At 45.9% G+C, this 144,179-nt stretch overlaps 2 protein-coding genes and 1 long non-coding RNA gene across 4 annotated transcripts; all 3 read right to left on the bottom strand.

The window, feature by feature from the left end:
• Positions 1-24,243: 24,243 nt before the first annotated feature.
• Positions 24,244-31,392, bottom strand: NKX3-2 (NK3 homeobox 2). Of its 2 annotated transcripts, XM_083460787.1 has the most exons (3): positions 30,180-31,392; positions 25,311-25,603; positions 24,244-24,856 (listed from the first exon to the last, which is right to left on the bottom strand). In XM_083460787.1, the coding sequence occupies exons 1-3, from the start codon at positions 30,703-30,705 to the stop codon at positions 24,764-24,766; spliced, it is 912 nt and encodes a 303-aa protein (XP_083316913.1). In that variant the 5' UTR covers positions 30,706-31,392; the 3' UTR covers positions 24,244-24,763. The 2 variants fall into 2 exon arrangements, with proteins under 2 accessions (XP_083316913.1, XP_083316912.1); XM_083460786.1 differs by having other exon boundaries at positions 24,244-25,603.
• A 16,821-nt stretch (positions 31,393-48,213) lies between these two features.
• On the bottom strand, positions 48,214-86,336 carry BOD1L1 (biorientation of chromosomes in cell division 1 like 1). Its single transcript, XM_083460676.1, has 25 exons — positions 85,814-86,336; positions 82,009-82,133; positions 80,428-80,618; positions 78,381-79,007; positions 77,913-78,062; positions 74,894-75,063; positions 73,944-74,058; positions 73,621-73,765; positions 73,125-73,200; positions 67,192-72,778; positions 65,728-65,795; positions 64,465-64,534; positions 60,516-60,589; positions 60,084-60,168; positions 59,827-59,906; positions 58,941-59,025; positions 57,442-57,509; positions 56,621-56,696; positions 56,508-56,542; positions 55,029-55,077; positions 54,132-54,160; positions 53,223-53,307; positions 52,603-52,801; positions 49,622-49,762; positions 48,214-49,526 (listed from the first exon to the last, which is right to left on the bottom strand). Exons 1-25 carry the CDS (start codon positions 86,093-86,095, stop codon positions 49,418-49,420), a joined length of 8,721 nt encoding a protein of 2,906 aa, XP_083316802.1. The 5' UTR covers positions 86,096-86,336; the 3' UTR covers positions 48,214-49,417.
• Positions 86,337-107,596: 21,260 nt separating this feature from the next.
• Positions 107,597-116,494, bottom strand: LOC310686746. Its single transcript, XR_014516085.1, has 3 exons — positions 116,199-116,494; positions 112,132-112,404; positions 107,597-107,946 (listed from the first exon to the last, which is right to left on the bottom strand). It is a non-coding gene; the product is annotated as an uncharacterized lncRNA (long non-coding RNA).
• Positions 116,495-144,179: the final 27,685 nt, after the last annotated feature.

Genomic DNA, 144,179 nt, shown 5'->3' with positions numbered 1-144,179 from the left:
TATCTTCTCCCATTCTCTCTTCTAAGAGCCCATTTCAAGGATGGCCGAAATCATGAGTATATAACTCACGGACACCATTCATAAAAATACATACGCCAGAGAAACAGCAGGTGTGATCATTTCCACGTGTCTCTTTTGTGACATCCAGAGTGGAATACTTTCATAAACTTCACCAAAATAAATCTTTTCTGCTGGGGGAGGACTGTCCCCTAATAACACCAGCTGCCACTTGTGGGATATTTACAATGCAGTCAAACCGATAATGCATGTTGACTAGATAGGCGCTTGATAGGAGCTGAAGCTGAGAGTCCTGTAAGTTTCCTAGAGAGGACTCTGAGAGACACTTGCATGGTGCCCTGCAGGGGGGTGTAGCCACACAAAATCTCCTTACCTGCCAGGTAACTTCCTCTTCCTCTTTGCTCTTTCACCTGATTCCCGCAATGTGAGAACCATCTTAAGACAGACTAAGGTATGCCTTCATAACTGGATTACCATTTTAAGCCTGCCTGAACAAAGCTGCTGTATCTGTTACTCTTCAACAAGTATTCTGATTGAGTAAATGTTATTTTTACCTTTTACAAGATTGTCTGTGTGATTATTGTTTTAAGGGGGAGAAAAGGGGGACATACCAGGAGAATCCAGCCTGCCTCAAAGCATCCTGGATTACTTAAAACTAAAAGGCTAAAACTAGCCCATCTAAGTTTCCCTTTTAAGCTGCAAAGAAAAGCACTCAGCTGAGCTCAAACACGTGAAGAAGGAATAATATTATCTAATAAATATATCCTCTCCTGGCATCTATAAACACCCCTACACCCCTGAGGCTATAGCAGCGTGGTTCCTGAGGAATAAGACCCACTGTGTTCAACAGGACTTTTACCCAAGTAAAATGGGAGGGCTTCTGTTTGAGAACTATATTAAAAGACATAACAAATGCAGTAACTTAGATTACTTGTCTCTGCAATAAGAATTCTGCTTATGAGAAGCAAGCCTTAATTTCTGTTAGATCAGCCATCTAAACACACACCCTCTGCTCTCCAGACAACGCCCTTTTCTATTTTTTTGTTCGCTTTTGCAATCCCAAGCAAGCAAACATACTAGGAAAGAGTTAGCCCCATTGAGCAAAGCAGGTCTTAGCGCTGCTGGCCTTCTGCAAAATAAAAATGCCCTTAGGATCGCGCTGCGCCTCTGCTTCAGCTGCATCCCCACCTGGGCCATTCTGCTGGAAAGCCTTTCCTCGCTGGCGCAGCCTCTACGAGACCCTGGGCACCTCTAAAGCCAGGAATGCGCCTCACGTGACGGGAAAGAATGTGAAAACACAGCGAAGGAGTAGGAGAAACAAACGATAAATCCCGTTTGTCAGCAGGTCAGAGCTGGCACACTCCGGGCTACCGGGAGACGGCCGGTCGCTGTTGGAGGGGCGGGGGCGGGGGGAACAAGGCACTTCTCTTTCGCCGCTCCTGATCGAAAAGAAAACTGTTGCAAAGAAAAGGGGCCGCTGCTGCGGGGGGACCTGAGGCACACCCCAAAATGAGATCCCCTCCCTGCCAGGGAAGAAGGAGGGAGAGAAGATCTGCAGTAGGAACAGAGAGGGAAGAAAGCTTGGCCTTGGGATCTGCTGCCCCGGTGGATCCTGCCGCCCGAGGCAATTGCCTCATCTGGTCTCCTGGGTGGTCCGGCCTTGCTGGGGCTCTGCTCCATTTCTCCGCACCACCACCTTCCTCCGAAAAGACCTCCATCTAAACGCACTTGCTCGGGAGTCAGTCCCCTTATTGCAACAGAAGACGTGCATAGGATCGCCCTGTGAGCGGCTTTATTTCAGAGCTCTCTATCTCCCACTCCGTGCCAGCAAACTCCCCGTTGATGAGCCGGAGCGGCAGCCCCAGGCTCACACACCCGCACCAAAAAGGGGGAGAGAGAGAAACCTAGGCTGGGGAACTGAAGGAAACATTGTGGGCAGTGCTGACCACCAGTCTTGTGCGCGTGGAAGGGCTGAGAACTCCGTTCTGGCGCCGAGCACCAAGGAGGAGCCTGGCCTCGCTCCAGAGGCGCCCCTGCAGGAAGTGCAGACCCCCTCCCCCTCCCCCACGTATTGTTTGGCTCCTGCTTCAGTCGGTGGTCCTCGCCGGGGCGTCCATGAAACACCGCCGCAGATCCCTCCCGCGGGAGGTCGGCTCACCCCTCTCTTCCTCCCTCCAATAGCAAGGCATGGGAAACAAGAAGGGAAGAGGCGGCGGCAGCAGGCCGCTGTCCTTTGCAGCGACAGCCTTTTTCTTCTTCGTCCCCGGAGGGCCTTGGGAGTCCCCACTCCGGTTCTCCGCCTAAGCCTGCCCTAGCCACGTTTCAACAGTGTGCAATTGGGGGAAGGGCATTGCTACCATGTTCTGCATGTTTGTGTTTTTATATTGCAAGCCGTACTAGCCAGATAGGAGGTTTGCAGCGAGGACAGGGTTGCGGGGAGCCAAGTCCCACCGAGGTGGACTCAGTTTCCCCGACGGCTGCCTTCCGCTCTAAGCGCACTGTGGAAGCCTGCGCCTCTTCCCTCCTTCAAATATGCACAGTCTGCCTCGGGGATGCTTTGAAGCACTTGTAAACTCCAGGCGAGAAAACAATCGTCCTACTGTCAGACTCCAGTACACTCCTTCCTTCCTTCCTTCCTTCCTTCCTTCCTTCCTTCCTTCCTTCCTTCCTTCCTTCCTTCCTTCCTTCCTTCCTTCCCTCTCTCCCTCCCTCCCTGGTAATCGCTGCGCGGTGAACGTGGTGGACCTGGCCGCAGTGACTGCGCGCAGCGTCTGCGTGGAAGGGCCGTGCGCGCCAGCACGCACCTTGGAGATGCGCGGAGTCCAGACGGAAACATTCCGACGTTATTTCTATTGATATGGCACGGCGACTGCAGTGAACCACTAGCATTGTAAATATCACCATGTTTTACACGAGACACTAAAAAATATATATATAGACTCCATAAGAAACACTATTGGCACTACGGGGTATGTATTAAGCTGGCCTTCCCATTCTTGATTTGGCTGATTATTGTGACCCGCCTCGGCTTCTCTTTTGAAAACGAAAAAGCGGTATACAAATGTGAAAATAAACACGCGAGTTTCCTTCATCTTTCTCCAAGGGCGTGACAACCGAGTCTGCCTCTGTTTTCTCCAACGGAAATTGCGTTGAGTTCAGTTACTAGTAAGCTATTTTGGACAGGAGCACAGCAAGCAGGCATAAGTGCGATAAATTGCCATTGTGTCGCATCTTAAATTATTTATTTCTAGATGCTAATTTTGCTTTTGCAAAAAAAAAGCAAAAACAGAAAAACAGGTTCGGGACGGGACCTCCAGGTTTCGCAACGGATGTTAACATTTGTGTCAGGAACAAAGACCACCAGTTTCTACCGCGTCCGTCGTAAAACTGCTTGTGTATCCTAACGCATTTAAATGGAATATTATTGCACGGAGGAGGGCTAGGAAAGAGAGGGGGACGCGGGTTACAATCGTCCCACCATCGCCAAATTAGCCAACGGGATTGCAGCTTCATTAAGAATCCGTTTGGATCAGTTATTTACAGGTTCTCAGATGTATTTAAAATAAAATTTAAAAAATCCAAGCGTACATATGATTGGGTTAAAGCAATTTCAGCAATATTAAATGAGATAGTTTAGAACGTTATAACTGACCCATTAAAAATGAAGGTGTAAAAATTTGCATGGAAAGTAGGCGATATTCATCATGCCTTGAGCACCTAACACGCACCAATACCCCCCCCCCCAAAAAAGAAAAAACCTCCTGGGGCCTTTATTGCCGCTGGAACCCATATTTTTATTCTTAAATAAGTCCCATCCACAAGCCTGCAATAGTAAACACGTGTGCAGCGCCTACTCTATTTGAGCGCAGCCTCAGCATGGGTGACGTCTATTGAAGACAATGGGACTCGTTTCCGATTAAACATGCAAAGGTCGGACCACCTGATATGGAAGGAGGCACCGGGGACTTTGAACTCGGATTTCTCTATATGGGTGCAAACCCACAGAGAGAGCCACGAGACAAATGATGCGTGTGGGATCTGAGCGGTATGGAGACTTATCTTCGTGTGAAGGTGATGAATACAGCAGTGCCTTTCTTCCGCTTTGAATTCTGATAGGACTCACATCTGAAGGTGTAAACCAGGTCCAGGGAGAAAAAGCTGCGTTTGAGCTGGTGCGGAAGCTCTAGATGTGGTTTCTGACTAGCGAAGAAGATCCGTTCACACGTGCAAGTTAGCGCTTGATGTAGCAAGCTTCAAGAAAAGAACGTGAGCGTGGGAATCAGCCCTGTTTCATGGGATGATTTAAGGTAAAGGACCCCTGGACGGTTAAATCCAGTCAAACTTGAGTATGGGGTTAGGGAGCTCATCTCGCTTTCAGGCCGAGGGAGCCGTAGTTTGTCCGCAGACAGCTTTCTGGGTCGTGTGGCCAGCATGACTAAGCCGCTTCTGGCGCAACAAAACACCTTGACGGAAACCAGAGCGCACGGAAACCATTTACCTTCCTGCCGCAGCAGTACCTATTTATCTACTAGCACTGGTATGCTTTCCAACTGCTAGACTGGCAGAAGCTGGGACAGAACAACTGGAACTCACCCACTTGCGCTGATTCATGAGCTGATTTATTTGCCCCTTGTCTCTAGATCAGTGGGGCAGGTGTCCTTTACAATGGACATTTGGGGTCCTAGTCCTACTATCATCCTGAACTATCATCCTACTATGACGTTCGGTGGGTTGACCTTTCAAAGACACGGAGGATTGAACCAGAGTAAATCGGTGAGGCAGAATCTGGCTCTTAAATACTGGTCCCGCTTCGTTGCTGTGCAATAAGCAATTTATTTGCCATGCCCAGGAAGTCTCTCTGCTGTGTGTTGTGTTGGAATCCCGTGTGGAAACAGATTAAAGAGATCGGCATAATCTTTCTCCATTTAGACACCGTTTCTTGTGGTGGAAATGTAATCGGATCTGATTACAGAAGGCGGCTGACTGCCCACCTTTACCGGGAGTGGGGAGGCATTATTTGGCTCCCTTGCACAGCGCAACCCACACGCGGGAGTATTCTTAAGGAACCCAGCGGGACTACTCCGGAGCATGCCGTCCGCGGATCGCGATCTTTTGGAGTTCTGAAGGCGCCCTGCGGATGCTGTGGCCATTTTCCTCCAGCGGTTTCATCGCCCTTTGCAGCCTAGGCTGCCCACCCGAGATTTGCTGGATTAGCGAGGCGAGGTCTGGCTTGCTTCTTCCATCTGAAGACCTCGAAGGCCTTGAAAGGAAACTGAAAAACATAGGCCCTTCTGAAGCTTTAAAGCTCTTCCCGGTTGTTTTATTTATTTATCTTAAAATCGTACTAATAGCGAGACGAGTTTATGGTCGGACGCTGACGCATCCAATTGGAGCGAACTGCTTAGGTGACTAAGTGTCCACCGCTTGGAGAAAAGGGAGCCGCATCCCTGACCCCTTTTTGCCTTCCTCTCCTAAGGAGAGACTTGTTAGGGTCCTTGATCTGCAGGAACAGCAGTAATTCCAGCGATGCCCAATGCCCTCTCGAACGCTCAGGGCGCTCGGAAAGCTGGCTACTTATTGCGTAAAAGGAGTCCTGGTGGCGGCGGTGGAAACGCCACGGGACAATCGGAACATCCCGTTTGCAGCCCAGTAGGCAGGCGCAAAATCATTGCTATAATAGTGAATTGCAGGTCAGGATTAATATTATTCCAGATCGTTAGCTATTTGCCTTTCTTACACAGCTTTGAAGGGCATATCAACGCCAAGTATAGACACAGAATAAAGGCAGAGAAACCTTATCGGTAAGGTGATGTTTCAAGGTTATCAGACTAACAGGGGTAAAAAAGGCTGGTCAACTGAATTTCTGATTTTTGCAATGGAAACAGTCAGAAAGGCTATAGTTGTAACTGGAAAGTGAAGGAGCCTGTCTGGGGTCCCCTTTCTGCTTCTCTTCTCTCAAAAGGGACCTCCAAATTATTTCCAAATCTTCTCGGGAGCCTGATTCGGAGTCAACAGAAGTGGGTTGTTAGGATAGATCCAGAGTCTGCCGCTCCTTCCCTGCGCCCTTTCTTCCCTCTCGCATTAATCGAGCCAAGGATTAAAAACTGCAACGGGCAAGGGAAATGTGGATCACAACGTGTGGATACTCTACAAGGGGACCTCTCGGGGAGAAGCAGGGTAAAACGACAAGAGGAGGAGATGTCACTAGGTGGAATCCACTCCACAATCCTGGCAGCTTCCCTGCTCGGAGAGCGTTTGAGTCGGTGTGGATTTCCTTCCACCCACCGACCTTGCCCAACCTACAGGTCCCCGGAAGGTGAAGGGGCCGAAGGGAACTCAAGTCGCGTTCATCGAAGGCAATCTCACAGCCTTCTTCGCGTCGGAGAGCAAATCCGATCCCCAAACCAGCCCAAAGCGTGGACTGAGGCGGGGTGGTCTCTCCCGCTCCCTGCAAAGTCTACATTTTAAGTGTATGGTTTGCGGGGCAAGGACTTTTCCTCGGCTTGGGTTTTTTCTGCAAAGCGACCTGCACATTTAAGCGAATTCTGGCTTCAAAGCGGGTGGCGAGAGAGAACCAGCAGTTGCCACCCTTTGCCCCGGAGCCGTTTTAAAGTCCCTGCCCCTCCTTTATCGCTCAGATCTGAGCCAAAGAAAACAGCGCCAAGCTCTCCGGAGGGAGCAGCTGAACAGAGCAGAAAGTGTCACCCAACGGACGGGGCGACCCCAATAGGGCGAAGAGGGGGACGCACCTCAACCCACACGCCGGGCCGACAGGGTGCTGAATGCGACCCAGGCCCATTTGGTCCAGCATTCCCGGTGACCTCCCTCAGGCCCCTCCTCGGCCTGGGATTTATCTAAGCCAGAGGCAGTCAACGCGGCGCCCGGCAGACTCTGCGCGACTCCAGCTCCCAGCAGTTCCTACCATTGCCTAGGCTGGCTGTCACTGCTGGGAACTGGAATCCAACTGTACCTGGAGCCTGGGGGGCACCGCGTTGGCAAGCCAATCTGCTGGTCGTCGTCATCACCAGCGGCGGAGATGCGGGGGGGGGCACACGGCAAATACTTCCGCACCTGAAGGTCTCTCCTCCCCAGCTGCTGATGGGTGTGGGTGGTGTGAGCGAAGTGGATGACTTAAAAACAACAACAAACCAGCCATTTACTGCTGGAGGAAGATACTCTGCAGACGCTCAGAAGCCCCGTGAGTGCCAGCAGCAGCACGCTGGCCTCGCCGAGGCAGGGCTAGGATTCAGCCCCATCCGCGTTCGCTGCAGCTGCTGGAGGAATCGCTTGGCCTGCGTCCTTTTCCCTGGCCAAGCGCGCACATATGGCTTTAGGTGTCAACGGGCGGCGGCGGCGTCGAATTAGAGCTGGTAATTGTCCGTCATTAAGGGCCTGAAACGCGATCTGTCACAACAACTGGAACATGTCTGGGCGGCCGGCGAAAATAATCGGAATGATTAGTGCTCATTATGGATGTCAAGCCGAGTCGGTGATGCTGGAGGCGCAAATTAGCCTTGACGTGCGAAATCAGACGTCAAAGAAAAAGACGGGCGCTCTGCCGGGCGGGGGGGGGGGGGAGAGACAGAGGAAAGAAACAGGCCTGCGAAAGGGATCCCCAAGAGTTTCCACCAAGAGATATAGGGGGCCAAAGCCCCCTGGAAGACACGTCGCGGGACCTGCTGAGAGGAGGGCATTCTGCGAAGGCTCAGAGGCACTCGGCCCATGAACGTCTGAACTGCCACCAGTATTAATTGCTGCTGATTCTGGACATAGGCAAACAACGTTTTCACCCGGAGCAGCCGTCCTCCGACACATAGGTTTCTCTGTTTATGTTCGGAGGCATGAATGACTCAGAACTATTGCATCAATATTATCACCGTCACCTCATAATTCCAGAGCTCTGAGCCCCTGTGCATGTGCAGAATACCCTTCAACAAGTACAACCACTACCGTTATCCCCATACAGTTTGTGTGAAAAGAGGCTCTCTTGCAGTTTTATCTAAAGATTTAGGGCAGGGAGTTATCATCATATTAATCGCCTAGCATTAACTAGTAGCTGCTATGCGCCGTTTTATTTATTTACAGTACTTCTTCTTTTAATCCCACCCCTTCCTCCAAGGAGCCCCTTCCTCGGGGCGGCTTGCAATTTTTTCTCTCCGCCCATTCCATGGTCACACCAATCCTGTGCTCCATCTTATTTGGAGAGAGAGTGCCTGGCCCAAAGTCACCCGGTCAACTCGAAAGCTGGGTGAGGATTGGATCTGCTATTTTCTCAGGTTTAGTCGACAACTGAAAGAACACCTCCCATACTAACCTGTCCCTGCATTAATGTCTACAGAGGAGACTCAATTTGATGTGTGCCCCCCCCCCACCCGCGTGGAAGGCCTTCTTGGTCGTGGCACCAGCTTTATGGAAGGCCCTCCCCTCTGAGTTCATTGGAGCTCTTAGCGCAGGCATCTGGGAAGGGATGAAGCGCCTTGTAGATTGAGGCTGCTGCGTCGTGCGGCCAGATGACCGCGTTGACTGAGTTAAGGAACATGTGATGATCTTCGTTTCCAGTTTTGTTACATGGGTGGTCTTAAAGTTTTTGCGTTCCTCGCCTTGGACCTTAAGGCGAAGGGCGGATAAAGAAGTATCAGGCATTCACTGATTAATTAAGGCTGCGCCAGTCTGGCCCTGGCGTTGTTCTGATGCGCTGTTTCTGCTGCGTCTTTACTTGTTGGTTCTTTGCTCTCGCGGGCTTACTGGATGGGATCTCTGAGGATCCAGGGGGCGGGGAGATTGGCGGTGGCTCATTTGCAAGCTTGCTTGCTCGCTCTCCTTCAACATCTTCGATTACTTACATATAATTTAACTAAAGCGTTGGCATTTGTTTAAGTGAAATGTGTGCAAGGCCTCTTGTGGGGGCCCACGTGTAGGGGCAGAGGCGGGGGAAATAATCTCCGGTATTTTGTTTCTCACAGCTGGGATTACAAACCCAAAGCACATCCCAGTCCAAGTACAACACTTTTAAAAAATCCTTCTGATTTAAATCAAGTTTGATTGAATCTCTTGCATTTGGGGACGACAATTCAATCCAGCGGTGGCCGGCTTGTAGGCTCCCGTCACCCCTGACTATTGGCAGCGCTGAGCGGACTGGGGCCAAGGGCGTAGTCAGAATTTTGGTTAGGGGGACAGGATTTTTGTTGGAGGGAAGGGCAGAACCTAGCTACTTGTGACGCGATTGGTCAATTAGTTAAGTATTTTTATTTATTTACTTTATGGGGAGGGCAGCTGTCCCCCCTGCGGCTACGTCCATGGCTGGGGCCCCTCGACATCTAAAGGGCTCTGAGTTCCCCATCCTTAATTTTTATTTATTAAAAAGAATCCTAGGATTGACACATCTGACGCTGCAGTCCTAACCTCACGCACCTGGGAGTAAACCCTGTCAGTAGAACTTCTGCTAAGTAAACACAAACCCCATCCTCAATAAACAATACATCTAAAGCAATTTCACACCCCTCTTGTTTGTCCCCACTTCAGAAAATCATGGGAGCTATAGTTTATTAAGGGTAATAAGAGTTGTCAGGAGATCCCTATTCTGCTCACAGAACTACAGTTCCCAGAATTCCCTGGGAAGAGGGATTGACTGTTACAACCACGAGATTGGTAACTCTGAGGGACTTTCCTCTATAATCAATCTTTGTCTAATTAAACAATCAATTGTCTTTGAATTGTGTTTGTAAGAGGTGGGTTACTGGTTCTTCTGTTTGTTTGTTTGTTTGTTTGTTTGTTTGTTTGTTGTGTTTTTATTTTGTATTTCTATGCTGTAAACCGCCCTGTGATCTGTGGATGAAGTGTGTTATATAAAGTTAATAAATAAGTACGAAAACAAGCAAACCAACACTTGGCACCCTAGCAAACTACAGTTCCCAGGACTCTTTGGGAAAGCCATGACTGTTTAGGGTGGTATGATGCTGTCATAAACCTGTTAGGGCAGATAGGGCCATGGTTAGGATTGCGCGGTGAGCTCGGTTTCATTGACTTGGTACCAGTGGGTTCCGAAGAGAGGTGTGTAGGATTCAATGTAGGGATTTATAAACCGCCTTTCCAGGCAGATCTCACCAAGCGACTTGACATAAGATTATGACGACCATACGCAATGGTTTAAAAGGTGAAAAAAATGGAAAAGGAAACCGTTCTGCGCCTGTTTCTTCTCCCTTCCGCTCAGGACAACACCCGGTGCTAAAGACACCAGCTGCGATCCTAATCCCTCTCCAGCGTCAGTAGCTACGACGTCCATATGCCTGCACGTTTCGCTAGCAGATCTGTTTGACTTCCGCCGCACAGGGTTAGGATCGGGCTGAACGCCTTTCCTTTGAAATGGGTGGTGGTTCCAAGCAGGTGCTACAAATGAGGAATGGCGGCTCCTTTGGGAAATTAAGGCTGACTTGAGAAGAAGTCCCCCGTGGACTACAGCAGGAGTGACTTCCAGGTAGACCTGCGCAGGATTCGGCTGTTAACGCCCACTTAACCGGGAAGTAAGCTCCAGTGAACAGAGGGAGGATTTACTTTGGCGTAAAAGCGCAAAAGCTTTGCGTAAAAAGGAAACGAAGCAAAACACCTCCACGTTGGCTTCGATGGGAAAATTACAGACGGGACTAAAAATCGTGTTTTGTTTTGGCTGGTTCTGTCCCGCCCCCAAATCGGCATCCTTGGAGATGGGGTGTGTAGGGCAGGGCCCCATCCCTCCGGCGAAGGAGAAGCGAGAGGCAGAGATCAGACCTCTCGTTTGAGAATCAATTTAACACAAAGAACGGCAGAGTTTTCTGTCGTAGAGTCTCGACGTGGCCCTCGGCTTTGATTTAAATCGGGGATAAAAGCTGCGGTGGGGGGGGGGAAGCGATCTCGATCCACGTTAGCCCTGGAGGCCAGCAGCAGGAACCAACGCGGATTTGCTCAGGAGTGTCGTTGGTTTGGGTGAAATTTACTCTCTAGCAACGCTGTTTGTGGCTGTAATCCTGATTATAGCGTGTGCAAATGAACTTCTAGAAGTTGTAGCAAAAAGGAGCCAATCCGACTTAACTCTAAGAACGGTCACCGGTTTTTTAGATAGCGCTTTGGAATCTTCCAAGCATTTCATTTTCGTTACATCCCTGCAGTGTAGGGCAGCGTTATGGTTTCCACATTTTATATTGCTACGCGGAGGAAAAGGGAGACTAGCGCACCCGAGGCCGGTTGATGGCGCAGGCAGGAAGGCAACGCGGCACCTCATAGTTTATAGCTCAGTATTTTCACTTTTCTGCTACGAAAATGAGAGAACAATTCTAATAAAACTCGACGTCGCCGACCCTTTATGTCTGAGAAAAGCAAATCAAATGTCACATTGTGCGTGCCTTCTCCATTACCTATAGATATGTATGGCTTTGTTTCTTAATATTCAGGTCCTAAGCCACGCCTGCCAATCCTTTCCAAAGGTCTTGCAGAGATATTTCCCGCCAAACAAACAAACACACGGAAGCTTTCTTGTAATAAAGTAGAATAACAGCGCAATTCTAACCATGCCTACTCAAATGTAAGTCCTATTAAAATCAATGAAGCTTCTTCCCCCCCTCCCAGGAAAATGGAGTTAGCATCGCAGCCTTACTTGCGAACAAGAGGATCCACTATGCACCGGAAAGACCTGGCAACTGACAGATCCCCAGAGGGGGTGTCCCTGGTGGGAGTCGAGTTGAACTAAGCCTAAGTGTGCGTTGGATCGGGTTGTAAATCTGCGAGCCGTCTTCTCCATTGGAAGTAGCTCTCTGACCACCCTGCAGTACCTTATTTGAAGCTTTCAGCCTTTCTGTTTGGAAATGTTTTTTTTTTAAAAAAGAATAGGTGGGGACGGAGTGGGGGCCAAGGGAAGAATGAATGAATAAATCCAGGGGGACCAAAGGACTTGGGTGCATCCCATTTCTCTGCTCGCTGCTCTGCGGTCGCTGCGCAGCCGCTTGTCCGCAGGAGCCAGCCGGAGACAACTACTTTCGAGTTGTTTTGGGGTCATGGGCGCAGCCAAGCCTGGAGGGGGCAGTTGCCTTAAATCAAGTAAATAAAGAAAAATACTTAACGCACTGATCAACTGCATCGCAGATAGCTAGGTTCTGCCGCCCCCCATAAAGCCTGACACCTCCCCCCTCCAAATCCTGGCTATGCCCATGTTTGGGGTCCTTATTTTCATGTCGGTTTCGCCCTGAGGCCAAACCATCTCCCACGGGCATGGAAGGTGCTTGTGCCCTGCGCTCAACTGTAATCTCAGAAGTGTGGAACTAAGCGCCATCTGAATGAAGAGGATTCTGAAGCAAGGTTCTTAGGATCCAGGGCTTAGGGTGGAAGCTCTGGAAGGAACAGAAGGAGGACACCCTTTTCAAAAGCTGCGTTGTCGCGAAATCCCGACGGGGTGTCGTCGCCAGGGAGGGCGCTTGCGAACAGATCTCGCTTCTGATCACCCAAGCATTCCCCCTCCTTCGCCACCGGTTTCCTTGGGCGGGGGAGGGTGGAATTCTCTTGCATATGCCCCATTGGAATAAATGGTTCTCTTGGAGCTTTCGTTCATTTCAATAGAGCTTGCGCAGGAGAGCTTCCCGGGGCCATTCTTCGGTGGCAGAAGCAACAGTATTTGCCGGGATGGAGGGGGGGAGGGCAAAGCCAACCGTTAGGTGTCTTCTCCTTTCCAGGAGGCCTGGGTGCAGGAACCAGAAAGCTCCAAAAGCCCAGGAAGGGTCCTATGTAAACTTCTGCTGCCTCCTCGCACACTCCATCCTGAGACTTTAATATTCACAGAAGGCGTAAACAATAGCTTCCCGTCCCCCACTTCCTGCATAAGGACCTAAGAAGAGCCGGCTGGATCAGGCCCACGGCCCTCCTATTCCAGGATCGTGCCCACCCTGAAGGCAACCAAGTCAATGCCTGTTGGAAACCCGCAAGCAGAATCTGAGTCCAAGAGCGCAGTCCTCTCCTGTGTCCTCTCCTTCTTCGAGTCGGGTCAGATTGTTATAAGGTGTGTGATCTTTGTTGTTTCTTCAGCTTGAAAACCGCCTTGTGTAATATAAAAAGGCGGTATACAAACTAAAAGTGACATGAAAATGAAATATCCAGAGAATGGCTAGCAGCCCTATCCTATGGGTCCCTTCACCCCTCCCTAATAAAATATTTGAGGGGGCCACCACCACCCCAAGTTCACAGGCATTGTCATTCAAAGGCATTGCAGTTGTAATCCATAATGTGAGGAGGGGCTTACCTGATTCTCCCCTCAATATTTTATTGAAGTTGGAACCCACCCCTGACCGTGATGAAGAGTTCTGGCGGACGCGAAGGCTTGCCCGCGATTTTTGTGACATGTTGGTTCTCCTAGTAACAGCTTTTGCCGTAGTACAGATTTTCTGGGCGCCATTTGTTTGCTTTCAACTGCACCGCCACCTGACACTTCTTCATATATGTGTGACAGCCACCGTTCCCCGAATGGGCCGCCCTAAGTATTGCAAACCCCGTGGAAATCAAGCTGGCTGTAAGGAAACGCGGGTGGGGACTGGGAGGTTTGGCAGCTAAGAAGTCACTCTGGAGAGCGTCCGAAGTTTCTTCGCCTGCCTCCCTTCAGAGACCCGATACGCAAACCGTGAAATCCGGAGAAATTGGCCCGGAGCCTCCCACGGGCTTTTGGAGAACAAACATCCGGATTCACAACCAGTTTAAAGAAGCCAAAGACTCTGAACGGAAGGTTATGTCTGCCACGGAGGTCGGTCCAACTGGACCTTCCAGCGGATGAGGTGATTTCATCCTTATTCCCTTTTCGTCCATTCCAAATCTCTTCAGTTTGTTCTTCTTGCAGCGGATTTAGCTGCGAGTTCCCCCACAAGGACTTCAAGGGCGCGGGGTCCCAACCCTCAAGGAGGCGTCCCACCAGACTGCAAGCGCAACTTTTAGGAAGCGGAAGGTGCAGCCCGAAGCAAACTTTCCCGGAACACAGTGGAACTAATTTCTGCAAAGCCCCCTTGAGGAAGTATATTTGGGGTCCGTATTTGCGTACCCTGACCGAGGCTAGGCGCGGCTGCAAGCTGTCAGATTCCTTGACTGCAAAGAGAGAGACAACCCGCACGGGACAGATTATAGATCTCACCCGTAGATATCAATGAGATGTGTAGTTTATCTATGCATCGGTATCATCATGCATAGTGTATATATGTACACACACACACACACACACACACACACACAATCTATATCGTTCACGGCCTATCACCTGGGGTTTAAGTCACTTAGGGAACGAATCCTTCGGACGCAGCAAACGTTTCTTTGCCTGCCGCCATTTGGCCTTGCATAAGATGTCAGATAATGTAAAATAAAATGTCTGAAACCCAGACATTCACCAAATACAATCAAGCTACCAATTCACGTTCAGCATACAAAGCATCGGGCGCGCAAAGAACTTTCCAAAGGTTTTTTCTGACTTAGTTCAAATGAGTGAACTGAGATTCTTTTGAAATCTGAATAGTTCAGTTTCCTGAAACGTAAAGGAGGCTGCTTGGTTAGATCTTACGCCCCGAGGAAGCAGAGACTTTCCCCCGAGGCGCGGGGCTAGCCAGGACATCGATGCACACAGCCTTATCTTCCTGCTGGCAGGGAGCGGTGAGGTTGCATTCCTAAACGCCTTCATGTGGAAGCAAGCCCATCGCTACTGGCTCGCCGGGCAAGCCCATATGCATCTACTCAAAAGTAAACCTCATTGGATTCAACGGGTCTTTGGTCTCGCCAGAACATGGGCGATCCCGGTGCAACTGGAATCAAGAGCCGCTTCTCTTTGAACGCTTAACGGAGCTGAATTGCAGCCTAAAAAGTAAACATTGTTGGCTGGGTAGGTGGGTGTGGAGAGGGAATTCGCCCAGGCTGGTTCTTTTTTGGGGGGGCCTAGGGTCTGCATGGGTCGTGTCGCGCGCCCCCCTCACTTGTTTCCAGCGTCGCAGCGCCTCAGATCTCCATTAGGGTGTCTGACCAAAACTCCCCCGAAAACCCTCACCCGCCCCACGCGCGCAGTTACGCGCGCACGCCTTTTCTTGCTGCTCTCTCTGCCTTGCAAGCAACTGTTTTTCTTTGCAGCAGGCGGTGCAGGAGCTGGAGCGCGATAGCCAGCGAGCACGCAGCTCCGGGATCTCGGGTTGCAGAGGAACAGGGGCTGGGTGGGTCCTGCATTCTCGCCATTGTCTCGAGTCGAGGGTCTTTGCTCAGAGTTTCTCTGGGGATCGCTCTCGAGGGTTATAAATGCGCGCCTTGTGCGAAGAAAGGAAGCGCCATCCATCACCTTCGCTCAGCACAGGCAGTCCCCACCTCCCAACCAAACCTGGCGCGAGCGCGAGCGCTGGACGCTCTTATTTTGGGTGCGTTACCAACCTGAGAGAAGGGACAATCTGGCTAAGAGGAAATTTCCATCCCCGACCCCATGGTTTTGGCTTCTCGCCTCTCCCCCAAGACTCTGCTACCACCACCGCCAGCATATTTCCCCTTGTTTATCATTCACAGACCTCGGTACAGGAAAAGAGCCAAAGGATCCCGTCACAAGCAAAAAAAACTCAAACAAACAACGGGGAGGAGGCGACCAGCCGGGCCGGTCCAGCGGCCGAAGGAGACCGAGCAGCCGGGCTGCCGGCTTGCTCCTGCGCGCGACTGCAATCTGTTGTAAGCAGCCTCGAAGGGCGCTTCTTCGAAAGGCGGGATAGGGATCTTCTAAGAAGCAAACAAACTCTGAAATAAGAGAGTCTCTAAGTTTTTGGAAATCAATTAATTCGGACGCCCAAGCAGGTTTGTTTGGAAGCGTCACTGACATCAGCGAGTGTGTCTGTGTGTGTGGTTCCAGTTACAGATAGGTAGCCGTGTTGGTCTGCCATAGTCAAAATAAAAAAATTCCTTCCAGTAGCACCTTAAAGGCCAACTAAATTAGTTCTTGGTATGAGCTTTCGTGTGCATGCACACTTCTTCAGATACCAGCACACCTATCTGAAGAAGTGTGCATGCACACGAAAGCTCATACCAAGAACTAACTTAGTTGGTCTTTAAGGTGCTACTGGAAGGAATTTTTTTTATTTTGTGTGTGTGGTGTCTGTCAAGTGAAGCTGCCACCATAGCAAACCTATTAACGAGTCCATCTCGTTGAACTCCGTGGGATTTGCTCCGAAGAAGCGCGCCTGAGACCCAGCCGCAAATGCGTTTACTGTACAGCGGAGTGTCCGGCCGGCGTCCCTCCCGCTGACGTCAATGGGGCTGACAGCCTCATCCACGATCCAAAGTCAAAATATTTGGATATATCTCAGCGGGGAAAGGAGAGGGAGGAAAGGAAGTAGAGGCAATCGCTTGTGTGTTCCTGTATCTTCCTCTTTCTCAGGAGCCCGGAGAAAATCTTCAACCCCCCCCCCCAAGAACCCTGCGACATAAATTAGACCTTGCAAGGGAGGGTAGCTTAGCTGCGGCGGAGGGGTAAACCTGGGAGGCGGGAGATTCACATAATGCTCTCCACACGAAACAACCCCTGCACTTAGAAAACTAGCACGTCAGGGAGAAATTAGGGTTCTGCTTGCCTGACATCTGGTTTCATCCTATGGGCTCCCCACTTGGTGTCTCAAAGGGACAGCCCAGAGGCAATTTCCCCACCTCAGAAATCAGTGGCTGCTCAGAGGCGACCCGCTGACGTTTCTAACAAACAGCGTTTAAGGAACGCGGCGGGGAAAGGGCAGATTCTCAGACAGACGGTCAAACTCTTCCGCCACATTGCTGCGGCCTGCGGCTATCCTTCTGACAACTCTATAAAGCAGGAAGGCGATTGCTGGGCAGGGGAACGATCCAGGCCGAGGGGAACGGCATGCCCAAGGACTCCGCTCGAGTAGAGGCTGGGGCCGGAGTTAAACCAGGCGGGGGGGGGGGTTCACCCATTCCCTCGTCCCTACGAGATTTCAAAAGACCTGTAGAATCGGGGTGCAAAGCAAATATAAGAAGGCTGGGAATCTCATGCAGTCAGAAAGAAGAAATCCCTATTCACTGACCTGTTCACTTCCAAGGAAGCATATTTCAGATTAGATCATGGGATAGTTAGGATTGTTCCCTCAATCCTAAACACTCTTACACATATATGCACGCGCCGATTCAGGATACTCAGGGAAGGTAGCGCTGCATCCCCCTGCTATCTATGAGCAGCTGGATTCAAGAGAGGCATTTCTCTATTTGAAAGTGAAATTATATATAGAATTTTAAAAAGAAAACAGTCGCTGTCCCAGCTTAGTAGTATTGTGGAGAATAAACAAGAACGGGTTTTGTTACCTGTTTAATTAAATCAATGGAGGAGGAAGAGCATTTCCAATCCATGTACATTTAACTGGAAGTAAGCCCCACTGAATGCATTCGCGGAACTTAGAAGCAAGTGTTGGGGAGAAAGCAAACAGAGTGAGGGACCTCCACGCGTCCTCGATCTCTAATTTAGCTGGAATAAGAACTCTTTTTGATCGCTTTTAGGAAGGAAGAGTGTTCAGCAGCAAGTATTTCAAGCCAGCTTTCAAGCTGTGTGTGTTAACTCCGCCAGCCAATTCAGCACCTACTTCGGAGTAAATATGCACAGGTTGGGACTCCAGAGCAGCTGGGTTTGTTTGTCTTTTTCATGTTACTCCTCCGGGAGAGCTCCTGATGCAGTCCTTAGCGTCAAGAGCTCGCGGTGGTCCTGGACTTCAGACGGCAGGACCTGCACTTTGGAACACGCAAATAATGGAGAAGTTGGGGGTGAATCGTTTTCCTTGACCCGCTACTTTTCCACATGGGAAAATACTCTTTTCTTTTTCCTTCGGTTGGCGAGCATTGCACTCTGCAACCTGAACTGGTACTTGGGGCGGCGCCAGTTGTCACTTGGTGAGTCAACCGAATATTTAAACTGGTGCTTAGCACGTTCCTTAGGAATGATACATTCACTCACACCTGTATCTCCATCTCGCGTTCTCTATGTATCTATCTATCCATCTATCTATTATGACACCAGCAGGTAACATACAGTGGAACTGGCTTTCAAGTAAACATGCTGAACGCATTGTACATATTTTGCACCGTAGAGGAAAGGAACGCTACTATCTGCCACAGTTTCTCTCCGACCCGGAAGTACAGGTGGCCCATTTAATCCCTTGCTAACCACCATCAGTCAATTTAGATTCGGATCAGCCTTCCATACACTGCTGTGCTTCCCCACCCCATAGCCGCCACAGCCACCCCATCCCTGATTTAGATGGTGGAGCTCCGTGGACGCTACTCCCTCGCTTCAGGAGTAAATTATCTTCAAAGCGATGAAACGAAGTAATACAGTCAGGAAAGGGTTACTGTGTTCTTGACCCACCTGTGCTTGCAGGCAAATAAAAAACGCTTACCCTGATTCTAAACACACACACCCCCACCTCGGATCTTCGTGCCATCGCATCATGGAAACGAATGAGAATCCTAATTGTATCTTACTCAGCTGACACTTCCTAGAATGGGGACGGGAGAACTGCAGGGTAGACCGTGCTTCTTATTTGGGGAGGAGTCCGATCCATTCCGAGGGAGTGCGCTTATCCAGCCCTGCGCATTCAGGGCCTTAGCAGGTGCATATCCAGCATTGCCGTGTGTGGCTTACACGAAGCAGGAAAAGCCAGAGATATGCAGGAAAATACTAATATTTGGGACCTCCATCATAAGCAGGTGATTCATCCGGAAGCCCCAGTGAAATAACTAGGAATCCAAGGGCATGCTCCTACTGTTTAGTTGAACAATAAGTATCAGCTTCAGTTTTTTTGTTTCATAATCGCAATATGCTTCTATAAACCACCATATGCCAATGTGTTTATTACTCATAATAATATGCGAATTTTGATGCGAGCCTGATGCTGCACCAGAAATTCCTCAATAATCAACTGGCCTGGAGGCGCCCGCCCTTCTCTTGGCGCTCTCTTGCAAGCGCCGGCCTACCATTTATTGGCTCCGCGTTTCCCAGCCAGCGCCCAGGAGGGAAGGGCAGCCGCCGTCGGGTGGGCGGACGGGCCCCTCGGGCTCCCTTCCTTCGCCCTCTTTTCCTGCCTTGGAAGCGACCAGAGAGGCCTCGGCGTTCTCCAGACAGGTGGAAACTGCGATTCCTGCACGCTTCGCTGGAAGGAAAAACGTGTGAGACCCCCTAAGAACGTGAGAAGGCCCTCCCTGCTGGGTCAGACCAAGGGTTCACCAAGCCCAGCATTCGACCTCCCACAGCGGTTGGGCAGATGCCACTGGAAAGGGCCAAGCAGCGTGCGCAGGCGACGGAGGTGGGCTTCCTTGCTTCTTCCGCAGGGCGCCTGCCTTCTTCCTCTGAAGAGAACGATCTGAGGGACTCGAGGGCTGGACTAGGAGCTGGAAAACCAGGGCTTTCACCCCACTCGGCCCCTGTCTCTCAGCCTAACCTACCTCACAGGGTCGTTGCGAGGAGAAAGAGGAGAGGGGGGAGAATCGCGCGAGTCGGCTTGAGCCCCTTGGAGGAAAGGTGGGATAGAAACGTAAAAGAAATAAGACAATAGCCTCTTTCTTTGTTATATCTGGTGGGGTTTAGAGCCACGTTCTAATCTCCAAGGCAGCCCTTTCAAGAGGCGAAAATAAATGCGTAGTATCTGCTCTCTTTCTCCTTACCATAATTTTCTAACCCTTTATGGGGTTGTCAAATAAGTGTTAGCCTCCCCAGCACAAATATATCCTCAGACAAATGGGTCGAAGCCCAAAGTCTTACGATGCAACCCAGACTCCATTCAAATCCACGGGGCGGAAGGGGCCTTGTCCTCATTAAGGGGGCTTGGAGACACACCTTTCATTTGCAAGAAAACGGCTTCGTGAGACCCAATAGTACTTGGCGAGGAATAAATCAAAATATGCCCAGTGGCGTAGCGTGGCTTGTCAGCACCCGGGGCAAGGCAAGTAATTTGCGCCCCCTAACCCGTGGATTTGCGCCCCCTAACCCGTGGATTTGTGCCCCCTAACCCTAACCCCCAGATGTTGCGCCCGGTGCGGCCGGCCCCCCTGCACCCCCCACGCTACGCCACTGAATATGCCACAGGATGTTGCTGCTCCTGTTTCCTGAGTTCAGAGTATTATAAAGCATATGAGTTGGTGGCTGTTGTTTTTTAACAGAAAAGTAAGAATTTGCTTTTAAAAAAAAGATGAATCAGAGGTAGCGCTTTGGTGGCGGCGGCTGTTTTTAAATCGGAATGAATGTTCGTATTGAAAATAACTTGTTTGACTCGATAATAAATAAATAAATAAATAAGGCTTTTAATGAACTATTCGGTTTAATTGGGGCCTGGATCGAGCTGTAAATGTCACTAGTGACTGTGATGGGAGTTAACTATTATTAGCAGTTGAAAGACGGAGTAAACATGACCCTTTCAATACAGGGTTTCTTACACACACACACACACACACACACACACGGGCTTCAATAAGACAAACCCTGTCTTCAGCCTTCCTCGTGGAAAAGAAGCCGAGAGGATTTAAATGTGCTTCTTTGCGGCTGGATCGTGCCCATGGCAGCAGACCCTTCTTAATCTGTGCAACACCTTAGAACAAATGAAAGGAGCGCGGGACCGGTTGCTTTTTTGCGGGGCGGGGGGGGGGGGCGGTGTTCAAGGGCAATCGTAGCTCCCCTCCTCTCCCGGCGGCCCACAAAGCCTGCTCTTCCTTCGGCCAGAGCTCTGAATGTCTCAAGAACGTTTGCCCGAGAGAAGAAGTCAAGCTGGAGCCCTGGGGGAATCAAAACACAAATCGCCCCCACCTTTGCCTACAAACAGATCCTCAGGATTGTCCCTCTGAAGATTTCCCCGATGGGGAGTGGCAAAATTCGGCCTGAAAGCAAATCCAGAGGCAAGAAGAGAATCCTCCCACTTCCTCGGCGCCCCCAGCCCCAAGACAAACGCTGCCTCTCAGCAAAAAGGCCCCGCCTCGACTAACTCTCCTTCCAGCCTGGTGGAAGTCCGAGAAGGAAAACGCAGCCTTAAGGAAAGGAAAAAAGCCAAAGGAGGCGGGAGCCGCTCAGTAGTTAAGTGAACCCCGTTTACTTGGCTATGAACCCCGATCCCCCTTCCCTGTGCTCCAGAGCCAACTCTTTCGACTCCCAGCAGCCCGTAGATAACAGATCTGGACTGGCGAGGCTTCCCCGGCCACCGCCCTGTCCAGCCCTGACCACCCGTGCTTACATGGAAGAAAGTTCCCCTTGGCTGAATGATCTTGAGCGGTTATCAGGATCACTGCCTTAACAGGGGCCGAAAGCGTAACAGGACTTAATTGCGCCGATTTCACGACTCTTAATGATTTATTTGCATCTCAAGAACGCGGCTTGGAGCCTTTTGAGGCTCCTCAACGCCACTGTAGAGAGAGCGCAGATAAAGATGGAGAGCGGAACATTGTTTTCTCTTTTTAGTGCAAAAGGCCGTTGGCCTCACAGGCGGATTTACACTGCCGCCTTCTCATGGTTTTACTGTCCCCCTCTGTGGCCAACACAAGGCGGATCTTGCCAAATGCTTTTTCTGGAACCTCTGCGCGGTGTATTCTGATAAGAACACAGCAGGCTGCCTGATAAAATGGTCCCGGTCCTGAGTGCGGTTCTCCGCAGACAGACACGCGCCCCGGCCGCCCCAGATAAAAGTGAAAGTATGGATAGCAGCTCTTTGACGAGGCAATGCATTCCAGAGCCTATCGCATCATGTTTAGTCCCCTGTCTTTTCACTGATTAGAATGGTAGTTATCTTACCAAAAGCTCAAAGTAGGTACCTTTTTGATATATTAGAGGAATTGCAAGATAACTGAGGATATGATCAACAAAGTTGCCTCTAACTGGTTAAAATATTATTTACTTTCCCCGTCCCACTCCTTATAAGTCACCAGTACTTTGGGAGAAAAATAGCTTGAAAAACCAACATTCCTTCCCTTAACTCGCAGCAGTACGGATTGAAATTCCCTTCTGCGATTAAACCCATCTCTCCTCGATAAATCAGATACAGCTTTCTGGCCTAATCCCTCGTGTATGTTCGGCTAAGTAATCCACACCGAGATCAGGGGGATTTATCCGCATTCAGTGTGCGCAGGAATTAGGATCGGAACCGTAAGCTCAATAGGACTTTCTTCCGAGGAAACACGCGTAGGATTGCGCAGCTAGCTGGTTATTTTCCCACCTAAAGCTTGCAGCCCTAAGGATTTTGAACCAGGAGGTAAGGGGTAAAGTCCGCTTTTGCGGAGATCTGGTGGATCTGAAACCTCTTTGGGATAAATGGCAGTGGGAATCCTTACTCTCCGAAGTCTGACGCCCTGGGGATGGAGAGAGACATCCAGGGCTCTGTCATGGGCGTCTTCGCACGCAACGAAACCGTCCAATCACCGGCTCAGTTGCGGGCGCAACAATCCCTCTCCGCGAGCCGGCCGCGCTCTCCCCCCAAATGCATCCCCCTGGTGCTTAATTTTGGAGGAGAGAAGCTCAGCATTGATGGGGCCGGGGCAGGAACTTTGAGGGAGACTCGTTCAAAAGCTGGAAGCTTCCCACCAAGTGACTCTTCAAGGGTGGCTGGGTGTGTACACACTCACACGGGGGAGGGAATGGCGCACCTACGCCCACACGCACACACAGAGGATGGTACTTGTGATGTACTTATTAATACATCGCCTTGTGCTAAGAGAAGCAGCATCCCATCAAGGCGCTTGCTTGGATGCTTGCCAAAGGGCTTCCACCACCAAGAAAGAAAGAAACCCGGTACAATTGCCTCACTGTTTAAATGGCCACGAATTCCTCACCAAGCCCCGCTAGGTTAGCCCCTGTTGGGCCAACGTGTGGGACACGTCGGCGCTTCCCTGAAGCTAATAGGCAAAACCCAAATAGCTGCCCTTTGGCCCCAGTTGCTCAGTTGATCTCAAGCCCAAGTTCTCTCAGGTGTCCATACGACACATTTCCTCCACCCAGCAATTTGTGTAGACGTGCGTTGCGTCCTCGATCGGAGTCTGCCCATTTTCTCGCGACTCCTTTAGCTATTGTGAGCCGAGATGCGAAAAGAAACCTTTCACAGCTAAAATAAAAAAAATCCTTCCAGTAGCACCTTAAAGACCAACTAAGTTAGTTCTTGGTATGAAGAAGTATCTGAAGAATACCTGTATCTGAAGAAGTGTGCATGCACACGAAAGCTCATACCAAGAACTAACTTAGTTGGTCTTTAAGGTGCTACTGGAAGGAATTTTTTTATTTTGACTATGGCAGACCAACACGGCTACCTATCTGTAACTTTCACAGCTAGTTAACCTCGGGAGAAACGCAACCCACTCGTGTGTGTGTGTGTGTGTGTGTGTGTGTGTGTGTACAGTGGGAGGAAGAGGAAGCAGCTTAGGAATCTAAAGCTATGCTGTATATAAAATCTCGCTACCTCTACATGCAAGGAACCTTGACGGTGGTACCTGGTTTCAAAAGCAAGGATGCACAGAGGCTTGGGCAGCCTCATAAGTGCTCTTACCCAAAGGTTTGCAGGGAATGGATTAAGATTATTATTAAATTTATTGCCCGCCCTTCACCAGCAGATGCCAGGGAGGGTTACAACGATTTAAATTTTAGAATTAAAAACAGTTAAAGCAGAGCACAGTTAAAACAGAACACACACACACACCGTGCCGTCACAGAAGTACGGTGGGCCGTGAAAATACAGACCTCGTGTATGAAGAGATTGGCACTGCCGTTGACTTTGCTATGGAAAGTGGAAATGGAGTCACAGCGGCGGGCGATGTGGAGGCATTCAGTTGAATGTTCCACAACCCAGGAAAGACGAACTTCACTGTGGGGAAAGTCAGGTAGGAGTCTACACCTAATGGACCCGAACCAAACTTCGTTGAGCACCTACAGATTAACTTTCAAGCAGATCCGGGCTAAAGGCCACATTGTCATGGGCCGAACTTCTTCTTAGCGATCCAAAATCAAACACGTTTGCTTCCGAGACAAAGGAAAGTGAAGCCGGAAACTATCATTTTTACTCGGAAACAGGTTCCACTATATTCATAGCAGGGCTAAACCCCCCCATATAAAGTCAAGGTACTTTTCCTTTACAGGAATCACACCGAGCAGAATTCACCAAGGAAAGGGTCCTCTAACTAATTTTACTCGGTGGTAAGTCCGACTAAACTGGGCCTGAGAATCAAGGCCAGTCGTAGAAAAAGGAGACAATAGTCAGGAGTTAAACTGAACTTTATAAATTAAAAAAAGAATAGGTACAGGGGAACGGATTAACAAACAAATATTCACAAATATGCAGGCGTCCACCAGAGAGAATGACAGCGAGGTTTGCTGGGAAACTGAGACAGCGAAGAGACACGAGAAGACACTGAATAGTACTGAAACTCCCTTTAGAGGGTTCCCACCCCACCCCCGCAGGCCCGACTAAAATATTCACATTGAATATAAAAATAATTATCATAATAACAACAATTTAATACAACCGCAAAGTGCTAAAATATCAACTCTCCCAAATCCTCTCCATCATCGCCTCGAAGAAACCGGGCGCGATCCAGCGGGAAGTTACCCAGCGCAAGGCCCGTGGAAGTGAATGGGCAGCGGGGACTCACAGGCGGCGGCTCCTCCGTTGCCCAAGGGGGCCAGTTCGCGCCGGAGAACTTCCGGCAGGGTTGCGCCGAGGCGTAAAATAGGTTTGGATTTATTTGCGCTGTTCTGGGGTGCGTGTTGGGCAAAACCTCACCCTTTTGCCGCCTCGAAGAAAGAGAAGCGTGGAGCGGAGGCTGCCTTACATTCATCCAGCCCCGTCGGGGAGGCTCCACTGGAGTTTCGCTGGAAGACCAAAAGACATGGGGGAGGGGCAGATGAAATAATGATGTTCTTTGGGGTTCGGAGACAGCGGGTCGGAGTGCAGTTCTCCTCTGCCCCTGCTCCCCGCCCTCCGGGTCTCGTCCATTTGCCTTAGTCCGAAGCCACGGCTCTTAATCCAGCCTGGATCGAGGGCAGGGAGTCCCCGTCACTGCGTGGGTCACTGCGTGGCCCCGGCGGCCGCGGCGCAGGCGGAGAGAGCCCAGCCCGGTAGGCAATAATAGGGGTAATAGTAGGATGGCTGGAGGGAGAGGAGGGGCGGCGGCCGGAGGACCTCGCCCGGGTGATACTGCCTCTGGTCATCACGGACTAGCACCTTGACAGCCACTTTCTTGGCGGCCGGCGCCGAGGACAGCAGATCCGCGGCCAGCTGGCGCCGCTTGGTCTTGTAGCGCCGGTTCTGGAACCAGATCTTCACCTGCGTCTCGGTGAGCTTGAGCGACGCGGCCAGGTCGGCGCGCTCCGGCCCGGACAGGTAGCGCTGGTGGTTGAAGCGTCGCTCCAGCTCGAAGACTTGCGCGTGGGAAAACGCCGCCCGGGAGCGCTTCTTTCGCGGCTTCGGAGCTGCCGTCGAAGCGGCCATCGGGGCCGAGCCGGACCCAGCTGCTGCCGCCGCCGCCGCCTCGTCTTCCTCCGACGGGGCCTTGGAGCTCTTACCGCCACCTCTGCTGTTGCTCTGCTCTTCCTCGAGGTCGTCAGGATGGCTGCGATCTGAGGGAAACAGGGTGGAGGCACAAACAATCCAGAATCAGAAGAGGCGGGGCGCTGGGGGACCCCCAAAATGCCCTCGCCACCCACACCCGACTCAAACCGGAGCACACGGCGGGGATCCCACTGCCGTCTTTTCAAAGGCTCGCACCCATTGGCGGCACCCCGGGCAGGGGCGACGTTTCGGATTTGGAGAGGCACAAAGGGGTGGGGTGTTGTCAGAGAGAGGCAGAGAAAAGCAAATTTCTTGTGTATGTGTGTCACGCAGAAACTCACACACACATTTTTAACTTGCACATCTCAACCCAGTCCTCTTCTTTGTGCCTTTGAAATGCCCACGCAGTGACCTATTCTCACTCGAGAGTAAATCACAACAGTAACACGGGTTTGGAACCAGAGTTGGCCAGAAGTGTAGGATCTCCCGAGAAACACTCAGAAAGCATGGAGAGCCAAAGTCCGTTTGATTCGAAGTGAGCTCGAAGTGAGCCTCCACTTCGCTAGCACCTCTGCTTAGGACGAGCGACGGAGCCCGACTGAGCGACATTGCGCGCCTGGAATCCCCCAAGCCCAGGACTGTGTTTTGTGGTTCGCGGCCACCCTTCCCGCCTCGGATCCCACATTAACGCTTGACTCTGAAAGAAACAGGATTCGGATCAAAGGCCGCCGGCCGTCGTAAAACCACAGTCGGTTGTCAGCACCCCAGTAAATAGAGGGAGAAATGCCATTGCAAACAGCTTGCGTCCCTTGACCCCGAGAGACTGGCTTCGAAATAAGCCCGCCTGGACGCAAGGCTGTCGCAGGCGGGCGGCGGTCTCTGGACAGCGGCTCCCCTTTCGCTTTGAGGGAACATGCTTTCATTTGGGAAAAGAGCCTAAGGCGACCGCCCTATACGAGACTCACTCGGCCTGGGATTAAACCCCGTGGCATTTCGACAGACCACCCAAGCCTACATAAGGATCCAAGCGGGGCACCGCCAGACCAGGCGCTTCGGGGGAAGCCTGGAGGGACCCGCCTGGGGCTCTTCCCTTCTTCCCACGGAGGGCCACGGGAACGTGCCGGAGTAGATCGGCCTGCCGGTCACGAGGCCCTCGGAAGAGTGGCTGGAGGAAGGCCGGAAGAGAGACGGGGCTCGAAGAAGGACCTCGAAGGGGCAGAGGGGCTTTGGGAACCGGCTCTCGAGACTATTTCGCCCCAGACACGCTTTCTGGCCGAGCGCATTATCGTCTATGTTGGATTGCCTTTTTTCGCTGTTCGGACGGCATTTAAATTTGTTTCGCCACAAACTGGCAAGCCGCGTTTGCTTTGTCGTCAAAAAGCGGGATATAAATACCGACACGGAGTTGGGCCGGGTCCCTGGCTCATCCAGGAAGGAGGTGGACCTCGGAACCAGGCAGGATAGGGACCCAGGACGTCGTTTGAAGGGGCAGAACTGGCGGGCAGAGGCTATGCATCCCTGCGCCTCCCCTACCCCCAAAAGAACTCGCCCCCCCCCGCCCAATTGCTGGAGTCTTGTCATTAATATGCAGTTATTTTTCTTTGAGATCTTAACATATGGGGTGCAACTTCACACCTAGACATATACTTTGTCCCTTCTGTGCCCCCCCCCCGCCCATAGTTTTATCTGGTGCTGCCTCTGGATTTCGGATGGAGGCTCCTGCAGTCCGACCGCGAGCCTGCAAAGCCAGGAGGAGGGGGAGGCAGGGAGGAAGGCCTCCTTCGGGAATCTTGGGGAGGGGCACCCAACCAAAATCGCCCATCCCTCCCAGGGGGTACCTGATTCCCGTCTCAGTGAGATACCTGTCCTCCGCCCCTGCACTCAAAACGGGGCTGGGGTGGGTGGGCTCCACCTACAGCACAGCGCCAAATAGAGGTCACCCCCCCCCCACCCATCGAGTTCAGCGCAGGGCCGAGAAAGACTTTCTCTTTCACTCACGCATGAAAGTCGGCAACTGGACCGTCGCGGAGTTAGGAGGGAAGCCCCAGTCCCGGCGACCCGGCAGGCGAGCCCAGTTGGCAAACCAGGCAGGGAAAGGCTTCGGAGAGCCGAGCCCACTCAAGGCCACGCCACATCCGGCCACAGGCGTGAAAACCCAAAACGAAGCAACGGCGGTGGGCCTAGAAGCATTTAGGAGGATCTGCGTCTGTGTTTTACACTGTGTTTTAAACAGCACTCTTGGGCTCGTCCCCAGGACAGACAGCAAAATACTGTAGCAAAAACGGTTTCAATGGATGCAGCTGAATTCTTGTTTTGTTTGACCTTGCGAGTCTCAATACGGATTAACCGAAATATTTTGAGCTCCGTTGATCTTAAAATCGTGCTCAGTACTACGTAGGGCTTAATGAGGTTGTGGATCGGACCGGCCAAAGTATGCCTTACACGAAATTTAATCCGGCTCACGTGACTGGAAATCCTGGAACCGTGAACCGAAAAGGGATTTTAGCTGACCCCCGCAAATAAATATCACTCGCTTGCTCTCCCACTAATCTACGGCGGCGGCTGCCCTCCCCTTCTCCCCGTGGCAATGGATCCTCATTCAGAGGCAGGATCCTGCCTTATGAAAGCTACACCTCAAAGCTTACATTAAAAAAAAGAAAACAAAAATTCGGGAGAAGTTAAGCGCAGGAGTTCCGCGCAAAAGTCTGAAGTATGCGCGCAACTCTGCTTAAGAACTGGCTAGGCTCGAAAGCCCGCAGCCTGGGCTGGATCGCGGGGTTACTGCTCTTGTTTTTAGGGCTATTATTCCCGCCCTCGAGGCTGAAATAATCTTGCTTCTCCTCCGTTCCTGGACGTCCATTCCCGCCAGTCCTTTTGCTCCCAGACCTCGCCCGGCCTGCCAGCCTTGGTTCTTCCGCAATGGCCACCAGGCGAACAAGCGCCCTTGAAGGCTGGGAAACTCCCTGGAGTAAAACAGCCCTCTGCATGGTTTCCGGAGTAGGCCGGAAGGAACAAACTGACTTCTTCTTTTTGGGGGGTGGGGTGCGGCTTTCGGTAATGGCTCTGCCCCGAAGATGCTGCTTTTTCCCGCAGGCAAGGCGCCCTATTTCACGGCCCCTCCCTGGCACGTGGACGCGGAACCGGGTCGCCATGTAAGTGGGTACCAGGCAGTGGGACTCCCCGCCCCGGATTTTGCCACCAAATTCGCATCCTTTGGATCGCATCCCGAAGTCTGCGTCCAGAGGAGCCGCCTCGGGGTTGAGGAAACGAGGAGAGTCGCCGTTTTCAAGCGAAAGTCTAAGAGGCTCTCTGGGACGGAGGGCCTGCAGCCTGCCTCCAGCTCCGGGGCCTCCAGAATGGGGCGAGCGGGGACTGGGAGTAGCCGCGGGTGATGGACTCGCTGTCTAGCCTAATGCTGCCGTCTTATCTGTACCCGCTTAACCCCATTGAACTGAACGGAAGCAATTTCTGTATAGGATTTCTCCCTAGGGTTGTGCTGTAGACGAATTAAGTGAAACACTATGGATTAAAAAGAAACAGATTTCTATATAATAAAGTTGGGAGTGGAGTTCGGGAAGATGGGATTATAAAGGTCCGCATCACCGAAATTTTAGTGGAGATTACTCCGAGGCTGGTGTGCGCGCGTGTTTGCAGGACTGCAAGAGACACGGACAAAGCAAAAACGAAAATAAATAAGCTGCAACTTTATGCTCCAGTGTTTTAAAAGCAACTCGCTTTACATGGGACCTAAGCTTTGAATAACCAAGGCGCTGAAAGGTTCCATTTAAAATGTAGCAAGGTGCGAGACCTGAAGATCATGATCCATTTAATTAATATTTTTAAAGAGTTCTTTCTCCTTTGGGCGGAGGGGGGTTGCGGCCTTGAACATCAAAAGACTCTGCTTGTAACGTTGAGATGCGCTATTTAAACAAAGGCAATCGAAAAATACACTTAAGCCTTCGGGACGAGAGCTACAGTAAAAACTTCTACTGGCCTATTGAGGACACGCTTTTTATGGAGAAAGCAGTAAAAAAACATGACTCCCTGGGCCGCAAGCTGGAAGGGTCCAGAATTCTGTGGCCTCAGCCCGAGTTTTTCCACCATGAGCAGCAGGAGAGAGCGAGACGCAGTCAGTAGTGCTAAATTCTCCATCCCATCCGTCTCCATTCGGACTAACAGCGCACTCTTAAGCGCGCGTGTTCCGGACCAAGTCTAAGCGCTCTGCAGTGGGCCTTAGATCTAGGTGTAAGTGTGCAAAGGACTGCAGCGTTAAAATAGTAGTTGGATCGTTCCCCCTACAGCATGTTTCCTAGGGCAGGGATCTTCTGAAAGGCCGCTCAAAGTGGAACTCTAAAGCGGCCCTAACAGGCTAACTGGCGTCTCCAGATCAGTGGGGCAGATTCGTTCCTTTGGCACACGGAGGGTGCGTGTTTCTCTGTGTTAACACGCGATGATTTAGGGTGGTCATTCTCATCCCCCCCCCCCGCCCCTGCCCTGCTATTCCAATTCGTGCTTAATAGGTGCCGCGGAACTGGCATTTCTGGGAATCAGCTCCTGCGAGCAAAGCGCCATGGGTTGGCCATTTTAATCCGGATTTCAAAAGCGCAAACTCCACCCTGGGACTCCCGCGTAATCTCTGCGTACCTGAGATTCGGGCTGAGAGCTCAATGTCGCTGAGACCCTCCGGGGACCGTTCCTGGAGCTCCTGTCCCGGTGGCTCCCTGCCCGAGCCCTCCGACAGCGATCGGGCGCCAGAACCAGAGGACTGCCCTTCTCGTGGCCTCCGGGAGGCCGCGGGCGATTTGCTGCCGTCCTCGTCGTCGTCCTCTTCGTCGTCGTCGTCCTCCTCCTTGTCGCCCTCTTGCTCCTCGCTCAGGACCGAGTCGGAGTCCCAGACGGCGAGTCCGGGAGCCCTGGAAGCCGCGGGGGCCAAGGCGGAGGCAGGCTGGTGCTGCTGCAGCGCTGCGGCCAGCGCCGCGGCTTCGTCGCCGAAGAGCCTCCAGCAGCAGGCGGGCGCCACGTCGGGGCTGGCGGAGGCGCCCCCTGCGGGCGGCGGCGGCTGCAGTCGGCCTTGCAGGAAGCCCCGCGCACTCCGCTCTTCCTTTTTGTTGAGGATGGCCTGGATGGAGAAGGGCGTCGGGGCAGGGGTGCTGCTGCTGCGCACCGCCATCGGTCTCCGGCCCCCGCCCCTCGGGCTCCCTCTCCAGCGGGAAGCCTCCCTTCAGCTGGGCGAGCGCATCGCCTCTCCTCGGGCTGCAGCAGCAGCAGCAGCAGCGGCGCCGTCGGGGCCCCGGGGCGTCCTGCGCAGTCTTCCCATAAAGAGCCCGGCAGGCGTCGGGTCTGCCTGGGGCGCTCGCGCCCGCTCGGCGCGGCTCCTCCAGCTCCGGTCCCCCCTCGGCAGGCCCTCCCCGTCGTTCCCCCTCCACCTCTGTTTCTTTCCTCTCCCCTCCTCGGCCTTTTTCAGGCGAGCCCAGCTGTCATTCCTCTCCGGTGAGTGACAGCTCCCGGGCCGGCCTTTCCCATTGGGCAGGGCTCTGCCCCGGGAGCCGCCTGATTGGCTCTCACGGCAGCCCGAAGAAGTTGTTAATTTTTTCCAGGCAAAGCGATCTGGGCGCGAGTTGGGGGTCCCGGACCAGCGCTGGCCGTTAACCCTTTCCCAGCCGAGCCACCGCGCGCTGGCTTCGCTGCCCTTCGCTCCTCGAGAAAACTATTAACTGCAGCTGGCTGTGCTCACGATCCTGTACTCGCTGAACTTCAGTGAGACATACTTCTGAGTAAGCGGCGAAGGGACCCGGCTGTCAAACTCCGCCGAGGGAAACGTCTTTTGCAAAACGAACCAATCGCGCGCGGGGGGCGGGTGGGGAGGGGGCGAGATCTGCCTCGAACATGGGGAAACTAATGGAAACCGTTTAATTTCCCCTCCATTTTTTCTAGGTTGCAAACATTTTCTCTCCCTGCGTAGTTTTCAAATGGTCGATTTAATGTATTTCTGTATAATCCCACCTCGGATATGCAGTTAGGTGCTTCGATATTAAGATGATGGGCCTTCAAATGTTTTCCTGTTAGGCAATTTTATCAGATGAGGTCAGTTTTGTCGTGGCGATGATGTTATATCAAAGATGAATTATTTTTAATCAGTTTTGCGACAGCTATTTCCCCCATCATGGATAGATGCTAGATAGATCCTTCCAGGATGGTATTCATTCGTTGCATCAGAAGCCCCTGCTAGCACAGTGAAAGAAAAAAACTACTATAGAGATGATTAACTGGACGCATCATTAGTAATCAAAGAGAGTCTTTGATTATTGATAATTCATGGCAAGGCCAATAGAGAAGGAACAAATCTCGCTCTTCCTTCTTCCTGGAAGCATGGTAAGCGTCTTCTGCAAGCCGATGAAAACTCCAGAGTCCTGCGGTACCTTAAAGGCCAACAAAGTTAGAGCGTGATCCGGATTCCAATGGGGGAACTTAAGAGCAACTTCTCACGCTGAAACCAACGGGACGCAACTTTGAGCTCGACTCTGGCAGCATTGTGCCCTAAAGTAGTCAGAACCTGAATTTTCGTAATAAGAGCTTGTATACCAATTAAAAAACAGTAATTCTTAATGTAGCACGTATGGCGATGGCTTTCCTTCTTTATATTCCCTGGAGACGCAGCTCTTCTGTTTCCCATTCGCAACCCGGAGCAGCTTGACGACTCTCAGAGAACTTTCCAAGTGTGTCGAGTACACGTTACGAGAAAGCCAGGCGTGGAAATAAAGTGATCTGGTCCCGGGGGAAATGCTGGTTTCGCTTGCTTCAGCTGCCCAACATTTCCCAAAATGTGCCACCATTCTCCGGCGCTTGTTGCAGGCAAACAGATCTGCAAAGGAAAATCATTTTTGCGAGGTCTCTGCGTGTACGTGCAAGAAACAAACTCGAGGTGGAAGAGGCCCAGGGGAAGAAGGCACAATCGAGAAAAGCCAGCGGGGGGGGGGGGTGTGGAGAATGCAAAAAGTAGGGGCGACAGGGATGGGGGGTGCGACTTTTGTGGTGTTTCAAAATGCTGCACGCCTAAGGAAAGTTGGGGGTCAGCTTGACATTGGTGTGTGCGAGCAGCAGCAAAATAATAATAATAATAATAATAATGCTATTGGGGGGCTCCATTGAAAGGAGGGCAGGGAGCAGGCGATCATTATCCTACAGGGCCAGGGGTGTAAATACGCCCAAATAGGAGCAACTCCAACCAGGGGCGGGTAAAACCAAAGTGCTTCACCCGCCCCGCGTCCATCTTGGATCTTAGGCGATCCGCTCCAGAGCCGTCCTTCGGGCCTCGCGGCCTGTCCTGAGCCCTCGAAAGGCCTCCAGCGCCTTTTCCTTCCCGCTCAAGAGGGAGCTCCGGGCGGGACCCCGGGCGAGGCCAAGGTCCCGTGGAGCGAGGAGTCCGGTCCTTGTGAGGGGGCCCGGGCAGGCCAGCCCCGAGGAAAGGGCAGGCGAGCGCCAGGCGGGCAGCAGAGCCCGAGGCCCAGCTTCACTCGCGCCCTTTCCCCGCAGAGCGAACCGTGGCTTGAAGGTCGCCGCGGGCTGCCGGGAAAGGCGGGAGAGTCGCTGGAAGCCCCGGAGGCCGCGAGGAGAAGCCTGGCTGGCAGGCGGCGCGGTTCAGGGCGGCCTCTCCTTCTCCTCGTCCTCTGCCCGCCGCCTCTCGGTGGGCCTCGGCGGCTTCGGAACTCGCCCAAAGGCCCGGGCCCCGTTTGCGGAGGGCACCCAGTCATGCAGGGTGCTGGAACGACAACAGCGGCCAAAGCTTTTTAATGAAGAAGTGGGTGGGTGTTTCGCTCAGAGGTCAACAAGGTGGGGATGAGCATGAAGTTGGCCCCAAAGGCCCGACTGAAACTCGCGAGGAAGAGATGGCCGAGCCACCCCGCCCTCCTCAGCCGGCCTTGACTTGACCAGGGAAGGGGTCTCTGAGGTGAGGAGGCGCAGGCCCCGAAAGAGACGGAGCCCGCCCGCCTCAGAAAAGGGAACGGAAACACCTCGGCCAAGAGGCCGCCTCAGGCTGGACATGGTCGCCTCAGAAGGCTCTTGTAGGGCAGGAAAAGGTTCCCAAGAGGGCAGCCCCAAAGATGGAGAGGCGCAGCCCGGACAGGAGAAGGTGGCGCGCCCGGGGCTTCTTTTGGTGTTTCGCTTAGTGGAAAAGGCGCGCGATGGGGGTGTACAGAGCGAGTGGATGGGCGGGGAGCTTCCCGTCGCCGCCAGAGGATCCTCCTCGATCGCCCAGTGGAGCTGGATCATGCTGGGAGATTTAGGGCAGGAGAAGGGAAGCGCTCTCTCGGATCTCGGGCCGCCTTTGAGTCCCGAGGCCAGTCGCTGAGGAAAACGGCGCGAAGGGGCCGCAGGGCTCTCGGGCTCCCCAGAGGCACCTGGATGGTGGCCAGCGGTGGGAAGCAGGCCGCCTTCCAACAGGTCACGTTCTCTTATGAGCAGCCCCGTCGCCCGTCTCCGCCATTCCCGAGGGCCAGCAGCCTAAGAGTGGGGGGCACCGGGGCAGATCCGGCAGAGGAAGCTGGCCTCCCCCCAAGACTTGCTCCCGAGAAAAATGTGCCTGGGATCGGGTCACCTTTGTTAGCCAAGTCGGGCGGGGGAAGGAAGATCAAGGCCTTCCCCAAGGTCGCACCCACGACAGTCCAGAATTACTCGCCTAAAAAGACACGCGAGCCAAACACGTTTGGATCCCCGTTGATTTCAATGGGGGAAGACGCTCATCTGCACTCGAAAGAAAGCCATATAAGAAATGCAACAGGATGGATTTCCTTCGTTTTTGTAAACCGCTTTAAGAGGGTTTTTTTTATAAAAGCAATCAAGCGGGGTATATATAAAAACAAATTTCTAGCCCGCCCTTCCTCACACACGTGACCCCAGGGCTGGGTCCATCAAATAGAGCATCTAGAACAGTCACCCCCAAACTCGGCCCTCCAGATGCTTTGGGACTACAACTCCCATCATCCGTAGCTAACAGGACCAGTGGTCAGGGATGATGGGAATTGTAGTCCCAAAGCATCTGGCGGGCCGAGTTTGGGGATGCCTGATCTAGAACAAATAGAACAATGTTTGGTGACCCAGACTCGTCCTGCCTCCTTAGCAAGCGTTCATCGTTGCAACCTTAAACGCCTCCTCAGCTCTATCCTTGCAACCAACACCACCCGCAAGGCTTTAGTTTGGGCGAGTCCAAAATTTTGATGTCAAAATCACACTCGCTTAATGCAAGGAGAAATCGCTTCCCGGGAACAGGAGCAGGCGGTTCCAGCGATGCCTTTCTGCCACAGCTCAGCGATAGAGCAGGTCCCACCAAATCCAACCTCCAGCACCTTCAGGGTAGACTTGTGCGGGGAACCTTTGGCCGGTTATCTGTTGCCGGACTCCAACTCCCATCAGCCTCAGCAAGCATGGCCAATGGTCACAGATGATAGGAGTTGTAGTCCAGCAACGTCAGGCGGCCCAAAAGGTTCCCCACACCTGGTGCGTGTAGACAATACTGAACTAAATGGACCAGTGGTCTGACTTCCCTTGAGACGCATCCCTTGTATCCGTTTTTGACCCTGTGGATTTGGCTGCTCCAGCATGACTTCGGATTGGGCTATTATCAGGATGCTAATCCATAGCTAGAGGACGGAAGAGGAAGCTAGATCCGACCTGCGTGTCCGCCTCCAACCCGCCCCCCTCTTTCTTTGAGCCAGGGATGCTCACCTGGCAAGGGAGAAGGAGAGACATGTGGCCGTGAGCATCTAAGGCTGCACTCGTAGGCGCGCTTTTTTCATTGGAGACTCCCATTGACATCAGAGAGATTTACTCCTGCGTAAAGGTGCATAGGAAGGATCCAGCTGCACAGGGTAGACTTGAAGGGAGAGGGGAAATCTCCCATCAGATTCCCCCCTCTCCTTTTTTTGTGAAGATCTAAAGCGGGAGGGTTCATCTGGCACAGTGACCTGGTGGTTCAGGTACGGTGCCGGCATGGATGAGGGCCGGGCTGAAAGGGATGAGACCGCGGGTTAAAAATAGTCCTTGCTATCTGCGTCGGCAGGTAGAGTGAAAAGGTAGCTCTGTCTCCCCACCTCCCGGTCACTGGTCGCGAACTGCAGGGCTGGCAGGCGGAAGCGCGCTTAAGCTAAGGGGAGGCAGGGAGGGGAAGCTGCAACCCCCCCCCCCAGTCAATAAAAAACACATAGCTAACTGAAGTTCTGCCCACCCCGAACAAAAATTCTGGTTATGCTCATGCTGAGGTGGGATGTGCATGAATTGCTTCCCACGCAAGTAAGGAAGCACTTGATCTATGTCCGTCCTCATATATTTCCATATGCTCCAACGTTTCCCCGATGAAAATAGGGACGTCCCATTCCAGAATGATAATTTTAATATGTATACCCTACGCATCTTACCACTCTGGGCAGCTTCCAACCTATGAAAACACAAAACATTACACATTTTAGAAACTTCGCTTTACAGGATTGCCTTCAGGCGGCTCCAGGGTCGGATAACTCCATACCCTCCAACATTTCTCAAATGAAAATAGGGATGTCCTAAGGAAAAGCGGGACATTCCAGAATCAAATCAGAAACCGGGAAATCAGGGACGCCCCTGGAAAATAAGGACACTTGCAGGGTCTGTATTTCTCGGTCTCACGGGGGAATATCAACCGCGCATATAACTCAACTTGTTTCGGAAGATCAACCTTTTTAATCCGGACAGACAGCCGAAACACTCGGTACCCAGTGAGTTTGTATTTGGGGAAAAACAACCCGACTCCAATACATAGACACAAATAGATATTGTGCGCCACCTAGAGGCATATGGCTATCACTGCCTTCTGAAGCGGAGTGGGGCGAAGGATAATAGAATCACAGAACTGTAGAGTTTGAAAGGACCCCAAGGGTCATCTAGTCCAACCTTCTGCAATGCGGAAATCTCAGCACACGCCCCCCCCCCGCAATTTGTCCCTACTTAGCTTTTACAAAACATGCTAGCAGTTCTATTGCTGCACCACTAAGATGGGATATTACCTCGCAGCTGATAATTTCTATTTCAACAGAGTTTTAGCTATTAAATAAAGGACTGGGAAACTTAAATGTTCTTTTTCGTTCAACTGGCTGCTTAGTAGCAGAATCCTATCAGTGTCTGTCCCAGTGATGCTTACTCTCAATTAAGAGTCACAACTTCAGTCTCCTGAGGAAATAAATGTGATTGAGAAGTTCTTAAATTTAGCTGGATTGTGCGCTTATTAGTTGGATTTTTAAATAACTTATTGGACTGATTGGACAATGTCAGTTGCTTAATCATCTGCCCCGAAACAGGTTAATTTATCAATTAGATTTAAATACAGCTGCATATTCGTCAACACAACCTTCTTACACATTCTCTATTGCTGACCAGAGTAAGCTCAGTTCTTTGGTATTCCAGGGAGCTGGCAGCAATGAAGAAGTTGTGGGGACAATTGAATATCCAGCTTAATGTAGATTGTGGTTGGTTGTGGGGAAGACCTCAATACAAGTCTGGCTGAACATGGGCAAAGGCCCCTTGAAGGCAAGGCCAATCTGGTCATGATGATGACGACGATGGCAAAAAAGAATGCCAATAAAGGCTTATGGTACCTCAAAGACTGCCAGATTTATTTATTTTTTAAAAATAACACATTTTGTTATGGCAGTTTATGTGGACAAGCATATACTTTATAAGATGCAAATAATGAAATTGGTATTTAAAGCGCCATGACATCTTTTGTTGTTTTTGCTGCAACAGACTAATGCAGCTACTGCTCTGGGAACTGTTAGCCAAAAAGAAATACATCACCGCCACTCCTGTGTCTGCTCTGTGCTGCCAAGTAGAGCTTTCCTGGATAGTGAGAAGCCTCCTCTATTTAGGGTTCTTGGAGTGTGGTCTAGAACCCTAGGTAGCCTGCTGTGACTTGTTTGCTGAGCATTTTTCTTTTTTAAAAAAATATTTTTATTGCTTTTTTCAGACACAAGTATACAGTCAGCATAGGAAAATAACAGTAGTAGAAAAAGAGAAGAAAAAAAAGAAGAAAGAAAAACAAAAGAAAACCATCCTTCCAAAGTGTTTTCCCATAACCAACCGGACCTCCCCACATCTCCCCCACCCTGCACTCTCCACAACAAAGACATCAGCAAATTATTACCTTGTTTCATGCATTCTTTTGTATTTTCAAATAGATTATACTTTATGTTTAAGATGCTTATTATCTAATTACTTTACCTTAAAATGAATATGATGTTGCTTTAAACGTTAGTCCTTTCATAATTATAACTTAGTTTCCATATCACCGAATCTTATTGCTGAAGCTAAATTTTCTATATCATGCAAACTCTTAACATTCATATAACTTATAATATTTTTGTAAATAGTCCTTAAATTTTTTCCAATCCTCTTCCATTGTTTCTTCTCCCAAATCTCGGATTCTGCCAGTCATTTCAGCCAGTTCCATATAGTCCATCAATTGCGTCTGCCACTCTTCCAGTGTGGGCAAATCTTGTGTCTTCCAATGTTTTGCAATAAGTATTCTTGCTGCTGTCGTTGCGTACATATAAAAGGTTCTGTCCTTCTTTGACACCATCTGGCCGGCAATGCCCAGGAGAAAGGCCTCTGGTTTCTTAGGAAAGGTGTACTTAAACACCTTTTTAAACTCATTGTAGATCATTTCCCAGAAGGCCTTCACTTTTGGGCAAGTCCACCAGAGGTGAAAGAATGTCCCTTCAGCCTCCTTACATTTCCAACATTTATTATCAGACAAATGATATATCTTAGCAAGCTTGACTGGGGTCATGTACCACCTGTATATCATTTTCATAATATTCTCTTTCAAGGCATTACATGCCGTAAATTTCATACCAGTGGTCCATAACCTTTCCCAGTCTTCAAACATAATGTTGTACCCAATGTCCTGAGCCCATTTTATCATTGCTGATTTAACTGTCTCATCCTGAGTGTTCCATTTAAGCAGCAAATTATACATTCTCGAAAGTACTTTAGTCTTTGGTTCTAACAATTCTGTCTCTAGTTTCGATTTTTCCACCTGGAAGCCTGTTTTTTTATCCAATTTAAAAACCTCTTGTAATTGAGCATAATGAAACCAATTTCTTTATATAAATGAGGACAACAAAATAAATGAGGACAATGAAACTTCAAAATTGGTTTCATTTTTCTAGAAATCACATCTGCTCTGACCTGGACTCTAGGTTAAATTGTAGCAATCCTTGTGGGTTGCCTGAAGGGAATGGGAGAGGCTGTATAGCTCAGCGGTTCCACTCTAAACTGGCAGATTGCTTCCATGGTGCTGGAGATTTTCAACACTGTGCTATGATGTTCTACAAGCTTCAGTTGTATCCATTATCCTTCATGCTTTTTAACATCTGTGTCAGGGGTCGGGAACCTTTGCTCTGCAGGCTCATCAATGGGTCCAATTTCATCCCAGTTCAAACCATGTTCACCTGCCCACCAGCTGATGTGAGGTTCAAATTTGTGTGGTGCACAAAATTGTGTGGTACTTCTTGCTTCCTAAAATGCTGAGCCCAGGGCTTGTAATGCCCCCTGCATGGCTGCCCCCTTGCCATTGAAATGCTTTATAAATCCATCAAGGCTGTGTTCTGAGCAGGTACCTGGAGTCATTAACTGGATGGACAGGGACCAACAAATTTAAACTGGCTCCAGTGGAAGATGGAGGTACTGTTTTGGTCCTCCATAAAGATTTGTTTTATTTTTAAGTATCAGGATGTTGACCTCTGGGCCTTACAATATGGAAGCTGAAGGGTAACTAATGTTTCCAAGTAGTGGCATATTTCAATGGAGGCATTGAACATTGTTGTCCTCATTTATATAAAGAACACATCATTGGTACATATATGAAAATGAATATTTATTCATTATCATTGTTTCCCCCCCAAAATGAATACCATCATCTATATTTTACAAATAGCAATAATAAATTACAAAAGGAAAAAAACCTGACATTCAAAGATGGAAAGTCAATTTTGAGGAATCGATATTGTTCATTCATATTCAGATAGTTGAGATGGCTTGTAGCTCAGGACGTCTAAATGTCCTTTGCTGGTGTGGGTAAGGGACTTGAAACATAAAAGTCCCGAAAGATTGCATAAAAATGTTCCACAGGTTCTTTTCCTTTATGACTCAGAGGTTGTGAGTTATTTTGTTGGCAATTGCTATGTACCAAACAAACATTTTTTATACCATAATTCAATAAATATTTGTTTGTTCATCTTCTACTATACCTTAATTTTTCAGCAATCACTATGGATCCGATTTGACTGCACCATAAATCCTTATTTAACTCCTCTAAATATTTCACTTTTCTTAATAGAACCATCCTGGCAGCTAACAACAGAGATAGAATCAATTCTCTATCCAATCTGCTTCCGTTTGGCCCATCTAATATCCCCAGGAACGCTAGTGAAGGGAACAGTATCAATGCTTGTATTGTTGTTAAATTCATTTCTAGGAACACCATCTCCCAGAAAGCTGTAATTTAAATGATTTTTACCCTACTCTACAGGTGAAAAAGCAAGCAGAGTGGCTCAATTTAAAAAGTCTCTACTTTCAGGTTTACAGTCTGAAATATGCAAGACAAAAGGCGGAAGAGATGGAGGGAGAGAAAAAGCACCCATTTCATAGTTACAGCTACATTTCTTATAACAGTCCAGATGGAAGGGAAACACTCTGGGACTGAAATATTCAATAAAGGGTGGGTGGGTTATAAAACAAGCATCTCAGGTAGCCAGCCTACTAGAGTAGAATGACTGCTGGTGTGTAATATGACAGTCCAAAGAAGAACTGATGGAATATCAGCGTAAAACAGGACGAGGGTGGTTCCACTGTGGCTCAACTGATCTAAATACTGACCACCCATAAATCCCTTATTTTAAGAAAGACAGAGATGACTGAATCAGCCATGGATCTCAGCTGTCCAGAGTCAGAGCTCTTACCGTGCAGAAGCCGTAGAGAGAATCCTTCATTTTCTCCCACTGACACTTGAAAGTACTGGATTGTTCCCTGTCTTTGAATGGTTAGAATATCAGGATTTCAATCTTTCTCTTCTTATTTTCCTTATTTTTTTAGGGAAAAGATCCATGTTCATTTAAGAGCTGGGGACTCAAATACAAACATTCTTTATAGAGGTTTACAACCTCAGGGAAATAAATGTCTGAATTTTGCTGACTGTGCTGGATAAAACTGTTTTGTCATCTTTAAAAGCTTAAAGCCACAGCTGCTGGGAAGCAAAATAAAAGACATTTTTGTAACCTCATATCTGGAGCTAAAGATTGGGTTCTGGCACTTAGGATACTGAAATATATCCCAGCCAGCCAGCCCTGTAATTCCGCTTTAACACTCTTCTTTTTCAGCTCCCTCTCCCCTTCCATTCTCTTCAACCGTTCCTACTGAAATCTGATTAAAGGAAGTTGCCTTATTATTATTATTATTATTATTATTAATATCCCGCCCTCCCCAGCCGAAGCCGGGCTCAGGGCGGCTAACAACAATCAAATAATCAAACAATCAAATAATCCGACATTCTAAAGACATTTCATTATAAAAATTAATCAAAATCAAATTAATGGCAACCGTTAAGCAAAATTCTGTGCAGGTTGCCAGAGGAGGGAGTCAGGCTGCACCCTGACCAAAGGCCTGGCGGAACAACTCTGTCTTGCAGGCCTTGCGGAAAGATGTCAGGTCCTGCAGGGCCCTAGTCTCTTGTGACAGAGCGTTCCACCAGGTTGGAGCCACAGCCGAAAAAGCCCTGGCTCTAGTTGAGGCCAGCCTAACTTCTCTGTGGCCTGGGACCTTCAGGATGTTTTTATTTGCAGACCGTAGGTTCCTCCGTGGGGCATACCAGGAGAGTGGAGAGTGGAGAGTAGGTTCCTCCGTGGGGCATACCAGGAGAGTGGAGCACACATCATCATTGTCAGAAAGATGCATTTCCCAGAGGTGAATCATCAGCATCGTGGTGGTTTTCAACACCTTCATATTCTGAGTGTGTTTTCTATGTTTCATATGAAGCTACCATGCTTTGTGTCAGACGAGTCCATACAGTTTTGTCTCTTCTAGTTGGCAGTAGCCATTGGCCATGCTGCCAGGGCAGGGAATGCAGAAAGGCCTAGGTGAGGAGGGAGGAGAGAGCGAGCAGGTAAGGACTGGGGAGGAGAACTTAGCAGCAAGCTAAGAGAGGTTGTAGCAGGGCAGTGGAGGCTGCCAGGGAATGAAATATGGGACTCAGCAGAAGGGAGCTTTCCAGAGGGAAATGACAGATGGAGGGAAGAGTCCAAGAAGGGGAAAGGGGGGCAGGGAGGAGGAGGGGGAGAGAGACTGGTCAGAGAGAAAAGCGACACGCTGCAGAGGAGAGGCATCACATTCTGATTTCAGAAAAGCAGCCCAAACTCGGTCTGTAGGGTTTCTTCGTAAAACATACTCCACTCAGTTTCCACACCCCGGCAGGGTGATAAAAGCAGGACAGCCTACTTTCCTTGCCTGCACTCATATTATATCACCCATGGGTGAGTGTGTGGGGCTCATGTCTCAGAATAATTTTTGTCACCAGCAAACAAGCCTTTCCCTTTTTTTTTTAAAAAAAAGATTCAAATAACCAATTTAGTCTCATTACTGGGAGAACTGAATTAAATAAGGATTCTGTTACTCAAGCATTCTGCACTTGTGTTTATATTTAAAGACATCATTGTCTCAAAAGAAAATCTTCCAGCTTTCTGCTTTCTTGGGGCACTGAGCCAGAATTATTTTTTTTAGACTTGAAAATGGTGACAGACTATTACGCATGTGATTGTTAACCATTACCCCTTTCCTGTATTTCTTCTTCCTCACTCACATTAATGAGCTTTGACATTTAGAGAGAAATTACTGCATCACATGTGTGACAAGTCACAATAAAACTCAAAACCTAATTGATCTGGCATTCCCCTGTAGTGTTCAATTGCTTCCTGGCACCTGGGACTGAAAAAAAGAAAGAAGGAAATGTAGATTGCCTGCACTGTTTAAGTGATGCGATACATATGTCTGAGCTTGGATAACCAGTCCTTTCAACTAATTTTCTCAACGGTGTTGAAAGGCAGGTTCTGGCTAAACTATTTCCTCTCCAGGATAGGTGCATGGGGTATAGAGGACCCAAGTCAAGATACTTCAAAGTAAGTCTGGTGATCTCTTTTTAAGTTGATCCGCCTTTTAACTGATTAGCCAATTAATTGAACTTCATGCAAAATGGTGGGCCATTAAAGTGATTTCCTTGTAGGCCTTGGTTGCTGCTTCTGTGGAATGTTCAAAACTGGAGGCGGAAACTCATCCCTGTCAGTAACTGTCTGAAGGCCTGCTCAGTTGCGGCTGACCTGGGAGTCAGTTACTTCCCTGAGTGCTGAGTTTCACCTGGCTCCACTCCTGCTATCCATGGCTCCTGCCAGGAAGGCCCTCCTGCCTCTTCTCCCAATTGTTTGTCAGCGGTGGATTCCCCAAAATGAACTTTGCCTGTTTACATGTTACCAAAAATTCAACTCAAGTGCCTTTTCGAGATAAGTAAGCAACACAATAACAACAAAAAACTACCCCCTCATTGTTGGGGGTGGGGAGCTGGGTATTGTTAATGCTTTATTTTTCATTCTCCTTCACTGTAACACACCAGAGCCACAAAGGTATGTGTGCCTTTAAGTCACAGGCAAACCAGCAGAATCCCTAATCAGTTCATATTCCCCAGCACCAGTTACAGACACGCTAGATGCCCACTCAAGTGGACAGAAAGCCCGGAGAGGGATGAATTTCCTACAGACTACAGCAACTCCCAACCCCTGCAACCCTCAAGCCTGCTCTGATGAAGGACTGAGTAACCTGAGGAGGAACAGCTGAGCAAGGCCAACCTTGTGGGAGATTGCAGTCAAACATAACTATGCAGGACTGCTAATTAGTGCATGAAGGGGTTAAGGACCACAGAGTTGTATTGCTAGACAGACTCAGCTAAGTTACAGATAGGTAGCCGTGTTGGTCTGCCATAGTCAAAATAAAAAAGTTCCTTCCAGTAGCACCTTAAAGACCAACTAAGTTAGTTCTTGGTATGAGCTTTCGTGTGCATGCACACTTCTTCAGGTATCTGAAGAAGTGTGCATGCACACGAAAGCTCATACCAAGAACTAACTTAGTTGGTCTTTAAGGTGCTACTGGAAGGAACTTTTTTATTTAGACTCAGCTAAGTCATGTTCCCTCTCCTCCAGAGAGGAAGTGAAGCCTTTCTCATTCCTCTCTCACTTTCTGCATCATGTAATCCATCAAGGAGGACATGTGTAAGCTTGCTCCCAAGCTTAGAGCATGTGTCTGGAGCTATATACTGTATTTTTCTACCCAGTAGAACTTTGCCTGTGTTTCTCGTTGCTACTGCATGACTGAGACTTTGAATCTGTAAGTAAAGCATTTTAAATGTACTTAACAGTGTGTGGCCTGCTCATTGCAAGAGGGGTGGAAAGAGGTCGGCTGCTGTGTGCAGCTGAACGGGATAAAGGTAAAGGGACCCCTGACCATTAGGTCCAGTCGTGACCGACTGGGGTTGCGGCGCTCATCTCGCTTTATCGGCCAAGGGAGCCGGCAAACAGCTTCCGGGTCATGTGGTCAGCATGACTAAGCCACTTCTGGAGAACCAGAGCAGTGCACGGAAACGCCGTTTACCTTCCCGCCAGAGCGGTACCTATTTATCTACTTGCACTTTGAGGTGCTTTTGAACTGCTAGGTTGGCAGGAGCAGGGACTCAGCAACGGGAGCTCACCCTGTCACACTGCTGACCTTCTGATCGGCAAGTCCTAGGCTCTGTGGTTTAACCCACAGAGCCACCTGCGTCCCACTGAATGGGATAGAAAGGTTTAATAGCCTGCATTCTTAACACTTCACTGTACAGTGGTACCTCGGGTTAAGTACTTAATTCGTTCCTGAGGTCTGTTCTTAACCTGAAGACCACTTTAGCTAATGGGGCCTCCTGCTGCCGCCGTGCCGCCAGAGCACGATTTCTGTTCTCATCCTGAAGCAAAGTTCTTAACCCGAGGTACTATTTCTGGGTTAGCGGGGTCTGTAACCTGAAGTGTATATAACCCGAGGTACCACTGTACTGCTTATTTTTCTGCTACTGGGGCTCCCTGTGTGCCATTTTTTTTGTTCTCTCACACATGTGGGTCCACAGGGATTCATGTATTTAATTCCCCACAAACCCACCCTGCTTACCCACCCAGGTCTCAGTAACACTTACCAGGTCAGTCTCCTTAAAGGTAAAGGTATCCTTGCCCGTACGGGCCAGTCGTGTCCGACTCTAGGGTTGCGTGCTCATCTCACTCTAGAGGCCGTGAGCTGGCGCCGTCCGAAGACACTTCTGGGTCACGTGGCCAGCGTGACGAAGCTGCTCCGACGAACCGGCAGCAGCGCAGCACACGGAAACGGCGTTTACCTTCCCGCTATAAAGCGGTACCTATTTATCTACTTGCACTTAGGGGTGCTTTCGAACTGCTAGGTGGGCAGTAGCTGGGACCGAACGACGGGAGCTTACCCCGCCGCGGGGATTTGAACCGCCGACCATGCGATCGGCAAGTCCTAGGCGCTGAGGTTTTACCCACAGCGCCACCCACGTCCTTGTTAGTCTCCTTAACCACAATCAAATCATGAATGAGAGAGCTCTTATTTAAAACCAACCTGGCATTCAAAAGAAGTATCGTCAGGCCTGAGGGCTGGCTAATACATCAATCACAACTCCTCTGGCTAGCGGCCACATATGGCACAACCCCCAACTGTGCAGTGTGCCCCTTGCCGGGTTTGCCCCTCTTATACCATACAGCCTTTTACCCAGGACCACTGCATTTGCCCACCCCCAGCACCCGCTTTCTCTGGCTAATCCCATCCCAGAGGCAGAAAGCACTGCAGATGTAGGATAGGCAGCTGAGAAAGTGGAGGCTGAGGCTGCAACAGATTCACAGGAGCCTGCGGGTCATACTGTATTCAGATTCCCTCCTCCCTTGTCTCCAAGAAAACACAGGTCAGTGCATGTAGCAGAGCAAAGAGCACAGGGCCCTCCTTCCCAATGGAGCTCAAGACTGCTGGGGAAACAGCCGGCCGGGGAGGAGACTTAGGGGGAAGTGAGAGGCACAGATTGTCAGTTCTGGCAACTGCTTTACTGGGGTCAGTCTTGCCCGTAGGTTTCTCTGTTTGTATTTCCTTGAATAAAGAATCAACTTTACTGCTCGAGTCTCTGTGCTGACTTGCATCAGAACCAGCCCAAATTCTGCCGTGCAAAGCAGCATTTGAGTGCCCTGTCCCAAGAGACAGCAGCTCTAGGTCATCTCTTAAGACAGTGTTTCCCAACCGGTGTTCCGCGGCACACGAGTGTGCCGTGAGACATCGGCTGGTGTGCCGCGAGATGCCTGGAGGGAGGCGGGCGAGTCGGGCGGCGAGAGGCGGGGCGGCGGCGGCGAGGAGAGGCCGCGCCTCCTGCTGCTGCCTGGCGCTCCTCCTCGCAGCCGGCAGCGCTGCCTGGGCGCCTCCGCGCAACTCTGCCTCGCTGGGTTTGGTCTCCCAGCAGAGACGGGTCACACGCGCACCTCCCTCCCTCCCTCAGCCTGCGCGGAGGGAGAGCCAGAGAGAGGCATCGCTCCTGCGCGGCGGGAGAGGGAGCAGCCGGAGCGATGCCCCTTGAAATCTTCGCCCTGCCTTCTTCTGGAGCGACGGAGAGCCTCTTAAAACTCGTCCGTCCGCTTCTCTCCCTGCCAAGAGGCGTCCAGCAAGCCGGCTTTGCCAGCGGAGCCAGCCTTGGAACAGACCCATCCGTCAAGCGGGGATTGTGCGTCCTCCTGGACAGAGTGTAAGCAACCGGGTTTAATTTGGGTTACGCGGAACTCCAGCGCTCAGGGCGGGAGTTTAGGAAATCCAATCGGGTGGCGCCGCTCTTCCTTGGGACCCCATGGGGAAACACTGGGGACCTACTTCTAAGCAAACGGGTCTACACGTCTCTCTGCCCCCCCCTTTAACCTTTAGCTTCAAAGCCAGAGCAAACCGAGGCTAAATCCGTATTTACATAGGATAGCTTTCGTGCGTCCCTCCCGGCGTGACGCTGCGCGCTGACGTCACGGGGCGGGGCTTTAATGGTGGTGTGCCGCGAGATTTTTTTTCAGTAAACAGGTGTGCCGTTGCCCAAAAAAGTTTGGGAAACACTGTCTTAAGAGGCCAAACAACTTAGGCACCTGGAGTTTCAGCCGAAGAACAAGAAACAGCAGGCCAGTAGGCAAGAGATGGTAAAGCTCACTTAGTGAAGCTCACCTGGGCAGCTGGTGTGCTCATTTCCCCGTCTTACTGGGGGCAGGGTTACTTTGTGGCTTTGTACTCGCTTTGCATGTGCATGTATATGTCGGCACCAGTAAACAGTGCTCAGAAATATGCTGGGTCAGATGTTACTTCCCCCAAACTGGTGTGTGGAGGATCTCCTAGCATCTGAACCAATCAAATGATTAGCAGGGGGAGTGATAGATAAGGCCAAGCTGAAAACTGCAGGACTGTCTTAGTCTGAGATGGAGGATGAAACTTGTGGCAGCTCCCCATAATGTCACTAATCATCTTTATCTGCCATTTTTTTAATTAACAGTGCCGAAGAATCTATGAGCATGATGCTCTCTGTTCTCATCTGTTTGTGCATTTTTACAATAATCTACACATTAAGGGCACAATCCATCCAACACTAAGTGCCACTGAGTCCCTGTGATTTCAACTGAGGAGGGAACACCTTGTGCTTCTCAATTTCCCAATTTTAAAGAGAGCGAAATGTCATTTGGATCGTGTCCTTTGAACATACCGTACTTTTCTCTCTATAACACACAGATTTTTCTCCTAAAAAGTAAGGGGAAATGTCTGTGCGTGTTATTGAGTGAATGTGTGGTCCCTGGAGCCGACTGGCCTGAGTGCAGGGGCAAAAATCCAATCACACGTCAGGGAGGAGGGATGCCTGAAGAGAGGAAGCTGTTGCTTTCCTGCATTCTGCCTCAGGGTCTTACTGCCCACCCACTTCTGTTTCGGTTGCTGTTTGCTCAAACGGAACAAAGAGCAGGGAAAGCCCCTCCCCTCCAGGCAAGCAGAGGGAAAAGGAAAGGATCACGTCCTTCCTTCTAATTCCACTCCGTGCTCCAGTGCTGCTGCATCCAGGGAAGCATTTTAGGGACTCGCAGGCAGCCAGAAAACATGCAGGTGGGAGAGAGGGAGGACTGGCTTGGGTGGGTGGAAACTTTTGCCTTCCTTTTCTCCCTCCCGTTAAACCCCTCTCCTGCATTCTTAGCCAGCTGCTTCTCTGCACACCCCTCTCGTGCTCCTTGTCCCTTCTGTGTTTTTCCTTCCCTCCCCACTTAAAACGTGGTTACAAAGCATGGATCCACATGGATCCTCAGGATCGTTGCATTGGGTCACCCCAAATCCACCATCAGATCACATGTCTGTGGCCACAGCACGAGGCACAAAAATGATACATCCACTGTTTCATTCAGAATCCCCCCCCCCCGTTTTCCTCCTCTAAAAACGATGTGCGTGTTATGGTCAGGTGCGTGTTATAGAGCGAAACTTTTCTTACCCATTGAAAAAGTTAATCTAGCGACTTAAAAAAAATACAGGACTCTAGTTTTGGGAAATGTTTTATAATTTATATATAAAAATTCAGTAAGAAACAAAGTAGAATATTTGACAGAAAAAATCACATTACAACAATAAAAGTCCCCAAAACAAAAAGAAAACAAATTAAAAAAAACATAGACTGCTGAATTTGGTTATAAAACATGAATATGAACATTTTAAAATAATCTCAGGTTATTTGGCAACTTACCACATCCTTGCAAGAGACAAATTCTGATAATAATTAAAAAAAACCCCAAAACTTTACATGAAACCGAACTTGAAGATTTGTTCTTGTGAGAGTAAAATGTAAGTATACTAATGATTCTGGCAGCAGGGCCAGGCGCTACATTCTCTTTTAATACTAGTATATAAAGTGTGAGATAAATGGTGAAGATCTTTAAATCCTGAAGGTGATACTTTAATTTCAGTGTTTCAGTTGAAAAAGAGAAATACTGAGAGAAAAACATTTAGAAGCTTCAAAATGAGACAGTTTCCACTGTTTCAGCTGAAGGGGTCTAGTTCTATCTGAATGAACTCTAACTACTTTGACGCTGGGATAAAATTTACAGATGATAATATATTTCCAAGTGAATAGGGTGCATTTACTAAGCACTGTAAATGCAGTTTTTAAACTTTTACCATACAGAAATCCACGAGTGTGAGGAAAGAAAGTAAAGTCTCCTCCTTATACTAATTCTACTTGACTTGAATACATGCAGGAAAGTACTCTGCCAGTTAATCAGAGATTTGTTGAGTTCACTGAAAAGGAGTCCCTTCCCGCGCCCTAGACAATGCTAATGATGGCTGCACAACATTTAAGAATCCAGTTAAAATGACCAACGTAAGATAACATCAGAACAGCCCGCAGAACAGTCCTTGCTGTTTGATTAAGTTCATACGCAGTAAAATACATTCTTCTTTAAAATATGTGGCTTATGTACAAAGGGTGTCATTAAGAGGCCACTGGTGATGAGCAGATTGGAAGCATCAGCGAGTCACTCTCGACCATCTCTACTTGAGGTTCAAAGTCAACTTTTGCAATGCTTATAGACCTCTGCATAAACAAATAGTGTATAAAGCTGTTTAAATATGTTACATAGGTAACATGTTATACCTTGGAAACAAGCGCATGCAAAGCCTCCTTGTTTTACAAAGAAGCAGAGGAGAGTTTGTTTGTTTTCCCTTCCCCATTTGTCTGGCGTGGGGCAAAACTATCGCTTGGACTTCTTCGCCTCAGGTTCATCGCCCCTCTGGTGACTTTTCTTAGGCGACACCAAGGGACTGGCTTCTCTTTTGCGCTTGGTGGGCTGTAACCTTGAACTGAAAAACAAACCAAAAAGCACGGTGAAATTACTCTGGAAAAGACGGCGTAGAGATATTCAGAAGCTAGAAGTGGCTTTCATTTCCATACTTACTGTGCCCCAGGAGATTTATTGGATTTTGCAACGGCAGGTGACTGCTTTCTCCCTGCTAACTTTCGATGGTTTGGAGGAGGAACTGCACCAGGGCTTTGATTTTTAGATGTGGCTCGTGTTGTGGGCTTGCTGGGCTGCTTTCTGAAAAAATGAGCAGATAAGCATATGTAAACAGGACGGGTTACCTAGCAAATATAATAAAGTAGCACAAAAATTAAAAATGAATCTGTGCTTTCAGAGACACTCTTACACTGGCCATTCAAAAGCAAGTAGCAATACTCGGCAGTCTCAAGTTGGAATTGAGGTATTCTGCTTTCTGAAGTTAAATGTGCCAGTCGGACTGCTAAGTCTCTGTTTCGATCACAAGCAAGGACCTGAATCCTAGCAGAGGGAGAAACAGCAGGGGTGGTGGTTTGGAGTGGGGAAGTGGCAGGCAGGCAGAGTTGAGCTTGCACAGCCCACTGCTTCTAAATTGGTCCCTTATGCTAACATAGGAAGCTGCCTTAAACAGATTCCGTCCACTAGTCCATTTAACTCAGTACAGGCACTGACTCTCTCAGGTCTGAGCTGAGCTGACCATCTTGGCTATAAGTCCTGGAAGACCGGATTCCTGCCTTGCTGGCTCTTTTGCCACCTGGCCTGGGAAGGCAGGGCCCGGACTGACTCCAACTGCAAAAGCTGAGACTGCTGAACAGACTCTTGGGCTGGGGTATTGTTTAGGGCAGTGTTTCCCAAACGTTTTTGGGCAACGGCACACCTGTTAGCCGGAAAAAAATCTCGCGGCACACCACCATTAAAGCCCCGCCCCGTGACGTCAGCGCGCAGCGTCACGCCGGGAGGGACGCACAAAAGCGAAAGTTTTTTCCCTCCCCCTTGCCGGGGTGGGAGGAGGCAGCAGAGCGAGGGCAGCTGAGGCGGCGGCGGCGATAGCGGGCGGAGGAGGGGGCGGCGGCGGGAGTTGCTGCTGCTGTTGTTGCTGCTGCTGCCCGGACATGCCGGCCTCCTCCTCCTCCGCTGTCTCGCGCTCCTCCCTTTTGCGCGCGCTGCCCCGCCGCTCGGCACCACCACCGCGGAGCCGCCCCCGGCTCGACGCGGATCCTCGCTGCCTCTCACCGCCCGACTCGCCCGCCTTCCTCCCACGGCACACCAGCCGGTGTCTCACGGCACACTAGTGTGCCGCGGAACACCGGTTGGGAAACACTGGTTTAGGGGGCTTCTGTTGCTGTTATTGATATTATTTTTAGTATCTTTATTTTTAGACCTGATGATTTATGTGGAAATGGCTCAATTTTATTGTGTACTTTTTGATGTTTTTGTTTATGACTCCTTTTGTAACTGTAAATATTTTCATGTTTTAAGCTGCCTTGAGCATGGTTTTAACCATAGAAAGATGGCATACAAATAAAATGATGATCGTGACTTTGTAAGCCTTGTTGCTAGAGATCCTTTTAATTGAAGCTGATTTTAATTGAAGCTAATTGGATTTGATATCCCGCCTTTCACTCCCTTTAAGGAGTCTCAAAGCGGCTAACATTCTCCTTTCCCTTCCTCCCCCACAACAAACACTCTGTGAGGTGAGTGGGGCTGAGAGACTTCAAAGAAGTGTGACTGGCCCAAGGTCACCCAGCAGCTGCATGCGGAGGAGCGGAGACTCGAACCCGGTTCTCCAGATTATGAGACTACCGCTCTTAACCACTACACCACACTGGCTCTCATTGAAGGCCTGAGACCTTCAGGTGCAAAGGATGTGATCTCCAGGCCTTTTCTTTTGACCTAACAGAACTGCCATCAGAGTTTTGTTATATACATTTCCTATTATACAACATGGTCCATTCCTACTGTGGAGTAGGAATGATTTTAATGTGGAACTGCTGATACTGGGCACCACAATTTAAGAAGGATATTGATAAGCTGGAATGTGTGCAGAGGAGAGCAACCAAGATGAACAGGGGTCTGGAAACCAAGCCTTAGGAGGAACGGTTGATGGAGCTGAGCATGTTTAGCCTTGATATATTTGAAGATGGTGATCATATCTCCTCTCAGTCTCCTCTAATCAAGGGCTGTCCCATAAAAGATGGAACAAAGCTTGTTTTCTCCTGCTCTGGAGGGTAGGCCCCCAAACAAATGGCTTCAAGTTATAAGAAAAGGAGATTCTAACTAAACACCAGGAAGAACTTTCTGACGGTAAGCACTGTTTGAAAGTGGAACGAACTCTCTCGGGAGGTGGTGGGCTCTCATTCCCTGGAGGTTTTTAAGCAGAGATTGGATGGCCATCTGTTATGCATGCTTTGGTAGAGATTCCCGCATTGCAGGGGGTTGGACTAGATGACCCTTGGGTCCCTTAGCTACTGTATCCTCCAGTGTGTGCATCCACACATGTGAGTGAGACAGAGAGGTGGGGAAAGAGACACATTATTACTCAAAAACTAATAATGTGGCAAAACCTCTCTGACTCCTACCCAGGGAGTCAGTTTCTGCAATGAAGTTTGGATTGCTAGACGTGAAGCCTTCATGGGTCTAGAATACATTTATTTATTTCAAAAAATTTATACACAACTTAACTGTAAAAATATATGCACCCAAGATGCTAAGAGATCACCAAGGGAGGGAAGGTTGTAAGACAAATTTGCTTCCTGAAGAAGCAGGTTGGCTAGAGTAATTTAGCAATAAAATGAAAGTATGAATATGGAATATATAGAAAGTCTCATGATTTTTTCTATAAGCAACAGCTGAGCAAATTTTTTGGTAGCTAGGGATCACAAACAAGATGCCTTTATTATATTTTTATACAGAAAGATGAGGCAGAACTGGATTTGGGATGGATTCATTAAGGACTGGAGTCAGAGGCCAAGATTCAAAGAAGTACAAGGTTGTGTCTGCTCATCCACTGGCGCTCTGGACTTCTTCCATCCCCACCACAGCCCTCCATGCTTGGTGACGCATCTAGCCCACTGCCCAAGTCTCTGCAGAGCCAACGTTACCTTTGTGCTTCCAATCTTGAGGCTGACCGTGTTGTGGCCCCTGAATGCATTTCGTCAGCATCATCACTGTTGTCACTGTCCTCCCCTCCGTTATCGCCACTCTCCTTGTTTTCATCCTTTTCATCTTTGTCTTTTGTCTCCTCTTCAACAGCAAGTGTTAGTTTCTGACGTTTTTTGTTTGGCTCAAGTGTGTCCTTCCCTACAAAATTTTATAAACACACTCAAATTTCCACCCAAGCCTCCAGAAGGGATATGGATACTTACTTTAGAAGGTGAATTCTAAATGGACCCCGTGAGTGGAGTAAGTAATTTTCCATTTCCGTAGCATTTTAATGCATACTTGTTTAAAATCTCTCCAAAAACATTTACAATAGTTTACTTCTTTAGTTCACAGCCAGAATTCATAGAAAACCCAAGAGGTTGTAGGCAAGCAGCTGGGATGTACCATTCCTGACATGAGATTACAGCAATTTGCACATTTCCCCATAATATTTACTTTAGCCATAACCCAATGATTTTCCCCTCGATGAATAAAGGATAATAAAACTGATATTTGTATAAGCTAACATGCACCTTAAACAATAGAAAAAGTTAAGAGAAGCAGAACCTCCATGTTTTACCTGTTTCCTCTGGTGGAATTAGAGGTCGTTTGGGCTTCCTTCCCCTTCGACGCACAGCCACCTCTGCCTCCCCTTCTTTAGCTTCCTAATAGTTGGAAGTAAAGGGGGAAACAGTAAAGAAATTGAAAGCATACAGGGCTTCTGGCTGAGAAAAAAAAGACAAGGGGAACTCATAAGAGGGCTTATAAATTTATTGACAGTACGGAGAGGAGAGGAACATATTGCAGCACACTCTACTTATGTACTTGTTCACAAAATACACACGTCACTTAGGGGAAACATGCAACAAGATGCGGATTTTTAATAATTAGAAAAGCTCATAGATGACAAACTGCTGAATAACTGCTACCCATGATCAGGTGTATAATAAGGCATATAGTGGTACCTTGGTACTCAAACGCCTTGGTTCCCAAATGCCAAAAACCCGGAAGTAAGCATTCTGGTTTGCAAACATTTTTCGGAAGCCAAACATCTAATGCGGCTGTCGGCTATTGTTTCTGGGGTGCCTGCACCAATCAGAAGTTGCTACTTGGTTTTCGAACATTTCACAAGTCAAACGCACTTCCGGAATGGATTAAATTTGGCGCTTTTCTTTTTGCTATTTGTTTTGAGTTTTGAGGCTTTTTTGGTTAATTTTTTTTTGTGACTGTGTGGAACCCAGTTCAACTACTGATTGATTGTGTGACTGCGGAAATGAATAAAAGCCCCCCATCCAAACAATGGCTATCATCAGTGCAGGTAAGAAAAAAAATGTAATTTAAATTTTTTTCATCTACAATACTGTCTTATTTATTTTATAGTACAGTACATTGATTATTGCTTTCATTTTATGGATCAATGGTCCACAAAAATCAAACATTTTTAGGATCAAAGTGGAAAACAATTTGCACTAAAAGATCTTGAACTTACTTTGTGTCTCTCATTCAATGAACCTTTGACTAAAAAAGGAAGAAAAAAATGTGTTAAGAACTCTACATAAACTGCAACTCTGAACACACCAACTGTTATAACCATCATTTTTTGTATGAAGTTTAAATTAAACTTAAATGACCAAGGAACTTTTAAAAAAGGATTTCTTTCTAAAATTCGCCACAGCATAATAAAGCAAAAATTAAGTTATTTCTGGCAGAGATGTCCAACGGAAGGCAGCTCAGGATTTTGAAATGCTTGATGTTAGTTGTAAATGCTACAGTCTGGTAAAAAGGTGGATGCAACTGGTTACTTCCCATGCCAGCAGCCTGAGTAAATCATGCAGTTGCTTCGCTTCAAAATCTTACTGGAACAGTGTATGAAGCAGTGAGTCACAGTGGTTACTTTGCCATTTGACCCAAGCACCCTAAACTGCCCTACTCACAGAAGTGGGAAATCTCTGGCATCCATGTCAATGCCACTGAAATCAGTCCACTTGGAAGCTGGACAAAGTGTTTTACTCATCTTTGAAATAGATGGGGGAAGGTCTTTGCATGCACCATTGTTTTGTAGATCCACAAGAGTGGTACCTCTGCTTATGAACGCTTCAGGTTATGCGGTCTGCTAACCCGGAAGTAGTTGCTCCTGGTTGCGAACTTTGCCCCAGGATACGAACGGAAATTGCGTGCCGGACGTACGCGAGCAGGGGAAGGCCCCATTAGTGAAAGCGCACCTCAGGAACGAATTAAGTTCGTAACCAGAGGTACCACTGTATAAGGCTATATCTGAATTTTTGGAGTAGTAACTCTTTAAAGAAAAATGGCTGAGTTACAGATGCACCTCATCCTTTCCACTCTTTCTTCCTTTCCAAAGAGAATTTTTTAAAAAAATAATTACCTTTTGGAGTAATCATCTGTCTACTGCTAGAACCTGAAGACTGCTGCATCTAATTAAAAACAAAAATAGCAGTATATTTCTATAGTGCAGGATTAGAAAAATTAAAACACGTTCAGGCCCTGTTTAGGTCTTATCACCCGAAGAGAAAACACCCACTGAATGGAGTTGTGAGGACAGATGTTTTCCCCACCCCACCCCAAATGAAGCCACATGTCTCTCGACTCCTTTAGACACTGACAGTGCATTTCTGCAGCACAGAGCTTTGCAGATCTATGGAGGCTCCTTGCAAGAGTGGGAACCCTGGAAGATCAGGATTCCTAGTCCCATGAGTGGCTTCCGTAGATATGCAAGGCTCCCTACTGTGTAAAAGTGCCAAAAAACTCAGGTGCCTGTGGGTGGGCGCAGGGTGAATGGGGCATATTTGAATTTAATCTCTACATGCGTTCTCTCTTAAGATGATAAGTCCTGAAGAGGGCTATACTGTTTCTTCAGTTAATGCAAATAAAAATAAAATAATCTAATATGCACACGCACATTCTTTGTTACGGTCCAAAGACTCGCAAAAATCTAATATGCAGTACATTTTACAACTCAAGACCATTTCTCAGATCACACAACAACAAACCTGGCTTTGCCATGAAATCTACAGCTGACTTTTCTGTGAGCTGGCAAACATTTTAAAACCACTGCTTTCAATGAAGCTCACACGTTCAGCTGCCAATCACTAAGTGCTGCAGTGATCTAGTAGCTGACATGTTTTGGGTCAATTCATACCCCCAGTTTAATAGTTCTTTTATGCAGTAGCAGTTATGCCTTCCTCCCACAGAGATGGTATGCCTTATGGCAAACACGGCGTTGGTGCCTCCACTGGGGGTGACCATGTCAGTGCCCATTTGTGGACTGCCCTGCCTAGTGAGGTTTCTTCTTCTCCCTCATTACTGGCTTTCAGGAGGAATTTAAAAACATTCCTGTTTACCCAGCCATTTGGTGGATGAAAGATACTGGCAACCCTGAAATAATGGAGTGAGAGAACCTCATTGCTTTTCAACTGTTTTTAATGATATTGTTACTGATGTGTTGGGTGCCCTTTGGGAGAAAGTGAGGGATATAAAAATAATAGCATGAAGAAAATACAAAATTGTCCAGGTTGTCAATTTATATGCTGCCTTCCTGGCTGGACAACAGACCTCCAAGGCAGGTGACAAAAAAAGAAAATCTGCACCAACCCACTGGAAATCTTGAGTCACCTGAATATCACAACTATTTTTGAAGGTCCCTTCCATTTAAAAAATAATCCGCTATAGTGTGGGAGAAAACAAGGGTAATGCCTTGAGCTCAAGGAACCAGCTTAATAGCCCACGGGATCCTGGCCAATGTTGTGTTATTGCAATTGAAAAAAGTATAAAACAGTGTTCCACAGAGAGCCAGCAATCCCACAATATGTGAGCATCCAAACAGAATATCCATCCAAATGCTTACATTTCCAGTTCTTGAGTCAGCTTCTGAAACTTGACCTGAAAGGAAAAATAAACCTTCTGAGTTTAATGAAATGCTGAAGTACATTTTCCATGGTGACACAGCTCTGTACTTACCAAGCAGTGCCATTATTTCAATAGGATATTTACGGGGTCTTCCTCTTTTCCGCTTAACTGGTACTTGCTTTTTTTCCTAAACAAAAGGACAAACAAATGTTGTTTAAGTCAATTCAAGGTGTCCACTAAGGCAACTGGATTATGAACAAAGAGTTTTGTGTTACATTAAAGGACTAACCAATTTATTGCTGTGTAAGCTTTCACTGACTAGTGCCCACAAAACTAATACAACATGTCCAGAAATAGTGATTCTTCACATTATGATAGCGTGTCTTTCCCAACCTCTCTCACACACCATAGATTAAGTCAAACATTTTCTTTTAAGTTTCACTGTTTCAGTGGAGAGTTAAAAATCCGCTAAAGTCTCCTCTCCCATTGAAATCAAAACCATGGCTGGGATGGATTCTTAATAGCCAAGGAAAGTTAAACCATTTATAAGCTCCGGTGTGCACCAACGTTATTCACAATGATAATAATTACTTAGTATTTGTGTGAAGGTCAACCAGTGGAGCTATTTTGAGTGGTTTGCGGTTTATTACAGCCCCCAGTAGCCTGCTTGGACCAATTAGTGAGGCACTTTCCAGATAAAAGTGCTCACGACCATTCCAACGTGCACTTCAGAATATATACAGAATACAGAATCAGTTCTGGTTTAAGCAACTAGACTTACTGGGTGCTTCTCTCAAAATTCAGCAAATTCTCTCCTCCTTTTATTCCCCCAGCCTCCCATCCTGGGAGATCTTCCCTTCTCTTCCCTTCACCAGCCATCCATCAGGAAAGTATACTTTCAAATAACTATCAGAATAGGCCACGTTACTTGCCTCAACAGGATTTACACTGGATTTCTCATCTGACTTTTCACAAATATCCGCTTTGCCAACAATCTCATCTGCAGGGAAAAACGTTTTTTTAATTTAAAAAAACCCCACAAATTAAATCCCCACCATCATTTTTGAGCAATTGCTTAAACCAGTGACTTCCTCTGAATTGTACATCGCCTGGTTTTCACTTGCAGCACACCCCATCATTTCGACTTCTTTGACAATCTAGATAAACATCAACGAATATGCAGCTGCTATAACCTATCCTACAGTTTGCGGCATCATGTATCACTGCATACACCTGTGCTTCTATGGCAGGGATCAGCAACCTTTTTCAGCCGTGGGCCGGTCCACCACCCCTCAGACCATGTGGTGGGCTGGACTATATATATATATGGGGGGGGGGGGGAATGAACGAATTCCTATGTCCCACAAAGAACCCAGAGATGCATTTTAAATAAAAGGACACATTCTACTCATGTAAAAGCACGCTGATTCCCGAACTGTCTGGGGGCTGGATTGAGAAGGCAAATGGGCTGCATCCAGCCCCCGGACCTTAGGTTGCCTACCCCTGTTCTATGGGGTAGGTATGCAAAGGAACAGGATATTTGCTTAATACAGCGGAACCTCAGTTTTCCAACATAATCCGTTCTGGAAGTCCATTCGACTTCCAAAACATTTGAAAACCGAGGCTCAAAGGGACGCCAGCAAGTTCAGTGGGGAAAATTGAGAAACATGCCTTAGAAGCTGTTTGGCTTTTGAGGGGCATTAGAAAACGGAAGCATTCACTTCCGGGTTTTTGGTGTTTGGCTTCCAAAATGTTTGGCAGCCGAGATGTCCGAAAACTGAGGTTTGACTGTGCACAGGAGCATCAGTTCTACTTATTCACTAGACTGTGGTCCAGACATGGGTGGACTATTCTCCATCCAGCAGGAAGGAGGCTCTTTGGCGCTGGGGTTGTCTGTTTTCTGAAAAGGGAACTGCATAACAAGGTAGACCAGGAGATGTTTCTGGAGTCTGTAAAACTTGAGTACTGTTAATTAGAATGTTGCAAATGTGTAAAGACAGGGTGACTAAGTTATATTGGAAGAAATATGATTTAAAATTATGATTAATGATTTATATGGATTGATAAAGGAAGATTAACTCTATTTGATTAATTAGGAAAATAGTCAGAGAAAAGTTTAAGCAGGAATTGAACAGGCACAGTTGATGGAAATAGGAATGGATGGAAAAGTCTTAGAAATTAAGAAAAAGTATTTTACTGTGAGTAGCAAAGGAGAGAGGGAAAAGTTGCATCTTGAAAGGGGGAGGGTAGAGGTCAACTTTTACATTTGTGTCAAATTTGAATTAATTTGTTAAAAATTTGGAAAACTTATAAAAATTAATTGGGGAAAAAAGAGAAAAGAACTGGGGTTGCCAACCCAACACCAACAAAGGCTTTCATTGGTCCCTCCCCAAAAATGAAAGGTGTCTTTTAACCCTTTCAGGAAAGTTACCTTTTGCTTCTACAGTTTCTGATGAAGGTTGCAGAGACTTGGCATCACCTTCAAGGGTATCTTCTGAGTCTCTGGAAGTTGTTTCCTATGAAATTATAAAACATGTTAAAATACTGCGTGCTGTAGTACCAACAGAACGGCATTGTGAACTACTACATTTAAAGGTTGCCACCACAACTAGTTACGTAAATTATTCTGACAGAAATAACTGATAAGCCGCTTCCGAGGAGGAGCCACACCTCCTTCCAAAAAGTGTAATTAAGTGGTGACTTGACAGCAAAGTTTATCTGTCGTTCTTATCTCTGCATAACACATGCAACATGGGATTAATTCCTCCTACATGCTCTGGATCGTTCGCTGATGTGGAATCGAGAAAGCCTATCAGATGGGTGAGCGACTGGAGTGGGAGAAACTATAGCTTGCCCAAGCACCATGAAAATTAATCTCCAGAGAAAATACCAGCTGCACCGTCTTTAATTATCTCTGAAACTACTATAAATCACGAAAGAATTTAAAGAAAATGCTCATCTGTCAGTAAATACGTCAAACCAAACTACGACCCTAAAGATGGCTTGAAAAGAGAAGTCACTGAAAAGGCTGAAGGTAAAACTGTCTTCTAGGAAGCTCATTTGCAGTTTACTTTGAGGAAAGCTACAACAAGCAGCTGTCTATAAGGGGCGAGAGATTCTCTGAGAAGTGCTTATGTTGTTGTTTTGTTACATTTTTGATCCTACGTTCCACGACTGATTGCATTGACAGTAATGAGAATTAATGGATGCTGTGGCCCCCGTTATGGGGAATGTGGCTAGGGCTGTGTTGACTTTGAGCAAGCATTTCAAGCAGTATGTTGAGAAGTAATATATCTGAAAACAGATTTAAAGTATACCGTATTAGATTCTGCTCTGGCTTCAAAATACTGGCTCTCTTCAGCTTCTTCTCCCAAAATCTGACACACTGGACCATGATCTGCAAAATAAATTTAACCCTTTTTTAAAAAAACATTTTCTGAAGACTTAGGATAATGAGTGCTGAAACCTTGTACGTATTTTTTTTCTAAATCAGATTGGCCTGCAAACCATCCCATGCAAACTAGTCAAATGTTTGCCAGAGACAACAAGGTAGGAGAGTTTATTTGTAAACTACCTGATTCACCCTCTTCGATACCAGGATGTCTGTCTGTTTCTGGCATGAAGCTCTCTTCCTTCTGATCAGGTATTTCTACCTGCAACTAAGAGGAGGAGAGGAAATAGATGAGAAAGTAAATATTTCTATGTTGGATCAAGACTGAAAGTGGAAGTAGTCCAGCATTCTCTTCTGAACAGCAGCCAGCCGAGATGCGTCAGGGAAGATGCCAAGCAGAGCATCAAAGTTACAGCTGTCCCTGGTTGCTTGCCTCCATTGTCTGCTATTAAGAGCGATACTGCCCCCCCGGAACAAGGCGGTTTCATTTAGCTATCCCAATATAGAAATCATGCCTTTGATAGGCAGGCTCCTAAAAGCTGTAATCTTTTTTTTTTTTAAAAAAAGGAAAAAAATATTCAATAAAGAAAAGTAAAACAAGGAAGAAATGCAAACCTCTAATGATTTCTCTCTAGAAACTTGGACTTCTACTGCTTCTGTTACGACTGAAGTATCTGTTGTTTCAAGTGCTAAAAAACAAAAGCAAAAAGGCAGAAAAAAGGACTATTAATTCATTCAAAATGCTTTACAAAGCAGTGTCTCAATGTGATGGCTTGTATATGCTCTTCTCAATAAGGCTCACTCAGAGAGATATTAACAGTTCTTTATTTTGCATATGTACAAGCAGCACATTACAATCATGCGTCTGAATTGTCCGGTTCAGATTCGGGGAGTGGTCTTCTCCGGCTTCTCCTCCAACAGAAAAGGTGGGGACGTCTCTGATCCCTGTGTTTTACCCCTCTCCTTTCCTGTGCGGTGCTGGGGCTCTGCTTCAGCATTGGAGAGCCTTCCTGCCTCCGGGCTCTCTCCCTCTTTCCCATCTGTCACTTCCTCTCTATCTCCCTCTGACTGTTCCCGCTCCTCAAAGGCGTTCCCTGGCAGCCCCGTGACAATCATTTCATGAATCTGTAAGGTCAACCAATTATCTCTATATTGTAGATGTAGACAGCTTCCTAGTGACTTCTGGCAGATATGAGATTTAAAGTGGTGACTTCCTGATTTATACCTACATTTCCTTAACAGTATGTTAACCACAAGTTCAAGATGGATTTTAAGAACTACTATGAAGTGTTCTCAGAACTATGCAAACAAGTTTCAGCTAGAAGAGGGTAGGCAACCCAAGGCCCGTGGGCTGGATGCAGCCCAATCGCCTTCTAAATCTGGCCCACAGACGGTCTGGGTATCAGCGTGTTTTTACATGAGCAGAATGTGTGATTTTATTTAAAATGCACCTCAGGGTTCTTTGTGGGGCATAGGAATTTGTTCATATTTTTTCTTCAAAATATAGTCCGGCCCACCACATGGTCTGAGGGACGGTGGACTGGCCCACAGCTGACAAAGGTTGCTGACCCCTGAGCTAGAAACTTGTACAGAAAAATAATATTTCTATGCAAGGGCACAGGAAGCAGTCCTCAGGCAGACCGTACTACTCACCTCCCCACCCCAATCCATGGGCTTCAGTTCAGAGGTGCTGTGCCTACTGCAGGCGTGGCCAAACTTGGCCCTCCAGATGTTTTGGGACTACAATTCTCATCATCCCTGACCACTGGTCCTGTTAGCTAGGGATGATGGGAGTTGTAGTCCCAAAACAGCTGGAGGGCCAAATTTGGCCATGCCTGGCCTACTGCATCCCAATGCATATGCATTTTATCCCCATTAGATATAAATTTGCTCGTGTGGATTTCAGCAGCAGTACTGAAATGCTCCCACTAAAAAAATCAACCTCCCATTTATGCTATTATTTATGTTGTTGTTGTTTAGTCGTTAGTCGTGTCCGACTCTTTGTGACCCCATGGCCCAGAGCACGCCAGGCACTCCTGTCTTCCACTGCCTCCCGCAGTTTGGTCGAAGTTATTATTTATAGGTTAGCCTTATTTCAGAGGAAACCTTTCTGGGAACTATAGCAGCTATGTTCTGTGCTCAGGAATCTGCTTTTTCTCCTGCTTTATAACAGTTTGCACCCCCACCCCCACCCAATATCCAAATTGGCCACTTCACGGGCAGCATCCCATAGTACCAATTCTAATTCTTTCACATTGCAATACAGTAATGCGGAGGCTACCAACCAGGTTTCCTCTTCCGATGTCACTTGTCAGGAAAGGGATTCAAGTGTCAGATGTGCATAAGCCTCTAGCCTGTTCCCTGTGTTGACTCACTTTCCAGCAGTCAGGAGACAGTAAAAGGGCTCCTCAACCCCTCCTTTCCATCATGAGCAGCAGCAAAGGCTTTCAAAGAGCCCTCTCTTTCTTATGCAGGTCGGCTGCTCGCTCCCAGGCACTGCAGAGAGAGAGGCCTCTTGGGGTTGAAGGATTATGCTGAGCAATAGGCAGGAAGCCTGTGCCTCCCAGTTGCTTATTCCAACTTTAAAATGTTTAAAATTCTGATTTACTGGAACTTCCTATTGTAAACGTAGAATATAGCTAGCTACTGGTATTAATCCAAGATCCCCTTCCAAAAAAACAATGCTCTTTCTCTAAACCACTGAAAACACGTACACGGTTCCTTTCATTGATACTACATTAAACTACAAGAGAACATTTCAGTTGTTAAATATACTTGTCAAAGACAGAGTTGGATCTTAGTTTCTCAAACAGCAATGGGGTGTTTACATTCCTTGCAGTTTCAAACTATGAAATTCACTGTCTGCTGTGCACACTCAGCCCTGACAGAAGACATGATTATTTTATAAACAACTTCCTTTTACCTAGGTAGAATAATCTCAAACAAAGCAGAGGGAGTGCTCTAAAAATGTCTCTAATAAAAGTTTTGCAAATTTAACATTTGCCTTATATAACAAGAATTACATATCAAAGCAAAAGGACTCCCTTGTAAATATCTTAGAAATTGTGAAATACTTTACCAAGGCAGTAGTTCCATATGCACAACACCCTGTACCCATGGCCTCTCTGCACCCACCCCAAATTTGCACTTGAGGGTGGGGGGGGGAACACCCAGTATACAACCCTCACAAGGGTTAAATTTGAGTTACACTAAATTTACTTAAACTGAAAGGATTGGGGGGGGGGGGAGCTCAACTGAAATGAGGATTTAAGATCTCTCTCTCCAATGCTGAAACAGCTAGCGCAGCGGAATAGTTTTTCAGACATTTACTTTCAGTTCAGTTTAGTACACTTAACACTATGGCAAGGGTGGGGAACCACTTTTGTTCAGCCTTCTGGGGGCTGCTTCTGACACCCACCTGTCAACTGCCTGACCTTGTATAACCTTTGATAGATCTGGACGGCAAACGGTGCAAGATGGCGGTGGGGCTGTTGCGGGTGGGGCTGGGCAGACCCCATGGCGGGGAGTCGCTGGTTCCAAGGCTGCCTCTCTGCACTGGACTGGTGAGTGAGCAGTCAGTGGCCTCCTGCCTGCAGCTTACCTGTATCCTGGACCAACCATGGACTACTCATTGGCTGCCACTCCACGGTCACTGGGGCCTTGGGCAAACAGTAACTGACTATGTCCATGGAGAGACATCTATTAAACTGGCCAACACTGGCCCCCACCTGCTCTCAGCGCTCACCTTTGCTGGCCTCTGCTACTTCTATTACCACGATGTGGGCATCTATAGGGCCGTGGCCATGCTGTGGAGCCTCTGAGGCACAATACGTCACCTACCAGCAACATTCAACGATTGCTCACTGCTGCCTCTGCTTCACTGTATTATTGCCGAGTCATTGAATGAGGGAGAAATAGCAACAGGGGGCCCCACGCTGCATATAGCAGAATGACTTGGGGAAAGAGGCATCCAAATATGGGTCAGCAGCCACAGCCATTCAACAAAATGTGGGGATCTCTCGTTGAGAAAAGAGCTAGGCTTGAGACAGGCTAGAGAGCTCACAAAGTTCTGATGTTAATGCAGAGGGCAAACTAGTAGTGATTGTAGTGGCAGCCTTTTTTTGTATGGCTGACCCCTTTCCTCTGCCAAATTGGTTTCAACAGGTGCAGCAGAACTGGTCTTGAATTCCAGTCACTTGGGGTTTTTTTGGTCCTGATATTGCAATGAGTGGATTGTGTACACAGCATCTTGCATGGTGCTCAGTCTGGGCCCTAAGCAGTTGCTGGGCAAAAGGGAATTTTTCTTTTCTTTTTGCTTCACTGATGTACAATAAAGAATTTACAGAACCCTAAAAAAAATTAAAAAAAATCTCACAGATCTGCACCCACTTAAATTAAGCTGCACTAAATGCAAGTCTCACTCCCCAGGAACAACTGGGGCTGCATGACTAACCTCCTGATGTGGATCAGATGTTTTATGAAATGTAATATTTAATTCTATTGATTCATCCCGAAGATTATAACCTGCAACAGTTTATCACTGCCGTTAGAAACCGGAATTTACCTTTGGAAATCAATTCTGGTTGTATCTCTTCAGAGAGGTTTTCTTCTTCCATGCTTCTACATTGTGGGTCCTATGAAGTGAAGGAAAGGAAAATCTTAATAGTTAGGGCATGCTCAGTTTGTTAAATTATCCAGTACTTACACTAAAAGTGGATAATCATTATTTCACAGGCATGGAAATGTCTGTATGGGAAACCTGAATATTCTGGTAATAAAATCCAGAAAAGTTCCTTTGAGAGTCTGAAATTTGACATGCAGTATCAACATAAACAGCTAAGGGATGTTCTAAAAGTTAGAAAGCTATTTTCAACCTTCCATCCATTTGATGAAAGTGCTGGCTGCAAAGTGAAACTGTGGGAAAAGAATAAGGTCTGGAGATAAGAAGACAGGAGACTCAAGCTTTTAAGGTAGAGACTATACACCTTAAAGTGGAGAGTGAGTTGTCAATAAGACCAAGAACACTCAATATGGCAAAAACACTGTTGGACACCCCATTGACTGTTGGCATCATACAGCAATTACTGGATGAGCAACTAAAATAGATCTGAACTGAGATGGATAAGGCGGTGAATGAAAATGGTCAAGAGAAAGATGAGGTTAAAGACACAGAAGCTTTGGAGAAAAATATTGATTGCCAGAACAAGGCCTGCCAGAAAAAGAGAGTGGAATGATAAAGCTGGAGGCAGTAGATGATGGAATGGAGAGGACCTTTACACAGGTGCCTGGAGAAGTAAAATAGTCTTGCAGTGGAATTATGATGTTGGAGAAGTGGAATGGAACCATGGATGGAGAGATTACGGAATATTCTGAGCTGGCAGAGACAGAGCTGAGAAAGAGGATTCTGTGCTTCTTTTTCTTTCTTTTTTTGAGTGGTTTCTACTCTGGATCACTGAGGAGACTGTACGCACATGATGGAGATGGCTGGCTGGTGAATGACCCTGCATGAAAGGCTGGAAAGGGAAGATCTCCCAGAGTGGGAGAAGAAAGGGAAGCTCCTGGGTGAGAGCTGGGAGAGTCCAGCCCTTTCTGTGTAACATTTGATTAAGATCTACCTCTGAAAGATGGCTTTGTATTTACTTTGCTTTCCCTTTCCTTTTTTATTTTTAGTTAGCTTGTTTTATATTGTACTGTAGGATGAAAAAGTTTCAATATAAATTTATTGGGATGGGGGAAAGAATTCAAATAAATTAACTTTTCTCCCTAGTTAAGTCCAGAAACTAAATCAAAGGTATAAGGAAAAAAATCTTTTAAAACACCATAATACCTCAATAGCTGTCATCCTCGTCCTTTGTTCCAGCTCTTCAGCCACAACTGGGTGAATTTCTTTGCTGTCTAACAAAAGCAATTTAAATGTTTATATTCATTTGATTATACTCCTTGCAATGTTATTGCTGTCTTGCAATATTTGATGTCATCTATTAACTGCATTCCTTCATAGAGTCCTTTGTCTAGAACCCCAAGCACCACTCTATTAATATATTATTTTAACAGCAAGCTCAGTATTCAGCATGTTCTTACAAGGCCCTAGCATATGAATCAACAGTGTCTCTATGCTTTGGGCTCTTTGACAGAAGCAGGCGCCCTCAAACTACATTCCTCTTGGGGGATGAAATGGGCATACAGTGTCCCTGTTGTGCCTTTGGCTCTCTTCAGTAAAGATTTTACAATTAAACTTACTTGCATGATTCCTTATTCTCTGTGGCATTTTATATCTAGGCAAAAGCAAGCTAATCTCTCTTTCCATTCAGGCTATGCTACAAGATCATTAAAGATGGAAGCTTCTGGTGCAGGTAACTGTTCCTTTCTCTGTGTTTCATTAGGAACTGGTGGGTTTAAAATAACCAAGCCTTCCATGGCTCGGCTTCAGAGGATATCCCAGTTAGAAAGTTAAACGTGAACTTTATTGTCTGTTCCACAGAACAGTTCTAGAAATTCCTAACTCTTCCAGATATTGCCAAATCCAGCACAACCCTAGGGATGAAAGAATGTAACATTTACACACCATGATTTCAAAGGTATAGGATTGTAAGGCAATTTTCAGTTTTATAAAGGCTTTGATTCTTTGCACTACTTCATACTTTATACTGCAAGTTACTGCTTCAAAGTGCCCCCACTATCTGAAGTCAGATGTGGCAGCTAAAGAGTGTGGGTGGTATTCAAGTACATTTTACTTGGTTTAAATTACCCATTGAAGTTATTATAGCTGACTTAGTTATGTTCATTCATTTCAATGGGTAATGCCACATAAAACTTACCTGCCGGATACCTAAACCAGTATATTTCAGGCAGCAGGCAGAGAGACCTTTCGTTCCCCAAGAATTTTAACCTCAGGTGCATATTCTCTCTGCTGTGGTTTTAGCACCATGATTTACTGAATTTTATTCATCATTGCCACCTTTCTTGGAAATTTGATTTCACGGGTTTCATAGAAATGTTGTAAATAAAACTGCTTAGAGTGGTATATAAATTTTGCTGAATAACAAAAAAAATCAAGGTTTCGTGCTAGCCAATAATCTAGCTGCTATCCTTAAAAGTCTAAAGTTGACCCTAATCCTGTTCTTAACCATATTAAATAGGAACATCTCAACTTTGTTTACTATATTATTTATTTGTATTCTTGATCAACTGCAGGCTTATTTATGCTAGCTGGCTCCTAAGTCTAACTTCCTACACACCCCAATCATTAAATTCCGAAGTCTCAAAATATTGCAGTACATAAGGAACTTACCAGACTGATATGCTACACTCCCTTGAGAAAACGCTTCCTCTTCATTCTGGCCATCCGCTTTAGCATCTATGTCAGCCAAGTGACTACCCTGAACTGTTCCTCCTCCGAGTGCTCTGTCCTTGGAATTTCCCCCCAATTCGACAAGTAATGAAGTCGAGCATGTCCTGTTGGGGAGATCCATTGTTTCACCAAGGTCAGTTTCTAATACTGGCTTGTGACTAATATTGTCTATTGCTAAATTTACATCCTCACTTTTCTGTTCCAGTGGCATACCAGATGGAACTTCGGTATGTTGCCCACTCTCTTGGGTTCTGCATTCATGCACGCGGTCTTCGGTGGATGTTCCATCACTGACAGAAGGGTTCAAAATTTCTGTGCCAAGGCTTTCTCCTATGCTATCAGATTGCACTGCATTTTCAGGCATTTCTGTGCTTGTGGTGTCATCTGTGGTTAATTCTTCCACAGCACCCTCAGGTTCCCCCTGATGGAATCTTTGGCTTTCTTTTTGAAGCACATGTTCATCTTCAACTTCTTTGCTTGAAAATTCAAGTGGAGTTTTCTCTGAGACAGCAACAGTAGAGACACTGTCACATTCTTCCACTATTCCGGCTGCTATACTATCCTCCGGCATGTCTGCACTCAAGGCAACCAACTCTTTGTCAGGTTTAGCAGTGGCAACACTAAGTCCAAGAGCATCATACTCTCCTCCCTTCTGAACCAAAATTACAGCACTCTGGTTGTTGTTTTCAGTGTTTTGAACCACAAATTCAATCTCTTGGCTTGTGGCTTCCTGAACATGTTCTGCTCCATCTGTGGAAACTCCAGCATCCGTAGTTCTTTCTTTAGCTTTTACTGGCACAAATGCACCATGGATGGTTTTGTCACATCCTTCTGTAGTAGAGATAGGGGAAGTCTCAAACCTTCCTTGGATTCTACAGACCTGATCAATCTCTTGTGCCTCAACAGGAGACACAGAAGTCTCAAACTGTTCCACTGAGCTTGTCGAGATCATAGCTGTGTCTGCCGTTTGTTCCAATCTTAAGGGGAAATGTTCATCTGCATCTTCAGTTCTTTCCTGGGAAATGGAAGTCTCTAACTCTTCAACTATGCTTGTGGAAATCACAGTGCATTCATCCCTTTCCTCTTTGCTATGAACTGTATTACCTTCATCAACACTTCTAGTTGACATACTGGGCATGGGAATAGTGTCCATCTCCACAGTAGTGGTCTTTTCTGCAGCTTGTATAGTAAGAAATGCACTTTTGCCATCTTCTATTGTTGCACTTGGCATAGGGGCTTCAAATTCTTCCAAGATACTTGTAGAAACATTATTTTGTTTCCCAGCAGTTCCATCCTGATTCATATACTCAACAGCTGTGCTAGGCGTAGGGGTGTTGAAATCTTCTGTACTGATGAGGCTTGGGGTTTTCTCAAGGTTTTCAACTGTTTTTGCAACAAGTGGTGTTTGATCAATATGCTTAGCAGAAGACTGAGCCAAGGTAGGGCACACTTTGACCGCACTTGTAGAGATGGTCTCACCTTCACTTCTCTCATCTTCATTAGCAGATGCTGAGAGAACAGCTACTTTCTTTGAGCCTATCCTAAACGGGCCTTCAGATTTCCTGGTATCTATGAAAGATGTGGCATCCTCATTCTTCTCTTCCACAGCAGACTCTTGATCCACACCTTGCTTTGAGGTTGCACTAATCACGTCACATTCATAATTCTCAGTAAACTGAGACTCTTTTTTTGCACCAAATGCCATAACATTTTCACTGGCCACACCAACACTAGTGGTGCTACTTTCAACCACTCCCTTTGTACTGTTGTGGATATCATCAATTTTCAAGTCTTTCTCTAAGCCTGTCATGCTGTCAACAGCACCTTTATCGACATCTGAGGTCAGCTCACCCAAGTCAGTTCTAAGCTGGCCTGCAGCAAGGCAGATGGAGGAACTTCCACCTTCTTTGGCTCCAACACAAATCAGCACCCTTTCACTTTCTTCTGTTCCTGTACAGGTCAAAGTCTGTTCCGCTTCTTCGTTCCCTCTCCCTGTACTAGTAACAAAATTTTCACCTTCTTCATCGTCTTCTTTTGCACCAGTGCTAGTCACACAACCTTCATCATCATAGGAACCTTGACTGACATCAATGATGTTCGTTTCAGCTCTAGCTGCTGTACTGTCTGTGGCAAACTCGTATTTTTCTTGTGTATCTGAAGCTGCTGCAAAACCTTCATTGCTGTCCTCCAAACCAGTGCACGCAGCTGCAGCTTCAGGACCATCTTCTGCTGTTATGCCTGTGCTGGTGACGGCACTCTCACCATTCACAATGTCTTCACTCTTGTCAGCATGCGGCCCAGTTGCCACATTGTTTGCCGTCTGAGCACACACGCCAGTCACAGCACGCTCATCTTGCGAGTCAGTACCAGTCACTGAACAGATGGCAGAGCCAGGACTTCCTCTTTCGGCAGCCGTACAAGTCACAGCACCCTCAGCAGCTTTAGCATGCTCACTTCCAGCTGCATTACTCCGAAATTCATCTGGATTTTCACTTGTCACAGGTCTATCCTTGGCTTCAGTACCCGCACTGGTAACAGCACCATCACTTTCTACTTCACTGAGGCAGGTAGCAGCACTGTCAAAGTTGCTTGTACCGCTACAGACGGAAGCCACACACCTTTCTTCAGAACCTGCACTGGTTACCGCATCATCTTTCTCTTCTGCTTCAACACTATTCACAGTCTGTTCAAGTTCTACCCTAGTTTCATTGATTAATGGTTTAGAATGCTCTTCTGCATAATTCACAATGCATTCTCCACTTTCTTCCTCCTTGGTTGAGGAACTTTCACACACGCTAAGTCCTTCAGTGCCAACACCACTTTCTTCAGTCGCTGTGACAGGACATTCTGACATGGAATGAGCACCTTCCTTATTTGGGGTCCAACATCCCACAGTGAAACCTTCATCTGCTTCTATACTTGTACAGCTCAAAGCAGTCTCACTTTTTTCTTCTGAGCAAGTAATAGTGGCATCGCCTTCTCTTTGCAAATGGATCGATGTACCTTCTTCACTTTGGCTTCCTCCAGTGCTAGTAGCTGTTACAGCACTCCCAGCAGTTCTCTCTGTGCTGGTCCCGATAACAGTCACCTCAGTCTCCATGCTGTTGCTGATGCTAACACAACTGCTGCTGCCTACTACATTGTTTTCATTTTTATCTTCAGTGACTCTTCTTAAATCACCTCCTCGTTTACTAGCCATCATGGACATTTCACCAATTTCTTCTGGAGTGTTCTCGGGCACTGACCCTGAAGACAATTCTATTACACCACTGACAGTATGGTTTTCATTTGTTTTGCCTTTGTTTGCACATACCTCTGTAAATACTATAGTTGGGCTGGTCATTTGTTCACTCTTTTGACTGCCAGTTAAAGCAATTCCAGTAATCTTTTGCATAGTACCTTCTTGAATGCATATAAAACCACTCGTTTTCTCTTCAGTCACTTCTTTACAACTTAGGTGCCCTTTGCCACCTGCGTTAGAAATTTCCATGTCAGTGATATCACTCTCTTTTATGTTACCATCGAATACAATGCTACCATGCTGTTCTGTTTTAGCAGTATGTGCTTCATTGTCTGAAATGGTATCTTTATTAGCTGGCCTATCCAAATTAAAAGATTCCTCCATAGATACATCACTCAAAGGGTTTTTGACTTCTGCAACAGTCATATCCATGGATTTTTGATGGACAACACCTTCATTTGATAGCTGCTTGGTTGGAGAACTGCTTTCTTCACTTTTAAAGGCATCACTTGGCACATCCATTTCCTTCGTAGGAGTCTTTTCAAACTTTTGTTTGGGGTTACTGAAACCGGAAGGGGAAGATTTTGAGATTTCCTTTGTAGGCAAAGTTTTATTCAACTCATGCAATGAATTATGATGCATTTGGTCTTTGGCATTGTTTTTAAATTTAGTTTCTTGTTGTGAATTATTACTGATTTCTTCTTTAGGTTGAGTTATTTGATGCTGTGCATTACTGTCCCTTTGTTCTGACTGTATGTCCATTGGCTCTTGGCATTCTTCAGAATGTAACATGTGCCCACTAGTCCAGACTGACATTTCTGCTGATGATTTTTCTTCTCCTTTATCTATTTCTTGGAATGAAAAACTTCCCTTTCTGCTTTCACTAGCTGATTTTTTAGTTGTTCTTTTATCTGTGAGCAGATTTTCTTGCAACTTTGAATGAGTCTCTACTTGTTTAACAGCTTTGTCATCTGCTTTGTTGTCATCTTCTCTCTTTTTCATGTCCTTACTATTATGCTTCAAACTTCTGCTCTTGTGACCTTCAGCTGACATTTTCCTTTCCAGTCTTGAACTACTCAAATCTTTATCACTTTTATTTCTCTCTTTTGCAGATGATTTTTCTATTGACTGTGACTTAACTCGATGACTGAAGTCTTTTTGAGAACTACTAACTGAATGTGCTCCACTGTCAGGGTCCAATTCTACAGAATTTTCTTCAAAACCTTTAATTTCAGTTTTGGATTTACACTGCTTATCTGGATCACTCTCTTCTGAATTAGGCCCGGATTTCTGTCCTGATTCCTGCTTGGAGGAACTTTCTTGTAGTTCAGGCTCAGGTATTTTGCCTTGCTTGCTGTGACTCTTGGACCTGGACTTTAACAGTAACTTCTCTTCCAAAGCATTCTTTGATTTTCGCCTGTCTTTGTGTATACTATCACCTTGCTTTAAAGTGTTATCAGAGTTTGTCGATTCTGCATCATGTTTGTCTTCTGAATAACCTTCCCCTTTCCTTGATGTTACAAAACTATGTTGCTTCGATGTACCCTGAGACTCTTTCTGTGGCCTTAAATCACTTGACAGTCTTTTAGACTTGTGGTCTGCTCTGGATTTATCTATAGAACCCTGTCTGTCTTTTCTGTTTTCTTTACGTGAACTTTCTTCATTTTTTAAAGCATGCTCAGAAACACTTTTCAGATCTTTGCTGTTTGCTGATGTTTTCCTTTCACTTCTGTGCTTATTCTTCCGTTCAGCTTTGTCATCTGAGAAAGATTTTGTTAGCTGGCTATGCTTCTGAAGATTCTCCTCGCTTTTCAGCCCTTTCTCAGATGGCAAATTTTCAGCCTCATCACCTGTTTTATGAAACACATCTCCTTTACATTTATGCTTAATTAATAATTTATCTTCAGAAATACTTTTCTCTTTTTCATTTTTATCTTTCGATGATCTAGCCTCTTTCCTGGGTGCACCTCTAAAACTTTGGATTTCTGAATCATCCTTTTTAACATGCTTTTCATTTTTAGGTATGCTTTTCTGCTTCTGAGGTTCTTCTGAGCTGGTCTCTGCTCTATCAATCTGAGATTTGGGATCTCGGGGCTCAGTATCTTGCTGCATTCCTTCCACCTGGAGAGAAGTAGATGGTCTTCTTTTGTGTTCTTTTTCTACCTTGGAATCATTTCTGTTTTCATCAGCTGAATGCACCGTCTCTGAAAGTCTTCTCACAAGTTTACTTGCTTCATTTTTGCCTTGACTGGCCTTCACTTCTTTTGGGGAGGGCTTTTCAACACCCTACAATATAAAAATGTAAGTATGATTTCTTTGTGCAAAAGGCTATTTTCACCTGAATTATGTCAAAGCCCATGCTCATTGTCTGAACTGAAATCCTTGAATTTAATTGGAGGAATTAACTGCATTGTGCAACATGTAATTTTGTGTATTAAATCATTTTTAAAAGGTTAATAGTAATCTAACTTAAATCTTAGTAGTTAAGATTTTCTTCATTATACTAATGGCTTAAAACCTATAAAACAGTACTGAAGTGCAAACAATACTAGTTATATCTTTGAATTTTAAAGGTACAGATCAAGCTTACAGTCTTACAGAACAAGAACCAAAGTTTAAATGAGGGACTTACTTCAGGAATCTTCTGAGGTTCTCCAGGATCCTTCTCAAGCTGTTCAGATTTTTTCTTCTTCCCTTCTTCTTCATGCCTGAAAGAATAATAAAAAAAGAGATGTCTTGGGCTACAACTCCCATCACCACCTATAGTGCAGCCAACGGTCATGGTTTATGGGCCTCAAACCGTGGTTCCCAATGTGGGGTGCCCCACAGGGGGGCAATTTGATTTTTAAGGGAAGCAATTTGGAAGCTTGTGTAGACCAAGTTAATGGCCTTTTAGGCTTCCTCCATGTGAACAGGAGTTCACTTTTTGACGAATAAGAATTATATGTCACGGTAGACTGCCGCCTGCTACTAACCTTATCTTGGATGGGTGAACTGTGAACAGCAGCCCAGAGGTTTGTGAACCTTAGAGGGGGTTCAAACTATTTCAAACTGTATCTATGCTACTTTCAAAGGATTTGCACTTTGTAGTATGCAAAACGTACTAATTTTATGTCCTCTGCAAGTACCTTGACTCTCTCTTTCTTTTCCTGCTGAGGGCTACCTTCTTTTCTAAAAATCTTTGTTCTTTCAGCACATCCTTGATGCTGCTACCGCTGGCCTTCAATTCAAGTCCTCTGGCAGGAGTTTCTTCCAGGTTTTGAGTGCTTTTACCTAGAACGACACAGTAAAGTCTATAGCTGCAATTTCTGATATTGTTATTTTGGCTGCAAAATGAAATAAATTGTTTGGCGAGTACTAAATTAAGTATACACTCTATTGTGCAAAAAAGCAACTAACTCGCAAGTAGAAAACAGCACAAGAAGTGTTCATCTGAAGTACAGCTCAGCACCTTGATTTGCACTTTTCAGTGTTTTCGTTTTTTCTGCAGCTTTCTGTTTCCGCTTTTCTTCAAGTTTTTCTCTGTTAAGCCTTCTCCTTAACAGTCTCTCTTCTTTTTCTCTAGCCTGAACATAAGAAAATGGGAGTTCATATGATGGGATCCAAAGCATGTTTTCACTACCCTGCTTCCAGCAGCAGCCTCTATGTCTCCCCAGAAAGCTTCCCTGAAGGCTAGCAGAGTAGCTTCAGTGGCACTCAATGAGGTATGAAGGACTGCTGCAAGAAAGCAAAACCTGAAAACCCTATTCCTGTCATGCAAAGGCTTCTCTAGATGCAGGCCATAACTGTTTTTGTTTTATTGAAATAAACCCACAATATGTTTTTAAAAACCTAATAACCCTTTCGATTGTACTTTCTTGTCTGCAAAGTAAACCCCCTCCCCCCATAAATTGTAATCAAGCAAATTAACTCAGTCTGGACACAGTACTAGTCTATTCTGAAATGCAAAACAAAACCCTCTCCAATCGATCAATATGCTGGCAGTAATTTTGTGTATCAAACAGAAGTTCATCTGATAAAGAAATTAAGAGTTCCTCAAGACATGAAACCTGTATTAATATTCTTCAGTTTTCCCTCCATTAAGACTACTGGACATATGCACACCAAGTCTCCAGAAATACTTATTGAAAAGACTGGAGGTCAGAAGAGGTATCATTAGGAATAGCTGACTGCCACATTAATTGATAATAAGCAAGAGGCTTGAGAATGGCACAACACTGGTCCAAACTGAACTAGTTTGTGTTCCAAGCATTCCAAAATAGGTCAGAACAAAGGAGAGAAGCAGTTTCTTATCCCTGAAATGTCTACACATGTATTGTTTGTAGTTTCGATTGTTTTCTTGTTCTCATTTCTTTGCTAAATATTTTATTTAAAAAAATAAATAAAATAAACCAAACTTACAACAGACTGGCGGCGTTGCTCCACAGTCCCTTCATCATCAGAATCACTATAATACTTGGAGTAGAGGTAAGGCTTATGGACGTAAGCGTGTCGCCCAGATTTTGTTTTTTTATTGCTGGCCCAATCAGCCTCTGGCTTTGTTTTAACCTGATTATGTTCTTCTTCGTCATCTAGAGAAACATAGAGACAATGAAGGTTACTAAACAGCATGGATAAGGAATCTGGTGCCATGCAAGATGTCAATGAACTCCAATTCCCATCAGCAAAGGCAAAGTTCAGGGATAACAGGAACTGGAGCCCAACAAACATCTGGAAGGACACAAGTACCCCTCCCCACCTTAACTGAAAGATGTTTTTAAAAGCCAGATCTAGGCTGGGATGAAAGGGACTGGCAGAAAGTTCCATGTGAACAAAAGAACCATTCTGCCTTCTTCCTACTGTAGCTCCTTGTGTTCCACCTCAAAATCGGATGCTGGCAGTCAGGGGACCTACTGCTCAATGCAGAAGCTGAAAGTGAAAAATCAGCCACTCAAGGCAAGCTTCCCCCCCGCCCCCTGGCCAGTTGACAAACATTCTGTGCTTGCACATATCTCTTCAAATTCTTGCCTTGTTTTCCCACACATCTAAAACTAAGGGAGAGCTTAAATCCCCAAAATCTGTTGGGGTTAAAGTTAGTTAGTTAGTTAGTTAGTTAGTTTATTAATAAACAGCAACATAGAGCACTTAGTACCCAGGTGCTACAAGGCAAGTTGGCAAGGATTCTGGAAACTGAAATATTGCAGCAGGATTGTAGAATTGTCTCAGCAACAATATCTTGAAGGTATGCATTGGTTTCAATTTGTGACGTAGCACAGGCATATCCACTAAAATCAGAAAATGTATTAGCATTTGAATAGATGGCCTGATGAACCCTAGGCTGAGCCCTGGATTTAGATGAGGCCCAAGCCAAATGGGGCTTCTTTGGAGCACTCAGACAACTCGAGTACACAGCCATGAATTGCTCTGAGTCAGGTTGTCTTGGTCCAGACAAATTTGTTGCTGTCAGAGGATGGGACAGCAGGCAGAAGCAGAGGCAGATAAACTGGGCCAGAAAACTGTGCAATACCTCCAAGACTTACTTGGCTGGCAGCTGTCTTCTGGGAGAAGGTAGGCCCAATGCCATGAGTCTCCTTCCTGCCTTGATGCCCCACAGAATTGATGCCACAGCTGTTGAGCAGATGCATTGATTCCATAGGCAGTGGGTGCTGCACTGCAAGATTTCCTGCAGGAAAGTCACTTGCAAAGCAGCACCAGACAGGATCCTATTCTGCACAGTTATGGTGCACTCTCATCCCTGGTCATTTTAAAGCCCCAGTTTAACTGAATATTAAAATATGGTTTTAAAACCTATTAAAAATGGTACTCCAATCCCCCACTTATTTGGGGGACAGCTCCAAGGTGGTCCCTAGGTGGCACAGGGCATATCAACCTGATCCACGGGCCACAGATGTCAGTCACAGGGTGGATTAGGGGCCTGTGTACAGCCCTAAATGAACACCCCATTTAGATTATACTGTACTCTCAACTAACAGATTACATGGGATTAATGAGATGATAAAGACAAGCCTAGCATTTGGCTGCAGATTAATTTAAGAGTTTTGTGCCCACAGCTATGCAATTTTCAAACTGCACAGAACACAGCAAATTTAACCCTGTGATGAAAATAGGTTGTCTATGTGAGGGCATGTAACATCTCTGCTACTGAACTGTATGCTCAATTCATTTTTGACCAATTTCCAAAAAATGGGCGATTTCATGTCAATACTGATGAAAAATATTTTCCCTGTGTTGTACCTAGATATCAGTGTGTACGTTTGTGCGAGCTTCCATGAATGCTCTCATGTGTGCATTTAGGGCAGATAGCAGCAGGTGGCAAAGTGGTGTGGTTTCCTAATCAACTCACTATTGGTAGCTAAGAGGGGCAAATCAGCAGGGAGGTTCCTGCACTGCAGACCCAGCAAAGGAAGCATTTGATTGGCTCCACTGCAGCACCTGCATGAACCTCCCTCCTGCCTCGCCCCTGAACCTCATGATTACTGGAAGCGACACCCGTATTGAGAGGCCAGGGAAGTAACAGCACCCCCACCGCCAGCCACTACTGCAATAAGATGTTACAGTGGTACCTCACAAGACGAATGCCTCGCAAGACGAAAGAGTTTTCCGTTTTTTGAGTCGTTCCGCAAGACGAATTTCCCTATGGGCTTGCTTCGCAAGACGAAACATCTTGCGAGTTCTTGCGAGTTTGTTTCCTTTTTCTTAAAGCCGCTAAGCCGTTAATAGCCGCTAAGCCACTAAGCCGCTAAGCCGCTAATAGCCGTGCTTCGCAAGACGAAAAAACTGCAAGATGAAGAGACTCGCGGAACAGATTAATTTCGTCTTGCGAGGCACCACTGTATCAACTTAAACTCTGTACAGTGGTGCCCCGCAAGACGAATGCCTCGCAAGACGGAAAACCCGCTAGACGAAAGGGTTTTCCGTTTTGGAGGTGCTTCGCAAAACGAATTTTCTATGGGCTTGCTTCGCAGGACGAAAATGTCTTGCGAGTTCCTGCGGGTTTTTTTCCCTTTCCCCCCTTTTCCCCAAGCTGCTAAGCCGCTTATCAGCTGATCGCTAAGCCGCTTATCAGCTGATCCGCTAAGCCGCTAATCCGCTTAACAGCTGATCCGCTAAGCCGCTTATCAGCTGATCGCTAAGCCGCTTATCAGCTGATCCGCTAAGCCGCTAATAGCGCTAATGGGCTTGCTGCAAGACGAAGAGACTCGCGGAACGGATTCTTTTCGTCTTGCGAGGCACCACTGTATCAACATCAGTATAACACATTATTTCTCAAACTTGGGTCCCCAGCTGTTGGGACAACTCCCAGCCTCCCTAGCTACTAGGACTAGTGGTCAAAGATGCATATTTGAAGATAAATGGTCACATTTTGCTTTCTCCTGGCTAGGGCATTAAATCCAGTGCAGCTTCAGGACTGTTACCTTACCATCAGAAACAATCTCTCCTTCTTCTGTGCTGTCTGAAAGCGCAACTTCCTCTTCACTTTGTTCTTCAAAGGAAGAAAGATCACTGGTGTGCACAGAGCTAACAGTGATATCACTGAGTATGTCAACATCAGAATCCTCCAAAACTAGTTCTGAAAGAAAGGAAGATCTTTTAAAACATGGGCCCAGAGTCCCACATGCAAGTGGAAATGGCTTACATGAATGCCTGGGGGAGGCTTGCCAATTTACATCCTTCAAACATCACATGGAAAGCTGCTTCTGGTCTCTTAAATTTTGCCATCAAATTGCAGATAAAAAAAATGGCACTTAGTACACATAAGCAACAAAATGCTGTTGCAAATATTTGCTTTCTAACACTACAGAGAATCCTACGGAAATGAGAACTTTCTTATCAACCCCAATAGCCCCGCCCTGCCCTCATATTGCATGGCAACCTGTGGTTTTTATACCTTCTTTTGTACTTTCAATTGCTTTGTGCTTACTACTGTTCTTCTCCAGAGATGAATATTTGGCTGATTCTGCCTCTCTATCTTTCAGGGACTTCTCTTCTTTAGCCTTTAGATCATCACCACTCTTTTTCAAGCGGTCCAACTTTTTCTCAGATTTTTCTTTCTTCTCCTTTTTCCTCTCTCCTTTCTCCATGCTCTCTATTTTCCTATCACTTTGGGCCATCAGTTTACTTTTCTGCTCATCACTTTCCTGTGCAGCTTCCTTGCTTGGGTTAACCAAACTGTTAATTTCTTTTGACAGACTTTTCCCTTCTTCACTTGAAGAAAATAAGGTATTTACATCTTCTGAGTTGGATACTGGTTCAGAGCTTTCTTCTGCAGAGTCACAAAGCAATTTCTCTCCATCTAGCAGATCTTCTGAATTCTCTACACCACCATCTTTCTCTATACCACCATCTGTGCTCTGCTGAGACAGGAGTTTTTTCGGGACTCTGTCATTAGTCTTTGAATTTGTTGCTTCTGTGGATGCCCTGGCTGCACTTGCTTCTTGGTTTAGAGAAGTGATTGTTTCCAAAATGGACATAGCATCATTAGCTACATTTGTGCTTGGAGTGGAAGCAGGAACACCTTCAAAGGAGTTAAGTAAAGAACAAAAGTCATCCATTAGTCGGAAAAATCTGCTCTTACATTCATGTCTCATATATTAAAGCAAAAAAGAAACCTGAGTAATTGAGGGGAGGGGATATTGCAGGCTTCACGCATACAGTCATACCTCATGTTAAATTTGCTTCAGGTTGTGTGTTTTCAGGTTGTGTCCTGCGGCGACCCGGAAGAACCGGAAAGGGTTACTTCCAGGTTTCGCCACTCAAGCATGCACAGACATGCAAAATGACGTCAAGCGCATGCGCAGAAGCGGCGAATTGCAACTTGCGCGTGTGCAGATGCGGGTTGCATTCTTTTCAGGTTGCGAGCGGGCCTCCGGAATGGATCCCGTTCGCAACCAGAGGTACCACTGTATATGGTGAACGTCCAATGTGATCAAAGATTTTTCTGGGGCGGGGGGATCCTCCAGTTTGCATTTCTTAGCACAGAAAGTACTGATCTGATTTGTAGAGATCTTTCCTATTCTAATTAATTCAAGAGAAAATTAAAAAATTCCTTCCAGTAGCACCTTAGAGACCAGCTGAAGATCTGAAGAAGTGTGCATGCACACTAAAGCTCATACCAATAACTAACTTAGTTCGTCTCTAAGATGCTACTGGAAGGATTTTTTTTTATTTTGTTTCGACTACGGCAGACCAACACAGTTACCTACCTGCAACTAATTCAAGAGAGTTGTAGAAGCTTCTCTGTGTGAAAGAAACACATGATGTTTGGGTTATTCCTTCAGAGCAGCTGAGTACAGCAGGCTTAAACTGATTCTGTTATCTTTTTCTGTCAAGGTCATGCTGACTCTAATAGCAAGGCCAGAAGGAACCTGGGTGTCACTCTCTTCTTCATCTCTCTTTCCAACTGTGTGGTGTTTTGTATATAGTATGTTTAGTGTTAAGGTTTAGTCTTATTATAAGTTATTGCAAGTTTGAGTTAAGTCTGCTGCAAGTGGACTTCTTATGGACAGTGCCAATCCTGAATGTATTGGATTTGTGACCATTATGCTCAATTTTCTTCAGCAGCAGTAAAGCTCTGCTGGATGAAATACAATTGCCTCTGGTCTATTTTTGGGGGATCCTGCAACGTGTTTAAGTTTTTACTCTGCTAACTATACACTGGAGTTCTGCTCTGGATCAATATGAGTAGAATAAATGACAGAATCATCCTATATATAATTGATCTTTGGAGGAAATCATGATAATTAATTAGGACTCAACTCAATTTCAGACCAACTCCTATACTGGTAAGATTGCACCATGAACACTTACTTAGTAGTTGGGAGGCTAAACCTCAGCTTCCCTTCCTTGATACCTTCCCATCTGCTTACTGAGTCACCAAGCTCCAAATTAAGACTTCATAGCACATCAGTTCTGCCGGGAGCAATGGACATAAATACCTTGGATCAGAACAGAAGTGTCTGGCTTTTCCTCAGGTGCAGCTGCAATGGGACTGGCCTCCTCTTTGTGGCTTAATGTGGCTAAAAATTCATGGACAGCTTTCTCTACTTGCGGCCTGAATATGTGATTGATCTTTGGATCGACAACTTGAGAAATTATTCTGTCAATTCCAGATTCTAGCATTCCAGATCTGAAACAAAACAACAACATAAAATAGCATATTTTTGTCTAGGAAGTTCGCCTCATATTGGTCCTGCAATAACTCTGTACAGGAGGATGTTGTTGATGATGATGATGATGATGATGATGATGATAACAATAGTAAGAGCTTATTTCAGTTGTGCAAAGACTTCATCATATATGTTCTTGGGGTTCCCTAATAAGATACTCCAGATTCACCTGCGTATTACAAAACATGCATGTAAATGATAGTAACAGAGAGTCACTAGCCTAACAACACATATGTTTGAAATTGGATCTTCCTGGTTCATAGGTCATGCTTAGCCACTACCCTACCCCAGCTCTCTTATAATAATGCACTATAACAATAAAGCTTCAAACTTGTTTACTTCTTGGGGAGGAGCAGGGGGAAATACTTTGCTGCCCATTATGGGGATAACAGTGCTGAAGCACACACAGTGAATACACTTGATAAAAGTAATACTTTATTTTTGCTTCAAGCCAATAGAAAAACTCTTTTTTATCTTGTAATTCAGTCGATCAAATTTTCATTGTTTGTAGACTATGGTAATTACAATACAGGCGCGCGCGCGCGCGCGCACACACACACACACACACACACACACAGAGTAAGTTAAAAAGTTAAAGTATTACCAATTTTCAAAATGGTTTTATGTAAAAATGTAGCCCCAGTCCCCATTAAGGCTCCCCCACTAAAGATTTCTGATCTTTAGTGTGTTCTGCAAGTATGTTCTTTAGTATGTTCTGCAAGTCTGGGGAGACACCACAAGCCTGCCGGTAACTCCCACTTGTGACTGGATGGTGCCATTTTGGCTACATAAGGCTCCACGCTCGGAGAATGAGTTTGATATTAACTCATGGGACAAAATAATATAATAACCTGTTATGGAAATAATATAATATACAAAATACAAAATAATATAATAACCTGATATGGAAATAAATATGAATTTATTTGTATTTAAGCATAGCAAAGCCTACACCTGTAATATCCTTAAGTTGAAACATGGTAATCTATTAAACACTACTCCCTAAATTGCTCTTGAAACTAGTAAGTGCTTTTTCTATGTTAAAAAAATGGAGCGGAGATCCAATTTCTTAGGTTAAGCAGTATAAGTGATAAATACAATACATATGATTTCTTATATTTCTGTGAACTTCCTACTAAATTCAGAGACTAGTGAGTTGTCACAATGACTCAAACAGCAGTCTTCCCACTCCCACCCCATCAAACTGGTCATGAAATGAAGGATGTTTTAATTTATGATGTGTCAGCAGCTATCTGAACACCACTAAAAAAACAATTGGTTGGACCCCTGTACTGTTTTCTCTAATGCAACTACATTAGGCATTGCTGCATTTTAAGGAGTGAAACTTACTTGAGAACCTGTTGTCTAATATTGTTTCTCAGTTGGTTCTTGTTCAGGTGAGGACTCCATGTATGAGTTGCTAGATGGTTGGAAACAAAGTTGTCCACCCGCTGCCTCAAGTTCTGATAAGCAGGCTAAAAGGAAAAATGAGAAATGCTATGTGAAACTTCTTATTAGCATATCCTTGGCATTCATGAGATTGGACACAATGGAAGGTACTCAACTAAGTTTAACTCAGTGTAGACCCATTGAAATTAATGGGTTTAACTTATATAATCTCAATGGGTCTACTCTGGATAAAACGTAGCTGAATACCACCCAATCACTTATTCATATACAGGAGAAGTCTCACTGAAATCCATGGATTTAAGCTAGTCACTAACTAAGCCCATTGATTTGAATGTGTCTAGTCTATTAGTTTGATAACACACCATAGCTTAAAGTGACTCAATTAAAAAGCGGGAGGAAATACATAATACACACCAGCCTTCTCTAACTGGGGCAGAGGAACAAATGTTTTAATTTAAAGAAAATTTCCCTGCCAACAGGTCTTAAGCCAGGAGTAGGTATCTCACTTGCTTAAGCCTTGCATATTGGCTGAAATTGGCCGCATTTACATATAACACTAATCATGGTTTTGACAATGAAATTCTACTCAGTATTGATCCAGAGCAGATTCCAATGTATAATAATAATAATAATATTTATTTATACCCCGCCCCCCAGCCAAGGCTAGGCTCAGAGCGGCTTACAAGCAATAATAAAAACAAGTTGAATGATTACAACTTAAAAACAAAATTAAAATACAACATTAAAATATTGAAACATTAAAATATTAAAATGTAGCCTCCTTGCAGGAGGAGAAGGAAAAGAAAAAAGAAAGAGAGGGAGGGAATCAAATTGGCTCCAAGCCAAAGGCCAAGCGGTACAACTCTGTCTTACAGGCCCTGCGAAAAGAAATCAGATCCCACAGGGCCCTGGTCTCATGAGACAGAGCGTTCCACCAGGCCGGGGCCAGTGTTGAAAAGGCCCTGGCTCTGGTTGAAGCCAATCTAACTATAGTTAGAATAGTAAAAACTTAAACACGCTGCAGAATTCCCCCCAAAATAGACCAGAGGCAATTGTATTTCATTCAGCAGAGCTTTACTGCTACTTAAGAAAAATGAGCGTAATGATCACAAATCCAATACATTCAGGATTGGCACTGGCCATAGGAAATCCAGTTGCAGCAGACTTAACTTAAACTTACAGTAACTTATAATAAGACTAAACCTTAACACTAAGCATGCTATGTACAGAACACCACACCAGAAGGAAAAGAGATAGAAAGAGAAAGTGAAACCCAGGCCCCTTCTGGCCTCTTATTATAGTGTAGTCAGCATAACCTTGAAGAAGAGAAGAGAATCAGTTTAAGCCAGCTGTACTCAGCTTCTCTGAAGGAATAACACAAACAAACCTTCTGTTTGTGTCTTTCACACAGAGAAGCTTCCAGAACCCTCTTGAATTAAGTAGAACAGCAAAGATCTCTACACATCAGATTAATACTTTCTGCACTATGAAATCCAAACTGACAGGTTTAGCACTATGTTGAAAAGCCTGAATGAGTCCAATCTAACTGTCAGGCTTGCATACCACACAGAAAAAGTTTTGTTTCAATCAAATCCCTGCTTGGTTTTATATTCAACCTGAGGATTCTGGTTTACACAAGGGTAATTTTAAGAAGCCAGACATGGCTTGAAGTTGGCTTGTTATGAAATTTAGCATAATTTGTTTTAAATAAAGATCTCATGGCTTTTTTTTTTCAGGTGGGCACCATTGTGAGAGAACAAGGGTGAGTTCCTACACCTCTGTCTGGAAAAACAGCACGGAGTACTCTCTTGCACTTGTAGTATAGGCTAGTTCTCCTCAACATCTAATTCTCTACGCACAAAGCATGTTTTTGAATTGCAAATCATTCTATCATACGAGTCTGCACCTTCAGTCTGAAGTGGTACAGCCCCCCCCCCCCAATTTCCTATCACAGTGAGATCTATGTCACTAAGATACTAGCCTAGGGAAGAGGAAAACAGATGAAGGAGTATTCACAATAGTGGTCGGGTGAGGGCAGAGCTTTGGTTTCTTTCTCAATTGCCTGGCAACTAGGATTGCAAGGTCTTCTGTTTGACCTGACACCTCATGCTTTCGACTTTCACCTTAAAAATTCTGGTTAAGGAGCAAATTCATAGCACAAAGGTGGAGAATTAAAGGAAAAGAGCTGTTTTATACTTCTCTCTGTTTTCACTTTTAGGTAAAAACCCACATCCATTAAGCCACACATCCCAAACTGCCAGGCACAGCCAGGCTCTGCCCAGTAGTCTGCCAGCAGCCCACCCCAACCCAAAGCTTCTACTCCACACCTCGAGCCACAGCAGCATAGGAAGCTGCCTCAAAACAAGTCTAGCTCCATATTGCTTGCACTGGCTGGCAGCAGGTTTGGGGCTTCACACAGAGGAGCCTTCTCAGGGGTGGCTGCTCCCAGGCAACTTTGGAATTTCTTACCTAGAGATGCTAGGCAGGCTCGCTGTCCTTTCCAACAGGCCTTTAGAATCTGACTGCTTTTAATGGGAGGGGCTGGTGCCCTGCTGTTTTCCTTACTGTAATTATTTGCATGGTTTTAACAGATCTCTGTTTCTCAAACTCAGGTCTCCAGACTACAACGCCCATCACCCCTGCTAGTTAGGGATGATGAGTGTTGTAGTCCGACAACAGCTGGAGACCCAAATTTGAGAAACACACATCAACTCTAGGGGGCAGAGGTGTCTTCAGCCCCTCAAAGTCTCTTGGATGGGACTGAGCTCCCGGAGTCCTGAGCCTCTGGTCATACCCTGCCCTATGACCAACAGGTCACTGCCTCTGCCACACCCCCCAGTCCTGCCTCTGGGGCAGGCCCAGTGGGGACTACAAGTCCCATCACGACTGCCCCCTCTGCGTAGCTCACTTTGCCCAGAGGGCCAGCCATGGAGAGGCCAGCGGCCAAGCACAACACCATGCTGCACGGCTGGGCTCTCTGCGCTGGGCTTCCTCCTGATTCAAGAGTTGCGCGTGCAACTGCACAACGTCACATGGCCCTCGCCCCAATGTCAGGCGAAACGTGGCGCCTCTGATAGACAGATGGACGGTTTTAAGTCTATTAAAGTTTCCTTCTTCATCTTCTACGTTTTCAGCAGTTCTTATCCTCGTCCTTCAAACGCCTCGAGTCCCTGGGGGGTGGGGGGGGAGGCAGTGCGTATGTGTGTGTAAATAAACCTAAAAGCAATAACATTAATACCAAGTACAGATAGGTAGCCGTGTTGGTCTGCCATAGTCAAAATAAAAAAAAATCCTTCCAGTAGCACCTTAAAGACCAACTAAGTTAGTTCTTGGTATGAGCTTTCGTGTGCATGCAGATATGAAGATATGAAGAAGTGTGCATGCACACGAAAGCTCATACCAAGAACTAACTTAGTTGGTCTTTAAGGTGCTACTGGAAGGAATTTTTTTTATTAATACCAAGGACAGGGCTCTGGTCCCTCCTGCGCGTGCAAGAAGCACAGGCTCCACCCCCGAGCTGCAGCCCTCGACGCCTCTGGCAGGCAGGCAGGCAGGCAGGCAGGCAGGCAGGCACTCAACAGGAAGAGCTTCTGCTATCTGACGGGGGGGGGCGTTTCCAGAAGCGCCTCCTGCCGCCGCCGCCAGAGGCTGGTCCAGGTGTGGGCGTGGCGGGAGGGCGCGAGTCTCTGGCAAACGGGGCCCCGAAGGCCCCCCCCCCCGCCGGACCCGAGCCGCGTCCCCTCACCTTGGTGTCCACGTCGGCCAGGCAGTCGCGGCGGAACTGGTCGAAGAGGCCTTGGCTCTTGAGGCGGTTGAGGATGAGGGAGACCAGCTCGGGCTCGGCGGCGGCGGCGGCCGAGGAGGTCCCGGGGAGCGGCGGCGGGGGCTGCGGCTGAGGCGGCGGCGGGGGAGGCGGAGGGGGCGGCGGCGGCGGCTGGGCGGGAGGCGAGGCTGCTGCTGTCGCCGCCGAGGCCGCCGCTGCTGCTGGTGCTGCTGTTGCGGCGACGGCGCTGCCGCTGCTGGACATGGCGCTTCCTCACACGGCGGCTGGTTACCGGGGAAGCGGCAGCGGCGGCGGCGGCGCCCGCGACGCTCCACCCTCTCCGCCCCAACCCGGAAGCAGAAAGGGACGGCGCCGGAAGTGCAAGACAACGAAACGCAAGGGGGGAAAGAGGGGCACCGCCGGCCCATAAGGCGAGCGGGGTGGCGGGGCTATTTCGCCCGCCCAAGTACGCGTGCGCGCAGCAGCAGCAGCAGCGGGGCAAAACAAAACAGACGCGCGACTACGGTCTGCAGGCCACGCCCCTTGCTCTTGGCTCCGCCCCTGGGAATGTGGCGCGGTCTGTGATTGGCTGCTCTTGTTTCTTTGCTGGAAGCCTTCTGGTTTCTGTTTGGGGAAAAGGCGGGGAATGGAATGGAATGCAGTGGAATGGGATAGAACAGAACGCAATGCAATATAATGGAATGGAATAAAACAGAACAGAACAGAACAGAATAGAACAGAATAGAATAGAATAGAATAGAATAGAATATAGACGACGCACCATCTTGAGGCTTCTATTATCTACGCTGACCTGGAGCCGGTGTCCCGGGTTTCAGGCATGATTCTTCCTCCATCCTACCTGGAGATGCCAAGAACTGAAGCTGCGAACCTAATGAATGATAGGTTTGAACATGCAAAATGCGTTCTACTCAGTACTTTTTTCTATAAAAAAAAAAATGTTTAGGAGTACTCTCATTTCGACTCAAGAAAATCACCATTTTATAGTTCAAATTTGGGAAAAATTAATACAGTAAATGGACCAAAGTGCAAAGATTCACAAAATGTTTAGGGGTATGCATACCCCAGGGACACGGGTGGCGCTTTGGGTTAAACTACAGAGCCTAGGGCTTGCCGATCAGAAGGTTGGCAGTTCAAATCCCCATGACAGGGTGAGCTCCCGTTGCTTGGTCCCTGCTGCCAACCTAGCAGTTTGAAAGCACATCAAAGTGCAAGTAGATAAATACTCCCGCTCTGGCGGTAAGGTAAACGGCGTTTCCATGCGCTGCTCTGTTTTGCCTGAAGCGGCTTTTGCTGGCCACATGACCCAGAAACTGCACGCCGGCCCCCTTGTCCAATAAAGCAAGATGAGCACCGCAACCCCAGAGTCGGCCACGACTAGACCTAACGGTCAGGGGTCCCTTTATCTTTATGCGTACCCCTGCGTTCTCTCAGGAAAAAAGCACTGGTTCCACTATGTTTAGTACAGCCCTACTCATACTGAACCTGCGTTTTCCTCCTTTGGGGGATAATAGAAGGGCCAGCCTGTTCGTGAGGTGGGCACAGGCAGCCTCCTTGGGCGGCAGAATCCCAAGGGATGGTGCCCCGCCTGTCCCTGCAGAAGTGAGGAGAAATGGCTGCAGCTTCTGCAGAGCCTCTCCAGAGCTGCTGTGGCTGCAGCCCAGCCCCCTGCCACTGGAGAAGACGTGGCTGCAGTAGCAACCTCTGAGTCACGGCAAGATCTTGTGGGGCTCTCATGAGATTTTGCGTGCTTTCTCTCTTGGCATTCCCTCACTTGCTGGCACACAACTGCATCTATGTGTGGCATCGAGAAATAATTACGGTAAGTAATTCAATTCAAACCTGGAAATGGCAGGAGAGAGACCCTTCCTGAAGCCCGAAGAGGACCAGGGTGGAGAAAGCCCCGGAGAGACCAGAGGCTTTTCAAAATGCTGCTCAGTCTCCCCGCCTAACAGCTCATGTGGAGGGTAGTACTTATCCTATGCACCCTCCAGTCTCTTGCCAGCCCCAGAGCTGCAATTCTAGTTGCGGATATTTTTGGATGCAGTATTTTTTGTATCTATAGAAGAGAAAGTGGCAGAGAGAGTGTTTAAAGGGTGTTTAGATGGTTCTTCCTCACTTTATGTGCGCTGGGGTCCAGAATGTAATCCCTGCAGAAGTGAGGAGTCGCCTGCACATGAGTCAGAACACCCAGCCATGGATCTCGTACATTACATCTGATTTGCTCTTCATATGAGCAGCTTTTAAAGTACCAGGTGCTCAGATCCAAACATGAACAAATACCGTGGGAGGCAGCAGGCCAGCTGGCTAAAAGCCCAGAGACAAGTGCCCTCACTGACAATTTACCCAGACCAAGGAAAGTCAGCAGATTTCTTGTGTTTTTATAGCTCTTCAACGGCACATCGCTTCCTCCTTGATTACAGGCGATTATGTTAAAAGTCTCATCTGGAATTGTTTGCATCTTCTTCCACCATCTCATCTCGGTGATTCTAGGGGACAGATGAAATTTAGCCCAAGCTTTGGGATTAGTTATCAGTTGCAGTGGGAGTAGAACTCTAATTGGGAGTGGACCAAAAGCAAATCTCACTCAGCCTGAACTCTGCCCACTTTCAACAATAAATCTGCACTCAATGCATACTACAATAGCCTAGTTCTCCTCAACATCTAATTCTCTACGCACAAAGCACGTTTTTGAATTGCAAATCATTCTATCATATGAGTCTGCACCTTCAGTCTGAAGTGGTACAGCCCTCCCCCCTGCCCACTTAAAATTGTTTGCGATTAGAGGTGTGCATGCGTCACTTAGGGTAGAAAATTGGGTGAACCCCACACCAATTTTATTAATGTTCTGAAAACTCAGAAACATATCAGTGAATGTGGACCACTATCCAAATGCCTGAAAAGTGGGGGGGGGGGGGAGAGAGATGAGTGTTAACCATGAATATCTTCAACACCAGGAAGAACTTTCTGACAGTAAGAGCTGTTCGACTGTGGAACAGTCTTCCTAGGGAGGTTGTGAACTCTGCTTCCTTGGAGGTTTTTAAGCAGAGGTTGGAAGGTATCTGTCATGGATGCTTTAGTTGAGATTCCTGCATTGCAGGGGGCTGGACTAGATAACCCTCGGGGTCCCTGTTATGTACTGAAGTTCTCACCCTGGGCCAGCAGGGGGATACTGTAGATAGTTATGCAAATAAGGAATCGAAAGTGATGTTCAGTGATTGGATAGTTTTAGAAAGTTGATACAGTTACGTTGTACTGGAGCTCTATATAAGCAGGCTGACTGAACCCTTCAGTTCAGTTCTGTTCTGGCCTGTGAATAAACAAGAGCTGTTTGAAGAATCGCTGTGTTGTCTGATATGTTCACCCACAACTTAACAGTCCCTTCCAGCTCTACAATTCTACGGTTCTGTGATTCACTGGGCAATGTTTGGTGGGTGTTTTCAATATTCCCCAATGTACCTTTTTGGACGGTCACACAATTTATCTCAGTTTCTCAGTATTCCCCACTGAATGTCAATATTCCCCAAATTTAGGATAGTCAAATATCATAGCATGACGGTGCATTGTGCGTACATGAGAACGGGTGCACAGTTCATATGACCACAGGATCCAGATATTCCTTTCTTATGCTGCTTTATGCACCCTCTTTACATGCTGTCTGCCATATGGACCATGCATTCAGTGTTTGCCTGCAGAATGCCACATGTGAGGTGACAATTGGCTTCAGCTTGCCACCCAAAGTGTCAAGAACCCCTGTCAGCTGCTGCATGTTGCTCACATCAGCTGCTTTGTATAAAAGAGAGTGATCTCTCCCCCCCTCCCCCAAATCACTGAATGGCGCTCTTAGTTTAGATGGGTTAGGCAAGACAAATAAAGCCATTGTTCTATATTTGCTTATGCAAATCTGTGCTTGTTTACACATGCTGTTAAAGCATTGTGCCAGCAGGTGGCAATGTCTTACCTTTGAAAAACTCTGCTCCTTGATGGTGCCTTGGAGTCTTTCAGGCCAACCAGCAATGCCCACCACCTGCCTGCGCCTTTTGAACTGCATACAGTACTGCATGGGCTATGCCTCCATGGCAAACAACTTGAGATCTCAGGCTAGAACTCATCTGTAATATTTAGATGCTTGCTTCAGCAGTTTGCTTTAAAAACAGGTTGTGGAAAGGACTCCCTCAGAAGGTGGTGGACTCTCCTTCCTTGCAGGTTTTTAAGCAGAGGCTGGATGGCCGTCTGTCATGGATGCTCTGGCTGAGATTCCCGCATTGCAGAGGCTTGGACTAGATGACATTTGGAGTCTCTTCCAGCTCTACAATTCTGTGACATGGATGCATCTGTTGTACTGGAGGTTACTATACCAATTGTCTGCTGGTTTTAAAGAAACTCGTCATATGTACACATTTAAGTGCAGGGAATTAATGTGCTAAAATAAAACTTAGTTATATTTAATCTAAGCTTCCCACACAGCATGCAAGTGTATATGAATGAACGCTCCCACAAACCTGGCTTTTATGGACTGAGCAGATTTTCTTCTGCCGTTAGTGTGCTGCCAAACTTTCCTATGGTTGCTGTTGGGTGGGATGAGGGGAGTTGCTTTTGTATATGCATGATTATTTGAACTGCAGGCCTTTGTATAAGAATGTTAGATTTTTATATGAATTTTTAGTGGTATGATGTATTTATGTTTACAGACACTCCAAGTGTCCCTATTTTTCAGGGACAGTCCTGGATTTACAGAAGCTGTCCTGGTTTCTGATTTGATCCCGGAATGTCCCGCTTTTTATTAGGACGTCCCTATTTTCATTAGAGAAATGTTGGAGGGTATGAAGTTATGTGACTCCTGAACCAAGGAGATAAATGACTATACAATGTCTAGAAGACATCTGAAGACAGCCCTCTATAGGGAAGTATATGTTTTGCTGTATGTTGGAAGCCTCCCAGAGAAGCTGGGGCAATCCCTATCGTGTTTTATGACTTCCCTATAATGTTTTATGATTGTATGCGAACTGGAACTGGTCTGTGACTGAAATAATAAAGTCATTCATTCAAATCATTATTAATATTATGGAATAGGACCTCCCTATTTTCATCAGAGAAAAGTTGGAGGGTATGTGTTTATGTTTTAAACACAAATTGCTTGGGGACTTTGATAACAAGTCAGTAATAAATATAATAAAATGACAACAGCAATACCTTTCCTGGAAGATTTTTTTTCTTTTAAGACCTAACCATCAATAGCCTCAACCTGCAATGACTTCATTTTGTAAAAAGAAAACCCAAACAGCAAACAGGGATAGCATATATACTTTATTTCACCTTAAAGCTCAAGAAGAAGTTTGAATTGCACAACGGTAATAACGAAGTGTGCTGAAGTATACTGTTGACCTGAGATTGCCATAAACCCTGCAATATCTCTGCAGTTACGGCATCAGGAATTGCAAGGAGCAGGGTTGTAATGTAGTACAGCTCCTGGGAACTATTGTCAGAATTTAATGAGTCTGCATTTATGGCTCAAGGACAGGCATGCATGGAATAATGTCTTATGTTATTGCAGTCCTCTCAAGCTATATACAGTGTCCCAACGCAGTTCCTGGTTGCAGCAACCAGCTAGGAAGTGTTACCTTTTAATTTTTAGACCTTCTCCACAAGCAGAGTGGGCAAGAGTGTAAGGAACCTTGCAGACATGCTAATGGATGCATATAGCATTCTTCATGAGATGTCCTATTGTGGCCATGAGAAGAGCCCGTGGACTAAAAGGGGTTCCAGAGAGGTAGACAGTGGCAGGTAGTCAAAAGGATGGTCAATATATCTGTGCTATTGACCTAGATAAGACCACCCAATCTCACTGGGACCCCAAGGCATAATATGAGAAAGCATAACCACCACAAGGTAGTTCAAACAACCCATCCTCCTATTGTACTATCAAATCTCTATCAAATCATAACCACAATATTATAATCGAATCATTTCTGTTGCTCATAGATAAAATCCTACTAGCAAGTTCATCATACTATAATATTTCTTTAAATAGCCCAAAAAAGGCACCCATTCTTCCCTAAAACACTTGTCATTAGATTCTCTTAATTTTGCTGTTAATTTTGCCAGTTCTGCATAGTCCATTATCTTACTGATAATTATCTTACTGATCCAATCTTCTTGGGTTGGAACTTCTTCCTTCCATTTCTGCACATATAAAAGCCTAGCTGCTCTTGCTGGGGGGGATTTCCTGCCCCTATAATCCCTAACAGAAATGTTTTGGGACTTTTTGATATACTCATTCTAAACATCTTTTTTATCTCTTCATGTATCATTTCCCAAAATGCCCTCGTTTTCTTGCAAGTCCCATCACATATATATATAAAAAATCTAACTGTTTACACTTTCCTGTTTCATAAATTCATGGCACACAGTGTTTTTTAAAAATGTGTGACACTGAACTTGCAATAAAAAAAATTACTTTTATCATCTCTGAGAGCTAGGAACTTCCCTTCTAGAAAAGCCCCATAAAACGCCTTAAGCAGTCCAGGATTGCTGTGCCCAGATTTCAAGATGGCAGCATGCTATCTTGACCTCAGAGTGTGTGCTGCATCTACTTTCTGCTGAATGGCAAGTGGGGACTGAGTGATTGGTGGGAAAGTCTGCATTGGTGGGGTGGGCTGTGGCCTTTTTTGCTCATGTTTTATTTGTTTTGGAATGTGTGTAGGTGTTTTGTCTGGTTTTGGGAGGTGGTTGTGAGCACTGGCAGTCCCTGCCTGCTGCAAGATGTGTATTTTGTGGGGCCGAGGATGGTTCTTTGGCACTCTAAATGTGCCCCAAAGTAGTATATAATTGTTATGTACTGAGTTTGGATCCTAGAACAATAGGCAAGTAGGATCCTAGAAGGCAGCATCCTGATTGGTCTGCAGGAGCCACCCAATCAGGCTCCAGGAGGAAGTGAATCAGCAGCCTGATTGGCCTGTAGCAGCAGCCCAATCAGGCTTCAGGAGGGGAGTTGAATCAGCCAATCATGTGGGACCCAATGTGAAAATAATGTCTATAGAGCTAGAGGTTTTTGGGAAGACTGACTTCCTGTTTGTCATGAGCTGAAATAAAGAGCGTGAAATCCACACTTGACTCTTGAGTATATTTCAATAATCATGACTGTTCTTGAATGAACCTGCGTTCCTAAATGCTTTGAGCTGTGACCAGTTGTTATGGTCCTGTGCTGCCAGTCACAGCAGAGCTCAATGGAGGGAGAAGCCAGCCAACCAGCCAAGTCAGTCCAGTCCTAAGGTCAGGAGTATCTCAGTTCACGTAGTCAGATGATCCGGGGGTCAAGAAAGCTGAGGGTCCAAGGTCACAAGAAGCAGCAAGGTCTGATCAGGAACGACAAATGTTCCCAGCTGGAAGCCCTGTTTAAGAAAGCTGGAGCCAGCCAGTTCTCATCAGGGGCAAGAAGACTGATCAGCAGCAGATGGAATCACTTCACCTTCTGCTCCTTCAGGCTGCTGCTCAACAGGTGAAGCTGACTACTGGCCCATGACAGCCGGCTGCCTATAAAAGCAGGCCGGCTGAGCTGTTTGCTGTTCAGTTCTGTTCCAGCTTACAAATAAAGAGCTGCTTTGGAGAAATCGCTGCGTCGTCTGCTATATCTACTCACTATTCAACACTGGCGACGAAGGTGGGATCAATGGACATCAGAGCACAGCCAGACGCAGCCACCCTCTGAGCTGAGCTGAATCATAGAACTGAAACACTGAGCAAAATCACGGAGCAGAACCAATTCAGAGCTGACTGTTCTGGCTAGAGCACAGTGTTCTATCCATCGCCCTTCACGTTGGCATCGGAATCATGGCTTCACTTGTGCCTCTACCGCCGTTTGCCCCAGCCTCTGAATCATGGGACTCCTACCTTGCTCGGTTCGACTGCTACCTCCAAGCCAACAAGCTGATGGAAGTATCACAGGAGCATAAGCGGGGCCTATTCCTCAGCCTCTGTGGGCCTGAGGTGTTCGAGACGGCCCGAGCATTGGTTGCGCCTGAAGCAGTCCAGGCAACACCATGGGACATGATTCAAGAGAAGCTCCGCAACCACTATGCGCCAAGCCGTCCAAGATTGCTGCCCGCCATGCGTTCTACCACCGGAACCAGGCAGAGGGGGAGTCAATTAAGAACTACACTGCCGCCCTCCGACAGGCTGCAATGCACTGCAAGTTCCGAGACTTAGATGATGCCCTGATGGATCAAATTGTCTGCGGGGTCCGGGACATCTGTCTGCAATGGCGTCTCCTCGCCAAGCCAGACCTCACGCTGCAGAAAGCCATTGAAGAGGCCGTGGCCTCGGAAGCTGCCGAACGCTCTGCCCAGGAGATCCGCAAGGCCGGCAGCCCACGTCACACTACCGCTGTGCCCCCAGCTGTGGCCCCAGCTCCGGAGCAGTCGTTAATGGAAGGCGAGGCTCCACCTACATCTTCCTCACAAACTGAGGGCATGGAGCTGAGCCAAGCCATTTCAGTGGGTCTGCCTTGCTCTCCAGAGACTCAGACCACCGCAGTGCCTGACCGTTTGCCGAGTCCACTCGCAGCGGTTCCTTCGACAGCAGTGGAGCCAGGGAACTCGGGCTCAATGCCACATTTGGTCGCAGCCAGAATCGGAAGGTCACCCGGACTCTGGTACTTGGCCCTCGGCGATCCAGCAAGGTTTCCAAGCAGCCAGCATATTTAAGAGACTATGTTCACTGGACAAACTGCACATGTAAAGCTGTATGGTGAATAGGGTCAATTAATATGCTTATGTGCCTTACTGAAACCAATAAGCGTAATGCTGTTTGTAATGGAACCACTATGATTGTAACTAATGCCTTATCTCGGTGGGGAGGGGTGTTATGTATTGCAGTTCTCACCCTGGCCACCAGGAGTATCGTGTAGATAGTTTTCACTCAGGTCCACGTCAGTTACGTTAGGCGGGAAACCCTGGGTTGTTGTTGCTACAATGTTGACAGCCGGCTGCCTGTAAAAGCAGGCCGGCTGAGCTGTTTGCTGTTCAGTTCTGTTCCAGCTTACAAATAAAGAGCTGCTTTGGAGAAATCGCTGCGTCGTCTGCTATGTCTACTCACTATTCAACAGAAATAGCCAGATGAGCACTTTCACAGAGCTGGATAACTTCACAGCCAAGGTGAAAACTTACTTTCAAGGACAGCAGTAAAACTCCAAAAAGCCTCTTGGACTCATCAGAGTGTGGCTGGATTCCAAATTCCCTTTTCTTTCTTCCCTACCTAGTGAGCTTTATCTCCTGGACGACTTCCAACCTTCTAAAAGTTTTATACAGAATACGTTTCTTTACATCCTGGTTTCTCAACTAATCTTATTTATTGGTGTATCATTTTTCAAGAGCGGACTCTGCTCTTTTATAGAGCTATCTTGCAGTTCTATATAATATATTAGCTACCTGGTGGAAGAGCTGTTAACTCCAAAATGCTGTTGTTTGCTTGGTTAGTTGGAACAATGTTTTTTCCTCCTCTGCCATCTTTCAGTCTATAATATGATTGAAACTAGCAGTGTGTATGTGCCTAAATCCCCAGTGCTTGGTGCAGATACAGCTGTCTCTAAAAACGTACTATTTTCTGTGTTCTGGAAAATAAGAGCAATTCCCATCCACCATTTGGACGGGGATGGAAGTCTGACTGCAGTAACAGCCTTAGGAATAATAGCTAATGCTATTCCAGGCTGCACCCAAAGCAGTCTAGCGTCCATATCAAGGAACGCATAGGCGCCAACTCCTAGGGGCCCAGATCCCTTTGCCCCACATAAAATATTTGGGCATCATTGTCTTCCTTTTCCTTGTTTGGACTTCATTTTCCAACGAGCCCTGTGAATGAACTTGTAGAAGGGTTCCTGGATGGCAAGGGAGATGGGATTGGGCAAACACCTCTGACTTCATTTCTTATGGTCCTTGTGATTGGAGCTGGAAGGCCGGGGGGGGGGGGGGTGAGCAGAGGAAATCCTCAACTTCAAAACAAGAAGAAACTGAGATTTGCATTCCCTGGCTCCTTCTGCAAAAGTGTGTGTGTGTGTTGCACAGTCTGTCTGCCACATGCACTTCTAACAGCAAGTGAAGCTCCCATTGACAGTCCCAGTCCTCTCAATTAAATCCCTCACAGAATCACTATTTCAACCACATAAGACACACTGTAAGAGCCAGAGGTGGAGGGAGAGGGGGAGGAGGGACACTGCTCATAGCTTCACCATTTACTTTCAAGTTTCTTTTCTGCATTCCCTTCTTTCTCCTGCCCCCCATCCCATATCACTGTCCTTGTCTAGTACCCCCCCCCCCCATTTCCCTTAAGTTGGTGCCTCTGAAGGGAAGTAAGTACCATTCAATTTTGCCTTGGTCAGACCACACCTGGAATCCTGTGTCCAGTTCTGGGCGCCACTGTTTAAGAAGGATGTTGACAAGCTGGAATGTGTGCAGATGATAAAGTGCCTGGAAACCGAGCCTTATGAGGAATGGTTGAAGGAGCTGGGTATGCTTAACCTGGGAAAGAGGCAACTGAGAGGAAATATGATTCCACTGCCAATTTGCAAAATACCCAGCCAGAGAGCATAAATTCATTTACAGATATTATATCACATCACATCGTATTATATTATATTATATTATATTATATTATATTATATTATATTATATTATATTATATTATATTATATTATATTATATTATATTATTATTAGCTTGCTATGGATGGGCTGGTGGCAGGGATGCCAACAAGATTTTCTGGGCCTCGTACACTGTATGTGGATTGGGCCCCTGCATCCTGCCTCTACCCCACCTCAACCTATTGACAAGAATGGCTACTTATGTACACATATTAACTTAGGCTAGCCTACCTCACATCATTGCCAAAACAAGATGACACCTGATTGGCTCTCTAAACACTCCTTTTTCTCGTTATTTGGCTATAACCTTTGATAGAATACAGGTAACTGAACAAACATTGTTGCATTACATTCTTCATTAGATTATCTTTCCATCAATATATACTTTTATGGTATTACTCCAAAACAAAGTGGTGTTATGAGCTATCAAACCTCGGAAATACACTTTGTCCAAAAGGTTTCCACAATTTTGGTCACTAGTGTACCCCTGTAAACAAAAGGGCTAGAATTATCACCATTTAAAAATAGGAAGCTGGAACATTCAGCAAAGTGACCTAGAATGTACCTGAGGGACACAGGTTTCCACAATGGTGCCTCCCTGCCCGCTTCATGCCTATCGTCTTGGGGCATGGGCGTAGCCAGGATTTTTTTTTTTGGGGGGGGGGAGGCTTTCGTCATGCAGGCCTGATTCGGAAAGAGGCAACAGCGAGTGCTGCAAAAGAAAACTCTTGATTTTTTTCTTTATGAAGCCTGAAAGTGAATGAGAACGCCAGTCTCCCTAAGATTCCCTCACCCCACACAGCTATTCTTCTGAAGGCTACGTAATTTACAACCATTGCTGCCTGATGAAAACCAATTCTTCACAAAGAGGCATTCTTTGAACGGCCTGCCTTGAGCCCTCAGGGGCTGGCTACTTCCCAGTCGGTTGCCGGACTCACAAGTAGCAGCAGCCTCACATTCTGCAGCTGCAAGCACAGTATACATTGTGCTCCTGTTGGAACAATGCTCAAAGGGGCACGCATCTGGCAGGCTGGTTAGCCAACACAGTATTTAAACGATCTGGTCGGAAGCATGGACCCATATGTTCAAACATTTCTCCGATGAAAACAGGAATGTCCTATTCCATCATCATCATAACAATATTTTTTTTATTTATACCTTTCCCCTCTGGCTGGGTTGCTCCAGCCAACATATATAAAAACATAATAAAACTTCCCTATTCAGGGCTTTCTTCAGAGGTCTTCTAAAGGTTGTATCTCCTTGGTTTGGGGGTCACATAGCTCCACATCCTCCAACATTTCTCCAATGAAAATAGGGATGTCCTAAGAGAAAGTGAGACATTTCGGGATGAAATCAGAAACTGGGACAGCTTCTGTAAATCTGGGACTGTCCCTGGAAAAGAGGGACTCTTGGAGGGTCTGTGAATGTTTTAGCATTCCCAACACGAAAACTACTTATTTCATAAATAATTAGCTTAATTTGCCTCTGTGTGTGCAAAAGTGGGGGCAGGGATATCCTATTCTTTTTCTAATTGTTCGCACAAAAGATGGAGCTGGCATTTTCGTTTGCTTTTGCCAGCTAAGTAATCAAATATAAACACAAAGAGGTCTGCCCCTCACCTACAACCTCACAGATTAACCCCTTTTTCTCACTGGGCAGTGCTTTTGCAGGGTATGATACAAATGTTATGATGAATAATAAAATTTCCTCCCACCAATTAACCAGCTAAGCTATTATAAAGTAAGACCATCAATAAGATTTTAACATCAATATCGCTCATTTGTTTGTTTTAACATATTTCCATATTAAATGCACAGAACTATACATTGAAATCTATCAGACAATGCAGAGCCGCAGAAATAAATGATGTAGGGAGAAGGATGGCTTTCTGGCCTAGAATGAATCAATGGGAGGATGACCCTGTTAACTGATGTATTGGTGCAATGTTAAGTTTCCATGTTGATATTGTTAGGAGTTTGGGTGCGGGGGGGTGGAGGGGTGGAAAGTCAACTGTGTGTCGACTGTGTGCAGAATGCAAGTCTTAGGCATTTTTAGCAGCCTCACAGAATAAGAAGCAAAGTCAAAGCACATCAATAAATATTGAATTAGATTTCCAGTCTCTCCATTTTTTTATCTAATTACGGAGTGTTTGGAGACATATGGTAATTAAGCAGTTAAGAGGACTATATTGAACACTGGGTAGTTATCCTCATAATCACCTCACAAACTTCAAAGTGAGCTGGCCCTCTCAATAAAAGCAGAAATAGATACATCCCTACTGGATGGATGAATTTATTTCCATTTTCTAAAGCTTGAAGGCAAATCTGGGCAAGTCCACTGACTTCACTGAATGTATTACCATGGATAGAAATTTGTTGGCATTTTAAATGTGGGTGGATGTTCCTCCAGGAGTCTGTTATCTATTACTCCCAGAATGGCAGCCTATGAGTTTCTGATTAGTGTAATTGACACAGAGCAGACAACAACAAAACCCCAGAGTGGCTGTGCAGCTGCTGTGAAAGGTAAACTCAATGATGGCATTAAACAGATTAATTCATTTAGGATGTATAATTTACAATGGTAATGAGGATTGTCTGGGGACTGCTATCGTATCATCCATCAACACTTTCAATCTTAAGGCTAGTAATCTGTTAGCAATTTCAATATTGTTTATCCAACTGATATATATATTTTCTCCTTCTTCCTTGCAGGTTGGCCCACACTCTCAATATGTCTAGCCAGTGGTTTACTTGGTTCAGCTAGTAGAACCGTGCTCTGCCAGGTAACCAGAATCAATACCTGAAGGTCTGGCAAACTCCCCATTCATCATCCCTAATTTGTTCCATCCCTGGCCCCTCAGATTCTACCCAGACTCCTGTCCTGTTTTCTAGGTTCTTCTGGGCTCTGCTTATGACCAGCCAGATTTCTGTCTTCCATTAATGGCATTTATGCTAGGATACAGAACCCTTGATTCTCTGACCCAACCCAACGGTGAGATTATACTCCTTCCATTTTATGTGCAAGGCAACTGACCACAACAACAGAGGTTTCTGCAGCTACTGGTTGGGGCCAGGATGGCATCCCCTTTAATGACACGCTCTTCCTGGGAGGAAGTCGGTATGGCCTCCCCAAATCCCTTGGCTCAGACACTCTTTCCTCTTTCCTTCTCTCCTTCACAACCACTGGCTACTAAGCAGCTCCAATAGGATTCCCCCCCAACCAAGTAGTCAGCTTTCACATCCTATTTTGCTTCTTTTATTCTGACCTAGTCCCAGCTTTGTCAAGTAATAGTTTTGCAGCCTTCCAAAATCAGTCAGATTTTGGCATTCTTGTCTGTTTGTTCTACAGCTGAATGCCGTCCGCTGAGAAGGCTCAGCTCCTGGTTTTGGCAAGCTTTGCTTCTTCTTTTCTGCACTCGTTTGCATTCTTCGTGCAGATGTGTAGCTCAAGCTGGAAAGCAAAGGTAGCAAGATAGTAACGTGAAAGTGGATGATAGGATGGAAAGACATCTCTCCAGCCTCTGCACCAAGTAGCAGTTTCCTGAAGCATATAGTGGGATTGTCTTTATTTGTACTTACTGTTGTGAATGCTGTTCTTTCTGTAAGCTATGTAGCCTGGCTGCCCAGGAACTTTTAACTCACCCCTTGTAGCAGTGAACTTCATATTACATGCTGCTTCAAGATGCCATTTCCTCAGTCAGCTGATCAGCAGTGCCTGCAATCCCTGAGTTGCATCTCATTCACCGTATCACTTGCAGGGCACATGGGGATGGCTTTGCTGAAAAAACCTTGTGGGCCAAGTGGGAGATTCTCCATGCCTGCAATAATTTAAATAAACTGTGGTTTAATGTATACAAGCAGCATACTAGTGCACATTACTGAAATCACAGGTGCTATCTATTACTGTTTGTAATAGATTAAGCAGTGCTTTTTTCCTGGGGGGACGCAGGGGTACGCATACCCCTAAACATTTTGAGAATCTAATTTGGCCTCATTGAGGGACAGTATTTCAATCTGAGTAGGAAAATGAGAGTACTCCTAAGTATTTTTTTAAAGAAAAAAAGCACAATGCAGTGGAAAAGGTTTGATTAAAAACACTGTGGAGGTGAGGGTGGGAAGTCAACTTATGAAACAATGTAATTATTTGATATGAAGAATATTGGGGAAATGCTTGAAAATTTTAATGAAAAAAATTGCAAAATTATATAAATCAGCTTTCAGGTTACTGGCACACGATTAGGAAAACACACGTGGATTTTCTCTGCTGCAGTTGATCTGCACCCAAAGAGGAAGGTATCTGCAGCTTGGGGGAATCCCAGGTTGTGCAGAAGTGCAAATTTAAGGTGAGTGGAGTGGAATTGATTGACAGGCAGGCTGGAAACCTGAACCAAAGCAACACCGGCCAGACTGAGTAAGAGTATCGAGCTGGGCTCTGGATCTGTGAAGTCCAGTGTGACATATTTGTGCATCTGTGCTTTCCGAAGGATGACTCAGGGACCCAGACCCAATGCTCTTCTCCTACACATGTATTTCAGAGCACTATCTTTATCTTAGAATGCAGACTAAGTGGGAGAGGGTGACATGCACTTTTATCTCCTGGGAAAGCAAAAGCTGAGTATGAGAAGAACCAGCAGCCGCATGACTGGCTGCATACCTAGTTAAAAGTCACGAGCTATGAAAAGTGGGCCATCTGGACCGTGGAACGTGGATGTCTGCAGCACTTCACAAACCAGTTTAGGTGGAAACTGTTAGTTATTAAAAAATAATAATCTAAAAATCCAGCCATTGCATTAGCAATGCAAATTGGCCTTAAACTTTCTAAATAGAATATTAAACGGTAACTGCACAGTCAAAAGAGTATTTATTAGTAGTGGCAGTGTAATAAATCACAATCCACACAGAAGGCAAGCTACAAAATCCTGCCATGCTTAATGAGAGGTTGAATTAAGAGGAAGTGAAGTTACCTTGCCTTATCGAAGTGGGAGGCTGGATGCCCTTTTGATGTTCTCCTTTTGGTCCACACAGAAAAGGTTTTCACCTTAGCCTAATTAACTTTTTTATCATTAGAAGTTAGAAATATTGAATTGTGTCAGACATAGGTCAGTGTAATGATAATTTAATGGATATGTATTACTCTGCAAGTAAAGCTTTGAATATGTGCTATATGCATCACATTACCATTGACCTATGCAAATTTCCATCCTGGCGTCTTTCATTCTTTGCCGCTACTGCATTCATGCCTCTTCTCTTCCCTCTCATCTCTTTAAACAATGATTTCCTCATTTTCATATTAATTGCATCAGTTAACCGAGATAATGCTCTGACTGAAAATGAGCAGCAGGATAAATTGGGGAAATGGCACACTCATTCTTTTTGCTTAATCAATTTCACAAGACCCACAAAACGACGCCTTAATTTGACTTCCTATAATTGCTGATCATTAGGCACAGGATCCCTGTGAAACACCTTTGTTTATTCCCGTCTCAGCGCTGATTGATGGAGTCACAGTCACTCACCTATCGGAGGGACACAGATTTTTCTGCCACTAGGCAGCCGGCTTTGCAGATACCCTGGAGAACTTCAAAACAAGCAAATGCTAATGCATTTGGAAAATGAATTGCATGGGTAAATAAAACCACTTTGGCTAATGGCGCCCAGGAGTTCCTGAACGGCAAGCATGATGTCACAAAATGCTCTGTACCTCCTAAATTTCACATCTGAAAGGCACAGGCAGCCATGTTTCTCCCCCCGCCCCCAATGATTTTTAACTAGTCACACTATTATTGTGTATCTACATATTTTGTAATTTGCATGTACACAAGGATATATTGAGGTCCCATACTGAGAAACCATCTATGAGACGCAGAATGGAGATAGATATCAATTTCAATTTTTAAAATGTTCATGCTTGATATTTAGTCAGAATAATACAATGATTATGTTTTATGTTTTTAAGGCAAAAGCAGAAAGTTATTTACAGAATAAATTCCCTTTGTATTGTGGTGTGTGTGAAAACCTGGGAGAAAGGGTTACTGTACAATGGTGAAGCAGTGTGCATAAATTAGAGAGAAAGAGAGAGAGAGAGAAGAATTTGCATATGTGAGGCCCTAAATTCCGCCTAAAGCAACTCCAGCACTAAACACTTTAGCTGTACCTTGTTGCAGGAAAATTCCATCACTAGATAAGGCTGCCAACTTTAACCATAGGAGAGAACCTTTCCAACTGGTCAGCTGCATAATTACGTGATCTGAGGCAAACAAAGAAACAGGCAGAATGTATTATTTTAAATGTATTTGCTAATTTCTCCCTCTGAACTTCCCCCCGTAAGCTTTAGTATTACATGCAAATTACATGCTTTTATTTCTCTCTTTCTCTCTGCTTTGCTCAAGCCACAGCAAAACTTTGAGGAGGAAGGGCATGCAAGGAAGGTTTTATTTAATAAGGGAAAGCTTTTCATACCTCACACTCTCTTCTAAAGTATTGACAAAACATCAAAGATGAACATTTTTTAAAAATATGAAATGAGTTGAGAAGTTATCTCTGGCTTCCTAATACACTTTAAAAAGCATTTGTGTGTGTGTGTGTTTGAATATGGAAAATTGCAAAGGGGCCCCACAAGGAAACCAGGAGTGTGTGTTGTTTTGTGCAGTGAAATGACTGTGGGCTAGGGCTAGCCCATCTATGAGGCAAGGTGAGATGGCCACTTCAGGTGGCAGGATCCACAGGGACAGCAGATCCGGCCTCCAGGGAAGGCTTCGCCTGATGCCGCAATGGCAACAACAGCAGCAGTGCACTCCTTGGAGGCCCCCTTGACGGTCTTTATTACAGTGCTGGTCTCCTCTCACCCTTGTTCTCGATGGAGATGTTTGTTCCCCTCTTGTTCCTGATGTGGATCTTCACTCACATTTGTTCCCTGGCCAGAGGGCTGGATGCCAGTTTGTGATTTGCCTCAGGTGCCAAAGTGTCTCAGGCTGGCCCTGCTGTGGGCTCAGTCTTAAACACAGTGGCCCAATTAAGCTAAAGTTAATCATGACTAAAACCAGGGGCAGACTTGGGTCTTTCAAATTTCAGCGGCACTCTGTGCGAACCCAAAATTTGGCACCCCTCTGCCTTTTGCCTTCTGCTGCCTCAATATTTGCACCAGCCTATGGCACCCACTGGGCTCGGTGCCCAGTATGGGGGAACTGGTCACACTGCCCTAAATCCACCTCTGCTAAAAACAGATTGCTTTCAATGAATGGGTAAGTTATCTGAGACTTAACTTGCTTCATGGGTTTCTATGGGTTTAAATCATGACTTACTTCAACTGGAAGTAAAAAAAAAAAATTAGTTGGATTTAGACCAAATTAGTTGAACTTAGGTCCTAGTGAAATCAATGGGGCAGGTTTGTAATGTCTCATTGGAAGGTATTCAACAAATTTTTACTCAGAGCAGACCCATTGAAATGAATGGACCTAACTTTCCTGTTGATTAATTTAAATGGGTCTACTCTGTGTAAAAGGGATGCGGGTGGCGCTGTGGTCTAAACCACTGAGCCTAGGGTTTGCCGATCAGAAGGACAGCGGTTCGAATCCCCGCGACAAGGTGAGCTCCTGTTGCTCGGTCCCTGCTCCTGCCCACCTAGCAGTTCAAAAGCACGTCAAAGTGCAAGTAGATAAATAGGTACCGCTCCGGCAGTAAGGTAAACGGCGTTTCCATGCGCTGCTCTGGTTCGCCAGAAGCGGCTTAGTCATGCTGGCCACATGACCCGGAAGCTGTACGCTGGCTCCCTCGGCCAGTAAAGTGAGATGAGCGCTGCAACCCCAGAGTTGGTCACAACTGGACCCAACGGTCAGGGGTCCCTTTACCTTTACTCTGTGTAAAAATTAGTTGAATACCACCAATTGATTCCAAAGGCAATTAAATTCAACTAGGATTCGGGATACAACACATTGATTGATCTAATGCCACAAATTGCATTACATCCAAAGAACTGAATGAATTGAAAATAACTGCGAGCAACTGTATTGTAATTGCTTGCACAAACTAGTGGACTAAAGGCTCGCTCACACTTCCACTTGTCCCGCACGATGGGGGCTGGCCCATGCCCTTGCTCCACCCCAAAGTGCTGCCCCCAATTGGACGGCTCCCTTGGTCCTGCCAGGGGTGGCCCCGACCCCAGAGCAGGGAGTCTTTACAGAGCTGCCCCAGCAACTGGTGCATGCCTAGCTGGGGCCGCAGGTGTTTCCAGTGCTGCCTGTCCACCCAGGGTCCTGGTCCCTGCCATACTTGCACAGCTGCAGGCAGGTCCTGCTCTGAGTGATACATCAGTCAATTCTTACAGCAGGTCTCTGAAAAGAACAGCTGTAACTTTGAAGACAGCATGAAACACCCCACGTAAACTTCCTTTAAAACTGTACACAAATAGGGCATTCCTTACTTAGGAGTCATTGACATGCCTTTCACAAATGCCGCAGTCCAGATTTACCACACAATAATAGATTAGTAGACTGTACCAATACTTTCATTTGCTTTCCTAATAATTTATGAAATTGTGCTGGATCCTGCTTGCAACATTTCAATCAGGCTTTCTGACACTACGTTGAAGTTTGATTGAGCGGTTATTATAGGTGCAACTGGAATTTCAAGGTGAAGGGGAGGCAATGAGGGGGAAAGAATTGTGCAGATATTCTCGTTTGTAGACATTTTGGAATAAAACAAGCAACCATATGGTAGCTGAGCTATAAAGCAAACGGCTAGGCTGGTAGAGCAATTACAGAATGCACCAATGAGGCTGTTGCTTGGAGTGTATTACACCATTGCTGTACCAGCTGCACTGACTCCTGGTTCATTTCTGAGCAACATTCGAGGAGATGGCTACTGGTAAAGCCTAAAATGGCTTAAGGATCCTTAAAGGAATGGATCCTACCAAATGAGATTGCAGCATCCCAAAACATGTGTTTTTGGATGCCATGCGCTTGCGTGGGTCACATGACTCACACAGGAGCGAGCTCCAGAAGACACGTGGCCTGGTTTTGCACTGGGACATGTTGGAGGGTACGGTGGCAACCACTCGCATAACAAAAATGACCACAGAGATATCAAAGTTTCCAAAAGCAGGGGGTCTGAGCAAGCTCATTCTCGTTTCTGCCACGCACCCCAGGGTTCTTTTTCTCAGCTAACACCTCAACATTTCATAAACTCCTGGAAACTCAAAGGTTCTTCTGGTTTTCAGACATTATGTTCTTTTACTTTACAAAGTTGCATACTGTACTTCTAAACATCTAGGGAGTTCCTTGAGTATGGAGGAACATCTAACTGTCTTTTTGGGGTGTCCATTTTTTGGTGCCAAACTGGCACTCTTATCAGTCAGATTCACTATTAGAAGGAATTGTAGCTTTTGACAGATCTATCTTTCATGAATTAGTATAACCTTTTAAAACGAAGCAATCTAACCTTGTAGTGGAAATCCAATTCTACATTCTTATGAAAAATGATAATAGTTAAATGCTTTTATTTTGATAATTGCGTTTCACCACTCTACAGAGGGTCAGCATGATTATATAAACCATTATATATAATGCTACTTTAAATCTCACATCACCAGCAGCAGGGAGGTCATTGTCAGTCCCCTTCTCACAGGCAAAGCTAACCCTTTGCTTATATTCTTTCCGACAAATTTATTACTGACAGAAATGGGTCATCAGCACAAGGAAAATTTATTCATAGGCATCACGACCAAATCCTACAGCGGGTTTTACTGTGGTTGTGGTTGTTTTTAATGAACAGCTATGCATACTCCTCCTCACTTGAGAAAAAAGTCCTCTTAATCTTACTTTCTGCTCCTTGTTGTTTAACCAGTACTAATTCATGAGAGGGCTTGTCCTTTTATCCTAGACACTTACTCAGGAGACCTTGGTGACAGCCCTTGCCCCAAACCTTTCAGAAGCCCCAGTATATAATACACACTGATTCACCCCTATCTCCACTTGTTGACACAGTCAATTCCAAAAGTCTGGCGAGGCAGAGCAAGGCTTAGAATTATAGAATCATAGAATGGTCGAGTTGGAAGGGACCCCCTGGGTCATCTAGTCCAGCCCCTGCAATGCAGGCATCTCAACTAAAGGATTCAAGACAGATGCCACCCAACCTCTGGTGAAAGACCTCATTCTTAATAAACCTTTAATATTGCTTTACCACCAAGTAGATGTTAGTGTAACTGGCTTGTGATTCCTTGGTTCTCTTTGGGATCACGCAGATACTCTATAATCCATTTAAGGATAATATATTCTCACTGGGACGTGGGTTAAACCACAGAGCCTAGGGCTTGCCGATCGGAAAGTTGGCAGTTCGAATCCCCGCAACAGTGTGAGCTCCCGTTGCTCGGTCCCTGCTCCTGCCAACCTAGCAGTTTGAAAGCACGTCAAAGTGCAAGTAGATAAATAGGTACCGCTCCGACGGGAAGGTAAACAGCGTTTCCATGCGCTGCTCTGGTTTCACCAGAAGCGGCTTAGTCCTGCTGGCCACATGACCCGGAAGCTGTCTGCGGACAAAGACCGGCTCCCTCGGCCAATAAAGCGAGATGAGCGCCGCAACCCCAGAGTCGGCCACAACTGGACCTAACAGTCAGGGGTCCCTTTACCTTTTATTCTCACTGCCAGGGCCCAACCTAGCAACAAAAATACTTCAGTTTAATCCCACTTCCAGCTATTCAAGGGCCAAATGATATGTGCCATTAAACACGTGATTTATCATCACACGTATCTTTTTCAAATTCCAGACAGCTGCCAGAGCTAATTGATAACCTATCCAGAATCAGGACTTCAGCAGAATACAATCCTCCCATGCCGTTGTTCTGATGAAAACCACCCCTCCAAACCTCAAGGGGGGGGGGATACCTATTGTCTGGCCAGTCTGTCTTTTGGCATTATCAACTAAAAACAATGCAAGGCAAAATCAATCAATCCATCTGCATTGCATCTTCCTCTCACTAATTAACATGGCGCACAAGCTATCATGAAGCTCTCCTGGGGAAGCCAATTTGAAATGAGCTGCACAAGAGCAAAACAGTGGACCAGATTCCTTTGTCCCTTTTGCTCTTAATGGTATCTAAAACCTGCCACAGGAGATGGTAAGCTGACCTTGCCTTACAGATCTTGCCATGCTAAGAAACGACCAGATTCTTAGCATTTTGTGCATTTAAAATGTGCTCCGTTTACAAAACTAAGCTCAGGTGACAAAATTACCCACACAACAAAAATGTAAATCCACAGCAGGGGTTCAAAAAGAGGAGAGAATCATGATGAGAAGGAAGCACTTTGTTATTTTACTGCTAATCATCATACATATTGATGCAGAAAGAGAAGGTAATATGAGAACCAGGCATGAAGCCTGCTGACAGAACACAAGGCATTGTTGACTAAGTGCCAGTTCATGTCTTGTGATACTGAACACTGAGGTTTCTATTCAGTCATGTTGATTGAAGGCTGTGGGGGGAGAACAAGGAAAATCAAGACAGAAGAGATAATGTTTGCAATCAGTACTCTGCAATTGCTATTCTCTACACTCAGCATCCTCAGATGAGAAATTAATTTCCATGAATTCCTCTTTTTTGAAAATTGCAGTTCATACATTGCATGGTCAGATGTGATCCTGTAATCCCTCTTAGAGAAAGCAAGGCAAACAGAAACAAGCAGAGAGACATCAGCCTCATCCCAAGCTCATTAGAGTCACTGATTTTGTTTTGTAAAGGGGACTGTTGATTTCCCCCCTGCCACCAGACTACAACATATGCTGCACATTAAACTTATTCCTTCCTGCTCTAGGGGAACTAACACCCTTCCCAGGCAGCAGGGAGTTGTAACATCACTGGAGAGTAAGGGATTAGTCACAGGTGGATGGACTCAGGCCACAGATCTACAGCAGGGGTGGCTAATCTGTGGCCCCCAGGGTCAGTCTCTGTCAGAGTGGCCAATAATCAAGGATGGTGAGAGTTGGAGCCCAACCATGTCTGGAAGCCACCCCTGATCTATAGCATATTTGCCCACTGTTTCCCATCATTTCCTGAGCATTTGAAAGAATCGAGGGGCTGCTCATCTAATTTGCAGATGACACCAAACTGGGAGGGGTAGCCAATGCCGCAGAAGACAGAACTGGGATTCCAGATTGGAGAACTGGGCCCAAAGTAACAAAATGGATTTCAATAGGGACAAATGTAAGGTTCTACACTTAGGCAGGAAGAACCAGCAGCACAAATATAAGACGGGGGACACCTGGCTTGCCTGTAGTATATTGGAAAAGCGTCTAGGGGTCTGGGTGGACCACAAGCTTTTCATGAGTCAACAGTGGGATGTAGTAGCAAAAAGAAAAAGAGCTAATGCTATTCTAGGCTGCATCAACAGATGTCTAATGGCCAGATCAAGGGAAGGAATAATGCTGCTCTATTCTGCGGGTGGCGCTGTGGGTTAAACCACAGAGCCTAGGACTTGCTGATCAGAAGATTGACAGTTCGAACCCCCACGACGGGGTGAGCTCCCGTTGCTCGGTCCCTGCTCCTGCTCACCTAGCAGTTTGAAAGCACATCAAAGTGTAAGTAGATAAATAGGTACTGCTCTGGTGGGAAGGTAAATGGTGTTTCCGTGTGCTGCTCTGGTTCATCAGAAGTGGATTAGTCATGCTGGCCACACGACCTGGAAGCAGTACGCCGGCTCCCTCGGCCAGTAAAGCGAGATGAGTGCCGCAACCCCAGAGTCATCCGCGACTGGACCTAATGGTCAGGGGTCCCTTTACCTTTATTCTGGCTTGGTCAAAACTCACGTTGAGTCCTGTGTCCAGTTCTAGGTACCCCAATTTAAAAAGGACATTGACAAGCTGGAACATGTACAGAAGAGGGCAACGAAGATGCTCAAGGGCAGGGGTCAGCAAACTTTTTCAGCAGGGGGCCGGTCCACCGTCCCTCAAACCACGTGGTGGGCTAGACTATATTTTTTTTTGGGGGGGGATGAACAAATTCCTATGCCCCACAAATAACCCAGAAATGCATTTTAAATAAAAGCACACATTTTACTCATGTAAAAACAGCAGGCACGTCTCACTAATGACCCAGAGATGCATTTTAAATAAAAGGACACATTCTACTCAAGTAAAAACATGCTGATTCCCGGACTGTCTGTGGGCTGGATTGAGAAGGCGTAGTTTGCCTACCCCTGCTCAAGGGTGTGTAAACCAAGCCATATGAGGAACGGCTGTGGGAGTTGGGTAAGTTTAGCCTGGAAAAGAGGCGACATAATAGACACCCTCAAATATCGGAAGGGCTGTCACATAGAAGATGGAACAAGCTTCTTTTTTTATCCTGCTCGGAAGATGAGGACCTGAATCAATGGCTTCAAGTTACAAGAAAGGAGATTCTGACTAAATATTGGTTGGTACTTTCTGATGGTAAAAGCTATTTCACAGTGGAATGGGACTCCGTTAGAAGATGATGGACTCTCATTCATTGGGGGTTTTAAAGCAGAGGTTGGATGATGACCCTCAAGGTCTCTTCCAACTCTATGGTTCTATGGTTCTATGCTTCGCTTACACAGGCCAAGAAAGGTAGAGGAGGCTCAATAACCCTCACATTTGTATTGAGAAAAAACAATTGCTCTGATTCTGAGGATAACTCTTTAATATAAGAAGTATGTTAAAGTAAAGGTAAAGGGACCCCTGACCATTAGGTTCAGTCGTGACCGACTCTGGGGTTGCGGCGCTCATCTCACTTTATTGGCCATGGGAGCCGGCGTACAGCTTCCGGGTCATGTGGCCAGCAGGACTAAGCTGCTTCTGGCAAAACAGAGCAGCGCATGGAAACGCCGTTTACCTTCCCGCTGGAGCAGTACCTATTTATTTACTTGGACTTGACGTGCTTTCGAACTGCTAGGTGGGCAGGAGCAGGGACCGAGCAACAGGAGCTCACCCCATTGCGGGGATTCGAACCGCTGACCTTCTGATCAGCAAGTCCTAGGCTCTGTGGTTTAACCCACAGCGCCATCCGTGTCCCTGGGCAACTAAGAAGAAGTTACTGGGCAACTAAGAAGTATGTTACTGGGCAACTAATCTGTGCTTTTCTGAGACTGAGGGTATGCACTTAGTGGTGGTAAAAATGAAAAAGAATTACAACAACAAATAAATGTTTATCATTCCAGCTCTTTTCTGCATTTGTTTATTCCCTCCAAAATGGCCCAAAGCCATTTTAAAAAATCAGATATCAAAAGGATTATTTTTCTTTTTTGCCAGAGCAGAACCATCAGCTGGATTAGTTCTGCTCTTGATGCTTTCATATGTATCCAATTACAGGAAGCTGCTGTACGCCTGACAGCAGTGTCACATCTCATAGAGATAAAATCATTTTAAGGTAGTAAACCAAAGTGGTAACATTAATGATCCCATTAGTGCAAAGCATTAGGACTTGGATATTTCTTAGCCTTCTGCTTTAATCTTCCTGATGCTCCCAAAACTGCTTCTCCTCATGGATTGTTTTCATTTGAAACTTAACCAATCAAAAGATGCTTCTTCAGAAATAATTTCCCACCCTTAAGAGATAGGCTGTTGGACAAAAAAGTGCACAAAAATAAATATTTCAAATAAAGTGTGCACACTCACAAAAAACCCCCAAGTTTTGCTTATTGTGACTTGGTATTGGAGTATTTCTCTCTCTACTGTGAATCAGAGACACCTCGGGCAATCTGTTCAAAACTGGTGTTACTGATGTATTTGCATTTGGTTTCAAAAAGTAGCCCTCTTACTATGGCCAACTCTTTAAAGGAGATGTGCACAGAAGATTACTAGGCCATTAACATGAGCTAACTGGCGTTGAGTCTGTAGCTGAAAAGTAGGGCTGCTTTTGCTGCAGAGCAAAGCCCATTGCCCTCTTGGGTGTGTTCTCTTCGAAAGCCTAGCTCAGAGCTTTCCAAACTGGGTTAGTGTGTTGGTTGCAGTATGCAGGTGTACCCAGAACTACATAGTTCTTGGTATCAGTGTCATGGTCTAATTAAGTACACAAAAGCTTTGTGTATTGAGAGAGACATTGGCTGCAATTTTATTTATGCTAGCAAGAAGTCAAGTGCAAGGAATGAAAGAGGGCTGAGCTTGAAGGAAGTAGAAATCCAGTCTTCAAATCCTTGCAGAAAGTGCAATCTAACTTGGATTCCCTGCTTCCTGCACTGATATCAGAACAAGAAGCCCTTCCAGTGACTCCAATATTCAGAGCTACCTCAGTTCCTTATTTACTGTCCATTTTACTTTACTTTATTTAAGATCAGGCCTCTAGACCACCTTTGGGGGTATAAATTTTGCCAACGTTTTCCAAGCTGTGAGACATGCCTGTGAGAAGGTTTTTGGAGCCCACTACAAAGTTAAATCTCTGATCTGGACCATCAGCATGCTGACAATAAAAAAAGAAGAGATTTGTACAGACAGTGGGAAGAAAATAATTAGCCCAGTCCTGCTGAGTGTAGCTGTTGAGAGAAGATGAAAAGACTGGCACCATAAAAATTTTGGGGTGTGGGAGAAAAGTTGCAGCCTCTTTGGCTTAAAAAAACAAAGGAGTGAACTGTCTCAGAAGAGCAGCCTTTATTATTACCACCTGACAGCTTTGGATCAAGAAATGAAAAGGGAAGAACAACCTTGCATACCTAGATTTTCCACAATATAGCTACTAATTAGTTGCTTAATTCTCCGTTGGTGCCTGTTAGCTGCAGACTGCATACCTGTTGAGGGTTTCCTGTGCTAGTTCCTGTCACAGCATGAAAACTGAAGGGTTTCTTCTCTGCTCACCACTCACACCCAGAGGTGGAACCTGCCTTTCAGTCCTGGGGTAGCTGTGCAGAACTTCCTGCTGGTCTTTTCCAGTTTGCGTCCATGTGAAGTGCTGATGTTCTTTTTCATGACACTGCTAACAAACACTTCTGAAACGGCAGAAAAGAAACATCTGCCATAAAATTCATAGAGGCATAGAAAATTTAAAGAGGAATGGGGCTGCCAGGTTTCTGGTCAACTCCCCTAAACCAGGCGTGGCCAACTTCTGCATTCTGATTTCTTAGTACCCATTTTGTTCTCCGTACCAGGGTTTTCAAGCTCACTTCTGGACGAATGATGTGGTTTACGCAATGAGGAGCTCTCCAGGGAATTCTGAGGATCCTTGAATTTGGAAAAAGTTCTTCAACCCCCAACAAAAACAGCTAATGGCCAACAAGCTTCCCTGAAAGATCCTTGAAAAGTTAGTGAGTTCCAGCCCCTGTTTTGAGTTCATATGGGGCAGTGATGAGACTCAAGAGACCTGGCTAGTGTCCCTTTTGAACTGAGTATGTAAAGCACCCTGGAACATTTGCATGTCCAACAACATAGTCCTTTAAATAAGTTGGGCGCTTGGAAACTCTGCCAGACCGCCGGGGACTGGTAGCCAAGTCCGGGGGGCCACCCAATTCTTGCTGAGGCTGTGGTGTGACCCTAGGTGGCGTTGAAACCAAGTCCCCTGGATCCGCTGTTGGACATGTATCACTGTTGGTCTAAGTATGTGGAAGTATGTGAAATGTAACCGATATGCTTTTGTGCCTAATTGAACCATTACGTGTAGTGCTGTATATAAGGAAACAATTACGATTGTAACTAATGCCTTATCTCGGTGGGGAGGGGTGTTATGTACTGAAGTTCTCACCTTGGGCCAGCAGGGGGATACTGTAGATAGTTATGCAAATGAAGGATCGAAAGTGACGTTCAGTGATTGGATAGTTTGTATGCAAATGAAGGATCGAAAGTGACGTTCAATGATTGGATAGTTTTAGAAAGTTGTTACAGTAACAAGGTACTGGAGCTCTATATAAGCAGGCTGACTGAGCCCTTCAGTTCAGTTCTGTTCTGGCCTCTGAATAAAGAAGAGCTGTTTGAAGAATCGCTGTGTCGTCTGATATGTTCTCCCACAACTTAACGAAGAGTGCTTGGGCAACATGAGGTCATTAATTTTGAGGCCTACCACATCTGCTTTACAAACACCCAATTGAAAACTGAACCCTGCTAAAAACCTACAGTATCGTTGTTCTTCAGAGCTCATCCCCAGGTGAAAAACAGTACATGTATTTTTAAAAAAACTGCAAGTATGTACAGCGGAACAACTGTGCCATCGTGCTATCTTGACATAATAATGACAGTAATAGTAATTTATTTTTACCCTGCCCATCTGACTGGGTTGCCCCAGCCACTCTAGGTGGCTCCCAACAGATAGAAAAACATAATAAAACATCAAGCATTAAAAACGTCCCTATATAGGGCTGCCTTGTCTTCTAAAAGTTGTAGTTATTTATCTCATTGACATCTGATGGGAGGGCATTTCATCATGCCTGTCTTCCCTTTAAATTTTTGTTTTGAAACATTTTATTTTCTGCAGTGCATGTCTGTGTATTTTCAAGCTACAGAGTTATAGTTGTTTGCTTGTTTCTCGTGAGTGGAGAATGCAAGGCAAATCTAGCAGCATATATTGACAGTGTTAAGGCAGCGCAGCCTGGGAGTGGGAGTTGTTAAGTGGTGACAGAGGGAATTAATGGATGGGTTTATTATTCTTTACCTCATCTGTGGCATCACATTAGAGAAGCATTCTCTATAATCTGATAATTCAGATCAAATGACTTTATACTGCATTAGATTTTATGGATGTCAGAAGCAGTTAAGGCAATCATATTGCTTCGCATGTTAAACCCCCCCCCCCCCAATTCCTGAATAAGAGGAAGTTTCGAGAAAGCTAATGCTGGCTCCTAGGGCCAGCTCCAGAGCTTGGCATTGGCTAGTCTTTATACAGTGGTACCTCGGGTTAAGTACTTAATTCGTTCCGGAGGTCCGTTCTTAACCTGAAACTGTTCTTAACCTGAAGCACCACTTTAGCTAATGGGGCCTCCTGCTGCCACCGCACCGCCAGAGCCCGATTTCTGTTCTCATCCTGAAGCAAAGTTCTTAACCTGAGGTACTATTTCTGGGTTAGCGGAGTCTGTAACCTGAAGCGTATGTAACCTGAAGTATATGTAACCCGAGGTACCACTGTGTCTTACTCTGAGAAAAGAGAAGGATGGGCTTCTGGAGCAGTTCAGAAGGAGGGCTTGCATTGTTGAGCCCTGTTTTTTAGGCCTCTCTTAAAAGGCAGGTGACTCTCAGCTCACAGTCTCCAAGTCTTATTACCTGGGTGTCCACCCCCTTTTTGCCCCCTTTTAAATTTTATTTTATTTTTTGCCAGGCACGTAAAGCTGATTGCATGCAAGTTAAATGTGCATAAGTTGTGAGCTACTTGTACAGTAGTTCTGGAAAAAAATAAATCAGTCCATCCTTCCTGATGGGAGTGCGGTTCCTCTCAAAGTGACATCAGCAGAAGCATCCTTTAGACTAGAGCAACCATAGAATCATAGAACTGTAGAGTTGGAAGGGACCCTGGGGATCATCTAGTCCAACCCCCTGCAATGCAGGAATATGCAGCTGGTCCATACAGGGATTGAACCTGCAACCTTGGTGTTCTCAGCACCATGGTCTAACCAACTGAGCTATCCAGGCCTGAGCTTTTCCTGTAGTTGCTTTTCCTACTGCACTACCTGAGGACTCATCAGTTGCGGATGGCACTGTGGTCTAAAGCACTGAGCCTCTTGGGCTTGCCAGTCAAGTTGGCAGTTCAAATCCCTGCGATGGTGGTGAGCTCCTGTTGCTGTGTCCCAGCTCCTGCCCACCTAGCAGTTTGAAAGCACACCAGTGATAGTCGATAAACAGGTACTGCTGCAGGAGGAAGGTAAATGGCATTTCCGTGCACTCTGGCTTCTGGCATGGTGTCCTGTTGCACCAGAAGCAGTTTAGGCCTGCTGGCCACAAGACCCAGAAAGCTGTCTGTGGACAAACGCTGGCACCCTCGACCTGAAAGCGAGATGAGCACCACAACCCCATAGCCGTCTTTGACTGGACTTAACCGTCCAGGGGTCATTTACCTTTTCCTTTACCTCATTAGACCAGCACAGTGAAGTGATCAATGATAATCTTTGCCAGTTGCTGCAGAAATTCAGCCGCCAAAGATGGCTGCTCATGCCAGTGAACTGCAGAGACAGCAATATGAAAGAGTATTCCCTCCTTGGATGAAAGAACCTGTAACCTACGTGGGAGGAGTTTTGTGTAAACCATTGGCTTAAATTAGTGCTTTCTGGTCTGATTGGGCTCTGTTAGTTCTCTTCCAGTTCTAGCTGCTGGGGGAAGCTTTTCCTTCAGCCTAGTTATGTTGCAATAAAGGAAGGTTGTGTTCAAACCATGTATTGCTTCTTCCCCAAACCCCACAGCAGCAACGGACCAAGTCCCAACTGCACTGATGCGCAGCTCAGACGGTAACCTCTATTTCCAGGATTTCCACCTCAAAATATGGGAGTCACATCTGCAGTAGGAAAGACACCTTCCCCTGGGTTGTGGGAACAGGGGGAAGGAAAATATTCCTCACCTCCTCCTTGTGGGAATGTTCAGGGAGGCAGGAGAGGATATATTGTTTAATGATATCCTTCCTAACTTGTGTTAGCAAGTTCTATATCTAAGCAGAGTCTAAACATTCCCTTTTAAAGGCACAGCAGTTTGCTTGTTGCAGGCTAGTTTTAGCCTCTAAATATAGGATTCCTGGTAAGATCCCTTCTTGTCCCTCTTGAAAACAATAAACATGACAATCTTATTAAAGTCAATATAAAAGTAGTTTACTCACATTCATTCAGTTCACAGTTGGATCCCTGAAGGCAGACTGAGGTTACAAAAGTATATACACCTGTGGAACTATTCTATAAGGGAATTTGTTCCTAAGTGACTGCGAACAAGCAGTCACTTCTCCTCACACATAGAAAAACAAAATGGAGAAGAGCCGAAAGAGAAAGAGAGGTGTGTTCCCTGTCCTGCTCTTGTTCCCTGGGCAGAGAGAGGGCCAGATTAGACCAGGCTCACCTCTAGTCACATGCAGAGGAAGTCTGTCCCCGCTAAGGAGGAAACAGGAAGTTTTCTCCTGGCTGGTACAAAGCATCCCCTAGCACGTCCACTCTAGGAATGTTGTACTTGACTGCTATGTTCCTTCCAGTAGCACCTTAGAGACCAACTAAGTTTGTTATTGGTATGAGCTTTCGTGTGCATGCACACGAAAGCTCATACCAATAACAAACTTAAGGTAAAGGTAAAGGGACCCCTGACCATTAGGTCCAGTCGTGGAAGACTCTGGGGTTGCGGTGCTCATCTCGCTTTATTGGCCGAGGGAGCCGGCATACAGCTTCCGGGTCATGTGGGCCAGCATGACTAAGCCGCTTCTGGCGAATCAGAGCAGCGCACGGAAACACCCTTTACGTCCCGCCGGAGCGGTACCTATTTATCTACTTGCACTTTGTGCTTTTGAACTGCTAGGCTGGCAGGAGCAGGGACCGAGCAACGGGAGCTCACCCCGTCGCGGGGATTCGAACTGCCTACCATCTGATCAGCAAGTCCTAGGCTCTGTGGTTTAACCCACAGCGCCACCCGCATCCCTAATAACAAAGTTAGTTGGTCTCTAAAGTGCTACTGGAAGGAATTTTTTTATTTTGACTGCTGTGTTCCACATCCCACACTCTTCAGGGCCTGGAGACAGTGTTCAGGTTGGAAATGGCTGGACTCTGCTTTGAAAAATAGCCTGATCCAAACCTCCTTCTCCTGCTAGCTAGGGAAACTTGTTGGGCCTTTCACTAGTATGAAAAATAATTAGGAGTTCCATGTAGTTTTATTCCTGAAGCTTGTTCTCCCTGCGGCCTGACCGGAGGTTCAGACTCCAAGATAAGAAAAACTGCGGGATTTCTTTGGAGAGCTGGCCAGGAAATGTCAGAGAAGAACAACAAAGTGTGGAGGACTTCTTTTGCCATTTGCCGCACGCCATCCATATTGAACCATGCCAGCTGTAATGTGCAACACCTGGAAAATGATTACTGCATCTAAGGGGAGAAAGAAATGACTATTTGATTTCAAAGCGGCTTAAAAAAAGTTACAGATTTGATGGGGCGGAAGAGGGAGGCACAAAGCAGATTATGTGATACTGTTGTGGGGAAAAAATCATTCTGTAAAATTGAAGTATTGATCTGGTATGTGCTCTGTGCGTGCGTGGGGGCTGTACATCTCCATTCAATCCCACATACAGTGCATGCCAAGAAAGCTAAATTAGAAAAATCATTGTTCTACCGTACACAGACATTCAGTGCTGACCTATAAGAAAATTCTCTTGCTTTGCAGAAAGAAGGCATGAGGAACACTTAATAGCATCTGAGTCCCTATTCTGCCTTTTATGGTTACAGACCCTCCAAGTCTCCCTATTTTCCAGGGACATCCCGAATTTACAGAAGCTGTCTCAGTTTTTTATTTGATCCCAGAAGGTCCTGCTTTTCCTTAGAGTATTATTATCATCATCATCATCGTCGTCATCATCATGGAATAGGATGTCCCTATGTTCATTGGAGAAATGTTGGAGGATATGTGGTTACTGAATAAATCTATTGAGTGTGACTTCATAGCAAGGCTTCATTTCTTTTAAATTGTTATTGTCTCATCAAAAATCCATATAAGAGTCCTGAAATCCTTAGAATTCTGTATCTGATACACAGGTTTTGCTCAGGGATCACGAGAGTGGCAAAGACTATCAGAGGCTTCTGGCTGGGACTGGCTTCTTCTTCAGGGTATATTGTCTTTCCAATGTTTATTTATTTAATCTCCAGAATGCAATAGCGAAACAAAACAGACAAAATTCAACCCTGTAATTGGTAACAGGAGAGAATGCATTTAAGGAATCTTTTTCATCTTCATGTGTTTACTTCATCGCAGTGTTACGGTTTCTATTTAGTCTTCCTTTCCATCGTTTGAAGAAGGGCTTTGATAAATGCTGCTGAATATGGTATCTCAGACCTTCCACCTCCAGGGCCCACCTGAGATGGCTGAAAGTCACAGGCCCACCAGTCACAGAAGGTGCAGGTGCCAAAACAGGCACAAAACAGGGGCAGATGGAGGCAGATTTGCTGGCAGTTGCTGACCCTTTTCTCTGTTGATATTCAATTGGCCTCTGGAAATTGCTTGATTATTTGCCACAGCATTTTCCTTGTGACAAAGCCTTCCCTAGCTCAGCTTTCTTCAAGCCAACTGCAGACATTCACCCTGGAAGTATTGTGACAGCCTCTTCATTTTAGTCAGAAGCTGCTGGTCCAGAAACTTGGAAGGGGAGAAGGGAATTTAAATATATATTTCCCCCTTCCTATCCTCACATGCCTCTCAAAAGTATTTTTCTCATCTCCAGTAATTTATTCTCCCATTTTCCTTGCACGCTCACTGCCACTTTCTTTCATCTCTCTCCCAGGTCCTTGTATGTTTACTTCTTCCTCTCTTAGAATCATAGAATCGCCTCGCTGGAGGGAACCAAGAGGGTCATCTATAGTCCAGCCTCCACGAATGCAGGAATCCTTTGCCCAAGAGGGGCTCAAGCCCACCAGCCTGAGATTCAGAGTCTTGTGCTCTACTATCTCTTCAGACTTATTCCCTTCTTTTCTAGTCTATGCTTATTTATTGACCCCCCCCCCACATACCTGCTTTTTATTTATTTTCTTACATGGTAAAAATTACCGTATACATTCCAAATAAAATACAAAGGAAACAATAGATTACCAGATAAACTAATATGCATAAATCCTTAAATTCCTAAAGAAGACTTGTATTTTTAAAATATTTTTCTTAATTCACAATTACTGTACTTAATTTCTCCATATGTCTTCCAACCTCCTCATTCCACCCTTCCCCCTTTTTATTATCACTGCTTCAATATTCCTTATCTTCATTTGTTTTATCTCATGTATTCTTTATCTAACTCACAGATTGCAGAGTTTAGTCAAAGCATGTCCAGGTTTTTACCTGTGGACAATGTTTAATTGAATATTCTTTATAAATTCCCCATTCTTTTTTATACCTTTGGGTTGGCTGTCTCCTAATTGTCTCAGTCATTTTTGCTAATTCAAGATATTCAAACAGTTTCTCCTGCCACTCCTCTTTGGATGGTATCATTTCACCTTTCCATTTCTTGGCGACCAGTACTCTTGCTGCTGTTGAAGTGTTTAAGAATATTCTTCTTTTTTCCTTAGGAATCTCTGGTTCCAATATTCCCAAGAGGAAGGCTTCTGGTTATGCTTATTTATGGATGATGATAACAACAACAACAACCACTTTTTATCCTCTGGCTCCTTCCCCTCCTCAGAGGGTGGATACCTTCCTCACCGCTCCAAACTTCTCCGTCTTCTACTACAACGTTACACAACTTACAAGGAGTTCCTGGTGCTGGCATTGCCCCCTCCAAATGACTCTGGCACAGCTGTGGAGAAGAGGGGGCAGAAAAGTGAAGAGGCAATGGGCAGACCATGGCACTGGGAACCCCCTGAAAGTGGTCCAAGTCCCACTGATGGACCCTGGACCTGGTTTGAGAAATTCTGGTCTACACCACAAATTTAAATGAATCATCGTCATCCCTCAATGGGAGTTCTAGTTTTATCACTGAAAGCTGACAGTTCTCAGCACCCTTAGCTAAACACAACCCCCACGCAGAACTGCCCTTACTATTAGGCAGGCTGAGGCAGCAGATTTTGGAAGGCTGTTAAAGGGCAGCAACCTATTTATTATATTTTTCCCATCACGTTGGGCGTTGCGTGTGAAGACCCCCAAACCCCCTCCAAAATAAATCACACAGGACACAGAATATTTGTTTTAAGATTTTTTGGCGTTAATTTGGCCACAACTTTATTGATTACAGCATGTGAGTAGTTGCTTAGGCATGAACCTGCACCAGCAGGAACAGGACTGATAACTGGAACCTCCAGAGGTCAGTAAGGGAAAACATCCTGGGGGGGGGGGCACGTGGCAGATTTCCACCTCTTAGTTCATCCCAGATGCTCCCAGGAACTCTGGCCTGGCCCTACCCCTGAGAGGGGATCGGACAGAGCAAATCGAGCCCCTGGATTCCTTTAATGGAATTCCCTAGCAGCAGCGGGGAAAAAATAAGGGGCAGGCATAGCCAATCCATAATCCCCTCCACCAAAGAATGAACCAATGCCTAACCGCCAACCTTACAAAGTTGTGACGATTTGCTACACGGTAGGCAAAAAACAAAACAAATGGCACCAGCCAATCAGCCAAGTGGCAAAATTCCTACCAGGCCCCTGCTCCAAAAACAGACGACCCCTAGACAGGCATAGCAAGGCCAAAAACACAACCTTAAATTATAAGGAGGGAGGGAGGGAGATCCGCTGCACGATGCAAAAGAGCAAGTACTTCGCTTCGTGCAGCCCCTTAAATAGCCCCTTAGTTGCAAATCAAACCCCAACCTACAGAAAATTTCCCCCAGTAACAAAGAGGCAACCAATGAGGTGCGGAGGTCATCCAAAGAGTCCCGCCCCAGCAACAAGAAGGCAGTTGGGTGATCTCACCGCAACACGTGGCTCTCCATGATTTGGAGGACACGATTTATCAAGCTGGTACAGTGGTGCCTCGCAAGACGAAAAGAATCCGTTCTGTGATTCTCTTCGTCTAGAGGTTTTTTCGTCTTGCGAAGCAAGCCCATTGACGGATTAGCGGATTAGCGCTATTAGCGGCTTTTAGCGGCTTTTAGCGGCTTATCTGCTGATCGGATCAGCTGATAAGCGGCTTAGCGGCTTAGAAAAAGGGGGGGAGGGAAAAAAACCAGCAGGAACTCGCAAGACATTGTCGTCTTGCGAAGCAAGCCCACAGGAAATTCGTTTTGCGAAGCACCTCCATTACCTTTCTTGTCTCTCTTCTGCATCTCTCATGCAGCGAAGGACGGGACTCACAGGATGCTGCCTGTCAAGGGACCTGTAGGTCATTTTCGAAGTACAGCCACAGTAGCCCAGCTGAGGACTTGTCTTCACTTCCACTTGTTTTGTGCCTAGAAAGGGTCCGAGCAGTTTTCACTTGACCCGCTCCTTTCCCAGCGAAAACCTGCTCTTTAGCGCTAAATCACAGCAAATGGGGGGTTTTTTTGGCCAAATCGTTTTTGTTGATTTTTTCCCAAATTTTATTGAATCAACCACAAATTAAAACAAATTTAATGCATTTTCCCACAAATGTTAATCCAGAGAAAACACTGGATTTGCTCCAATCAAGTGCTAAAGAGTGGTGTTCAACTTGGGGAAAACAGGGGGAGAAGAGGAAATGTGGATAAACTCTGAGAGATGACTGAGTTTCTGGGATGTGGAGAAAATGCTGTAGGCCGGGGAACATCAGTCCTATTTTCTCAGGGTCCAATGTTTCCCTCCCACTCCAAAACAGGCTTATAGAATAGCTTATTGAACTTTTGAGTTCCAGAATAAGGAAGGGGCTAATGTGCATTAAAACTGGAAAACAACTTTTTAAAAAATGAAATAACATGACCCACACTCCTATATTGCCTATATTCGAGCATCAAATGAATATTAAAAGTCCATTTCCAGGCAAATCTCTTTATTTCCTTGAATGATAAGCATTTTTTAAAAAGCGCTCTTTTTACAGAACCCACTTTGAATCCAAGGCTTTTAATCTTCCAAGCCATGTATGTGATAAGACACTGCCATTTGTGCATAAAAGAGATTCTCTCCCCTGCGCTATTTTTAAATGTCAGTGCAATCATAGGCTGGAGATGCTATCATACTGTTATGATACATGAAGGGGCATACACACACACACACACACACACACACACACACACACCACACATGCACACACAAGAATTATAGAATGTGGTTGAAAGAAGGTTTGAAAATAGGAATATGCATGAAAATGTGCAAATACACAGCATTTACATTGGTACCTCAAGTTAAGAACTTGATTTGTTCTGGAGATCCGTTCTTAACCTGAAACTGTTCTTAACCTGAAGCACCACTTTAGCTAATGGGGCCTCCCACTGCCGCTGCGCCACCGCTGTGCAATTTCTGTTCTTATCCTGAAGCAAAGTTCTTAACCCAAAGTACTATTTCTGGGTTATCAGAGATTGTAACCTGAAGCGTCTGTAACCCAAGGTACCTCCAAAACGAATTAAGTTCTTAACCCGAGGTTACAGACGCTTCAGGTTACAATCTCTGATAACCCAGAAATAGTACCTCGGGTTAAAAACTTTGCTTCATGATGAGAACAGAAATCGTGCTCCAGTGGCGCAGCGGCAGCAGGAGGCCCCATTAGCTAAACTGGTGCTTCAGCTTAAGAACAGTTTCAGGTTAAGAACGGACCTCCAGAACGAATTAAGTTCTTAACCCGAGGTACCAATGTAAATGCTGTGTATTTGCACATTTTCATGCATATTCCTTAAACACTTAAATATGCATAGAGAAAACAGACCATATTACAGCCCCTAATTTTCCAGCATACAATTTTAGTTTTCATAGTGGGTGTTAGCCAGTAAAATACCCACAATATGCATTTTTATTTCTTTTAAATAACTATTTTTTTTAAAAAAAATCCTACTTGCTGTTGCTTTTTCCTGCTTTCTGGAGCTCCTCCCCCCCTTTTTTTTACATTTTGTAAAATGGATGCAGCAGTGATAGAAGTTTGTTCTGAAACATTATTTAGCTTTGCCAAAAAATTACAGGCAGTCTTTCTATATGTGGGAGTCAGAAAGGATTCCCCGGAAGCTCAGCAGGGTTTGGGGTGAGTGGTGAGGTGGCCAGGTTTGTTGATGATACTAAATTGTTCAGGGTGATTAAAGCAAAAAGGGATTGCGAAGAGCTCCAAGGTGACCTCTCCTTATGGAGGGCTCATCCAGACTTGTCCTTGCTTTCCCCCAGGAAACCCTATATTTATCGCTGAACTGGAGCAAATGTGAATGGGGTTTTCTCCAGATTGACGTTTGCTCGGACCTGTGCCAGACCCATGCTTTCTAGGTATGGGAGAAGCACAAGTCTGGATTAGCCCTGAATGAACGGGCCATAAAATTCAGTGTAAAAGGTAAAGATAAAGGGACCCCTGACAGTTAAGTCCAGTCATGAACGACTCTGGGGTTGCGGCACTCATCTCGCTTTACTGGCCGAGGGAGCCGGTGTTTGTATGCAGACAGTTTTTCTGGGTCATGTGGCCAGCATGACTAAGCCACTTCTGGCGCACAGAAACGCCGTTTCCCTTCCCACTGCAGAGGTACCTATATATCTACTCACACTTTTGACATGCTTTCAAACTGCTAGGTTGGCAGGAGCAGGGACTGAGTAATGGGAGCTCACCCCGCCGTGGGGATTCAAACCCTCAACATTCTGATCGGCAAGCCCTAGGCTCAGTGATTTAGACCACAGTGCCACCCGCGTCCCTTTTAAAATTCAGTGTAATTCAGTGTAAATAAGTGTAATGTGATGCATGTAAGGGCAAAAGAATCTGAATTTCACATGGGCTGGCAGTGACAGACCAGGAATGAGATCTTGGGGTCATAGTCGATGGCTTGGTGAAGATGTTGAGATGATGCAGCAGCAGCAGCAGCTGTAAAAAGGCAGATGCCTTGCGAGGGATCATTAGGAAAGGAATTCAAAAGAAGACTGCCATGATATGACTAGTGGGGTGCCACAGGGTTCTGTCTTGGGCCCGGTCTTATTCAACATCTTTATCAACGACTTGGATGATGGACTCAAGGGCATCCTGATCAAATTTGCAGATGACACCAAACTGGGAGGGGTGGCTAACACCCCAGAGGACAGGATCACACTTCAAAACGACCTTGACAGATTAGAGAACTTGGCCAAAACAAACAAGATGAACTTTAACAGGGAGAAATGTAAAGTATTGCACTTGGGCAAAAAAAATGAGAGGCACAAATACAAGATGGGTGAAACCTGGCTTGAGAGCAGTACATGTGAAAAGGATCTAGGAGTCTTGGTTGACCACAAACTTGACATGAGCCAACAGTGTGACGCGGCAGCTAAAAAAGCCAATGCAATTCTGGGCTGCATCAATAGGAGTATAGCATCTAGATCAAGGGAAGTAATAGCGCCACTGTATTCTGCTCTGGTCAGACCTCACCTGGAGTACTGTGTCCAGTTCTGGGCACCACAGTTCAAGAAGGACACTGACAAACTGGAACGTGTCCAGAGGAGGGCAACCAAAATGGTCAAAGGCCTGGAAACGATGCCTTATGAGGAACGGCTAAGGGAGCTGGGCATGTTTAGCCTGGAGAAGAGGAGGTTAAGGGGTGATATGATAGCCATGTTCAAATATATAAAAGGATGTCACATAGAGGAGGGAGAAAGGTTGTTTTCTGCTGCTCCAGAGAAGCGGACACGGAGCAATGGATGCAAACTACAAGAAAGAAGATTCCACCTAAACATTAGGAAGAACTTCCTGACAGTAAGAGCTATTCGACAGTGGAATTTGCTGCCCAGGAGTGTGGTGGAGTCTCCTCCTTTGGAGGTCTTTAAGCAGAGGCTTGACAACCATATGTCAGGAGTGCTCTGATGGTGTTTCCTGCTTGGCAGGGGGTTGGACTCAATGGCCCTTGTGGTCTCTTCCAACTCTATGATTCTATGAATCTGTGACACATCCACATTCGGAATATTGTGTGCAGTTCCGGTTGCTTCACGTCAAAAAGCAGCCTGACTGGGTTACTCAGCAGAGTGGGCCCCTGAGCAATCACCCAACAGTCCTGCCCCGATGTCACCACTGGGTGCGGCCCCCCACTTCCACAAACCAATGGAGACACCGCTATCTCTGTCAATTTGCATGCAAAATAAAATATATATTTTTAAAAAGTCTGGCGAGGTGAAGAACTCTACCACCACCAATGGGCCTTTATCCCTCTCCAGCTGCTTTTGTGGGTGATGCTTTTCTTTTCTCCATGGAGAAAGTAATGTATTTAACTGTTTTCAATATTAGTGATATTCATTTAGATGCTACTGTGCCAGTGTTTTAATGTTGAATAGTGTTTTAATGTCCACTAAAAGACCAGTAATTTTTTAAAAAATAAATGGGCCACCAACACCAGCAGAGACTGCACTCTTCTTCAAATCTTCAACAAACTTTATTGAAGTTGAACTTTTTGTGGTCTGAGAAAAGCTGGAAAGACCAAGCAGAAAATGCAGGAGGGCCATGACGTGGGTGCCCCATAATAAGCAATTGACAAAAAAATAATAAGAATCCCTCGTGTGGTGTCACCAGGGGTCTTTTAATAAAATGTCACACTGGAGAAATAGCATCATGTTTGATATGAGCAAAGGGGTAAAGTGAAGCACGTTTGTAAACTAAACCTGGAATGACCTTGTCAAAAACATGCTAGTTTTTGCACACAACTTCTAATGTGTGTGGCGATACTGCCTGCCCTTTGTGAATTATTCATTTCTTCATGTTATCTGATATGGTGGGTCAAAAGACAAGGAGTCCATGTACTGAAGATCAGACTAAAACGGGATGCTTACTGATGCCCACATAACCCCTGAGGCTGCCTCTCATCCGCAAGAGGCCAAGTTCTCCTCTGCTCAGCGTCATTGTCTATTTCAGATCTATTTACTCCCTCTCTCCATTAACCCCCTGAAAAGAAACCTTTGCACCTCTCACGGTGGATGAGAACTTAGCAGGACGGCTTTAAAATGACTTAACTCCTTCAGCCGATGATATACTATGTGGAGTAAACTTTGAGCTCATCTGTGTAGAAAAGCAATGGAGCTTTAAAAGAAGGAAGGGGTTGAAACTGCAACCCACCCAGACATTTTGCTGCAGGAGCCCTGTTGAAACAAACAGCAGTTGCACAAAAGGATGCAGTTTGACATCACTTCAGTGGCAAGACAACTTCTTGGTAAATTGTGCCTGAATCACTTTGAAATTGTGCCTGAATCACTTTGGAATTTTTAAATGAAGGGCAGTAGATAAACCAGTTTAATTAATTAATTTGTTTTAAGATTGTACAATGGTCATATACTGGAAATCATCTTATAATGTGAAATATGCTTAGAAAAATAATAGTACCCAGTAATTTTTTGTGAGGCTGGAAAAATATCAGATGCGCAGTGCTCGGAAAAGTCTCCCAGCAAATTACAGTTACGTTTGTTCAGCACAACCAGAAATGCTCACCCTGCTCTTCAAACTGTAGGGAAATAATTTGGATCTGTTAACAATGATTCCAGAGGCAAGTATTAACCATTCTCACAATTCAAAATATGCCGCAAGTTGCAGTCTTACTTTAGAGAAAGTGACGCTGCCTTGAATGTACAATCCATAGGTATAAAAACTCTCTCCCAGTTTCAGCATCCTTTGAAAGGCGCAATTGTGCATGCTTATAAATGAACAGTGAGGAAAGGGGAGGCAAATAACTGAATGAAACTCATTCTGTGCCAGGACTGAAAAGTAGGCTCTTGTACAACATCTGGAGAGTGCAGTTTGATCAGCTGCCCTCACAACACATGACTGACTTGCTAATTGGAGCAATTGCCTTATGTCAGATTCTGGTTAAGACTTCTTAGTCGACAGAGAGAACCAAGCCATCCTCTCCCTACTTTTTATCAGGGCTGTTTTAAAAGATTTATTTTATGAATGAACAGATTTGCTGCTTACTAATAAGGCAGGCTTTCGGCTTTCATTGGAATATGTGCACTCTGCTCTGAAAAATAAAACCTGTTAACATTTTATGAGCTTTTTTGCTGGTTTTGCATGTTTTTATTCTGCTTTTAGAATTCGTAGTGGCAGCAGGTGGGTGGGTTAAGCTCTTCAGGTCACAGAAAAGTTGTCCTCTTCCCCACTTTGGACGGCTTATTTAGTCATATCTCAGGGATTTTGTCACATACTGTCAACCTGTTTCCAATCTTACTTTTGGAATATGACAATAAAAAACTACTCTTTTAAAAAGAAATGAGAAAAGTCTTAGAAGGCTGAATTCTGTGCTTAACATTTACTCATTTCAAATATTTCTAGCCTGCTATTCAAAATTCAAACCTACTAGCAGAGAAATACATCTTATTTTGTTCTTTTGCACAATTCTGATAGAGAAGTGGCTTTGACCTTTTAGTTGCACAGCCCCATGGATTTCAGGAGCGGCTTGTGTCCTCATAGCCATGTCCCTGATTCTGACTCGGTGGCTGACTTAAATTGATTGGTTGATTACATTGATAAACCACCTTTTTCATCCAAGGAGCTCAAGGTGGTGTTGTGAATAATTCTCCTCCTCCCTATTTCATCCTCACCACAACCCTGTGAGTTAGGTTAAGCTAAGAGATGGTGACTGGCCCAAGGTGAGCTGCGTGGCTGAGTGGAGATTTGAACCCTGGTCTCCCAGGTCATAGGCCAACACTGTAACCATTGCGACAAGCAACTCTCATGCCCCTTGAGGGTAGCTTCACCTGGAGATTCATGGAAGACCCGCTGCCAGACACAGGTCCTGAGCTCCAGGAATGAAGAGCACCCAAGTGAACAGCTCAAGGCCTTCAGAGACTGTATGTACGAACTGCTTATTGTTTCACACACTGTAAATTCTTGACTGAAGCACTAACCCAAGAGGTGCAGAGGGCAGTCGATTTAAGGTACGTCCATCCATTCTCCAGTGAAGGGCGGAGCTTCAAACCATCAAATTTTTGCCGCCAGACAAGCCCTCAGTTCTGCTCCATGGTAGCACTTTGGTACAAATTCTCTCCGCCTACTTGTAGTTATCCAGGATTTAGCACTCTGAGCAAAGTCTCAGAAAATGAACAGTAAGGATAGAAATGGTGCAGGGAGGAAAAAAATAGGTTTAGTCGTATCACCGATTCATAGTGCAATGCATAATTCATTGTGTTTGCTGGCAATCTCCTCTCAAGGAAGAGGTTTGATTTAGTGCAGTTCCACAATATTTTTGTGTTATTGTACTCCCAAGCAGGTTTGGGGGGGGGAATACCAGAATTGTTCTTTTATTTTACAAACCACTGCATCTCACAACTATGAAAGTGCAAAAAGGAAATAAAATGCACCCAATGGATGAGTGGCAAGTATAGATGTTCAGTCTAATAATTGATTTAAGGGAGCCAGTACTGCAGTTCCTGCACACTTATTCCAAGTCAGGGAATGGACAAAAAATTGTATTTTCTTTGTGGTGGCCAGATCTCTGGTATCAGTTAGGTAATCTACTGTCTGTGACAGCACATAATGTTCATACGCATTCTAATCACTTAAGGCAACTGTTCGCAACCGGTGAGCCGTGGTTCCCTGGGGAGCCTTGAACGATTGTCAGGGGAGCCGTGGGTGGGGGAAGTCACAGGCAGCGGTGGCCTCCGTTCCTCCTTCCTTCCCTCCCTCCTCTGATGGTTATCAATATGGCGTCCCTTGGTCTCCTGGTCCCTTCCACATCCTGACCCGCAGCTGCAGCCGCCTGCTTTTGTTGGGCTGAAGAGATCGCCACGTCCAGTGCCACAACTTTTCCAGGCCCCGAGAGGGAAACCGGGTAGGGTAGGTGTTGCAAATATGGAGCCATTGAGAACTTCCTCTGCGCTTCCATGGGTGGAAAGTGTTGGGATCAGCTGGATCTCCACTTTGACTGGGATTCCTTCCTCTCCCCCCTCCTCCTCCACAGCATGTGTTACCTGGGAATGCAGGTGCTCCGGACTGAGCTGGTGCTTCCTTTTGTGTTTACACCTGGTTGCCAGAAGAGGAGGGAGGAGGATGAAGAGCAAAGGGGTGGGGAACGCACAGAGATGAGAACATTGTTATGCATTTTGTGCTGAAATATACTCGGAGTCGAGAGTGGATTTCATGCTCTTTAATCAGCTCATAGTGGTGAGGAGGATGGAAGTTTCCCCAGAATGTCTGCTTTATATACATTATTTACACAATGGGCCCACGTGATTGGCTAATTCTGGGATTCTCCTGTAGGCCAATCAGGTTGCGGATTCATTTCCACCCAGAGCTGGATTGGGTGGCTCCTGTGGACCAATCAGACTGCTGCATTCTGGATCCTATTGTTCTAGGACCAATCAGACTGCTGCATTTTGGATCCTATTCAACTCAGTACATAACATGTGCTCTCTCTCTTTTTGGCATGTGCAAGATCTCAGTTGCTCCCCCACTTTCTCCCCCCCCCCTGCACACAGACCTGGGATCCTGCCCCTTCTCCATGCCCTAGCCACGAGGTTGGAGAGAGGCCCTCTGTGCCCCACCAATGGGATCCTTGGTAAGGGACTTTCAAAGACTTTCTAGAGCTCTTTGGCCTGCCTCTCCAGCCTCTTTAATTTTTTGTCTCTTTATTTTGGACCTTGTTATTTATGTGGAAATTGTTCAAATTTGGTCATGTACTTTTAATGTTTCATTTATTGTTTACAACTACTTTTCTTATGTTGGTAGTTATATAATTTTTATGTTGTAAGCTTCAAGCATGGTTTTAACTTTGGAAAGGTAGCATACAAATAAAATGATTGATTGATCGACTGATGTTGTTGTTTAGTCGTTTAGTCGTGTCCGACTCTTCGTGACCCCATGGACCAGAGCACGCCAGGCACTCCTGTCTTCCACTGCCTCCCACAGTTTGGTCAAACTCATGCTGGTAGCTTCGAGAACACTATCCAACCATCTCATCCTCTGTCGCCCCTTCTCCTTGTGCCCTCCATCTTTCCCAACACCAGGGTATTTTCCAGGGAGTCTTCTCTTCTCATGAGGTGGCCAAGGTATTGGAGCCTCAGCTTCAGGATCTGTCCTTCCAGTGAGCACTCAGGGCTGATTTCCTTCAGAATGGATACTGCCTACTCTTAAATGCTTGGGAGTCCTCTATCTCCCACAGTGTTCCATGCCTGAGCCCCCAATGTGCCTTTGCATGCCTTGGCTGCTGCTCCTGCTGCTCCCCAGTGCCAAGGGAAGGAGAGATTTGTCTGGGGGCTTGAGGCTGTCAAGGGAAGGCCTTGGGGCCTGGGTGGAAGCAGTGAGGGAAAGGGGGGCAAACCACTGGTTCTTCTCTGGCTCAGATTTTAATCTGAAGCAGAGACAAAGCTTTCAAAGCTTGTAAAGCTCACCTCTCATTTGAGGCCTCCAAAATTCATTTCCGCCTGACTCAGGGGAACTTTGCCAGCATCCGATACATGCAATAAAAGTTACAGCATCTACGGCTATAATGGCATTCTCCTTATTATTTGTTTTTCTTCTTCTCTTGCTTAATTAAGTTTGCTTCAAGCTACAACCATGAGCTTCATCAAAGTGAACAAGGTATTCGATAATGGTTTCAATTCAGTTACCATTCTACCGTGTCAACCCAAATAGCCCCTTTCAGTCTCTTTCTGTATTTCCCCACAAAGTTGGCATATCTTCAAATCAGATTAATTTTTAACACCTACAGATTTCTTACAGTTGAAACGTGCTATAACAAGCCGAGGCACTGGAACCGATGATATCCGTTAGGAAGAGAGACTGTAGATGCAGCCTGCACATTCTCAAACTTGGGGAGACTTTGTAGTTATTGCTGCCAGAAAACAAACAGCTGCAGGAGAATCCTCCCTCTGGGAAACACTATTGATCCAGAAACCACTGCCCCCCAATATTGCTCTGGCTCTAGTTCAAAGGTGTAGGACAGAGCAAGATGGTTGGATAGTGGCAGGCAGTGACAATTGCTGACCACATTGGCTGGTGGAGCAAAAGGCAGCATGGCTGAGAGCTGGTGGAATTAGGGGTAGGCAGCTAGACTGGTGACTGGGAGCGACCGCTGAAAGATCTTCATTGGCTCCCAGTACAATTCAAAGCACAATTCAAAGTGTTGGTGCTGACCTTTAAAGCCCTAAATGGCCTTGGCCCAGTATACCTGAAGGAGCGTCTCCACCACCATCGTTCCCTCGCTGCAAGAAGTGAGGTTACAGGGAACCAGGCAGAGGGCCTTCTCGGTGGTGGCGCCTGCCCTGTGGAACGCCCTCCCAGCAGATGTCAAGGCAATAAACAACTACGGCATTTTACTTTTAAAAAACAACTGTTTAGGGAAGTTTTTAATGTCTGATGCTGTATTGCTTTTAATATTCGGTTGGAAGCTGCCCAGAGTGGCTGGGGAAACCCAGCCAGATGGGCGGGGTATAAATAATAAATTATTATTATTATTATTATTATTATTATTATTATTATTATTATTATTATTATCCCTGCGGGACTTGACATCTTTCCGCAGGGCCAGCAAGACAGAGCTGTTCCACCAGGCCTTTGGCCAGGGCACAGCCTGACTCCCTCCTTTGGCAATCTTCACAGAACTCTAGCCCAATGGTTGCCATTAATCTGACTGGAATTAATTTTATAACGAGATTATTTTAGAATGTTTTATCATTTTACTGTTGTTAGCCGCTCTGAGCCCGGCTTTGGCTGGGGAGGGCGGGATATAAATAAAAATTATTATTATTATTATTATTATTATTATTATTGGTGGAGCTAAAGCTCACCATAGTCGGAGTACACCTGACACAAACATACACTTACGAAGTTTAAGGGTTGGGCTGGGGAGAAATAAGCACCCACCTTGCTTCTAGAATCCACTCCATCTCAGATATTGATCAATGAGACTCTTATTCTCAGGGTTTTGGTTCAAGCCCCACGTTGGGCAAAAGATTTCTGCATCGTAGGGGGTTGGGCTCGATGACCCTTGGGGTCTCTTCCAACTCTACAATTCCACAATTCTCAATGATTCTACAATAAAAGCTGGAATTTACTCTTTGGCTGTTAAGCACTCTTTTTATGCTTTCCCCCCAACCAATCTTTCATTAGTTTGTATCTCAGCCAGGAGACATTTGTGAATTCGCAACCATCATGCACACGGTTTACTGAACGGAGCAGAGGTTGACATGAAATGCTTGTTCCTCACAAATGGCACTGGCTTGATTTCAGAGCCATGCTTTTGCACGCCCTCCTATCAAAGATGCCGGGCCAATTCCCATTCATTTTGACACAGTTTCTATAAGGAAAGCTCCCTCTAGATTGTGCCATTAGTATGTAAGATTATCAAATTATCAACAAAACCACCACAACTTTATTCTTTCCTTCTAGTAATTTAAAAAAAGGTCTTGCTTCAGATCAGAACAAAAAGGCAGACATTCAAGTAGATGTACATTATCTCCAACTAAATGCATATTTGTTTCATTTTCTATAGGGAAAACAAAGAAAAGGTTTAAGAGACAAATATATATATTGGGCACGTTGCCACATTGCACAGGAGCGTAAATTTACAATTACCATAATTTTTGCTGCCGGGAAGTAATTCTATCACACATGTTACACCTTTCTCCCCCCATATTGGTTTTTATTTTTTATTTTTTGTATATGTATGAGGGTGTTTTGCAAAATGGCTGCTGACTCTGTTGAAATTGCAGTTACTTTCTGAAACACCCTCATATATATTCACAAGGCCAAATTTTCTCAGTTACCATGGTTACAATTCCTACAGTACTGTTTAGTGTCTGGTCTTTCTGCTGAAATACAAACATAATAGAAATATACAAGAAATGGGGGTGGGGAATGCAGCCAAGTTAACCCCCTCTGATTTAATCCATTAATGTGGCAGTTCCATTTTAGGAGACTGCACCAGTGTACTGGAAGAAGCAATGATCGCCAGTGTTGAAGGAATGATTCTTCAACATCAACTTTGTTGGACTAGGCATGTTGTGCAGATGCCTGATTATCATCTAACAACTAAGCAACTACTCTATTCCAAACTTAAAATGGAAAGCGTAATGCTGGTGGTCAACAAAAGAGGTTTAAAGACTGTCTCAAGGCAAATCTAAAAAAATGTAGTATAAACACCGACAACTGGGAAACACTTGCCTGCGAGCGCTCCAATTGGAGAACAGCCATTACCAAAGGTGTCATGGGCTTTGAAGACACTTGAACTCAGGACGAAAGGGAGAAACATGCTAAGAGGAAGGCATGCTTGGCAAATCCACACCGTGATCAACTCCTGCCTGGAAACCAATGTCCTGACTGTGGAAGGACGTGTGGACCCAGAATTGGCCTCCACAGTCACTTACGGACTCATTAGATGTGGCTTATGAGTACTCTAAGATGTGGCTTATGAGTGCTTTGGCTACGATGCTGGGACATCGATAGCCATAGTGCTTAGGGTTGCCATATTTCAAAAAGTAAAAACCAGGACAGGTTCCATTCACCCTCCATGCCCCCTTGCCCCCCCCCCCAGCACTGGCAAATGCCGCTGTGTCACTGATGATCTTAGCGATGAATTATTCTATGGCCAAATTTCTGTGTATGATCTCCAGGACTTCTACTATTGCCACCAGTCAGAAAAGTTGCACAGGCAATAAAACTTGTCTTCGTTCAAAGTCGTGAAAGTTCTAAGATGGAGCAAGCAGATGTGCCCTTCAGGTACTGAGTTCATCAAGCGGACCAAAGGGAAACAATTGGCTTGATTACCTATTTCCTCTCAAGGGAAATGGACATAGCCAAGCCTGGCAAGACAGCTTGCTCTGTGGTATTATCCCCTTCATGCGTTACTGTAATTAGACTTAAGAATGTTCTACGTGGCTTGTTACCACACAAACCTGCTCCTACAAGGTAATGTGACCCGAGCAAGAAAAAGCATATCTCCAGTCAACCAGTTCAGAGTTCCCAGCCATAATTAACTTTGCTTCTCCTCTTGCCCATTCCTGATAGAGATTCAAGAAACTTACTGCCTCATCTGGATTTGAAGATAAGGAGAAATAAAGCTTTGGTGCCATCAAGTTTCATGTATGTTAAACAGAATGGGGAACAATATGATAAACTCCATTGGAGAAGAACAACAGTTCCCCAGCATAACCTCCATGTGGGGAAAGGGGAACATTATAACAGGATTTCTAACAAACGTATTTCTGTACACCGTGATGACCCTTTGCTTATTTTTAGGCTAATTGCAAGGACAGTAATCTGTTATTTATTTTAGTTTTTATTTATTTGCTAATGGTTATACTGCTCTGAAATAGGTTAGCATCTTTCCACTATCCTTGCTATATGTATTATTAGTGGTTTTCTCATTCACAACTTTATTACCTATATAACTGCCTCATTGTAAAGATGAACTGGGTCTCAAGGCAATTAAATATAAGCAATCTCCAAGGAGGAGAAAGCAAAATTGCTACAGTTTGCCTAACGCTAAAGATGCTTGAGATTTTTATTCAGCCAAGAGCAGCACAAAATGCATGTCACAGCCATTTATGTTGTGTCGAAAAAGCATTTTATGGACTAAATTGGGGGGGGGGAGGGACAATGCCAAAGACAATCTGAACTAATGAAAGTAATATAGTGGACCTCTTTTGCATATGTTTAGTAATTTTGCTTTTACTTTACGTGCTGAACCTTCGAACTGCACAGATCTATGGACTGCATTCCTTTTTTACAAAACAGTCCTTGCTGTCTCCCCAGTCCTCATTTTCTCATGGGTCTTTCAAATGCACATGCATTGTTCTGTGTAATTGTGAATCCTATAACTCCTCTAAGAGGACAGCTTCTGCAAAGACTTCTAGCCAGGCTAGAAAAGGAGCTTTGTACCATTGGGGGGGGGTGCCCCAATGCAGATGTGTGTGTTCATGGGATGGGGTTCAAAAGGAGTGGGATGAAAGAGGACACCTTTTTATTCCCCCCACCCTGAGGTGTCGGGGCTGCCGGCCAGTTCATTATTACTTTATAGTTAGGATTTGAGAGGTTTCAAGAGAGTAGGGAAGAAAAAGCTTTCCCTTTCTCCCTCTCACACAGACACCTTCAACATTCGCTGGGTCATGGAGGTTTCTGAGCAGAGATCTTTCTTGGACCATTTTTGAAACTTTAATTTTCTCTCTGTTTCCAAAGTAACATACTTCTGGTTATTTGTGGAGTCCTGCATGCATGCAGAATACGCTGCCTTCCTCTTTTGGGTGGCCCTGAGTTGCTTTCAAACTGATTGGCATGATATTTTCAAAATTCCAGAGGGAATGATGTCAAAATACTGATACTGTGGACCAAGGAGAGACAAAGGATTCAAAAATCACACTATAGTAAGAGTCCAATAGGAGTCACCTGGCCGGCAGACTGTGGTGTCTTCCCCACTACAGTGGGATGTATTGCATTTCTGTTTAAATTATTGCCATTATCTCTATTTGTTTCTATACATGTAGATTAAAAGGTAAAGGACCCCTGACAGTTAGGTCCAGTCGCAAATGACTCTGGGGTTGCGGCGCTCATCTTGTTTTACTGGCCGAGGGAGCCAACATTTGTCCGCAGACAGTTTTTCCAGGTCATGTGGTCAGCATGACTAAGCCACTTCTGGCAAAACCAGAGCAGCGTACGGAAACGCCGTTAACCTTCCTGCCGGAGCGGTGCCTATTTATCTACTTGCACTTTGGCATGCTTTCGAACTGCTAGGTTGGCAGGAGCAGGGACCGAGGAATGGGAGCTCACCCCGTGGCGGGGATTCGAACCGCCGACCTTCCAATCGGCAAGCCCTAGGCTCTGTGGTTTAACCCACAGCGCCACCTGCGTCCCTATACATGTAGATTACTGCATACAAATTGATACTCACTTTTTTACGTTACAAATTCTCTTTTTGGCAATGCATAATCTGGCCACCCTAAATTTGGATTTTATTTTGTTTGACACACAACACAAACTCTTCCACCATCACAAAATGCCCCACTAAAAGACATCACTTTGCCTTAGGAGTACCGTCTCAATCAGGGGTGCAAACTTGAATAAAATATTGTGGCGGCCCAGGTAAGCCCCACCCCACATAATTGATCACATGATGCAGTGCACACATACCATTTGAATGGGAATGCCCATCAACTTTGTGGGGGACCAGCATCCTCAAATATTTTATTTTGGGGGCCGAAGGCCCCCCCAGCCCCTTGGAGTTGGCTCAATGGTCTCAATTCATTTTTTAAAAAAAATAATTTTTATTTGATTTTACAAGTGTAAAATTATAACAATACCAAATCCATATTTAGAGATTTCTCCAAATCTCTAGACTTCCCATCTTCCCCTCCATGGGTCCTATTATCAACCTTTTCAACTGCATATTATCCAAGTTTTATGCCTCTCCATTTTGTCCATAGTAGTTTCTACATTACAGTCATACCTCGGGTTACAGACGCTTCAGGTTGCGTTTTTTCAGGTTACGGATGCGCCGAAACCCGGAAGTACCGGGTTTCAGTGGTTGCGCATGCGCAGAAGCACCGAATCGCAACCTGCACGTGCACAGATGCGGCGCTGCGGGTTGCAGATCCTGTGGGTTGTGAACGCGCTTCCCGCAGAGATCACGTTCGCAACCTGAGCGTCTACTGTACAAGTGTTATTGCAATTCTGCTAATGTTTTCAGTCTCAATGCATTTTGGGGCTTAAGATGGAAAATCTGCTTTTCACTAATGTCATGAATGAGCCAGTTCCCAGTGATGGTTTACAACCAGCTGAAGAAAGCAGCCAGGAACAGAGAGGGTTGACTGCCAGGCAGGATGAGCATCGCTGGTGCCAACTCCCCCACATCTTGGAATGTTGGTTGATAAGGAAATGGCTGAGAGTGGGCCGGAACCCAGCCAATGCTCTCGAGAAGTGCAAACTGGCACAAACAGAGAAGGAAGCCATTTGTCAGAAAAGGAGGGGGGAGCTGATCCAATCCCTCCCCAGAGTAGGCTAAGGGGGGAGGGCTGTTAGACCAAAACAAATCAAGAGGCATAAGACACAAAATTTCTCTATCTTTTGTAGAAACTGGAAGGGATCTTCAGAAGGGTCATCGTGACTGATGATGCCGGGAGGCTGTGTTAAAGCCCCCTGGAGCTATCTGTTGTTTTGACAATAAATCGTCCTTTTTAATTAACTACACTTACTGTGTGATCGAGCCGGGGACTGGACTGCTGACAACTAAGTAACATGCAACAAAATCTATCAGAAAGATCTGATGTGCAAACTTTTTGAAATGCACTAGAGCTTGTACCTCAGTCTAGCACTCTTAATGGCACCAAAAATCTGCTACCCAAGAGAGTTACTCTGCCTAGGCTGCCTCTTTGTATCAGCAGATTCTTCATAAGGACTGCAGTTAAGATGACTTTGCTGCTGGGCCAAAACGCAACCATTGAATTAAAAGGTGCCCCCCCCCCAGCTTTCTTGAGCAATGCCTTCTTCCTTGTGGAGAGATTCTGATTAAATATGGTACAGTGAACTTTGATCTGCCATTTTAATTAAATTAATTAACCCTCTAACGAGAAGGCTATAGAGCTGTGTTATCACCTTTAGGCTTGTCATTAAGCATTGGAAGAAAGAGGAAATGGGTCAAAAGTTCTTTCCAACAGCAATATTTGACACTGGCTCAAGAGGAATTTATTTCTGAAAGAGATCCATGTGAGTCATGGAATAATTTCCAAAGAGAATATAAAGTCTTACAGCCAAATGACTGCCAGTATCAGTTCACTGAGGCCTTCTTTGAAGCCATGGGGCAGAAGAGATTTTCTCTGAAAGGCCATCCTCAGTGAGTTATGAGAATTCTTAGCTTCTCAACCTCAGCCAAATGTGAGAACCATAAAATGGGCTGAAACTACCAAGTTATTTCTAGCTGCCTCGGGCACATCACAATTCTATAAACAAGGATCATTTTCCAAATACCACTCATTACAATAAATAAACTTTGTTGGAAGCTGGACAGACATCTTGGGTGTTGGGGTGCTAAGGTAAGCCAGGTAGGGAAAAGGTAATAAATCTATGCAAAACAGCAGTGATATAATATATTAAACTTATGTGCAAGATGGTCCTATGGTCCTGGCAAACTGTTGGCCAACTTCTGCTCAGGCATAACTTAATCAGTCAGGTCCCTATGTACTCCCAGCACAAAAGCTGAGGAGAAAACAAAGGAACATCAAAACACACCAAATAGAGTGACCCTCAGGCTCCATGGTGATATCACTAAGTCCCACCATTCATGGGCTGGCATGCCAATTATGGTCCCATGTCAGTGAGGCATGGATCAAGCCCACCCGCAAATGGGGACAGACATATTACACATGATAAGCCAGACACAGAGGCACAACCTCACCTTCTGCTACAAGCCTCATGGCGGCACAAGGAATTCCTTCTTGTTTGCAATGGTTGTGCCTAGACATCCTTTTAACTGCACAACATACAGAGAAGAAGGTGAGAAAGTATCACAGAAAAAGTATTCAAATAGCTCATCTGAGAGGCAGCTTGCCTCAAGTACATAGAGGCCTCTCTATGATTAGGTCCCTTGGGGAGCCATAGAATCACAGAAGCATTAGAGTTGGAAAGGACCCCGAGAGTCATCTAGTCCAACCCCCTGCAATGCAGGAATCTCAGCTAAAGCATCCATGACAGATGGCCATCCAACCACTGCTTAAAAACCTCCAAGGAAGAAGAGTTCATAACCTCCCTAGGGAGTCTGTTCCACTGTCAAATAGCTTTGACTGTCAGAAAGTTCTTCCTGATGTTTAGTTGGAATCTCCTTTCTTGTCACTTGAATCTATTGGTTTGGGTCCTACCCTCCAGAGCCAGTGTGGTGTAGTGGTTAAGAGAGGTAGACTCGTAATCTGGGGAACCGGGTTTGAGTCTCCGCTCCTCCACATGCAGCTGCTGGGTGACCTTGGGCCAGTCACACTTCTCTGAAGTCTCTCAGTCCCACTCACCTCACAGAGTGTTTGTTGTGGGGGAGGAAGGGAAAGGAGAATGTTAGCCGCTTTGAGACTCCTTAAAGGGAGTGAAAGGCGGGATATCAAATCCAAACTCTTCTTCTTCTTCCTCCACATGCAGGTGCTGGGTGACCTTGGGCTTGTCACACTTCTCTGAAGTCTCTCAGCTCCACTCACCTCACAGAGTGTTGGTTGCGGGGGAGGAAGGGAAAGGAGAACGTTAGCTGCTTTGAGACTCCTTTGGGTAGGGATAAAGTGGGATATCAAATCCAAACTCTCCTCTTCCTTCTTCCCCAGAGCAGAAGGAAACAAGCTTGTTCCATGGGACAGCCCTTTATATATTTGAAGATGGTGATCATATCTCCTCTCAGGCTAAACAAACACACCCTTTTCAACTATTCCTCATGATGCTTGGTTTCCAGATCGTTGATCACCTTGGCTGCCTTCCTTTGCACACATTCCAACTTGTCAACATTCTTCTTAAACTGTGGTACCCAGAACTGGACACAATATTCCAGGTGTAGTCAAACAAAGCCCAAATAGAGCAGTATTTGCTGGGATATGAGTACTACGCAGCTGCAAACTAGCAGCTCGATGTTTACATCACATGGTGGAGCTGACCGTGGGACAGGAAGCTCCAGGGAATTCACAGGGATTTGTTCTTTGTGTAATATGAGACCTTCCTGTTACTTTTGTGAAGGAAGTCTCTTGCAATTGCTGGGAGAAGTCTGAGTGAGCAGTCATGTTTTTGTACAGTTGTAAAGTCAGAAATAAAGTAGAGATGTAATAGACTTTCTGACTTTCTGAAGGGAACGCAGTGGATGTAGCCTACCTTGATTTCAGCAAGGCATTTGACAAGGTGCCCCATGATATTCTTGTAAAGAAGCTGGTAAAATGCGGTCTTGACTATGCTACCACTCAGTGGATTTGTAACTGGCTGACTGACCGAACCCAAAGGGTGCTCATCAATGGTTCCTCTTCATCCTGGAGAAGAGTGACTAGTGGGGTGCCACAGGGTTCTGTCTTGGGCCCGGTCTTATTCAACATCTTTATCAACGACTTGGATGATGGACTCAAGGGCATCCTGATCAAATTTGCAGATGACACCAAACTGGGAGGGGTGGCTAACACCCCAGAGGACAGGATCACACTTCAAAACGACCTTGACAGATTAGAGAACTGGGCAAAAACAAACAAGATGAATTTTAACAGGGAGAAATGTAAAGGATTGCACTTGGGCAAAAAAAATGAGAGGCACAAATACAAGATGGGTGACACCTGGCTTGAGAGCAGTACATGTGAAAAGGATCTAGGAGTCTTGGTTGACCACAAACTTGACATGAGCCAACAGTGTGACGCGGCAGCTAAAAAAGCCAATGCAATTCTGGGCTGCATCAATAGGAGTATAGCATCTAGATCAAGGGAAGTAATAGTGCCACTGTATTCTGCTCTGGTCAGACCTCACCTGGAGTACTGTGTCCAGTTCTGGGCACCACAGTTCAAGAAGGACACTGACAAACTGGAACGTGTCCAGAGGAGGGCAACCAAAATGGTCAAAGGCCTGGAAACGATGCCTTATGAGGAACGGCTAAGGGAGCTGGGCATGTTTAGCCTGGAGAAGAGGAGGTTAAGGGGTGATATGATAGCCATGTTCAAATATATAAAAGGATGTCACATAGAGGAGGGAGAAAGGTTGTTTTCTGCTGCTCCAGAGAAGCGGACACGGAGCAATGGATCCAAACTACAAGAAAGAAGATTCCACCTAAACATTAGGAAGAACTTCCTGACAGTAAGAGCTGTTTGACAGTGGAATTTGCTGCCAAGGAGTGTGGTGGAGTCTCCTACTTTGGAGGTCTTTAAGCAGAGGCTTGACAACCATATGTCAGGAGTGCTCTGATGGTGTTTCCTGCTTGGCAGGGGGTTGGACTCGATGGCCCTTGGGGTCTCTTCCAACTGTATGATTCTATGATTCTATTTTCTTTCTCCTGCTGCTATGCAGAGAGGAAGGGGGTGTGCACCTTTCACGCAGGGAGGTGTCACCTATATCAAGATCTCCCTGGACTGCCGAGATGCCAGCCAGGGTAGATCACCGGCAAACAAGCCCCAGGAGCCTGGGAGAGGGGCCAGCCTCTCCCGAGGGGGCTAGTTTTCCAACAGTATTATTCCCTCCCTTAATCTGCACTGCTGCCAAGTCATCTGTTGGCCAGTTGTGGCTTATGAGAAAGGGGACAGAGCAGCTCTGCACTCATCGATACAGGAATGGGGCACATAAAAGTGGCACTGGGGAGGTTGAGGGAGCCATTACAGCCAACCTACAACTCCTCTGACCTCACCACCACCACCTTGGCCTGCCTCACCTCTATCCCAGTGAGTGCAGCACCAGGAGATGGCCACTGCCCCACCCCCACCCCCAAGCTACTGCTACTGTTGTCCAACTCTGGAAGAAAAAATCTTCCAGCATAGCTTTTTTAATGTTGCACTTTGTCTCAGAAACATATGCTAGCCAGTTTTGTATAAGGTTGGGGTTTCTGATAAACAGGGCTTTACTTATATAGCTGGCATAGCACATTTAGATTTAGAGCACTTCCAGTATTGAGTTTGACTCTCACCTCTTACTAAGCTGCCTTAGGCAAATCACTCTTTTTGTAATCCTTGCCCTGCAGCAGGCTATCTTTCAAATAATGACACTAATACAGACCTGTTATAAAGGGTTGTTGTGGCAAGATAACACTTATGAAGCCTTTTGACTTCTCTAAATCACTAGATTCAGTAAATGCTGTGTAATATCATTAGTTAATGTGAATGCCTGCAAAATAGGAAGTCTTTCCACTCCCCACTCAAAGCCCCTCCCTGAATAAAATGTGGGAAGCAATAATAACAACTGCATAATGTTTGGTTGGACTGCTTAATCGTAGTCTGTTTGAGATTTGATCCCGCCCACTTGATTTTTAATATGTAAATTGTGTATTTGGAAATGTTCCATATTAGTATTTCTCAGGCAGAGGCTCTAAAGACTTAGTGTCTATAGATAACAAGGATGGGGACAATGGGATTAAGAACTCTGAGTTGGATTGCTCTGCCTTGCATTCTCCCACCCAACCATCCTTCCATTTCCCACTTCTCCATTTGCCTTTTTCATAATGAAGGTTTGTAATTTTCACACTGAAGCAAAGCAATTATAATTCAGTAATCCATGGCTGCTCTTAGTTCCAACCATTTGCAGGGGTTAATTGCCAAAGTTAATTTCAATAATCTAAGCCCCACAATTAATCCCCCCCATAAGTTAGTATGCGGCTTTGAGTCTCTGAACCCACAACATCAGGGGAAACTTAAATTCCTGATCCAGGACCAGCTTCTGTTTCTAGGAAGCCCTTGGCAACTCAGATGCCTAGGAAGGGTACCTAGGAGGGCTTGATAGCTGTCTCAGGATTGTTCTGTACATGGAAGCTGCATCCCTCTGTCTGAGAGACTTGGGCCAGCAGGAACCAAGAAAACACCCCAGATACAATACAACGTAAATTTATTGTTCTAGCCAAAAGCCTTGTGCATTATATTTCTTGTCCAAAGCACAATGAGAGGTTAGGAAAACACCTTCCAAGTCTAAGCCTAAAGGTAGCGGGACACCCTCTGCAGTTGCACACAAAATCCACACAAAGAAGTATAAACACTGGGGAATTAATGACTGATCTTCTCCAGTAGGGATGCATACCCTCCAATATTTTGTGAGAAAAAATCGGGGCACCTCTTCCTCTTCCCTCATCCTCATTGCCCCCCCTGCCCATCCCCACCTCCCCTCCCATCTCTTACCTTTGCTGTCTTTGGCCTCCTGCTCATGAGACGCCACGTGTCCATACAATGCAAGGCCTAGAGAAGCCCCGGGAAGGTCGCCCCAGTCCGTGCAGTCCGGAGTGGCTTCTGGGAAAATTGGGGCATCCCGAATTGAGTTCAGAGGCCAGGGCAGCTTCTGTAAATTCGGGATGTCCTGATTAAATTGGGACACTTGAGAGGTCTGGGGATGCTACATTGGACCTAATTTTGGTGGCCAGTGACAGACTATTCATATGGCAAGGTGGATGTTTATACAGAAAAGCAAGGTTCTTAATTCTGTTTTGATTTGTACTGGCAAAACATAATTATTCTGAATTTTGAAATCTGCTATACAAACCTCCCCTGCCAAATCAAGTGCTATGACGGAAAGCCCCTAGTTAAGATTTCTTAGCAGCTGTCTGACTCTGCAAGTGGGAGGGGGCAGTTAAGTTCGTGAGATCAAGTATCTTGCAAATGTATTATGTCAAATTGCTGGAGCATACAAATAAAACCATTATTTGCCTTTTTATTATCCCAACCAGCCAGATTCCAGGAAAGAAGGCTAAGACCTTTCTGGATGTTTTCTAGTCAGTTACAGTATCTCAGAGGAGAGCCAAATGTATAATCATTTGCTTTTCTGGAATTGCCCCTAGGCCTGGACTTACGGTAACTCAAGCATTTGTTAATGGATAATCCCTTTGATTTCTGGAAAATAGATTGCTAGCAGAGCAGGAATTGAGGGAGATACTCTTTCCAATACCTGCATTGAGGCCTATATAATGAATCTTCCCTTCCCGCCTATTGGAGCATATCTGGATATTATTAGGATAGGTAAGAAAGACAGCAGTCTTATAGCTCAAGAATTTCCTGCTCCTTTCTTTCCAGTTTCCTTTTTCAGACTGCAGTTACCCTTTCTCTAGTATGTACAGGGAATGGATATCAATTCTTGCCATTGGGTGGGACGGGGTATGTGTGTTATTTTAACATATTCAGCAAACACATGAGACCAAAATTTATCCAATACTGTACATCAGGATCCTTAAAGGTTAGAATCTACCATACTACAATGTATCTACAATACATCTACAATGTAAACGAATGTAAACCATTTCCTAAATCCAGGAATGCTACAAAATCTAAAATTGTTTCTACAGTACTTGCATATGCAAAGAAAGTGATCCTGAAGGAAAAGGAGGCCCTACTGTTTCATATAATAGTTTCAGCCAGATTGATTTATGCATTCTGTGATTGAGGGAGAGGTTGGTTAAACCCTGGAATCTCGCCACCATGAATAAAATTACATGGCATGTTTGTTCTAAAAATGG

This window comes from Podarcis liolepis (genome assembly GCF_965112155.1).
Source record: "Podarcis liolepis genome assembly, chromosome: 9".
NCBI lineage: Eukaryota > Metazoa > Chordata > Lepidosauria > Squamata > Lacertidae > Podarcis > Podarcis liolepis.
Note: the sequence above shows the minus strand (reverse complement) of the source record. Positions and strands in the feature narration are given on the sequence as shown.

Coding starts and splice junctions, on each gene's coding strand:
- NKX3-2 (XM_083460786.1), bottom strand. CDS start 30,705: ATGGCGGTGCGCAGCAGCAGCACCCCTGCCCCGACGCCCTTCTCCATC. Junction 25,604..30,179: donor GCTCTCAGCCCGAATCTCAG/GTACGCAGAGAT, acceptor TGTTTCCCTCAG/ATCGCAGCCATCCTGACGAC.
- BOD1L1 (XM_083460676.1), bottom strand. CDS start 86,095: ATGTCCAGCAGCGGCAGCGCCGTCGCCGCAACAGCAGCACCAGCAGCA. Junction 82,134..85,813: donor TGGCCGACGTGGACACCAAG/GTGAGGGGACGC, acceptor TTTTCCTTTTAG/CCTGCTTATCAGAACTTGAG. Junction 80,619..82,008: donor ATTAGACAACAGGTTCTCAA/GTAAGTTTCACT, acceptor GTTTTGTTTCAG/ATCTGGAATGCTAGAATCTG.